Below are 107,770 nucleotides of genomic sequence, written 5' to 3' on the forward strand. Positions count from 1 at the left end.
TATCTGCACTCAAATCTGTTTTTAAATATTACAACCAACTTTGTTACTTTTAGCATACAGCCACGAACAAAAAAGGAGGTTCATAGGACTAAGTAATTTCATGTAAAGTCTCAGTTGTTTCTGTAAACAACCTAACAAGATATGATCTTTAAAGTAAAATGTCTGCGAAAAAAAAATGATCAAATTCAAAATCCAATATAACCTCAACTAAAAAAGATATCCGAAGACAGCTGTCAAAGGTTTGATGTGTTGTGTATGGAGACAAGTCCAAGAAAGTTTGCAAGCATTTCATTTCGTGGATTCAGAGTTCTATGCTTTTGAAGACATGTACCCCCAAAACACCGTGAAAACCTTGAATTCAATATGGCTGCCAAACCACGTGACCAATGGCCAAAATCAAAGAACAAAAAAATGTCAAGCACCTAAAGCAGCAGACACTTGCCAATTTTGAAAGTAATCGGACAAACGGTTTGGGAGTAATAGGGCAACTTAAATCTTAAATAAATACTTGTTTTTTGGTTATCTGCCCTTGGTCTTTGGGCCTACGGCCTTGGGATTTTTGTGGTATCTGCTTCAGGACATTGGGAATCTTGGTGCCAATTCTGAAGAGATTCTGAGCTGTATCTCTTGAGTTATGATTGGAACAAAAAACGCCGGAAAAATAATAATAATAAATAAAGCTGCAAGCAGCGATGGCGGGCTCCCTATCGTAATTTGTAGCAGCGGATCCTGTTCTCCATTCATAGAAGTACTTTTAGAAAATTGCACTTTGGTTATACAGTGTACTAATAACCATTGAAACGGAGTTCTTAATGACCCTAATCTATTACTTCATTTTCTCCTGTTGTTATATAAGTGCTTCCGATATGAGTAAGGATATTGCACTAATGTGTACGACTATAATATGATCTGGATTATCAATAGGATATTTCACCTGTCCGTTTTGACTGAGAAAGAAATTCCATTTTGGCTCTGGACCTGTTTAGCATACGGGGGGTGTAGGTGGCTTGTTGTTGTAATTTGCAGGAAATGGTTGTTGACATTTGACATCTGCGAAGGGATGAGATGGCTTGGGACATTATCTAACAGTAACAACACATGTGGGTTACCTCTTGTCATTTTCTTGTTGAAGCAATTCAACCAATCAGCAAAGAAAACACCAGTCTTCCAAGTGTTTGTGATCAAAGTTTAAAAGTAGATTAGCTGTAAACGCAATAGAGATCATAGCACTTAAGTAAGTTAAGAAAGGGACTGGTTTGTAAACCATAATGAAATTGGTAAATAATACTCCCAAAAGTTGGCATTATATCTGGGATGTTTCAGAAAAAAATGGAATTATCAATAATGAACAGGTTCGTATTATAAAAGGGTAATTTGATAGTGCGGAAATCCGTTCCAAGGAAAAACAAGGCATTTTATAAAAAGAAAACCCAACATGTTGTACAACGAGAAATAAATCAACCCTACACAATGGAGGAGCTCCTCTACGTAATCCAAAACAGGAAAAAGGGCACAGCCCCAGGATTAGACCTAACTTCTTACCAAATAATTAAAAAACTCCCCTTAAAACTACTCCAGGCACTACTCAAACTATACAATCTCATCTACCTAAACGGACAGGTTCCTACTCCCTGGAAACAGGCCCTAGTCATACCAATCCCTAAACCTAATAAACCAGCTAATCAAGCTAACTCATATAGACCAATATCCCTAACTTCAAACTTATGTAAAGTAATGGAATCAATGGCTAAAATTAGATTACAACATTACTTAATCCAAAATAACATCATAAACCCAGATCAAAGCGGTTTCACTCCTGGCCACTCAACCCTAGATAACCTCGCCCGACTAGAACAAGATATTAAGACAGGACAACCAAATAAACAATATACTACAGGCATCTTCTTAGACTTCTCTAAAGCTTTCGACATGGTATGGCACGATGGGCTAATACAAAAACTTAAACAAAAAGGACTCAAAGGTCAGATAATAAACTACATCCAGGACTTCCTAAACAATCGTAAAATAACCGTGGGTATAGACCAAACTCTATCGGACCAATGTCCCCTAGAAAATGGTACTCCACAGGGCAGTATCCTCAGCCCCACCCTCTTCAATATAATGATAAACGATCTATTCGAGGGCCTATCCCCTAAAGTAAACACATCAAAATTCGCGGATGATGGAGCCATCTGGATCCGCACTAAAAGCATGAACATGGTCCAAAATTTACTCCAAAAATCTCTTAATAAAATACAACAATGGGCTGACAAATGGGGCTTCTCCCTTAACTCAGAAAAGACAACAGGAATAGTATTCAAACATAAAAACGTGAAACCCGCCTCCCCAATCCTCCAGCTAAACAATCAAACAATCAAATTTCAAAAACAAACCAAATTCTTAGGACTTATTTTCGATCAACATCTCACCTGGGATGCTCACATCCAAAACCTAACAACTAAATGCAGTAAAGACCTAAACACCCTAAGATGCCTCACTGGCTCAAACTGGGGAGCCTCCAAAGATACCCTCCTCTCACTCTACATATCACTAATTAGATCAAAACTAGACTACGGCTGCGCCATATACAACACCCTAAACAACTCTCTATCTAAAAAACTTGACTCAATACAATATCAGGCTCTCAAACTAATTACACGCACCCAACATGGCACCTCCTACACTTCACTTCAGGCCTTAACAGGAGAAATGCCACTAAATCTACGCAGGGAACAGCTAAGCTTAAATTTCTGGGCCGCGTCCCAATCAAACCCTCTCATCCAAAACTTAATAAACCAAAACATCAGCCCCAAAAACCAAGCTCTAGCTCGTAAACACCCCTTACTTACCCCAATATCCCAAAGAATAACAAACTACCTAAATGATAACCAAATTAAAAATCTTAAACAAAACTGCAAACAATCAAATATCTTCACCCCTAAACTTAAAATACCCAAAATAGACACAACACTAGCTAGCCAAATAAATAAACAAACCGACCCAAACATAGCTAAAACTACCACACTAGCATACATACACGATAATTGGCCAAATTGGTGTCACATTTACACGGACGGATCCTCAGATCCGACCCCCAAACACACAGGTTTCGGAGTCCATACCACACAACCAACTAAAACCACACAATCCTTCCGACTCCCAAACAACCAATCAATATTCACGGCAGAACTGATGGGCATGGCCTCAGCCCTCCATAATCAAGAATCCAAAAAACACAAAAAAATCCTAATACTTACCGACTCCCTGAGTGGACTGCAAGCCCTCCAAAACAAAAATACCAAAAACCGACCTAAATTAATAAATCAAATACTCAAAAGCTCCAACGACCTAACTAAGGCAGGCAAACAAATAACCTTCTTGTGGATACCCGCCCACGTAGGAATATACGGTAATGAAAACGCCGATAAAGCAGCTAAACTATCCCTCAAAATCCCAGAAATAAGCTTAAACTTACCCATCTCAAAATCAGAAATTAAAAGTGTAAACAAGCAAAAAATCACAAAAAATGGCATAACCTATATCTAAACTCAAATAGTCAAATCAAAAAAGTGCTCAGCAAACCACTAACCAAACCAAAAATTCTCCAACCATCCAAAAAAATCGACAGAGTAATCACTAAACTCCAAACAGGACACACCAACCTAAATAACCACCTAAAAAAATTAAAAAACACACTACAGGTAACTGCCCACACTGCAAACAACCAGAAACCCCAGAACACGCACTCATCCACTGGACACACTACCTAACACATCGAACCGCATTACAAACCACCCTCAATCTAAACAAGGCTCTAACTCTAGAAGCAATACTAAACCCAAAAAATAAACTAGAAAACTTCAAGGCCTTAGGCGTATTCTTAATAAAAACGGAACTAATAATACGCATTTAAAAACACAATAACCTACCAAATCAAAATCACATAAACAAACAAACATCCACCATACCCAGCTCCCTTAGTTCTCCTCCCCAATCCCATCGGCATCTATTCCAAATCTCAAAATTCTATATAAGCAACCCCTAAAACCCCCCTCTTGGGTTGCACAGACCACTTTCGCCCCTTTCGGAAACACATTAAATGGCCTGGCCGGGCCCGTGTGCGAAATACGAATCAGTCGGAAAGCGCACGTTAAATCTCCAAAGTAAGTAAGTAAGTGTTGTACAACGATCCTTTTAGACAGGGAGCGACTGGATGGATCTACCGTGCAAGTACGCGAAACTGTGCACTTTCCGCTGGCAGAATGTATTACAAACAGCGTGAAGAGAATCTATACAGAAACAGACTATAGAAGTCGCTACCATCGAACCGAAGTGAACATATAAATTGTCCGTTATTACTTGAAATTGTGGTAATACAATTATGACTAGTACCAGTAAATTAAACGGAGAGTTCAGCGATATTAAACTTTCAATCACAAACCTACAAAATGCGTGCTTTCTGCTGGCAGAGACTACTGAAAACAGCGTGAAGAGAATCCATAAAGAAACAGACTATAGAAATCGTTACCATCGAAACATGAAGTGAACATATAACCCGTCGGTTACTACTTGAAGTTGTGGTAATACAATTATGACAAGTACGAGTAAATTAATCGGAGAGTTCAGCGATATCAAACCTACCGTAAATCCCACAGTCCGAAAAAGATTTATGAAGGAGGTGTCCTCGGGGGGGGGGGGGGGGGGGGGTCTTGTCTTGACTGGAGGAGCCCACACGTGGCTCTCGGATGACCCCGCTATAGCTGTCTCGCCATACCATTACCGTGCACGTGGATCACGTTCCAATATGCACCCGACCGACCCAGCCGCATGGGACTGAGGTACGCTGACACGCTGTGAGGCCAATAAACATGTATGCGCAGTTCTTTGCTTAACTCTGTTGACAATGTGTATTGTGAATTCGCGCCAATTGATGCAGATATGAGCTTTGACATAACAAAACATACGATGTCGTTATTTACTCCAAGCTACACTGTTTTCTATGCAGAACCGTCGAACATACGAGCGCAAACGTAAATCTATTTCTATAGTCCGTTTCTGCTTGCGTTGTCCATCAGCTGTATAAACACTGTATCTCATTGACCCTGATAACTGATTTCTGTAGTCCATAGCCGAAAACCAGACACAAAGCTTACGTACTAATGTGATATATAAATAAACCTATACCACATGTCTACCGACAATAATGTAGCGTATAGCGCCAAGAGAACGGAATCGTATGCACGAGTATTGCTGTCAATTGAAATGCAGTGAAGGGGACTTTCTTGTGAATTTTACGGCTGCTTCTTTCAGTGTCTTATGTTTGAAGTGTCGTAAAGCACCTTTGTCACCCCCACAAAATGACATTTTCAAAACACGTGAGATAAGAGTTTGATGTATGTAGGATTTGTGATTTGTGACTGCATTTCAATATCGAATTGCACATGTAAATACCAAAGATTGCCTAGTCTGCCAGTTATTGAATGATCTGGTTAGGAGCAATATGTTGAAAGATGTTATACATTAATTATGTATCATTTCTCTCTCCGTCGTCTTATTTCCTCAGTCACTACAATTGGGCGTGGTAACAGACATCCCCACTCTACAAATACACACGAAATTTGGCCGAAATCGGAGAGTTAGTTTCGGAGTTACAGGTGTTTAGAGTTCTGCTATTTGGCAAGTTTATGACAGGGGGCCAAAGAGTACCATTTTTAACACTGTAGCTCCGTTGTCCGTTGAGCTACAGACAAACGGTTTGATGTTCTGGCCTCGCCAGGACATGGGCTATCGGGAAAACACATGGCTTACGCATGTTTTGTGCGAACTTGGTAGTATGGTACTTGTACACAAAGTATGGAAAGTTTGGTAGCTTTTGAGCTGGTAGTTTGAGCTGAGCAGATTTTGGGAGACAAGTACTGAGAAAAATGGTAAAAAACAGTGCCAAAACAGTTAATCCAATATGGCTGCCAAACGGTGCGTTTTAGCGACATTGTATGTCGAGGCGAAATTGTTGGACATCTGATACCGCAGCTGCACAAGAAATTTGGAAGTCATTGGAGCAGTAGTTTCAGAGATATCATCTGCTGAAATTGCAATTTTTGAAATTGTTTTGAGTTACCTGCCCTTTGTCCTTGAGCCTTGTAATTTTTGTAGTATCTGCTTCAGGACCTAAGGTATCTTGCTGCAAATTTTCCCAGTTGACTCATAAGTCACTTCCGGTATCGGGCATGATATATGCACTACTGTACACTCTTATACATATCATCTATCCTGAGTGCCCATTGAAGCAATTAGTATTTAGGTGGTTATGGATCATGTGTTCACAGTTTGTATTAACCGAGAAAAGCGATGGGGTCAAACACAATCAAAAGACCTGGGGAACAATGCACTTTACTGAGTGCATTGACTGGTACAAGTAGGTCAATCACCGCGATATAGCGTTACTGCAGTCTGGCTATAGTGTTACAGTGGCTGGCTGGCCCTTACCATGAAATATACCTTGTCAGTGCCGGCTGAAGTAGGGTTTGGGTGGTTATACACAATATGTTCGAAGTTTATTTGTCCATGGGGCTATACCATCGATGCACGACCCTTCATCACTGCCGAGAATATCACCTTCGGACATAGCCAAATCAGCATGTTGACATGTTGTACGCACATGCTTTCTATAGATAAGTAAGTATGTCTCTCTGCCGCTAGTAAAATCGGTAAACCATAGGAATAACACAGTTGCAGTTCACCTGGGAATAGGACACAGAATCACAGAACAGACGTCACGTTGTCCTGTATTATGCAAAGAAATAAATATGCCTTTTGGAGATAGCATTTTCAAACAACAAACAGGGTTTGTTTGTAATTTTTACTGCTGCTTCTTTCAGTGTCTTTAATGAACCAGTTGGAAACGTCATAAAATCGCTTTGTCCCCCTTCTCCCGAAAAAACATTTTCAAAACATGTCAGATCACAGTTTGGTGAATGTATGATTCGGATGAGTAAATACTAAAAAGTGCCTAGTCTGACAGTTATTGGATGATCTGCTGAGGTACAACAGGTTCAAGTATGTTGTTATAGATTAATCCTGTTTAATGTTTCTTTCCGTAGCCTTCGATTCTATGCCGCTACAATTAAACATGGCTATGGGCAAGCCCAGTGTACATACACGCACGAAATTGGTCGAAATCGGACCAGTAGTAGCTAAGCTGTAATCCAAAAACCATAGCCATAGAACACAGTTGCAGTTCACCAGGAAACAGGGCACAACATTACATCTCAAACATCACCGTGTCGGTACTAAATCAAGAAATAAGAATGCCTATTGGAGAAGTCCATTGCGAGCACGTTATCAGTGTTCTAAGTAGATTGAAATGCTGTGAACGGGGCTTATTCCGAAATATTACTGCAGCTTCTTTCACTGCTTCAAAAATAGATTTCTATAGTCCGTTTCTTCTTGCGTTGTTCACCAGCAGAATGTACACTGTATCTCACTAACACTGACAACTGATCTCGGCACTCCACAGCGGATGAACACAATCGCAGTTCGCTGAAAATTATACACAAAGCTCACGTACTTGTTTATGAAATCCACAAACATATACCACAGGTTTACCGAATATAGCTTCAAGAGCAAGGATGCTTCTTTCAGTCTCTTTACTGAACAAGTTTGAAGTGTCGTAAAATCTGATTGTTTTCCCCACAAAATGACATTTTCAGTCAGAACACAGTTTGCTGTATGTAAAACGTGGAATTTTGTGAAAGCATTTCAATATCGAACTGCATATTTAAATACTAAAGCGTGACTAGTCTGACATTTATTGGATGATATGGTTAGGTACAATAGGTTAAAATTTGTTGTTATTGATGAATTCTGTTCCCATTTTTCTCTTCCTATCCTTCAATGCGACGTGGTTACAATTAGGCATGACTATGAACAGGCCCTGTTTACATAAACACGAAATTTGGGCGAAATCGGCCCAGTATTAGCCGAAATATTAGTGTTTAGAGTTCTGCTATATGGCAAGTTTATGGACGTGTGCCAAAGAGTACCATCTTTAAAACGCTATAGTTTCGTTGTCCGTTTAGCGACAGTGTTCTGGAATCGCCAGGAAATGAGGTATCAGGAAAACGCATGACTTTTGACTATTTTTTCTCCGAAGTTGGTAGTATGGTACTTGGACACAAAGTATGGAAAGTTTGGAAGCTTTTGAGCTGGTAGTTAGAGCTGAGCAGATTTTGAGAGACAAGTACTGAGAAAAATGGTGAAAAGAAGTGCCAAAACCTCTAAATCCAATATGGCTGCCAAACGGTGCGTTGTAGCTACCATGGTCCTGCAGTACAAAATGATGGGCATCTGATTGCGCTGCCGCATGGAAGTCATTGGACAATTAGTTTCGAAGATTATTGCTGCTGAAGTTGAAACTTTGATGAGTTATCTGCCCTAAGCCATTGGGTATGGCCTTGGGTTTTTGCTGGTATCTGCGTCACGTTGGAGCCGATGTTGCTGTCGATTTTGAAGCCATTCTGGCCACTGGTTGTTTTTGTAGGTCTGGTACAAAAAACGGCGGAATAATAATAATAATAACAAACACAACAATTACAATAGGGCTCTACAGCCTTTCAGGCTTGGAGCCCTAATAATAAAGAATAATAATTATTATAACGATTACAATTGGTCTCTTGCCTTTCAGGCATAGAGCCCTAATGATTACAATAGGGCTCTACAGCCTTTCAGGCTTGGAGCCCTAATAATCTTAGCGATTGCAATAGGGCTTCTGCTTTGCAGGCACGAAGCCCTAATAATAAATCGAACGATTACAATAGGGCTCTTGCCTTTTAGGCAGGGAACCCTAATAATGATGATAATAAACCAAACGGTTACAATAGGGCTCTTGCCTTTTAGGCATAGAGCCCTAATAAATCGGCTGATTACAATAGGGCTTCCTGCCTTTTGGCTTGGAGCCCTAATAAATCGGCCAATTACTATAGGGCTCTAGCCTTTGGGCTTGGAGCCCTAATAATAAATCGAACTATTACAATAGGGCTTCAAGCCTTTCGGCTTGGAGCACTAATAATCGGCCAATTACAATAGGGCTCTAACATCATGATTTATGTCACTCCTTTCAGTCGCTTTGTCAAGTTCGAAACCTAGCAATCGTAATGTAATCTTAGAAATGCAATAATGTGTTTTTTTAATCTTCAGATGTATTTCTTTTACAGTTTGTTTACAGTACGCCGTTACATCATCAAGATATTCGTGAATTGAGCGATATTTTTTTAATGTAAACAGACTTGATAGAGCTCCAATTTCTCATGAAATACTTGCCATCATCATTCAGGAGTTCTTGCAGTGTGGCATCATCCATGTCAAAACCGAAAACTTCCTCATAGGTTCCCAAATTGAACTGTGGCTGGGAAAAATTATCTTCACACATTTTGGCTTGTCTTGAGAGATAGTACCGTATATTTATTCATACGCAGTTAAAAGGCTTCTGTGGATTTTTGGGAATCGAATGATAATTAACGAGGTAGGCTGACCAATCAGATTGCGGAACACACTAACTATTGGTTTACAATTAGAAGATAAATAGTTACGTTTGTTACCTTTACCGAATGTTATTGTCATTCAACGACTGCAAATTAATTTGAAACCAACACCGATAGGCGGAGGTTAGAAATGTAACATTGGTTTACAATAGTTTTTGAATTATTTCTCAAGGGTCGGGGAGACAGACTATGGCAGGACTTGTATTTTGTATATTTGGTCAGTGAGATTCATCATATTGTACATGTATGCAGTAAAGCATACAACCTTCAACATATGTATATGTTGTTGCTATATAAATTTACAGATTTCACCACTGATCTATGTTTGTTTAGTGTGCAAAAACAAAATGTAAATACATTCCAAATAACCTCTTTCGACTCGGCACCGTGACAGTTCGTGTGACGTCACCTATATTCGTGAGTCTGTTCCTCTCACTACTTTTTGTAGCATAATTACTTAAATCTACCTTATGAGAATATACAATGCATTTAGGTAGATATCCCACATCTTCGTGGCACTGTTCTGTGTTGTGTGTGGTAATTTAAATAATTAAAACTGTGTGGTTAGTGGTATTAGGAGTGATCCACTATTCGCTACCCAAAGCTTTATCCCAATACCTTCCGCCCCCACCCCCGAACCATTGCATTTTTATGGTGGCAGCGATGGGATCTGTTAATATAATATAAAATAAATTTTGAATAATATTTCACAAATATTCCAAACTGAATTATATAAGTTAATTTTTTTGTTAGGAAAATTAATAATATGGAAAATTAAATATCAATGGCCCAGCTGGTTATGTTCTCAACAAGTGTCAGAAAATTATGAGCCTAACGCCAGTATCTGTTAACAATTTCTTCAGAGATTGTTCACGAGCAGCAATCCTGACAAAGATTGTCTGAGAAATTATTGACAACCTTGCCAATAGGCAGCCTCAAGGGCAGACAAATCCTCCTGCTGTTACTCCGGTGGGAAAGTAACATGAATGTCTGCAAGGACAATCATCTCCAGTGTATTATAATCACCCCAGTTACTTTGCCCCTACCAGGACATGCAGTGAAGGTAATTCACCTTTACCTCAGCGTGAGCCTCGTGAGCTTCCTGAGAGTCGTTCTTGCCAGCAATTTATGGTTATGATCACCCATATGACTGTCAAACTGGATATCTGTATCCTGTAATTCCAATTCTGACCAGAACATGATCAACCTGGTGGCTCAGCTGTCCAACTCTGTCCTTGGTTTGGCTTAGGAAATTGATTCTCTTGACATACGTTCCCTTATTTGAGGTAATTCAATTGGCAGAATCTCTGCAACTGCCAAAATTGAATGCCATGGGAGACTTCAAGGTATTTGAAGCTCAGATAAAATATATGTTTACCCCTTCCATGAAAAAAAGGAGTAGGGGGTGAGGATCCAACGCCAGCAGCTTCAGAAGCTAGGTAGACCATCTGCTCATCTTTAGCTACTGAGTGTAGGATAGTTCAAGTGCAATATCTGAATCAAACCTGAAGTCACAAGCTTTGCTAACAGAAAATCGAAAGTGACATTATATCAGACCGGAAATGAGATCAGAGAAGAAATTATACCACCATGAACCAGCCCATATTCTGACACATAAACAGAGGAAACGCTGCCATAGAGACTCACAACAAACACCAACTTAAACTCACGTAATACAAACCCAAATAAACAGCCCAAATAAACATCTTCTTGTAGTAGTAAATAGTGTAAAAAAATACTTAAACTGAAATGGTTAGAATTAGTGTGACTACATAACCAATGTGCTAGTGCTAGAGTGGGAGCAGCAAAATTGTAGATGTTGACTATCACATACAGGATAGTAGTGAGGATTTTCCCGTCTTCGCGCATGGAATTGCTGTTGGCTGTTGGTGCCATTACAGGAAGAACTAAATATGTATAGTTGACAGTGAAGAGGAAATCTGTTGAAAATCTGAAAATTTAGCTTGATGAAACAGTTGTGGAGGATTCGTTAGAGTTAGTTTGTGCAGATTGTAATACATCGGGCTAATCGCAAACAGTCTGTGCAGATGTTACAGAAGGTTCCCAAGATCCAAAGACTGGTCTCGGAAGAAAGATCAGCAGGGTAGCCTGTTTACACAGGAGCCAGGCCAGACAAAGTGAGTAGAGTTTTACGCCGTTTTTAGCAATATTTCAGGAATATCTCGGCGGGGGACACCACAAATGGGCTTCACACATTGTACCCATGTGGGGAATCAAACCCAGGTCTTTGGTGGGTGAGAATACATTTCAACCACTAGACTACCCCACCACCACCCCCAAAGAAAGAGGTAAAGGGTTCCTGGGAGGCAATTACTAGCCGAGTGTGACAAAAATAAAATAAAGAGTCTGTGTCCACTTCCGGGCAAGTTTTCTCTGTTGTTTATGTGTAAATGTTTGGCTGTTGTCTGGCGAGTTAAGACAACTCACATGTATTAGGATATGTGAGTATAGTGTAACACGGCTTTTAGCAATAGATCAGCAATATCACGGCTTGGACACCAGAAATGGACTCCACACATTGTACCCATGTTGGGAATCAAACCAGGGTCTTCGGCCTGACGAGCAACGGTCTAACCACTAGGCTACCCACTGCCCCATAGTTATTACAAGTAAGTTTGGTAATAATACACACTTCGGAGACAATTGTCAATCTAACATGTTTATTATTCATACAATGCTTACTTTAGTTTGAGTAATAATTCAAAGAAATTGATTTGGTAATCCACCAGTACCCTACTATGTAGAAAGGCAGTTTTTCAACACAAAAGTTTAGGCTCAACCAGGGAAACCCAATCCAGAGTAACCTGAAACAAAGAAGAGATTTTGAATTAGACAGTTTTTCTATCATAACAGAATAGAGCAAGAAAGTGGAAGGTGACACTGATGAGCACTGAATGTTATTTTACATCACGATTCTGGTACATTATTAATGTCAAAACTGTATTGATGAAAGATGTGAAAAACTAGTTTTGTATAAACCTGATTCTCCAGTTTGGGGTAGTACCAATCTTCTTTCTTTTTTTCACTTCACGAAACTTGCACCATTAAATGTCAGTAGTTTCATAATGTAAGTAACAGTGTCTGAATACAATTAGAATACGCTGAAAACAGTATTACCTATTTTGTAGTAATTATTGGCAGAACACTGCACTTATCAAGCTAAGTATATATATTCACACGCAACAGAAATGCAAGTGGTTTGAAGCAAATAGGTAACAAACACGGAACCATAAATTGATACGAGTTTTAGCATGTAGTGAAGCCTGGTGGTGTTATCAATAATTTTGGTTGATTTTGGAAGCCCCGAATAAAAACGCAACATAAAAAACGATTTGCCAAAACGCACCATTTCAATGAATATGTGGGTATCATGCACCCATTTTTCGCGAAATCGAAAATGCACGAACCGTCAGAAACTGTAGTGGGTTTTAAAACTGTAGCCGATTCTTGGACCTACCACCCCTTGGTCAACAATGCCACGCCTAACTCAAATTCAGAGAAACCAGGCTTTCGGAAGTTTGGAAGCTGGAGAGTCTGTCCAAGATATTGCCCGTCATTTCAATGTTAACATAACCACAATTTACCGTCTCCTGCATCGATACAATACTACACAGACCACAGATGACCTTCCTCGGAGCGGTCGTCCTAGGGTCACCACACCTCGACAAGATCGGCAGATTACCCGTCAACACCAGCGACATCCGTTCCTAACTGCAAGTGAAAGTGCTCGACAGACCATAGGAACACACAGCCGGGACACTGTGATCCCACGTCTCCGTTCCAACAACCTCAGATATCACTGACCAGCACGTCGTCTTGTTCTCCAACCACGGCATCGACAAGCACGACTTCAGTGGGCACAGGGTCCACAATTGGCATCATCGTGAGTGGAGGCGTGTCATCTTCTCTGATGAAAGTCGCTTTTGTGTCTCCCATGCAGACGGAAGGGTCAGAATTTGGCGGCGGCGAGGTGATGGTTTCGCTGACAGAAACGTTGTGGAAAGAGATCCATACGGTGGACCTAGCGTCATGATATGGGCAGGGATCGGACTAATGTGAGACTTGGACCCATGTGCTTTCTGAATGTTGGTCAAGGTCGGGGACACAACGTCACTGCTCAGCGGTATATCGCCCAAGTGATTAGACCCCACGTTGTTCCACTTTTTGCACAACATCAACAACACATTTTCCAGCAGGACAACGCTCGTCCCCATGTTGCCAGAGCTACCATGGCCTTTCTGCAACAACACAACATCCGTGTTCTACCGTGGCCATCCCTCAGCCCTGATCTGAACAACATCGAACACTTGTGGGATGAGGTTCAAAGGCGTCTGCACAATGTGCGCCCAGTCCCTACAACTGCCGATGAACTATGCACAGCTGCTCTTGATGTTTGCAGGAGGATCCCTAGGGCCTTCACAAATCATCTGATCCACTCAATGTACAGGAGATGTGTGGCAGTGATCAATGCTAATGGTGGTCACACCAGGTATTGACTGACATTTTGGGTATTGACCCGAAACTGTGTAAGCCCTTAACATTTGAAAAAACCCAATTATGTCATCTGCCTTTTAATCCATTAAACTGTCTTCAGTCAAATTTTTGTCAATCTTGCCCTATTAGTATTTCTTGTCTTTACTGTTGAAAATAAATAATATGTATACAGCATACTCGACTTGTGTTTCTTTTGCATGTGAGTATATAATATATGGAATACTCACTGACAGTTTTACAGGAACCTAAGACAAACCAATAGGATGAGTAAGTGATGAATTATGGGGGCCACTGATTGTCTCAAAAAATATTTTCCATCACTCACACAGCTGTTTCTATTATTGAATGTAAACTTCCTCTTTTTCGTGTCTCATTTTGTGGTCTACACCTATCATTGGCTGAAAGTTGCAAAAGGTCCAATCAGAATCAAGGTTACACATTGGTGCAAACATAGCTGTCATATGGAACATTTTCAATGGTTCTTTGCCATAACTAATAAACCCTGAACGAACAGCAAAATCCAAGAGCAGACAGTTTTTCATGGATAGGTCAATCTTAAATATTTTTTTGTCGTCAACACAGCTTAAACCGTCTTCTGATAATGACAAAGATGTTTCTCCTTTGAATGATCGCTGAATCGCAAACCACAGGTTAAGTTAGCGATGTTAGTTCAATGAACCTGGCTTCAGACCTGCACATGGTTACAGCATAACTCAGAAAGAAATACTATGACATGTCAGCTTTGCATAAATTATGTGAAGTCAAATTCAATGTTAAAGCTAAATTATTATTTTGGAATGAGTACCTTGAAAAGACATGCTAACAATGATCAGAAACAAGCTGTTAATTGAGACTACATATATGACATCAGGCATTGTTGCAGCAGTACATAACCTTAAATCTGAGAAAGAAGTCATGGGAAACGTTTTATGTATCACAAGCATCTCCTGTGAATGGGGATTCTGCATTAATAACCTGCATATAAGATTTTTTAAGGTTTTTTTTATAAATCTCTGAGTGAGGCCCCTGTTTTTTTGTTGAAGGGGTCCCTGTCCCCACTTGTTCGGTTTCTTGGCAGAACACTGTATGTGTATATTTTCTTTCTTATCTTCAACATCCCTAACAGAGTGAAAAAGAGGAGGAAGTCACCTAATCAGAGTTTGCTGCCCTTCAAGTTCGAATTTGTGCAATTTATCCAATAGAGTGAGTCACAACACTGCTCCGGGTGACCTGATACGAGCACATGACCACGCTTCCAAACTCTGCTGCTATCAGGGTGCATCCACTAGTCCGTATCAACCCCCTGAAGCAACCTCTTGCTAGAGTTAAATATATGCACCTCAACTTCAGCTAATCACATACTTGATTATTTTTAGTTGAAAACATGGTAATAAGCTCCTGCAAACATGTACTACAAACACAGACATTCCAGTGAATTTGACATATCTGTGTGTGTGACACAGTATATACCAGCTGACTGACTACCAATTAGTACCATCTTTAAACATCTTTAGGTATGAGGCAGCCAGGAATCGAACCACCAACATTTTCTCTGGGCAGACCACTAAGGAAGAAGTACGAAGTTTGATAAACATACAGTTAATCCATCTTGAGTTTGGTTGAAAATAGTTTGTTTACCACATATGACCTTGGGGATGACATTGACAAAACTGATGAATGTGTCCCAGGTATACATGAAATGATATCCTTGAGGTGTCCAAGTACTGCTGTGGTTCTAAAAACAAAGGGGAATGGCAGTAATCAACTTCAGGCAAAACCTAAAAGCATCAAGACTCACAATGGGCTGCTTCAGATTACCAACCATACTTACTATACAATCCGCATTAGTTTCTTCACTCTTTGATGCATCCAAGTTGGTGTGAAATTTGCCCATGCAGGTGTGCTGATTTTCTAAAAAACATAGTGCTGCTGCACTTTAGTTCACCTAGATATGTTGTCAAGTTTAAAATGTCAAATGGCTGTTTTTGTTAACATAAATATTTTCTGCAAAATTACTGAGCACCAACACCTTTTTTTGTTTGTTTGTTTGTTGTTTAACGCTATACTCATAAATTTTCCAGCTAAGTAACAGTGGTCTGTAAATAATCGAGTCTGGACCTGACAATCCAGTGATTGAAATCATGACCATCGATCTACACAATTGGGATACAATTACATGCATCAACCAAGTCAAGAGAGCCTGACCACCTGATCTTGTTGGTCGCCTCTTACAGCATGGGTTGCTGAAGACCAATTCTTAGCCTCATCTTCATCTTCAACATCTAACACTAAAAATCACAATGATTTGAACAAAATATGATGTTGTCTTAAGATGAAACATACATGCTGAAGTTCAAGACAATGTCAGGCAATTTCAGAGAAGTCTACAAATATGCATTTTGAGGTAATTTACTGAACACATACCTGATGATAACTGTAGCTGTACCTTGGTTGTGATTGGGTCATATGATATGACCTCAGCTTCCTGAGAACAAAAAACTGAACAACTGAAATTTATGAAGTGTTTCTGTCTTTGCGCCAGTAATAATACTAACGTACCAGTAATTATATCATATTCAACTAATGTAGTTCAACCTAATTTATATTTTCCTACTGTTTGATAGATGAGCATGATGCAGCCATAATACATCACTTCACATTAAATCTTATGAGGCATAGTAATCATAATGGGTGATCTCTAACCAACTGGAATGCCACAGGGACATACATGTCTCTCCTCTTCAAACCTCACTTTAAAGATGAATAAAACTCAAAATACATCATGCATGCACATACAATTCACAGTTTTGAATTTTGCAGGAAATTCAATGTTCTGTGATGTCATCCTCTGTCATTTCAACAGCAAAATTACAGAAACTGACCTCTGAAAATTAGGTTCATCATGAAATATCTCACCGTTCACAGAATTTTTTGAAATCTAAATATTGGATATTAATTCAATAACAAACTAGTAGAATCAAGATATTTTTTATACTTGTATACTTATCCTGCATTATTCCTTAATGCATTTACTGCTTGTTCTTGACAGAGAAAGAGCTGTGAGAGGTCTTGCTGAAGAAGTTGTTCCAACTGGTTGAGTGGCTAACCCTGTGACACAGTTCCCACGTGACCATGGAATGGGAGATGTCACTGTTCAGCACATTACTGCTGAAAACAGAGCATCTGAAGATATCGTAGGGAGGCAACTCTGCGACAGGTAAGGTGTGCTCTGTGAAGGAGATGCCGTCTAAGACATTTGGCTCCACCGTTCACCTCTGGAGATGCGGCTTGAGGTGATCCGGGTGCACGATGGAGAAAGACTGGTCCTGGCGCCTGAAGTAGGAAGCAAAGAACATTTGTATTGGGCGCAGTGGAGGTCAAGTCCTGCACTGATGTCAGGAGACCCAGAAGTGCCTGCCACTGGCAAAGGGTATGAGGTTGCTGAGGCACTGGGAGAAGATGGTGTTGAAATCTGTGCCACCTGTCCCTGGGTACAGAGAGGAGGTCTCAGTCAGTCTTGAAGAGGCCTCCAATGAATTGGAGGTTGTATTGAATGAAGATGTGAGCTCCGATTTCCACACATTGATCATCAACCCAGCTGGTGGAGGAGGCGTTGTGTGAAATCCCTATGGAGGATGAGAGTGGCCATGTCCTGTTGGTTCAGTTGGCATTCATGTACACCTCAAACTGGAAATTCCTCTGGAGGAAGGTGGCTATCGGCTTTGTCATGCGTGTAAATAGCCATGGGGCTGTAGAAATGCCAAATGGCAGCAATGCCCATTAATAATGGAATTTCCTGTCCCTAGATGGATCGGCACATGTAAGTAGGCATCCTGGATGTCTAGGCTGATCAATGAATCGTTGGCCTGAATCTTCAACCTCACCTGTCTTCGTGTGGACATTTGGAAGGCACACTAGGTAACATTTGTTGAATTAGGCCAGGTTATGGATCGTTCTTCTTGAGGTTAAAGAATATTGGTGAATAGAAGTCTGGTGTTTGGGCCGGGGAGTGGACAATCTCTATGGCCTCTTAGTCTAGAAGAGTGTGAATGTCTGAGAGGACCTGCTGTTATGTAGGGTCTGCTATGGCTGATGACTGGATAGGCAGGTCGTCTATCAGTGTGAGCCAATACCCATGTTGCAGGATGTTGACTTTGTATGGGACCCCAAAATGTCCCAATTGTGCCAGTAGAGTCCTATTCTCCCACCAAAGGAGTCTCTACTACTGGAATGACTGGGGGTAGGAGGTGCAAGTTTTTGGCATCCATCACATCAGCTTGCCCTTGTAGTCTCCGCTCCCACCGTGGGAACGGTCACAGAGCGGCTGGTAGGTCCCAGATAACCTTTCCTTAACACGGCTTCTGCCAAGAAAGGCTGAGGTGTCTTGTCCGCGTGACTTTGAGGGAATAACATTGGGGGCTGACAACTACCAGTTTGTGATGGCTTAAAGATAGTGGGCTGTGAAACTTGTGCCAGGGCTTTGGAGACACGAGATGGGTCGTGGAGACTTGGCCATTGAAGAGGGCGATTGAAGTCCAAGGCTGTCGCAAGAGATCCCTCTTGAATTCCGAGTCCCACTCAGCAAGTGCCAGGTAACCATCAGGTAGTTGTTAGTTCCAACAAAGCAGAATGCATGTGAGTGAGAATGTGGTCAATCTGGTGCTGTAAGAATGACAGTGACAAGACGGTCCAGATGATGAGGGTTATCCTCTGAGAGGTCTTGAATAATGGCTCTGGAGGTCAGAGAGAGGCTTGCAGAGGCGTATCTCTGTTTCGATATAGGTTAGTCTGGTGTTTGCTACATGGATGAATGTTGAGCGATGAGACCCTGTCATACATTGAAGATCGTCATCGAGGGCATGACAATGTCGGTTATATCCAGGGCATGGAACGGGAAAGCATCTTTCCTCTATTTGGGCGCCTGGAAAGAAGGAGTGAGTAATAACTTGGCAAAGTCCTCATCTAATGCTGTGATCATATTTTTGATCATCTGATTGGGAGGGGCTCTAAGATACGTGTCTAGTACAGGAAGACTTGCTCCGCCATGATGAAGAGCAGGGAGAGGCAGAACCACAAGAAGAGGATCATAGAGGCGCCACCGAGATCCACAGGAGCCGTTATCTCAGGCGCCAGCAATGTCAACGGGACTGGAGGCGCCGACAGGATCGCAGAAGCTGAAGGAGCCAGAGGAGCTGGGAAACTATGGCATCACTTGCTAGATCATCGTCTGCATTAGATGAATCCAGGATGGGTCAATAAAAGGGTGTGTCTGGGGAGGCTCCATTTGAAATTGTGCTTGTCAGAATCCGGTAGGCGTCTCTGGCGCCATGATCATCGTAAGCTACAATCACAATTCACAATTGGTCCGGACAAATCTGAAGTAGCTAAGATTGCTCTAGAGTAGTATAGGTAATGGTGATTCTGGCTCACTTCCACTGGAGCCAGATTTATATACCTACCGTTTATGTCCGCGTATATGTTTATGTCCGTCAGAAACATCGCCTGAATGACGGTCCGATAGATTACAACTTCCCGAAAGTTTGGGCATTAGCCATTATTGTTATAAATTATCAATAAAGTTATTATTATACACCAATGTTGTCATTATTAAAAAAAATGTTATGCATGTTACTACTTCCGATAATAAGTTTTCAATTGAATGTTCAAAGTTTATCGTTCTTCATAAACTCAAAATCTTTACATGTAACAATATATGTAATTCACAGCTATAATATATAATCCCCAGATGAAATCGCCAATAGCTATTACGTACGTTTTTGCAAAGTTTGATAGTTACTTACTTACTTATAATGGAGATTTTACGTGCGCTTTCCGACTGCAGCGTATTTCGCACACGGGCCCGGCCAAGCCATTTAATGTGTTTCCGAAAAGGGGAAAAAGTTGTTTGGCAATCCATTTGGGGTGTTTTAGTGGTTGCTTATATATTTTCGCGTAGACATTCCTCAAATGAATCTTGGTCTTTGCAATGAAACAGGGCTACCCATTTGGTCTACTCTCTGAGATCTTTCAGGACAGAGTTGTATTTTTGAGTAAGTACCCAAACGCTTTGCTGAGTATGTCTTCCGGAGAATGCTTAATATGAAAGCATATCTTTCTTTTTGGTAAGTTCTTTACTTGCATTGCAGTTGTCTATTATGAAAAGGGTTGATTCTCCTTTGTATTTTTCGAGACATACTCATAAACAGTCTTGTAAACGATCGTCCTCACTGGCATTTTCTATTCTCCGCCCACTGCCGTGTAGTTGGTCATCATCTGTGGTTCGCATGTCGAGCCATAGCGCATACTTCGTGGTAAGGAATTCAGCCATCGATACATCCCCGAGAGACAGATCTTTCACGACGGCGTTAACTTCGTTTTATAGAAGGGAGTTTTTTAATCTCATCCCACTGTTGATATGCTCGCATGCCTTGACTATATAGTTGATTAGGCACACCCTCGATAGTCAATTCTACTTTTGTAATCTTGGGATTGTAGAACTTCTAGGTATCTCTTGCAAATGCTTCAGAAGGGTCCTCGAACAACATTAAATACCTTTTAACGATCTCGCTGGGACGTTTAGATTGATATTCCATGTCATATCTCTTTTGTTCCTGGTGATCTTTCGGTGTTGAAGCATGCGATCGTACAAAATGGCTAAACTTCCTGTATACTGGTTACGAATTTGTCTGGCTAATTCAGGATCTGTTATCATATCATACTCCAGTGATTATCAATAGAATAGCTAGTACCATCTTCAGCGGCTTTGATTACCCTGCTGTAGTCATTCAAAGTGAGTTTGTATTCTAACCTATCGTCTAGGGATGCTTGATAGAAGGGCATGTGACTATCTAGTAATTCAAAGTCTAGCGGAATATAGAATCGGTTAACTAATGCATCAGCAACAGCCTTATCTCCTACGACGTTATTATCGCCACTATCAGCACCCACACGCAGTCTCAATGCGTTCTAATTACAAATACCTTGGTATTGTAAGTTTTCACGTTCTTTAGCCGTTCTCCAGAGATCCATGTAACAGAAATATACATCGATCAAGTCCTCAACGATGATACCACACTGGCTGATAAAATTAAAACATTGCTCAGAGAACAGGGGATAACCATTGCCAGTATTTTAAGCGCATTGGGATTTATTATATCGACTTTGACTCTTGCGTTAACCGGTGGTGGTGGTACAAGAGGTGGCACATCGCCTAGTGATAAAAATGGTGTAAAAGAGTGGATAAAAAAGCATTTAAAAGTATTAGGAGAAGCACTGGGAAAGCTCACTGCACTTCCTGGTATAATAGGGAGTATTGTTTTCTGGCTCTTGAATTTATTAGCAAAGACCACCATTTGGCTTAGTCAAAACATGTGGGCACTGATCGTAGCAAATGCAGGGCTGTTGTACGTATCCGCTAAAGACTATTTATCCAAATCAATTCATTAAGAACTATTTAACCAAATCATGAGTAAACCAGCCGCGACTCCACCTACTATAAGCGCTGTTTTTTCATCGATATGTTGATGATCTTTATCTGTAATATGTGGTGGCACTGTGGTTGTGCGTCAGTAGATGGCTGTGAAACATGTGGTGTCTGTGGCTTGACTATTCCTGTTTCACCTGTGTTTGTTTGCGTTATTAATTTGGTAGTAATATCTGACTTTATACCTGGTTTTTGTTGATCGGAAGCAAACTTTATTATTATAAACGATTACTTGACCGATCTAAGTTCCATATTACTCAGGGACATGTAGTCCCGGCGCATGAACGTAGTCTACTTTGGATTGAGCGTACTGTAATACATCTTGATAACGCTTTATAGAAGATGGTATGTCAACTGGTGAATTAATAGCATCCTCTACATTTTCGACAAACTGTTTTTTGCGCATCAAGCGCCGTCCCAGAACCAATTACTTCCGTTCGTGTTTGCGATTGTGCACCAAGAATTGCCCATACATAAGTTCTTATTGATTCATTAACTCTTTCAACTCCTGGGTTAGTAAAATTATTTTCTGTTTTATCATTAAGAAATTCATTCAAAGCGTTTGCGGTATCGTTCAGTTGTACAAATTTTGTAACAATATAAATTAAACCACTCTTAAAACTCTTAATATCCCCTCTCCAATACAAATGCAACCCAACTATATAGTTCATGGAGTTAAATTACCCGATTTAGTTCCCTATAGAGTTGTGCATCCATCTTGATCAGATCAGTACAAACGGATAATATTCAACTAGAAAGTCCTTCAACTCTGCTGAGAGCTATTCCAGTCAAAGTGAAAAATACAATATCGGTAGAACGGAATCTTTCTCATCATTACAATATAAAAAATTAAAGCGAGGGATTATTTCAGATCTCAAAATTTCTGTATTAGATGTAAAACATCAACCTGTACATATAGGATACTTGAGTGTAACACTCCATATTATAAATAATGGTTGATTCATTAGGCACTGGAACGCATAACCTAAGACAATGTAATACAATTGCGCTTTCTAATCTTGGAGACACAGAAGGATTTGGTAAACCCGGTACCGATGGCAAGTTATACGCTTTACACTTACAAGATAATGTATACAAGCGGAAAGAAGTTACATTCACAGGAAATCTAGGAGATTTAAGCGATGTCGACGTTAGTAGACTCAATAAAAACACTCCATACAATCTTACTCGTAATGGTGATAATAAATGGACTATGGTCGAAGCAAAAATCGAGTGGCTACTGAATATCGTCATTACCCCACCTTATGTGATGATGGGTAAGGCACATCAATTAACTAAGATAATAAATAGTGGGATCGTACTCGGGGCTTATATCCCCTCAAAATGAAAAAGTGTGTTAGTCGCTCCCCTGCCAGAAAACCCAGGTCATATGTTATTGAGTTGTCCGGCAGTAAAATATGTTAGTTTAAATTTGGTTACTGAATTCAATGATATAAAACAGAACTTGAATGCCATACCTGATCTTTCTACTATTATTATTGAAGTCTTGTTTTGGGATGCATCAGAAGATGCCTTCGAGATATTACCAGGTCTATCAATTAAATGGCTCAAGCAACACGAGCGTCGACGTTGTAGTATTATTTATGTTGGAGTATCACACATTGCAACCCTTGAGGGGGTCCAAATCATTAAAGGTGACAGCATTTCTCTTACTAAGATATTTATGCCGTATAATATACATTTAATAAGGTTGATGTATACTCTCAAAACATTTAAGCAAGTCCAATTAAAGATTATTATATGATATAATAATATACACTATGGGTTTATATCCGGCGCTCGATGAAGCATCTGAAAAGATGGATACTGTTGATTGATTTCCATTACATCAAATAAGCGACATAAAACATCGAATAGAGAAGGAGAGGGAGTTGAGACTTGGATTGTATAAAAAGTATCGCAGAGCTGTGAATGCTCGCGCCGGAGTTGACACTGCGCTTGTAACAGACGGCATGGGACTCGGTGTAGCCGGTGTTGGTTTATTATCAACTATAATCGCCGCGCCTATCGTACTTGGCATGGAAATAGCCGCAGGAGTCTCAGGACTGGCAGGAATAGCGATAAAATTTATTTCTCGTAAGTTGCAAAAGAAAGCATTAAAACATGATAATATTAGGATACTTAAGTTGAACAGCATCGAGGATCATATTTCAACAGCACTGGCTGATTGTAAGATATCCGAGGAGGATGAACGCAATGAAGCAGGAGATTTGATCAAATTCTCGTAAGACCAGTGGCATTAATGAAGACGAGAAAAAAAAGTTCATAGAACAGGGGAGACAACAAGCGTGTCAATTATTCCGTGCCAAAACCAAAGAACTGGTTGGAGATTAAAAATAGATTGCTTGATCACATTGGATCACACTACAATAATTTAGACGAGTGCTTACATAAGTATATAATAATGGAGCCAATCAAATGGCGAGAATTACCACAGGGTATATATTATATCAGTGATGTCAAACCAACTAAATACGGTGATCAATTGTTTCTTTCCAATTTCGAAAATGAGTACATAGTCTGGTCTCCTAGTAAAATGAACGAAGAACTTAGTAAAAATGTTGAATATCACTTTGTTCAAAATAATGGTATGCATATGAGTAAAAATAATAGAGAATATTTTCATTACAATTAAGTTTAATCTCATGACGATCGTTGAATCACATCTTCATTTTTGCATAAAAAATTCCATCTGCAGTAGCAGTATAGGTATATAAATCTGGCTCCAGTGGAAGTGAGCCAGAATCACCATTACCTATTCTACTCTCTAGTCCTTGAATACACTCAACAAAATGGTGTGCAAGCTTTGGTCTGTTTCACATAAATAAAACACTGCCTCTTTATTTTATTAAACTTTATGATTCAAATTGACACTTCAACACCACGAAGAATGGACCACAGATTTAACGTCAGAAATATCATTAATTGCAACAGTGAACCACATAGCTAAAAACAACATACCTTTACGTTAATCAAGGGAAGGATAAAAACCTAAGTCGTCTGCAAGCGATTTGTAACATCCATGACCTTTTGGATAAATCAAGGGCAGCTAATCTTAGTTTATACTCTAGATGGGAGTGGTTTCCCTTTGTATAAGCCAGTAGAGTAGAAACTAACTTGCCTAGAGTATTAATGTTGTAGAATCGCTGAGCTCCCTCTGTATTTTCTTTAGGTTGCATTTTATCTTTAGTTTATGATTAAATTAATCTACAACTAAATACAAATTGAAGAGCGAAATCATACATGTTTAAATCTAAAATTAAGTGGGATGTGGATCAGCAATTTTAATATCTGAATTTAAAAGAATAAAAATACAAGTATTCATCAAACAGGCAAATACATATGATGAGTCATTTGAAATTTGTGTAAAATATCCCACAAATAGCAAAAGTAAAATAATTACCAATATAATTAATACCTAGTGAATGTATGTAATTTTATAATGAGTTAAGCAATAACGACATTGCCTACCGGCTTGTATAGGCTATTTCCATTTTTTAACGTCCATAACTCTTCAATCCACAACTACTTCCGTGTACCATGCTGGTTTTCTACTTAGCGTTTACACAGGTCTCCACTGTGTGTATATTTTCATTACCATGCTCTTTGAGGAAATCTTACCCCAGTCCACAGGTACAGCGTAACTACACGTGTCCAGCACGGCAATTAATATGGCCCATTCACATATACTTAACAACAATGAGACACCAATACTGTGACACCAATATTTTAGTGTATTTTTCAAACAAGTAAAGTTTGGTTTTCAATATTGTAGTACATGTATGGAATCAAGTCACAAAAACACAACTGCTACAGAAAAACATTCCATCCAAAAGTTGACTTTTATACAAGCCCCATGCATTTCACTACCCAAGAACGGGTATACAAACATGTGCGTTAACAGGATTCCATAAGCATTGTATAGCATCATGCTGACAACAACCACTCAGAAAAACAACAATATTACACAATTATTCAACATTACGAAATGCCACGCCTGTCCGAAAATGAGCATCTGCAGCCATTGGTATGCTTGAAGCAGGATCGAGTCAACGTGATGTTGCAAGACAATTTAACGTCCACAGAAACACCATTTGGTGTTTATGGCAACGTTGGCAACAGACGAATGCAGTCAGAGACCATCCTCAGAGTGGCAGGCCACGCATAACAAATAATCGACAAGACAACTGGATTCGAACAACACACCTACGAAATTGATTCCAGCCAGCAACAGTGACTGCAAGAAGCATCCTGGCCTTCGACGAATATCTTCACAAACCGTACGTCGTCGCCTCAGATGTGCAGGGATTGTCTCCAGAAGACCCGCCAGACGTCCCATTTTGACAGGAAACCACCGTCAAGCACATCTACAGTGGTGCAGACAGCATCTATGCTGGACGGCCATGCAGTGGGGACAAGTTCTATTCACTGACGAGTCTCGTTTTCACCTCAGCCACAGCGATGGACGGATTCGAGTGTACCGACGTCGAGGTGAACGTAACGTCAATATTTGTGTCATGGAAGAAGATCGGTTCAGGGGCAGCAGCGTTATGGTATGGGGTAGAATTACAGCAAGTCAGAGGACCCGTTTGATAGTGGTTGAGGGAAATCTCAATGGACAGCGCTACTGCGACGAGATCATCGGCCCTGTTGTTCTTCCGTTTTTGCTTCGTCATTGCCCAGGCATTACCTTTTAACATGACAACGTCCGGCCTCATATTGCTTGACTTGTTCAGGATTCTCTTCAACAAAACAACGTGAATGTCATCCCCTGGCCGGCTCGCTCCCCTGATGTCTCACCAATTGAGTACATGTGGGATGAGATGAATCGGGGCCTTTGGCGTCAACCATGTGTTCCACAGACACTATCAATAGTTACGGCATTCGTGGCAGGCCCCACACTAACCAGAGAATTACTCGATCGACACGATCCACCACAGCAGCTGACAATGACAGATGGGCCAGAGATCGGCCTGAGAATTGGGCATACTATGTCGTGACTGGAAGGCTATCAAACATGCGTGTCCGGGTCCCAGACAATCTACCCAAAAAACTTTTGGTACAGATGTATCTGCTCAATGCAAAAGAACAGACAACAGAGAATACCCCAAAGACACCAAGTCGACGCCTGGCAGAACATAAGACCAAGAGACGACGAGAAACAGAAGAAACCATACAGCCACGGGTACAACATCCGCGTACAACATCCGCAGACAGAAGCAACATCGGAAGCACCGACCCTCGGCGACATTCTGGCGGAATGCCAAGAATATTAAGGACCAAGGTGGAGGAGATTCAAAACAGACACGTCCCACGATACAATGGTATTTCTACTGATTTTCTTGAGCCAGACTCACAAAACGTACTACACACACCAATTGCTAGTGCACAAGAGATCAAACTAGTACCATCAGACTCCCTGCCCCACATTGACCCAGTACAAAGCGAACACCGCAAGGAAATCATTGAGGGCAGGAAATATTTTAATCTAGCAAAATTGCTTTCAGCTCATACCGATTCTGGTGAGTACAGAATGTCCAAGTTTTCGGCAGAAGGAGACCAGGTACACATCAAAGAGGACATTAGAGTCAAGCGCCCCCTTACTTTAGGGGAATTCATAAAGGCATTTGGGATTCATAAATCTGTGTTCTGCGAAGCTTATCCACACCGCAGAGACGAAATGGACAGGTACAAGCGACTTTTGGTGGATATGGCTTCACAGTATGGTGGCTCTCTGTTCTATGAATATCACCTCATGTTTGCTACCAGGGCCGCATCTTTTGCCTCCAAAGGAATCATCATAGATTGGAGCATTCTTGATACAAGGATATACACAACTGTCACATCAGGACTACGTACCCGGGCGTGTAGTATCTGCCACAGTCTCACACACACGTCAGAGTTCTGCTTCTTGACAAGCAAGAAGGATACAACACTCCACCCATATACACGCAATCACGACTCACACGGATGACCACGCAATAATATCGAGGGAGACGAAGTGTGCAACAACTTCAATGACAGAGGCTACAGAAGGGACGCCTGCATCTTTCCCCACAAATGCATCAACTGCCGTCAAGCGGCGCATGGCTAAATGGATTGCCTTAAAACTACTTTCCGTAAAGAGAAGAGAAAGTGACTGGTAGCGTCCACGCCTCATTCATGAACACTTTAATTACTGGACTGCAAGACGGCTTCCATCCACTCATTGAACCCGTCCCCATGATCAAATTCTAATGTAAAAACAATTTCAGTGCCAGGAAACAACCAGACATGGTTACAGCAGCTGTTCAAAAGGAAGTAACCAATCTCTTTGTATCAGTCCTTGGGATGCACCCCCATTCAGGGTGTTCAGAGTGAGCCCCCTTGGGGTTGCTGAAGGGAAATACAGCAAGAAGAAAAGATTTATCTTGGACTTATCAGCCCCCCACAATTCTGAAGAGCCTAGTATCAATCAGCTAATAGACAGAGACTTTTGCTCTCTCACATATGTGACCATAGATAAGGCTATCGATACTATCAAACGGTGTGGTCGGGGGGCGCGGTTATGTAAAATAAGACATTTCTTCTTCTTCTTCTTCATATCTTACGCTTTTAAGCAAATACCCATTCACCCTGACTTTTGGAAATACTTTGACTTCAAGTGGAACAATCAATACTGTTTCTCCACACCACTAGCTTTTGGATGCAGGTCCAGCCCATGTATATTCAACTTGCTTTCTCGGGCACTAGGGTGGATAGCTGAGAATAGGTATAGCATCAAAAACATTTTGTGGTTATTGGATGATTTTCTTACCACAGACACTCCAGACTATGATGTTGACAGGACCATGGCTCGTCTATCTCGCATTTTCAATCGAAGCACACCACAAAACAGTTGGACCCGTACACGAACTGGAATACCTGGGTATTATCTTGAACACGGTAAACATGGAAGCACGTCTACCACAAAACAAGATAAAGCGTATTTGTGAATTTATTCAAACATTTTTTGGGTTCATGAGATGTAGTGAATTCACTTGTACAACTAGCTTTAATCCAGCTGTCAACATATGCTTGGCTGATATCACACTAGATCACAGTGTTCCGTGTGCAAAAGTGACGTTGAAAGTGTCAAAACCTGATCCTTTTCGTTAAGGCGTTGTGATCACCCTCTGTAGTACAGGTACACTCACTTGCCCGTATACTGCCTTGAAATATTGGATACATGTGCGCAGGAAGGACGGTGCTTCGCCAGCACATCCTCTGTTTGTCAATTCAGATGGGCAACATATCACCAGAACTAGATTTCTAGGCTACCTACGTAGTATTCTCTGCCGAATTGGTATCAATGGTGACTTGTACAACACACATAGCTTCCATCGTGGAGCTGCTTCTATCCTGCAGTGCTGCCCAGATAGAGTTGGCACCTCATCCAAATTCTCGGACGATGGAAATCGGACTGTTTTCTCCGATATATTGATGCATCATACTCCACACTGGAATCAGCTCAAAGAGTTATGTGCATTTTATAACTCACTTCAGTATTCCCTTTTGAGGGGACATTCATTCAGTATTAACATTCATTCTCTTGGGCCTCAAAACATTCTCCCACAGGAGAAACTGTTTTGCCACCCCACCCCACCCCAATTCTTTAAGTACCTGGCATGCTAAGGGTAACCTAGGACACATTCGGCGTGTTACTACTTAGCCCCAGGGTCAGAGGCAATCAGTCTTCCTAAAGTACTCACGGAAATGAAAAAAACCTGTTTTTTCGATCTCAGATTTTAAATAAATGCAGTTAATATACAAAATATATAAATATTCAAACAACTCAATTAGTCCTAATTGGGCCTTGGCACAAATACAGCGTATCAAAGGTTTTTATGTCTTTTTACACGTAAAAGTGTGTAAAAATATGAACAAAACAGACTATTGTGAAACTACCAGGTGTTAGTAGATCAAGGTGAATGTCCATGACCTATGACACCTTGACGACAGGTGAAAACAGGTGCTTGAAACCCACATGCATGTGATTTGTCAGTGGCTAGTGATTTGTGAGTGGCATTGTGGGATAGCGAATCATCGTCAAAATATCAGAACGTAAAAGTAACATATTCCCTTCTCAAACAACAACTTACATGTCATTATTATTATGTACATAAACATAGCCTTTATTTTTATTGTTGTTTTGATAACTTTTTTTCCAGGCTAATTTGCATAATGCCTATAGCCTGTCTCTTCCATGTCAATTTGGACTTAGTTTTATTTTTGAATGTTGAAAGTGCCTACAAATTACCTCCTGTAAAGAACATTTTGTATTGAGCACTGAGATAAAACTAGCAAATCCAGACTTGTACTTTTCCAGTTGTTTTGTTATTTCGTATTTACATCTACGTAATGCTTTGTGTCGATTATTAAATCCAGCAAAAGTTTTTTTTCATTTCCATGAGTACTTTAATCCTCCAATCCTGTATATACTTTGATAAAAACATATTTTTTCATATATTCTTTGTTATGTTATTGTTTGCATAAATATATATTAAACTGCTTTCTCAAAACATTATTCATATTTCCTGTTCATGCATTCTTGAAATCCTCGATCTTTCTGTGTTTTGAAAAGGTAGTCATACCATCCTTTGTTAAAGCAGCAAAACGAAAACATGAAGGATATATTTAGGATTTTACGAAAAGCTTCCCCAAATAGATGACGATCATACATTCACGTATTTCGTTATGAGGACATATAATTATTATCATTAATTATAATTTTCATAATAATTATGTCACTAAATAATGTATTTATTCGTATTTCAAAACTTTTAATAAAACAAGAGTTGGGTATTTCTTCAGTTGCAATCCCTAAATCATGACAGTATTAATGCCGACAAAAATATATGCCATCATTCTAGTAATCGTTTCTTTCAAATATTTGGGACCTTTCTTAAAACTGTGCAAGGTGCGATGAAGGGAGGTACTGTTGTGTGTCGTTACCGGTTCCACTTATTGTATGCGCAGCAAGCTAAGCATATTTGTACACAACTGTAGATAGGAGTCTGTATAACATATTTGTGCCTCCACCGTTGAAGATTTCAATCTTAGCTAAGATCACGATCTTAAATCCAAGCCGTCTTACAGTTTGTGCAAGTGGAATAGGACAATTGTATTGTGATTTTAAAGTTGATTGTAGCCGCCTAAAATTGTTCTGTGCCAGTGACACCTGGAGGTAATTCGAGAATGCTGTAGGGAAAATGGTAGACAATCTCTACACATAGTAGTCTGGGAGCATAGAGTAGTACAGTTCAGACACAAGGGATGAGGGTCTGACCCAGACTTATTGTTGGTACGACAATGAATTGAAGTACCAAGCAATATAAAGAATACAGAACGCATGACCTACATGACCACGCAATGAAAATGGCTAATTGGAACAACAACATGCCTGACATTTACCGTGGCAAACGCCACCAAGCAAGCATTAAATATTCATGTAATGGTAGAAATCATATGATATATGTGAAAATACAAACTGTAAGCAGAATATAAATCACAAGAAACAATAATGTTGCAATAACACATGGATTCAATGGATTAAAGCTGACAGCTCAAACAGGTGACTGTTCTCTTGAAGTGACAGCAGTAATGTGATGATCAGTGACGTCAACCCTTCCATGATCACATGGGAGCTGTGTGATAGGGTCAGCTAGTTGAAACAACTTCTTCAAGCAAGATCTTCACACAACTCTTTCTCTCTGTCAAGAACAAGCAGTGGATTTAGGAGTAATTCAGGATTAGTTAACAAATAAATGTCAATTTAATATTTTTGTTTGTGCAATGATAATACCATCCATGTCATTATATGCAGTTCATCTTGTAGTGTCTCAACCCTAACGCCTTTACTTCACCACTCACCACTGGTATATTTAATTGTATCCTTGCCATGTGCTCGTACGGCAGTTTGTTTACACTACCACTTCCGGTGGTCTCGCTCTCAGTGTATCTCTTAAATTGTTATAATGTTTTTTATCAGTCTTGTCAGGCCAATTGACCTTGCTTTAGTATTTTTCTCCCATAGCCGTGTTATCGTAAACCAACATCCATGTAGATTAATTTCTTATATACTCCCATGATATCTTTCACTACCGGTCATGTGCAGTGTGAAGGAATGACGTCACATGTGTATTTATGTAAATTCCTTTCAGCCTCCATCTTGCCGTTTAACCATTGTTCTGTCAAGTCAATTTGGTAACACCACCATTCGACTTCTTATTCATCTGCAATCTTCATCCCTGTCAGCAGAGGGATTCTTTACAGCCTTATGCTTTGAAATGGCTGACAGGACTACCAGACGTCGCGGCAGATCTGCTAGTCTCAACACAAGTACGGCTAGGGTTAACGAGGCGACCCTTGACCCAAACCAAGATGGCGACCACCGCAGCATGCCCAGAACTAGGAATGACCCTTATCTCACTATAGCTGACCTTCGACTTCGTCTCGCCAGTCAAGGTGTCAGCGTGCCTCCATCGTGGAACAGACGGCTGCTGTTCCAGCTGTGTACTGAAAACAACCGAGGGAATTCCATGTCACATCCCATAACAGAGACGACAAACACCATGGCCTCCGTTTCCGAGTGTCAACAAGACTTGACAAGCAGCAATCACAACACTAACTTGCCGGGTACCTTTGCCAGTTCATCAGTCTATCCAACAACTCCCCAGCCTGATGTATCTAGCTTGGCAGATTCTGTCCCTGTGATCCCCTCAGTGGCGGGATTGCAAAAGGAAATTGCCGAACTTAGACAACTGATCACAACCACAGGGCTCAGCGCGATGCCTCTACTAGGCCACCCTACATCGAATACCCTGAGTGGTATTGAGACTTCTCTCCTGTCCCCCGCTAGCAACTCAACAGAGGTTCCATCAGACTCCTTACCTCATATCCACACAGTGTCCCCCACCTTAAGGAAAAAGATCCAGGAAGGTAAATATGTTAATTTGGCTTTGTTGACATTACCTAACCAGGACAGTTTGGATACTAGAGTAACTGAATTCAAGGGGAATGTATACTCGCTCAAAGATGACCCCAGGCCGAATAGGACACTGACACTCGGAGAGTTTATCCAGGCATTCAGTATTTACAAAGACATTTATTGTGAGAACAATGATGCCAAAAGGAAACAGCTCGATGGCCACAAGCAGACTGTGATCGAACTTGCTACTCTGTACGGCGGGACATGCTACTACGACTACCACAAACTTTTCGCAGCTCGTGTGGCCGCTTTTGAGGCAAAAGGAGTTGTCATTCAATGGGACATGAGAGACTCAAAACTCTACAGCCTGTGCTCCTCAGGGCGCCGTACCAGGACGTGTTCAGTGTGTCAAAGTGTAACCCACGGCACCGACGTCTGCCCGAATATAGCTACAGCTCGCCGACCAATTGTCAGGCCTCAGGACAGACATGTCCCATATGACCGACGTAATGCGGGCAGCAATGCCACGCACATAGACTCAAGAGGTAGACCTCGTGTTCGACGTGATGGACAAGATATCTGTAACAACTTTAATGATAGCGGCTGCAGCCGCCAACAGTGTCCTTTCATACATACCTGCCTTATTTGCCATTCAAGAAAGCACGGCAAGACACAATGCCAGAAAGCGCAGAAGGATTGACTACACTATGCCTTAGACAGAGCAAGTACTAAGCAGACACTGACGTTAACACCTATTAACATTGAGAGATTAAGAGCGGACTTACAATTCCACCCAGACAAGTGTTTCTTCAATTATCTCATTTCTGGCCTGGAGACAGGATTCAATCCAATGTTAGACTCTGTGCCTAAATCGACAGTGGAATGCCGCAACAACCTTAGTGCCAGGAGAAATCCAGTGGATGTGTCCGCAGCTGTCAGGAAAGAATGTGCCAAGCAGTACGTTATCAGGCCTTTCCAGGAGTCTCCCTATGACACACACAGGGTTAGTCCACTTGGACTTGCCAAGGGAAATATTCTCGGAAGAAACGTTTGATATTGGACTTATCGGCCCCCCATGATGACGATACCATCCCTAGCATCAACCAACTAATCGACAAGACATCCTGTTCTCTTTCCTACGTAACACTTGATCATGCCATTTCTCTCATTATTCAGCTCGGAAGAGGGGCCCTCATGTGTAAGGCAGATATAACTGACGCCTTCAAGCAGATTCCATTAAGCCCCGATTACTGGCCATATTTCGGGTTCAAGTGGGAAGGACTGTACTATTTCTACACCCGGCTAGCCTTCGGTTGCCGATCTAGCCCCAAAATATTTGACACTCTGTCTCAGGCCATTTGCTGGATTTTGAGACACAATCATGACTTCCTTCATGTGCTACACCTGCTGGACGACTTCCTAGTCATTGACCCTCCAGGCCACGACGCTGAATAGACCATGAGCACTATACTGTCTCTCTTCAAGAGACTCAACATTCCACTAGCTCTCCATAAGACACAGGGACCCCTTACAGAGATCGAGTATTTAGGCATTATTCTTGACTCAAATCATATGACTGCTAGGTTACCTCAAGATAAACTGCAACCCATAGCAGAGCTTCTTGGAAGATACTCCACAAAGAGAAGTTGCACCAAGAGAGAACTTCTCTCCCTGCTCGGACACTTGAACTACGCTTGCAGAGTGATCGTGCCTGGCAGGACGTTTGTCTCCTACTTGATCGAACTTTCCACAACTGTTGATAAGTTGCATCACCATGTTAGTTTGTCAGGCGATTGTAGAAAAGACTTAGCTATGTGGAACAAGTTCTTGATAGAATGGAATGGTATTTCCCTCTTCCACGACCTCCACATCTCACCTACCCCAGACATTGAGCTTTTCACTGATGCGGCTGCTACAGTGGGACATGGGGTCTATTACCAAGGTGCCTGGTTCGCTGAAAAATGGTCGGAGGAAGTGCTATGTAGTATGTCCGGTGAATTGTCTACGGCCTTCATGGAACTCTACCCGATCGTCGTGGCGGCTATTCTCTGGGGTCATCTCTGGGAGAAAAAGCGTGTGCTCTTTCATTGTGATAATCAGGCTACCGTGTTCATCATCAAGAAGGGTAGATCTAAATGTAAAGGTATCATGTCCCTCATGCACCGACTCACTTGGACAGCAGCAGTCAACAACTTTGTGGTATTGGCCCATCACGTACCTGGCTCAGATAATAACATTGCTGATTCACTATCTCGTTTGCAGATTACCAAGTTCCAAGCCCTGGTGCCACATGCTCAACCACATCCACTCCAGTGCCCCCCCAGCTCGCAAGTAATGTGGCCCTGAATGCGCATCTCAACAGACTGTGGTCGGCGGTCATCAGCAAGGGTACTCAGACCGCCTATTCGACTGGCATGACCTGTTATATAAAGTTCTTGCTGACTTTCGGACTGTTTCAAACCATGTTCTATCACAGACTCCCTCCCGTGAACGAGGTATATTTACAGTACTTCATTGCCCATTGTTATGGCGTGCTGCAGTTGAAACATGTCACTGTTAAGACCTACCTAGCTGGGGTGAGGTTCTTTTACCTGCAACGTGGCATTACCACGATATTCGACCATCGTGGATCCGGGGCGTTGAACAGACTGCAGTCCATCATGAGAGGTTACAAGAAGTTGCAAGCTCCGACTCCAAGAAAACGACTTCCCATCACCTACACAGTGTTGGCGCGAATCGTGTGTACACTGCGTGCAGGAGTACTTGGACTGTTGAATGACCTTGTAATGGAATGCATGTGCTTAACTGCCTTCTTCGGGTTTCTCAGATGTGGAGAAATCACGTGTACTGCCAGGTTTGATCCCAGTGCTAACATTTGTTTGAGTGACATCAAGTTTGACTTCGCTAAGAGAAAGTGCACTATCCTGCTGAAAGCTTCCAAGACGGATCCATTTCGAGTAGGCGTCCCCATAATATTGTTTTCTAATAGTCGCTTGTGCCCGTTCTCAAGTTTGAGGAAGCTCTTCCATACCAGAACTCTTCAGCGAGCTTCTAGTGAGGATGCACTATTTGTGGACGCTCAACACCAGCCCATCACACCGGCAGTGTTCCTGTCCTGGCTCAGCAGAGTGCTGACTAGGGCCTGTTTTAACTCAAATGATTATAGTGGGCACTCGTTCCGTATCGGTGCTGCCACCACCGCAGCTAGCTTAACGCACAGCGGTCGTTATGTGGACCCTAATCTACCAGACAGATTCCGTCCCATATTCGTATTAGTTCGCAGTAATCAGGTTTCGTGATCGTGTATCTTACTCATCTTTGGGGGCACTCGGTCGTACACAACCTCGTTTGGGCGTCTCAAGCCATTGCATGCCTCAGGCAGCAGCATTACATGGCTTGGGGCCCCCAAATATTCCTTACCTTCCTGGTCCGGCGCAGCCACCAGTTCACATTCCATACCCGCAGGGTACCCCTATCTTTCAATCTAATAATAATAATAATCTGATCCTTTTCATCAACACCTCTCTACCCGCAGGGTAGCCCTATCCTAGCAGGCCAGCACGGCCTTAGAACTAACCCCCGTCCTCAGGACATTCCGTGTGCGACCGAGCAGCCCCCTTGTATATAGCATATATATCCCAATGTGTATTAAATATATTGTTTCCTTTACCCTTTGTCATGTTTTCATTGCACAAATAGGCAATTGTTGATCTTGGGTATCTATGATTGATCAAATCACCAATGATCATTCTGAAATGTCACCAGTAACACTAAATTCAACTTCCGCCATATTCCATAGTGTTTACAAAATCAGCTTTTGTGTAAGAGACGCTTATCATTTGAAATATATTTCACACACAGCTGCGATACATACATCCTTGAAATATGCATACAGTTTTGTATCAAAAAACAAATTTTCTTGGTCACAATATACAAATGGCTTGATGAAATCAAGCGAAATAAATCAGGTGAAAAAACAGACTCTGTAATTTGAAAAACTGTTTATGTTTGAAATGTAAACAAAGCAAAATTCACATTATACACAATGTGGTATTTTCTCCTATTTTGAGAGATCCATTTGTCTATTTGTTGCACATGTTGGCCCCCATTTTTGAGAATATGCATGGAAAGAGTATTGGAAGAATTAGGGAATTAAAAATACATACATGACAATGATTTGGTAAATTCAACAGAAATTGTCAAAGATTCCATCCTGCGTGATGCCATGACCCACAACGACAACAGTATTTATCTGCATTTCTGACTACCGGTAATTCTCAATGGCAAACATATAAACAAAAAGATAAATATAGATTTTCAGATTGTTTCCAAAATCCTCTGACATGACACATTTATGTATATATATGATCCATGAATCAACCAAAGTCCTCCTCTGAAAATCCCACTTGTCCTTAAGTTCTGGTGCAGAGTGAATCTGTCCCTCAACGCAATGGTGAGTATGTATCAATCCAGTAATTGTCTTTCTTGGCCTTCCTCTATCCATCCTAATCTTAACCCCAATCGTTAACCGATTTCGGTCCATCAGTGTCAATGAGTCATGTGGTTGTGATGTTTGATGTCACATACAAGTAAACAGGATGTGTCAGTGTGGACAGAATGTTTTACATGTGCTGTGTGCAACGTTTGAACGAGTTAACTGCCTAAGTACAGTAACTTTGTCACCTGCAAACAAAGCTGATCATTTTATTCTTACGGCTGAAATTACAGGGCTTCCCTTAAATATTGTTCCTCATACAAATGTCAAGACAGACGGACTCTGTACATTCTTTCAGGTAAGATAATGTTTTGATAGAAACAAGTGTAAAGATACTCACCTTATAAGATGATATTTCTGGACAGTTTTTTTTTAACTCAACCATCTGAAATGGAGAATAAACATAAGGGCCAAACTTACACTTGGATTTCAAAATGTTTCAAAAGAAATAAAAATGTGATTGTTTTCACTGTTTTATACTGCATTTATCAAACAATTCAAGAAATTAAGTACTTGATCATCCCAAATTTGTTTATATCTTCAAAAGTTTCCACTTCAAAGTTTGTGCAGAATGTCCTTGAGTTGCTACACATCATATCAACATTTCAGATTCCAAGACATTGTTGTTCACAGAAGATTCTTACAATTTTTGTTAACCAACTTTGATTTTGTCATCTTAATCAAATAGTGCTATGGCATTGTAGCTCACCTGGATATGTGTTCAATAGTTGTCAATAAAGACACTTAGCGAAATTTGCAGTCAGAATTGATATGCATTTTGCAAAAATACAGAAGACAAAACAACTATGACTAAACTAATGATTCTAGTAAAATCCTAAATATTTTATATATGTGTATACTTATCCTGCATTACTCCTTAATGCATATTACTGCCTGTTCTTGACAGAGAAAAGAGCTGTGTGAAGGTCTTTGCTTGAAGAAGTTGCTCTAACTAGCTGAGAGGCCAATCCATCACGCAGCTCCCACGTGTCCAAGGAATTGACGTCACGGATCCTCACATTACTCTGGACTCCAAAACATCGGAAGGCATCGTGGGGAGGTAGCTCTGCAATGGTTGGGTCCCTTTAGACGCAGTAATGCAGGATAAGTATACAAATATAAAAAATTTCTAAGATTTTACTAGATTTTTTACTTATCCTGCATTACTCGTTAATGCGTCTTTATCGGACCGAATCGGTGGAGGGCATACCTTCAGATGTGGGCTTTCATCTTTTATTTCCAGACTCTGTTCCCTAGCCAGGCTTGGCGATGTGGTCGGCATCGGGTGACCACTCCATGTACTGGAACCTTCCATTCCCTCAGCCTGTCTTCGGCTGCATGGTCGGCCTGGATGACCATTACATGGAAGGGAAGAGTCAGGTATGCGTTGTGTCCTGGTACTACGCAGCCTGACAATAACTCTCGCTTAGGTCGAGACTGGAGCACCGTGCCGTATGCAAGTGGGGCATGAACCTTCTAGTCCAGGGCATACGCCAGGGGAGGTCGAAAGGCCGGCTCTGGACTTGGAGGCGGGGTCAGTGACGTGTAGTAGTAGTGACCTGCTGGGCCAGTACAAACGGACCAAAGCTGTGCGTGCCTTGCACATCCTCCAATGCGAGGTCTCGCAGGTAGTGACTGGAGAAGATTTTGTTGGATCACCAGAAACACCCCTCCGTAGAGAGCAGTTGCTGTGTAGCACCATGGTGGAGGCGACCGTCCGGATCTCGTGTGGGTTGTTGGAGCACCGAGGGTCCAATCCCGCGGCTCGTAGGCCTGAAGAATGATGGCTCGTAGCCAGAGGGCGATCGTGTTGCGGCAGATACTGGTACAAAGAGGCGTAGTTTACAGCGTTCCTTGGATCGTCTGATGTAGCAATGGAGTGCTGTAACTGGACATAGTAGGAGCTCTTGTTCGTCTTCCTCGCCCACAATCGATGATAGGGGGGATGAGGAACGATCTGTCAGGCTGTCCTGGGAGCTGATTCTTTGCAATCCTGTCCCTGCACAGGCCCAGTTGCACGGCTCTGTGTGCTCCAAGCTCAAAGCGGACCCGTGTCCAAGGCGTGTAGCTCACGGACTCGGGCTGCTGTGGCGAGCACCAGTAGGAAGACCGTCTTTTTCGTCAGATTATAGAATGATTGTTTCGAATGGCTCGAAAGGCCCGTCTCTCCTCGATGTGAAAATGACGCTCAAGTCCCAAGCTGGTAGACGAAATTTCGCATTTTGGTCTTCCAGCCTGAAAGAGCGGAACAAAGTATGGAGTTCCGGGATTTTCGTCATGCGCCGATCCTTTGGAACTGCCAGGACGGAGTTGAGCGCCACATGATAGGTCATGATGGTACTGCCCTTGAGCTTACTCTTGTAGCGCAGATGGAGCATGAACTCGGCCAGGAATTGAGGCGATGCAGAAGTGGGGTCCTGTTGTTTGCCCCTGCAAAAGCTCTCGAAGAATTGCCACTAGTCATCATAGAGGCTCCTGGTCGTTGGGCGACATAGCTTGAAGACATAGCTTGTCTGGACCTGGATGTGGCTGTCTGCTGTGAGGGTGGATTAGCAGATTTGGCCAATCTGGGAGTGGCAGTGGGTTGGCGTCGGACAGCTCTCTGAGGTCGACAAACCTTGCTGGCCACCAGGGCGCGACTTTGGGGAGGAGTACAGGCGGCGGAAAAGCAGACACTTTTAGTCCTTCCCTTCTGGCTGGTGGCGAATAGGTCTATGTTGGGGAAACCGTGGTCTCGACAAACAAGAGCAAAGGCGTCTGGTTGAAGCTTCCAAGCGACTTTGCCTGGTCAAGATAGTGCATCTGCTAGGATGTTTTGGCAGCCCGGAATGTGTTGGACCTGGAACTGAATCCCCAGATGATCCACTAAGTGAAATAATCGGAACGTCTGCTGCAGGAGCGAGGTCGAATGAGTCGTTCCCTGCTTCCATAGACACCATACGACAGTTATGATGTCCGTCGAGATGGAGAGCTGGGCGTGTCTGAGGGCCTGTTTCCAATGAGCGATGGCCAAGATGAGCGCCTCCAGTTCGAGGTTGTTGATGTGCCATAGGCGCTGATCGGTGGACCACAGGCCTGAGGAGACCTGTTCCTCTAAGTGTGCGCCCCATCCCTGCAGGGAAGCATCTACGTATAGGCGCAGAGAGGTTGTAAGCCCTGTCAAGGAGACACTGCCTAAGCCATTCGATTACATCATCCACCACCGGAGATGCTGCTTGAGATGATCCGGGAGGAGGATGGATACTGAGGGGTCCTGGCGCCTGATGTAGGGAGCCAGGAACATCTGAACTGGGCGCAGTTGGAGCCTCCCTTTGTAGGTCAAGTACTGTGCTGAGGTTAGAAGGCCCAGGAGAACTTGCCACTGGCGCAGAGTTTTCGGTAGGAGGAGTGCTGGAGTCAGGTGCACCTGCATGCGCTTCCACCGGTCTCTGGGTACAGAGAGGAGGTCGAGATGCATCTGGAAGATGCCCCCGATGAACTGAAGGCGATTTGAAGGTGTCAACTCTTGACTTCCTAAGATTGATCTTCCACCCCAGCTGGTACAGGAGCCGGAGGGTGAAGTCCCTATGGCAGAGTAGAGTGACCGTGTCCCAATGGTTCAGTAGGCAGTCATCTATGTACGCCTCAAACTGAATATCCCGGTGGTGAAGGTATGCGGCTATCGGCTTGGTAAGCCAAGTGAATAGCCACGGGGCCGAAGAAATTCCAAATGTGAGGATCGCCCATTGATAATGGATTCCCATGAAGATGAAGCGGAAGAGTTTCTGGTAGTCGGGATGTATAGGGACATGTAGGGACTCGATATCCAGGCTGATGAGCACATCCTGCGCCTGGATGCAGGATCGCAGTAGCCTGAGCGTGGTCATCCTGAAATAAGGTGGAAGTGCCAGGTAGCGTTTGTTGAAAGCGGCAAGGTTGTGGATCATCCTATGTTTGTAGGAGTCCTTCTTGGGGACCAGGAAGACAGGTGAATACAAGCCTGGTGTTATGGCTGGGGCCTGTACAACCTCTATGGCTTTCTTGTCTAGCAGCATCGTGATGTTCCGGCTCAGTAGCTGCTGTTGAGTAGGGGGGTATGTGTCCACTATGGGGGACAACATGAGTGGCGGTTCGTCTATAAGCGTCAGGTGGTACCCGTGTCGGATGATGTTGGTGACATATGGGTCCCCCAGGATCTCCCAATTCTGCCAGAAGTGACTCAGTCTCCCACCTACTGGGGTCTCAACAACTTTGACGGCTGGGGGTGGGAGGTCCAAGTTGTGCCTGTCTGGCAATTCACTTGAGGTCCCTGCGGTCGGCGTTACCTCCCTTGGGGTGGCCGCAGCAGGACTGGCATGCACCCGAGGACTTTCCTTTCCCACTTTTAAGGGGGAGCCCCGCCCCCGAATCTGGAGGGTGTTGCGTCGTGGCTCGTAGGAGCCAGACTGGCTGGCAGACAAGGCTGGCTGTGACACTCTGGCCAGGGCCTTGAGAGCTGTCTCATCACAGGCGAAGGCTGAGACCAGGGAGTGTGTCTTGGATATCTGTCCCTTAAAGAGGTCAGAGCCGGACCAAGGTTGACGCAAAAGGTCTCTTTTAAAACTCTGGGTCCCAATTCGACAAGGCAAGGTACCCAAGGCGTCTAGTGGTTGTGAGCTCTATCAGAGAGAGTGCATCTGTTCCACTTGTTGTTGGAGGTAGGATACAACTGTTGTTAGGTCAATACTATGGGGGTTATCCTGATAAGTCCTGCAATATGGCTCTGGATGACGACGCCATCAGTGAGAGAGGTTTGAGCGTGTGGCGAATCTCGGTTTCCACATAAGCGAGTTTGCTGTCGGAAACTGGGACTGAGGTGGAGCGGTTTGATCCTGTCATGCGGTGCATGTCCTCATCTAGGGTAGGAGCACGGTCTGCGACTTGAAGAGAGTGGACTGGGAAGTCATCTCGTCTGTAGTGTGGGGGCCTGAAGGACGGTGTCAGTGACGGTTTACTGAAGTCCTCGTCCAAGGCTGAGATCATGTCTCTGATCAGTTGGTCAGGACGGATTGAGGTCCGCATGTATGACTGTCTTGCTATCGACCCCTACGTCAGGCGAGGGAGCGATTGCCTCCAATCTGTCTGCCAGCCAGTTTGCAACTTGGGCTAAACCCAGGTGGGTGTTGTCATAACAAGGGATGAAGGCGCCCTCCAAGGAGTCAGACCGATAGCCACTGGAGCGTCTGCGAACCGGGGAGCGGCTCCTAGATCTATGACCCTGATAATAAGATCTGCTGTCACTCCGACGTGAAGCCGAGTCCACGGAATGACGAGAGGTAGAGGCGTCTGTGTGGTCGACTGACGAGGCGGAGGCAGAGGCACGGGCGTCTGTATAGGCGCTGTAAGATATATAGGCGTGGTCTGAAAGGGCGCTTGAAGAGGCGTCTGTGGAGGCGCTATATGAGGCGTTTGTAGAGGCGTCTGGAAAGACGCTGGCATCAACGGCTGTCTGGCCTGTAAGTACTGAATGTACTGAAGGAGAGAGGCGTCAATCATGGGCATCAGGCGGGGGCGCCTGTAGGAGACTGAGAGTCTGTCAGGAGGATAGTATAGGCGCCGTTTGGTAAGTGAGCGCCACGCTTGGCGCCGCCATAAATATAGGCGCTGTAGTGGTCGTCAGAGTGCTATGGGTAGAGACTGCGACCGTGGGGTCCCAAATCAAGGTAGTAGTTGAGGTAGTGAGGTAGTCATCCAAGATGGCCGATCTTGCGGGGGAATTCTCCGGGGGTCTGACATCCTGCGCCGGTGTTTCCTGGCCTGCTGTGTTCTGCCTATCTTAGAAACACGGAGATACTGACTGAAAGCTGTGGGTGAAAGCAGTAGACAATCTTCACATCGGTGACCCTGGAGGCATTGAGATGTACAATTAAGGCACAGGGGGTGGGGATCCCATGCCGACATATTACGCCGGCACTTTGAGCAGGAGGGCATGATATCTGCAATGAAGCAGCGTAAAAATCACAATGCGTCCCTGCCCGATTATGTATGCTATAATTTGTTTATGCAACTATGTGGGTTTATGAAAGAAATATTACCACAAACGTAAGACAACATACAACAAAAACAAACAATGCTTGTGAGGATACGCCAATCGTGGGGTACCAAGCAAAAAGAATATAGAACGCAAACCAGTACATTAACTGCTGGCCACGTAAAATATTCAAGATGGCTACTTGGAACAACAGGACACCTGGCATTATGTTTTCTTTTTGAGAAAACGCCAGTAAATGCTTATAACATTATGCACATGTTTATCAAACATAGAATGTACAAAATACAAACCGTAGGCATAACACAAAGACAAAAAACATTAACTCAAAGAGCAAACACGTGAGGGTTTGAATAAGTTTTATGCTACAGCAAAAACAGGTCTTCACTCAACAAGTGACAAGAGTAATGTGAGGATCCGTGACGTCACTTCCATTGGTCACGTGGGAGCTGCGTGATAGGGTTGGCCTCTCAGATAGTTGGAGCAACTTCTTCAAGCAAAGACCTTCACACAGCTCTTTTCTCTGTCAAGAACAAGCAGTAATATGCATTAAGGAGTAATGCAGGATAAGTCAAAAACTGAACAAAATACAACATCATGAGGAGATGATATGCCAATTTTCAGGTACATCATTTATCAAAACAATAGTTATCATTGTTAATAATTCTAAGAATACTACCTCTATTACATCATTTCCAAATTCCTGTATTTTGGCTGCAATCACACAATAACTAAATCTTCTGATTTTAAACAGACGTCCTCTTCACTTGTCATCTACACACCACTAGTTGTCACAGCATAAGCATCAGTCAGCCTACAGCTATAGTTCTCAGATCTCTCGTGACTCCATCCATTAATAGTGTTACCCAAACTACATGAATCAGACAAATATGTGGTACCTTCACTATAATTTTATGTTTGCTGTTATTCATGTAAATGACGTCATAAGGTGTTTTTCCAGTTCTGACATCGCTTCTGATTTAGGGTCACCATTTTCTTTCTTGACATCATTTCCAGGTATAATTTCTTCTCTGATCTCATTTCCGGTCTGATATAATGTCACTTCCGGTTGTGACATCACTTCCAGTTAGCAAAGCTTGTGACTTCAGGTTGGATTCAGATATTGCACGTTTACACTCAGGAGCAAACTTATTTCGATATGATAGTTTGAGCTGCCACTATAGGACCTAGGGAATGGATTTCTTTTTAATCTGGTTGAACATCACAGAGATAGAAGAGACACTACTGGAGACTACATGTTAGACTGACACAGATGTCCATGAGGCAAGGCTCGCAGCTAATGCTCTTATATCATGAGCTGAACAGGAACCACGTATGGGAGTAGAATCTTGGGCTTGACAATAACTTGCAGCAGCCTTGAGTCAGCCAGCCACTGTGGCTTTGGGGATATCGTTGTCGGAATGAGTCTTGCATGTCTCCTATGTGGGTCTGTAGCCACTAAGCAATACTTAAGAGCCCTAATCGGGCAGATGAGATGATCCGGATGGGCTACAGTTTGGGGGAAGGTAAGTGTGGTATGTCTGTGACCTAACTGCCCAAGAAATGTTTTCTCGACTTCTGAAGCAAGGTAGTTTTAGCACGTGGTTCCTAGGGTTCTGCAAGGAGATCAAATAGTAGAATGGAAAGGATCCATTTGAGAATCCATCTGGGATTCATGTTGTAAAGTGTAGTGCTGATCTATGGTTCTCTTTAGTGCCTTGGTAAAACTTGTTATGTAACAAGAAGTCTGCTACCATGGGTATTGTTGCAGCTTCCTCAATCACACCTCATCATCATCTCCAGTGGACGAACTTGTCCCATTGGTAGTCATAGGGGAGGGAGACTGATGGTCTCCAAGACCTTGAAACAGCTGTAGAGGAAGACTCAGAAAAGCCTGGGGCGTGCATCTTTGCATGATAACTAAAAGGCGATTAGATGCAGGCTTGGGAGACTGTTGAAGAATATATCCGTCCTGGGCTGACAAAGCACATCTTGATATAGAGGTAGGTGGAGAGAGTCCTCCATAAGCAGTGGAAATAGTCTGGAAAACTGGTTGAAGCTATGAACATGGTTATACAATTTGTGTTCTCTTGGTTCCTATAATTTTGTCTAGGAGCAGCCAAGGTGGGAACGTGTACGCAAAGAGACATGTCCAATCCTTCGATAATGCGTCCATTTGGATAGCCATTGGGTCTGGTATTGACATAGACCAGAAATTGGTTGTCCAGGTTGGTGTGTCCCATAATGAGGTTATCCAGGCAAACACCTCCAGATGAAGTGAGGATGAATTGAACAGAGAAGCTGTCCCAGGAATATATTTTACTACCATCCAGCAGCTGATGGAATAAGTATGTGGTGAAGCTGAAAACTTTTACTTGTCATGACTTGTGGGAACGTCAGGCTCAGCAACAAAACCACCATCGTATACAAGACAATCTCCCATCAGTAGCCATCTATAGTGTTTTGAGCATATTGAGACAACAATCCTCCAGTAGACTAAAGATTACTCTGACACTAGATATAAATGTCTTGAACTGGCTTGATTCCTAATTTGGGTGTATTCTAACAAGATGAAAACAGAAGCTGAATCACAATGTTTTTGTTGGACATAAGACAATTTCTATCCAGATCGAACAAAATCAATATAACCCAATGTGATCAAATCTGATGAATGGCATTTAAAATGAAAATAAAGTGGACAGAAGTACTCAGTTTTGTACTGATTCCACCTGGAATTTCCTTTGACATAACCGATATTGTTGAGAAATCATCAGTTCTAAGAACAAGTGAATATCTTGTTAGACATAACAGCCAATCAGCAATCTTGTATCACTGCGTAACAGAAGACTTTAAATCTTGGTGTAGTATGCTTCCTCGGTAGAAGAGAAAGCTCCACGAAGCACTGTAAGGAGCTTCGTTTGGCGCTCACCGGTACATACCCAATTTGTTCACCATGAATCTTATGCCCATAGTAAAAACCTTTAGTTTCATATGAACCTTGCAGTGCAGTGAAATACAATTTTCTTTATGTATTTTCAATTTCTGACGAATGTCCTCAATCTGCATTACCACCGATAACGGTGTACGTATGAGGTAAATCTTTGGTAGGTGCATGAATAAATATCCATGTTGATGGGATTCACAGATAATCAATATCGATTATCTCCTTTGTAGTCTGGATCTTTGGTCTACTGGCCAGGATAAATTGAAAGGGTGCGTTGAAAATGTAGCCTGTACCCTTCTGTAAAGAATCCAGCAGTAGTATGTGATCTGCTACCAACTCTCAGCGCTAAACATAGACATCGTCACACTGGATCAGGCTTCTGCACTATATTGCAAGATGGTAGACAAAAGTCCAAGTCCACAGACAAAGCTAGGTCGACAGGGTCGGAAATGACGGGAGGGTAAGGTATGACGTCAGGTTCGGCAATCACCCTACTTCCAGGTCTGGATCTTCATTGGTTACTTCCTCTACGTTTGTAGTCCGATTATCTGGAAGTATCAGATGGACGTTGTGATTGGTCTTTCTGATCATTGGCCTGAAGGAAATCCTTTCCCTAGGCGTACAGTTAAGTTTGCAGAAATCCTTAAAACTCTGGGAGAGGACAGTCATGAGTCTGGTATAAGCACCATTTTAATGAAGGCAGGGGAAGACTTCTGTCAGAGAACCTGGGATCTCGGAGTCAGGGCATGGCAACCTGCGTAATCTAGCATCTGCAGTAATTCCATCTCTTCAGTCTTGGGTTGCAAAACTGGCATGAGGTGCTTCAATAGTTCTTGAGGTTCATAATCCTTTTTGTTTTGTTTGTTGTTTAACGCCGCACTCAGCAATATTCCAGCTATATGATGGCGGTCAGTAAATAATCGAGTCTGGGAGTGAGAGAGTGAGAATGGTTTTACGCCACTTTTAGCAATATTCCAGCAATAAAACTTTGGGGGACACCAGAAATGGGTTTCACGCATTGTACCGATGTGGTGAATCCAACCCGGATCTAGGGTGTGTCAAGTGAACGCTTTAACCACTAGGCTACGTACATCACCACCCTTAATCAAGTCTGGTCCAGACAATCCAGTGATTGACATGCATCAACCAAGACAGCAAGCCTGACCACCCAATCCCATTAGTCGCCTCTTACAACAAGCATGGGTTGCTGAAGACCTATAGATTCTAACCCTGATTTTCACAAGGCAGGTTCATAATTCCGTCATTGTAAATAATCCGAGCACAAACAATACTATTCCCCAATATCCGATTCTGAATCCATAGGGTGAAAGGTGATACAAAGTAAGGAGGTATGGTGATGAGTGGTGCCAGTTAGGTCAATAGGATCCCTGCAGTCCTTGTGTGATTGAACATCTAATGGAAACCAAGACTCTGGTATGAGATTTGCACGTTGAGGTTGTGCTATCGTGGTGCAGCTAACAGTACCTAGATAGGTAAGTTGACTGTCAATAAAACCACTTGGTTGGCCCACGGTAAGCTCTGTTTCCATACTGGTTATGGTGGCAGAAAGGGGGCATTTCGTGAACGTATTACCTGCAGGGTCTGTGCAGAATCCATATCAGGAACACCTAGTAATGAAGTAGAATTACATTTGGTATCCATAGTCATCAGGAGGTATTTGGGGATGTCTTTGTCTGACAGTGACAAGTATTCCTGAATGGTCAAAGTCCATGGAATCTGATCTCCTGCTATGGCTAACAGAATCTGCATGATGAGCTTGTTCTGTCATCAATGAGAACTGTATCAGATACGATGCGCTTCTGAGAAGCCCAAAAATCTGTTGGCTAGTAGCTTGTAGAGCCCATGCATGATCTGTGCGGCGACCGGGATGACTGAGTAATGGTTGTGTCTTGTTTGATGCTGCGAGTTTCCTCTAATCGAAGATGGCCTGCTTGATGTTTTGACAGAGTGGTTTCTCAGATAGAGGTGGCAGTTGTAGTATCAGTTCGCCAAAACACCCATTGATGACATCATTCACTGATCTGCTTGTATGCAGCTGCATCAAGGATGCCAGGGTCTTGATTTCATGGGAATGGAGCGCTTGAGGTGGGTCCAACCCTGCATGTTGATGCGCCTGCAGGATTGAAGAAGCCAAGATGCCATGGTATTCTTCGATACCTACGCGCTGCTTCTTGGAAGTCTTCATCTCCTCCAAATAATGCCTAAGCATAATACATCCGCTATGTCCTCCTTCCCAAAACGGATGATAACTGCAATATCATGAACATCCAATTATCGTCCCCCCAACTGCTGATTCTTAGCCACAACATCCCATATGAGGCTCATGCAAACCTTAGCATATGGAACCCTGTCAAACTGTATCTGTGTGACTTCCATAGCATGCATTTCACCAATCCGATCTTATGTAGCTAATGCTGTCAGATAAAAACCTTTTTTATGATACCAGATGTAGTAGTACCAGCCCCAGATCCCATACAAGAGGTCTGAAGTGTTTCTTGTGATCTTGCAGTCTGAAGCCCTTCAACACAGCTGTTATTTTGGGCACTGTGCTGATCATGACAGACCTTCAAGCTGCAGTCCTGCATAAATGACTTCCGATCGACGGTACCTCCTCACAACTGTTTAGATGTTCGTAGAAACAGTAAGTACTCTACAATAAACAGAGAGTCGTAGCTCTCATCATATCTTATTGTTTTGTATTGCAGTAAGCAACAAACGAATCGCACCTAGTGTTGTAAAGACGTCTAGTAGAATTGCTGTGAGCACGCACAATGGTCTGTGCTGCTCTTACAGAAACAACTCTGGTCATTAATGCCTTTTGAAAATAAGTGGGTTCATTAGTTGCTTCTGCCACATAACCAGGTTTCCTGCAATCCTTGTTAGTTCTGCAAAATAAACTTGCTACCAAAAACAGTATTATCTGCCTTGTTTCTAGCAGTACTCTGGATAACACTGCCGGCAGCTGGGAAAATAAGGTAGTAGCTGGAGTCTCCCTGATAGCTTTAATCATTGCTTCCAAAAAGGATGCCACTGGGGAAAGTGGCATAAAGGCAAGATGTAAATCACTGTCAATGTCAGTATCTTGTTGTCCACTTTAACACGTCCTCCCCCAAAACCAAACTTCTGCACATCTGATGGCGAAACCATGGGGAAGGGTACACCATGCAGCCTAAACTTTAACATACCAAAGCGTTGTTTGCGTAACAATTCTTTCCAGTGAATCACCGCAAAGGCCTCATTCAGTTATTCTGGGAAGTTGATAATCATGGGGGCTGTTGGCAGTGTGAGAGTATGCAGGTGTCAGTATGCCTACACATGTATTGAATCATGTTTTAATTCTGTATATTTGATTTTCAAAAAGTAATATTTACTTACTTTAGCCTCTCAGTCTGATAACTATTCACTATAATTCAGGCTTGCTAAATAAAACCTGATGTCATAAATCTACCTGAACAAACCTGAATTACCAGTCATGTAAGTTTAACACAAACTGGCAGATAGAAACAATTTCTTGTTAGCCAAGCATTTCATGCAAAAACATTGAGATATGTATTGTATCATGGATCAAATGTTGAGATATGTATTGTATCATGAATGAAGCGTTGCGATGTGTCCTGTATCATGAATTAGGTGATGAGTGAGTGAGTGAATATTGCTTTCCCGCATCAGCAATTTTGCAGCTATTCGCGGCGATATTAGGTGATGAGATACATATTGTATCGTGAAACAAGCACTGCGATGTGTATTATATCGTGAATCAAGCATTGCAATGTGTATTGTATCGTGAATCAACCGTCGAGATATGTATTGTACCGTGAATCAAGTGTTTAGATATATGTACTGTACTGTGAATCAAGCGTTGCCATGTGTACAGTATCTTGAATCAACCGTCGAGATATGTATTGTACCGTCAATCAAGTGTTTCGATATATGTACTGTACTGTGAATCAAGCGTTGCCATGTGTACAGTATCTTGAATCAACTGTCGAGATATGTATTGTACCGTCAATCACGTGTTTAGATATATGTACTGTACTGTGAATCAAGAGTTGCCATGTGTACAGTATCTTGAATCAACTGTCGAGATATGTATTGTACCGTCAATCAAGTGATTAGATATATGTACTGTACTGTGAATCAAGTGGTGCAGTATGTATTGAGAAGAGTGAGTGAGTGAGTTGGGTTTAACGCCGCTTTTAACAGTATTCCAGTTATATCGCGGCGTGTCAGCTTAATGTGGGAGGAAAGCCCGAAGTGATGCAGGTCTCAGACATTTACCACTTCGGTGAGCAAGGGTATGGTGCTGACAAACCTAGAAACATAATTGGGGCGAACCGGGATTTGAACCCACAATCATAGGTTTCTGGAGTGCCCAAGGGACGCAACTCTGCACAGCGAATCGCGGCGCCTTAGACGACTGGGCCACCCGTGCCCCCATATTGAGAAGAGACTGCATTCAAATGATGGCAGAGTTCCAGTAACCAGCAACAATCAAGAGATCTTGCTGAGTTAGCTTCAAAATCATATCAGTGGATGGATGTACTTGCCTTGAAAGCTATGTTGTCACTCCTGTGTGGTGGTGCTTCGAGATCTGGATACTGACTGTAGTCTGTAACCTTGGAGGCAGTACCACCTATTGTTTTCCAATGTTTTGGTGATTCCAGCTTTCTACTTGCATCATTCTACAATGAACATTTAATTCAACATGAACATGAATAAACCTTGTAATTTTAAGGATTAAGGTGAGGTGAAATGGGGTTTAACGTCGCAGCAAAGATTATTGCACTTTTATAGCGACGTGCATGTACGTATGTGTGTTTGTGTGGCTGCTTGTGCTAGTCCGGACTAATGCCGAGTTAAAGTGCTAGCTCACTGAGATACCATGCCGCAGTTTAACATGAATATCCCGACCAGTCCTTGTTTAAGCCCCTTAATGCCGAGCGCCAGACAGGGTAACAACAAGTACCATCTTTTAACGTCTTTTGGTATAATGCGGCAGGGGATCGAACCCCGGACCCTCCGCTCTCCGGGCGGACGTTCTACCACTAGACCACGGAGGCGGTCTTTTTAAGGATTGAGGCAAGATCATTTGAAGTAGAAGTTTAGAGGTATAATTCAATCGTGTCCACAAATGGGATTTCCATTATTCCAATTAGTAATCATTGGAGGGAACAAGCACACACTGTTCCAGCTTGACTGATCACATGGCTTCTGAAGAAGATATGACATTGACTAACAAGCCATTGACTAACAACAGCACTGTAGCTAACCAACTAACCTAGTTATGCAGTCAAGAGTTTAAAAAACAATGACAGCCACTTAACTAAAACCGCTGTCAGTACTGCTATTCAAATATTTTCTGCATAAAACTAAATTAGTAAAATTTAAATATTTTTTACATTTGTATACTTATCCTGCATTACTCCTTAATTTACTTACACTGCTTACTTTACGACAACTAGAAGGACAGCACAACAGTGATGGTCCTGGGTGAAGAAATAAAGTTGTTGTTCTGAAGTCCCTTTTACTGATCTTCATCGCTGTCCTGTGACCTTGGTGACACCTGAGGTCACCCTCTTCATATCACTGCCTGTCACTCGAGCTCTTAGAAAAACTTACTTTTGAGATTTCTGAAGCCAAGTCTTGCGACGGGTGGGCCTAAACGTAGTAATGCAAGACAAGTATACAAATGTAAAAAATTAAGGGCAAGTTCATTATTTGCGTCAGGGGTTGGTAACCTGCTGGATTACAACCAGAGGGCCAAACTTCACACGCCTTCGACGTCCTCGAGAGCCACAACGCGAAGATAATGACTGACGAAAACTACGTCAAACCTCTAGAAATATCCTTACGTGATTGTCCTAAAAGAACAATTGCAGTGTAGAGCCATGGTAAAGCTAACACCCTGAGATCGTAAGGGTAATTCGCTCTTGGCTCTTGGCACTCGTAAGCCTGAAGGATGACTGCACGTAACCATAGGGATATGGTGTTTGCAACTAACTTCGGTTGTGGACGTAGTAAACACGGGTATAAATAACCGTTTCCTCGAACCACACCTAGTCATGGAGCAGCAAGTTAAAACTCGAACTGCTCACACTGAGCCCAGGAGAAATTCACTGTCACGTACGGCTCACACAATAGTCGATATTGGTGGGATGGTGAAGGAACGATCGGGTTGAGTAGTATAGGTAATGGGGGTTCTGGCTCACTTCCACTGGAGTCAGATTTATATACCTATACCACTACTACAGAGGGAATTTTTTATGTCAAAACGATGATGAGCATCAAAGATCGTCATAAGACGTATTAAAGGAAACATCAATAATAATTAATAATGAATAAAATTTACTATAGCCCACGAGGATATTGGAAAGGTATAGGAGCAATACAAAAATTAGCCACCGCGGCTAAGGTGCTGTTCGTGTTTAATATGCTTTTTTACTTCTGAACATACTTCTTAACACCCTTAGCTTTTCTTATCTCCCCATTATCGGACTTCCTTATAGAATACATCTTAGGTCTTAATCCGACATACTCCACTATAGGAGTCCAGCACATTTATCCTTCATCTTACCTAACACCTTTTTATTTACTACGCGGTGCAGTGGATTATCTTTTGGGTAATCGCTCGTGTCGTACATATCTATTTTTTCTGCCATATCTGTATACACATCCTCGGTTTGTATTTCCATCAACAAAGAATCTGTGTCGGTATATAACACCTCACATCTATCGCCGTATTGCTTCTTAAGTTCGTTGTAATAAAAGTCATACATTAAGTGTTTTGACAAGTCAAGAATACTCATACCAACGTACACCGGTCTGTTGAATTTTATATTACTTTTATGCATATGTTGTGCGGCTAAGTCGTTATCAAATATCTTGCTTCTGTTAAAACCTGTGACGTGGCAATGATCTCTTACGGAATCCCCATTCAGGGATTTATTACAAACATGACAACTTGTTGACTTCTTATAGGCCCTCCAATCATCCCTCGTCATACACATGGGTTTCTTACGAGATAAATTTTCCCTGATTATTCTCTCTTCGTTTTGTAGATATTCTAGGAACTTTCCCGCTGCATCGGGACCTCTGTAAATCACGGGCGGGTTTGTTTTCCCCATCATACCTTACAACTATCTATCCAAACCCACAAGGAATATGTTCTTGAGTTTGTATGTAAAACTATCTTGATTGCTTCGGACTGTATTTCCTATAGGTTTGATAAGTGCTTCGAAGTCGGCGTATATTACGCACGGTACTGGCATTTGATTACAATAATGTTCAAATTTTAATATATTTTCCCCCTTTTCAGGCATATCAATCCTGATAGCATTCTGTCCAACACCTCCGCAGTCTTCATTATGCGCTTCTAATGGATCTTGTCTGCTGTACCCATGCAGGCATCTTTCACAGAAATATTTCTTTTCCTTATGTTTTGTTTGATCGTATAATAGTCTGCTTAAACTTTTTATCCATGTATAATGATATTTACCATCTTTTTCGATCAGAAATGAATTGATTCTGGGAATATGTTCCGGAGCGGAGCTTATCCTGTGTACAACAATTCCTTTATGAGAATGTCCGAAAACATTTATAGCTAAATTATTTTGCTTTTCCACCTTATCAATTTGAGATATTGGTGTAGGTTCGTCTATACAATCAAGGTTTAGTCCATCGTTTTGGGGATAGCTAGAAGACCTATCCAGATTTTTGTCTACGGGGAACAATGCAGATCTTATCATCATTCTGAAACAGTCATTGCCTTTATTTTTTACATTAATTATGGCTTTTTTCTTTTTATAATATGGTGGTAAATCTATAAGATCCACCTTTGAAAGGCATATAATTTGCTATATCTTAATATAAACTAGCGATTTTATCCACACCCCAACCCGAACCTCTATTAATCAAGCATTCTAAATTTTCCTGTATCCTCTGAATTGATGTATCTAATGATGTGCGTATAGTATCTATAATATATAACTTCGTATATAACTTCTTGATTGCTCCAGAAATAAGGTTCGGTATATTCAGTGCTATTGTCTGCGTTACTTTTACTCAATGATATTTTAACCGTCAGCTGGTATTTCATACTATTTAAATCATCTAACTCCTCATTAATTTTGCTCGATACGATGGGCTTAACATCATTAACATCCATGTTGGAATTAATATCCATCTTCCAACCTCTTAGATATTTACCAACGCCGGTTGTGGGTACAAATTTTAACTCATTATTATCAACAACAGTGGGTTTATTTTTATCATCAAGTTGATTATTATCTAGTAAAGCGATCAATTCAGCTTTTCTCATTCGAGAATAACCTCTCAGCCCACTGTTTTTTGCTTGAGCTTTGAGTTCTCTAACAGTCTGGGGTTTGTTGTATTCCAAATTGAGTAAATCAATCAATTCAGCTTTTCTCAATCGAGAATATCCATGTAGACCATGTTGTTTTGCCAAAGCCTTCAACTCTCTGACAAAAACAAGTTTGCTGTATTTCACTTGGGGGTATGATAACGTTTTCGGTTGTCATCTCATTTGTAGTGATCCACTGATCTTCAAGTGTGATATACCACTGGAAGCCATATATAAGTACCTCTTCAATGAGGTATCAGTAATTGGTATTGAGTGAATATGGACCAACCCATGGCAAATCGAACGTCATATATCCCGACATAACCAAATTCTTCTCGCAGAAACCTTTAATTCGGTATATGTTCTAGGTACGTCTGCCTGATTCCACTATAATCTTCTAACACATGTTCCAGTACATCTCCTGAAGTACAATGTACTTTTAACATGTGATGTTACCAGGTGAAAATCTTTTGCACAATTTGGAACAAATTTACTCTTATAATATCAGAGTAGGATACCTAATATTGCATTCTCGGCTTAGCTACATAGGAACAACGCTTGGATGTATGCTCAGGATTTGGCTTGTCATCTTGTGTGTTATTCACCGACCTCGATGTGTTATATACCATAGGAAACCATATATAAACATCATAATTTGATGTAGGCTGATTATTGATCTACTTGTGGACAATCATACAGAATACTTCTTGACAACTCTGATATCACTCACTTTTGTATGCATATAAGAGGTTCACAGTATAATGCTCGAGTCGATTTCAGAACTTTGAATGAAATGGACCTATGTGAAACAAATTCAAGATGGCAACCATAAAGCTGTGCAAAAAAACTGATCATAACGTAAATGTTATTTATTTCAGCAAATATACAAATTAATTTCTTGGACGCAGGCTTGATAGTTTGACAAATTTTGCCATTTCAAGTTGAGTTTCAGATTCTTTAGTACAGCTCCTAGTTAAGGTGAATTTGCCGGGGCACCACCGAAGGTAAAAGACATATTCACTTACTAACATTTAATTCATACATAACTTAGCTACTTAAGTTTCCAATTTACAGAAAATGTCCAAATGCGAATCTTCCAAATCGTATATGAATGGCTTGAAATGAAAAGGGACCATTCATTCACAGAAATAAATGATATTCCAATTACATACTTAAGATTCTCTTACAGAATACCCAAGTCAATATACATTGAAATGTCCCATCTTGTAACAATGTCACCCCGTGATTATGTCTCTATGGGGGTTGAACTGTTGTGACTGAGACCAACATCTTATACAACCGGGAACAACTCGAAGACAGCTTTGACATGTCAACCTAAACGGAAACGTATCCCCAGTGATCCAGAGCCAGTGTGCATCATACATGTACCTGGCTTGAAGTATGGCCCACTACAACGTCTGAGCAAAGCCAAAGATCCTGATGAGAAGATCGAAAAGCTGAAGGAGAGATCAAGCGTAGAAGGATGGCAGAACCTCCAGAAACGCTAAATCAAATGGAAGTGTCATGTACAAGCTTGCCGGCAGTTCTGGAAGAAACCCATGGCTATCACAGAGAATATTATCAGCATTTTACAATGAACCTTGACCGTTTGAAATAACCTGAAATTGAATCTTTGGAACTAGCTGGCCGCCCAATTCGGCGTCCATCCTATGAGCCCATCATCTTCCAACCTGACTGCATCTTTTGTACTTTGTATTCATGAAAGATATTAAAGTCAAAAGGAAGCTGGACAACAGAAGGCCTCACAAACTTCAGTCTGGATGGATGGCAGCATGTCACTGAAGTAGCTCAACGTCAAAACGATGAGCCTCTCCTGCTGCAGTTTGTGAGTCCTTTTGCTTAGCTGTTGCTATTTTTGCTATATTTCTGCTATTTTTGCTAAGTAATTGCATAAGCAGCTGGTTGATCGGTTTTTAATACGAGTTTATAATGCTTCGTTTCTGCTAACACTTTTCTGACTTTATCCCGTTCGGGCTTGGTATAAAAAACATCATTTTCACGAAGACATTCCTCAAATGAATCTCGGGCCCGTGTGCGACATACGCTTGCAGTCGGAAAGTGCACGTTAAATCTCCAATATAAGTAAGTAAGCACTATCCATCATTTGCTTGATAAAGGTGTTAGGATCTACACCGAAACGTCGCACTAATTGTAATAAAGAAGTTGTTCATCCATAGAAGTCGTCTTACTTCATCACACCAACTTCTAAATGCCACTGGAAGAAGCTTGACTATATAGTTGATTAGGCACACCCTCGATAGTCAATTCTACTTTTGTAATCTTGGGATTGTAGAACTCCTCGGTATCTCTTGCAATTGCTTCAGAGGGGTCCTCGAACAACATTAAAATACCCTTCAACGATCTCGCTGGGACGTTTAGATTGATATTCCACGTCGTATCTCTTTTGTTCCTGGTGATCTTTCGGTGTCGAAGCACACGATCGTACAAAATTGCTAAACTTCCGGTATACTGGTTACGAATTTGTCTGGCTAATTCGGGATCTGTTATCATATCATACTCCAGTGAGATATTGTCAATAGAATAGCTACTAGGATCTTCAGTAGCTTTGATTACTCTGCTGTAGTCATTAAAAGTGAGTTCGTATTCTAACCTATCGCCTAGGGATGCTTGATAGAAGGGCATGTGACTATCTAGTAATTCAAAGTCTAGCGGAATATAGAATTGGTTAACTAATGCATCAGCAACAGCCTTATCTCCTACAATGGTATTATCATCACTATCAGCACCTACACGCTGTCTCAATGTGTTCTGATTACAAATACCTTGGTACTGTAAGTTTTCCCGTTCTTTAGCCGTTCTCCAGAGATCCATGTAACAGAAATATACATCGCTGTCGGCAATACTCAAAACTTCATTGCCGCTAATTTTAATCACAATTTTCTTAACAATCGCACGACCTATGTTCTGAACGAGCTCTCTGCTAGCGTCGGTAAAATTCAAACTAATTGTAAATGATAGTCGTGCAGTTCCCGGAACTAACACATCGTGTGCGCCGAGATTAGGAAAGTGAACCAGAACGTTTGATTCTGATCAATGGTACTCGGGTTATTAGTTATAGTTACAGACTGACGAATTGCTTTGACCCCTAATGGATCCCAAGTTTAACTTGCGTCCGTATTGCGAAGACAATGTTTTATTGAAATTATGTAACCTTATGTTTAATATAAAAATGGATGATATTAATCTGGATAACATAACTGATACTAGTACAATTGGAGAGGGTACTGATGAAACCAGCTTTACGAATCTTAATGATGAACTTTTGAAACCAGCCGTTAATGATTATTACGATGCCTTAAAAGAAACTCCTATAGGTCGTGACTATTCAAAGTTTACGATAGATAGTAAAGGAATATTGCGACTGAGTGGCTCTCCGTATATTGATCTTATGAATTCTCGTACTCTTAAGCCCCTAGCCTTATCTATGATAGCCAGTAAACACGGCATCAACTTTGTTCTTAATGAATTAGGTTTTGTAGACTACTCAAGAGAAAAAAATTTCTGTGAAGACTACTAAGGTTCTTCGGGCTGTGCGTACTGAACTCGGTAACATGGATAAAGATAATTTGGAAGAAAGCTCAAAGCTGGCTTCGGACGGACTCGGAGAAATCTTGGATACCTACTATGATAATTCCACGTTACAGGTACCATCCTCGGAGTTCAGTATTAGGGAATTACGAGGCCTTGACAAGGCAATGCAAACAATGCTGGGAGAACTCATCAATAATATAGCCAAGCTATCCGAACTCGACAAGCATATAGCTTATGAGAAAACAAAACTTGAACTGGCGGGTGATGAATTCAGTAGACGCCGCGTTGCTGAAAGATTGCATAACTTAGAAGAGAAAAGATCGGCCCGCCACAAAGCGGCTTCCAGTAATAGAAAGGCACTTCGTTCACAAATCAGTCAAATTCGAGAAACTATCGATCAAGTCCTCAACGATGATACTACACTGGCCGATAAAAGTAAAACATTGTTCAGAGAACAGGGGATAACCATTGCCAGTATTTTAACCGCATTGGGATTTATAATATCGACTTTGACTCTCACGTTAACCGGAGGCAGTGGACCACCCATACCACCTAGTGATAAAAATGGTGTAAAAGAGTGGATAAAAAAGGATTTAAAGGCATTAGGAGAAGCACTGGGAAAGCTTGCTGGGAAAGCCGCATCTGCACTTCACGGTATAATAGGGAGTATTGTTTCCTGGCTCTTGAATTTATTAGCTAAGACCACCACTTGGCTTAGTCAAAACTTGTGGGCACTGATCATAGCAATTGCTGGGCTGTTCTACGTATCCGTTAAAGACTATTTAACCAAATATTGAGTAAACCAGCCGCGACTCCACCTACTATCAGCGCTGTTTTTTCATCGATATGTTGTTGATTTTTAGTGGCAATATGTGGTGGCACTTGTGGTGTGTTAGTAGGAGCCTCAGTAGATATCTGTGGCTTGATTATTCCCATTTCTCCTGTGTTTGTTTGCGTTATTAATTCGGTGTTGATATCTGAATTTATACCTGGTTTTTGTTGATCAGTAGCAATAACAATTTTATTATTAAATCCGATCACTTGACCGATCTTAAGTTACATATTACTCGGATACATGTATAGTCCCGGCGCATAAACGTTGTCTACTTTGGATTGAGCGTACTGTAATACATCTTGATAACGTTTTATAGAAGATGGTATGTCAACTGGTGAATTAATAGCATCCTCTACGTTTGCGACAAACTGTTTTTGCGCAATGAGCGCCGTCCCAGAACCAATTATTCCCGTTCGTGTTTGCGATTGTGCACCGAGAATTGCCCATACATAAGTTCTTATTGATTCATTAACTCTTTCAAATCCTGGGTTAGTAAATTTATTTTCTGTTTTATCATATAGAAATTTATTCCGAGCGTCTGTTGTATCGTTTGGATGCACAAACTTTGTAACAATATAAGGCAAGCCACTCTTAAAACTCATAATATCTTCCCTCCAATCATTATTAAAAAGTTGCAAGTTGTGATACCAATTATGAGTTTTTAAGAAAATATTATGTAATCTTACATAAAGTTTGCTTCTATGCGACCACCTAAGTGGATCTACTGGGTTTTTTACCATTTCTTAGCTAAAATATCACTTTCTTCTTTAACAGTTTTTTGTCCACTGTATGGAACACCTAGACCATGGCTAGCTCCTTTAATACGCCAATCTGTTCCCGTAGAAACATTAAATTCATTACAAATACGTTCGAAGGCCCTCTTTTCGTACGGATTATTTGTGGAATTCCATGCTCGATCCTGCGGTAATGGAGCAATAATTTCTTTAAGTATATGTCTAATCTGATAGTACACGTGAAATGATAAAACAGACTTATTTAGTTCAAATCCTGGGGCATAAAGAGATACACCACATCCTGTTGTTGCACACCATATGGCAAAGTTCAACTGGTTCTGCCAAAATTGCATCCGATTGTGGAACCAATCGTACACCATTTTATCACTAGTTGCCGTGACCATGTATTTTTCAAAGATATCAGGGAATTTAACAAAAAAATTAGCACCAGAGGCACTTACTAAAATCGACTGATTTGTAATGTAAGTTGATTTCATATTTAAGTTATGATATAGTATCTTTGTATATTTAATATGTATGTCACACTCCCGGGAATAATAAATGGTCAGTCTATTCAACTGCTTCACACTATCAATAACTCGGATGGTCAACTTAAAGTCGCTCTATGCGATGTAACGTATTACCCTCGGCGGGCCAATATAAATGATTTGATAGAAAATAATAAGTTATTAATAGGTGAAATAGGTATTGCTCACACTCGCATTGTTATACCTGATGGGTATTACAGCGTATGCTCACTCAATGATGAAATTTTAAGCCTAATGGAATTAGTCTCACACAATATTAGTCGAATGGGATGCTGAAATTAAGCGCTGGAGAAGAGAAGGTATTTCTTGCCAAGATCTTAGCAGAAATACTTGGACTTGAAGGCAAAATGGGAATGATACCACCCAACGATATAGTGCATGGAATTAAATTACCCGATTTAGTTCCCTATAAAGAGTTGTGCATCCATCTTGATCAGATCAGTACAACGGATAATATTCAACTCGAAAGTCCTTCCACTCTGCTGAGAGCTAGAGTCAAAGATGAAAAATACAATAGTGGTAGACTGGAATCTTTCTCATCATTACAATATAAAAAATTAAAGCGGGGTATAATTTCAGATCTCAAAATTTCTGTATTAGATTTAAAACATCAACCTGTACATATAGGATACTTGAGTGTAACACTTCATATTATAAATAATAGTTGATTTCATAATTTAGTTATGATATAGTATCTTTGTATATTTAATATGTATGTTACACTCCCGGGAATAACAAATGGCCAGTCTATTCAACTGCTTCATACTATCGATGTAGCGTTTTAGTAACATATAACCAGTCACTCGCTTTATCCATACGATGTCTCTAGATAGTGAGTGAATGAGTTGGGTTTAACGCAGCTTTTAACAGTGTTCCAGTTATATCACGGCATGTCAGCTTAATGTGGGAGGAAAGCCCGAAGTGATGCAGGTCTTAGACGTTTACCACTTCGGTGAAACCCACGAGCATGGGTATGGTGCTGACAAACCTAGAAACATAATCGGGGCGAACCGGGATTCGAACCCACAATCATAGGTTTCTGGAGTGCCCAGGGGACGCAATTCTGCACAGCGAATCGCGGCGCCTTAGACGACTGGCCCACCTGTGCCCCCGTCTCTAGATAAATGAGTGCGCACGTGTAACAGCGCCGGAAGTGTGTGTGTTGTGCGCTAGCAGACCACATGGCTACCGACTGCACTTGACTGAGTGTACTGACATGTAATAAGAGAATACACCCTTTCCCCGGAAAGCCAAGTGTTTGTTGTAGCTGGCAAAGTCATCACATGAATTGGCGACGAGGTAAAACTGGATGTCTTAGCGTCTTTGTGGACATTTTGTGTGATTAACGTCCGTTGTGTTTCACTCGCTCCATATACAACATGGCGTCATCTACCTCAGGTAAATTTCACAAGAGGGATAGAAAGTCTCAAGAGAGTGTTGCAGCGTATGCTACTGAGTTGCGCAAATTGGCAAGTACATGTGACTTTGGTACTACTCTTGATGATTCACTTAGAGACAGACTAGTTTGTGGCATTAATAATGATGCAATACAGAGGAGATTATTAGCAGAGAAAGCTCTTGATTACAATAAGGCTTATACACTAGCACAGTCAATGGAAGTGGCAGCAAAGAATGTAGAAGATATTAAAGTTGGTGCTTCAAGTGTTTCAGCAGCTACAGGGGGTAACATGCACAAGATGTCATCATCTCAACATGCTCCTGTCTACCCGCCATGTGTCGGATGTGGTTTACGAAATCACAAATCTCCGGACTGTCATTTTCGTAATTCAAAGTGTTACAATTGTGGTAAGATTGGCCACATTAGGAAGGTATGTCGTCAGTCACAGAATAGTAAAGGTTCTCGTTGTGGACGTGGCTCGTATCGATCTAGAGGTCAAGGTCGAAGTTGGGGTCAGCACAAGCGTTCAGCAACAAATCAGGTCACTCCTGATAACAACGATGAAGTTGAAAGTGAAGTATATGACATTTACAAGATGGAGACTTGCTCTACACCTTTTGTTGGGAGGAGAGAGAAGGAACCACCAATGTTTATTGATTTAGCACTTAATGGTCAGCCATTAAGCATGGAGCTGGATAGAGGTGCAACATTTTCAGTGATTAATGAGGACACTTACAGATCGTTAGGGAAAGATCCACCCAAACTAGGACCTCCTCATACCTTGTTACGTACTTACCTAGGTGAGAAGATACCTCTGCTCAGTTCTTGCTCAGTGAAAGTAAACTACGGCAAACAGACAACAGAACTGCCAGTGATTGTAGTGAAAGGGAGAAGAGCTAATCTCTTTGGTTGCGACTGGCTGCGACATGTTCGTCTAGACTGGGGAACAATCCTCAGAGTTGATTGTGATGATGTGCAAAGTATCCTTAACTCTCATTCCGATGTCTTCAAGGAGGAGCTTGCTAAGATGAAAGATACAAAAGTGAAGATTTGTAGAATTTTCCTATTCGGAATATTCTATAAGTAATACGTTACCACTGTTATACCGAAGCTGTTGTCCCCCACAACTGCTCTTATAGCGAAATCTTCCACAGAGATCTCAATCACCTCATGCAGCACGTGCGTAGCCACCTAGCTGCCATGTGACACCCTTCACTCTTGTCTCTTGCGAGAGCAAGTGCTCAGGGGACGGACGGGCGGGCAGCAGCCCAGTGGTAACGTATTACTTATAGAATATTCCGAAAAGGAAAATTCTACAAATTACATTAAGTAATACATTACCACTGTTATACCGAGGCTGACTACCACAGTAGGCGGTGGGGAGCACCTGACACCCCTCCTGTGGAGGAACCCCACTATGGGGGTGGTTAACCGGGTGAACAGCCAGGGAGCGGACGAAAGGCCGAAGGGGAGTACAACCCACTCGTAGTGCCTGCCGTGAAAGACAAACCTGAGATACTTGTGATGGTCCGAGTGAATCGGAACATGCAGATAAGCATCCTTCAGGTCGATTGAAGCGAGCCAGTCAGCTGGTATGATCAGAGCTTTCAGGTCCGCCAAGGTCAACATTCTGAACTTGGGTGACTTGTGCAGGTAAAACTCGTTGAACGATTTCAGATTGTGAATCATTCTGAGTTCGGCACTGTCCTTCTTGGGAACGAGAAATATCCTAGAGTAAAACACCGGTGTTATTTCTGGTAGAGCTAACTCCCATGCCGCCCTCTTCTCCACCAACCTGCCGATGGCATCGGCGAGGATGGGAAGATCGGCTTCCGAAAAGAAACCTTCCAACGGGGCGACGGTGAGCGGCGGATCCGCTTTGAGATCTAGCCGATAGCCGTACCGGATCGTGTTGACCACCCACGGGTCGTCAAACACTTGTTCCCAATTCTCCCAATAAGTCTGGAGTCTGGCTCCGATAGGGGAACAGAAGGGAGGCCTGACAGGCTGCGGCAGGCGAAACGTTCCAGGGCTGAATGACTCGGTTCGCCGACGGGCCAACCGAAGCTGGCGTTGTCAGCACACGAACCCAGCAAGCAAGAGTCATTTGGAGGAGAACCTTACCGTCCCGAGACGGCTTAGACTTCCCCCAGTGTCCCTTCTTCCCCCGAAAGGGCGGCATGTTGCCCTTACCGGGGCCCTCAGGGCGGGACCTCTTCCCGGAGGAAGAAGACACCGACCCCTTGGACTTCCCGGCCACAGCATCCTGAGGGGCACTCCGTTTAGGGGCACTCCGTTTAGGGGCACCACCCAGGCGTCTGTGCAGAGACCCAAACAGATCCAACGTATGCCGCGAGGCCGCGGCAGACGAAGCAGACTGCTGTTCCTTTAGAACACCAGAGATCCGATTATTAAACAGGGTCTGCGCGGACTAAGGCTGCGAAAGTAACACCTCTTTGTTGGCGGCGTCCAACCCAGAGGCGGCAAGCGTACCATCAATGGAGTGAGACACACCTTCCCAGTTATAACAAGAAATGGCACGTGCCGGAAAGAAAGGCCGAAGCCCCGGCAACGTACTCAAAGGTTGCATTCAAACCGATTAAACAGTTATAAATGCGCTGGTCTCGGTCCGTGGGGGAACCTTTGACCAGACTGGCCGCCGCCGCCAAGTAGGTGTCGCCATGTGACATAGCGAGCATGGAGTGCCGAGAGAGGGTGTCCATTTGCTGTTAAGTCGCTTGAGTGACTGTAGCAGCAGGTGGGGCACAGACACCCAACCTCTCCACATGGGCCTCCGCGGTGGGACCTGCCTCGGGGAAGGCCAGGTCATGCACCGGGAACGAACCCTTTCTCCACGACGGAGGAGGTAACGGGAGTCCCCGACCGGAGGCCGCCGCGAAGGCTTTCTCCAAAGACAGCTTGATCCAACAAAGTTGACGCGGGAAAAGCCTTGTCGGCGGACTCGTCAAAAACCTCAGAGGAACCCACCGAGCCTTTGTATGTCTATTGTGGTAGTTTGCTTGCTTCTCTTGTTTATGTTGAACTTTAACACCGATGTCAGGGTGAAGCAAGTCAAGATGGGAATGTGGACGTCTTCCCAATAGTAACTGCGCTGGAGATGACCCAGTTGTAGTCATGCGGAGTGTTACGATACCTGAACAGGAATCTTGACACCCTGGTGTCGATGGAACCGCCGCTGAGCTTCATAAATCCCTGTTTGAACGTCTGGACGATCCTCTCTGCCAGTCCATTGGACGCTGGATGGTAAGGGGATGTACAGATGTGTTAAATACCATTTCTCTTGATGAATACAGCAAATTCATAACTTGTGAAACATGTCCCATTATCAGACACTATTGTCTCAGGTAGACCATGAATGGAAAATGTTCTCCGAAGACCCTCGAGAGTGGCACTCGTAGTTGCACTGTTGACAGGGAAAACACCCATCCACTTAGACTGAGAGTCTACGATGATGAGGAACATTTTACCTTGTAAGGGACCTGCAAAATCAATGTGCAGACGTGACCATGGTTTGGACGGCCAGTCCCACGGATGTAACTTTGCTTCGCAGGGTGAAGAAAGACTCTCCTGACATATGGAACAAGTCCTGACCTTGTTCTCCAGCTCTGAATCAATGCACGGCCAAACACTATTGCCAGTGCTTCTTTATCAAGCTGTGAATAGGCTTCTCAGTACCATCTGGCATGAAGAGTGACAGGACGGCACCTACTCCATTTGGAGAAGCATCAGCTGCTAAGTTGAGAAGATCGACTTGTGAGCGTCGAGCTCCAGATAGACTGAATCTGTAAAACTACTGTATTTCATTGTTGAGTGTTCTTTTTCAGGAGATTGAACTTTAAGGTGCATGCTCATTTCATTTATTTCAGAAACCAAGTGAATGAACATTAAGTTTGTAAATTAAGTTCAGTGTTCAAGAATACTTCAGTGAACTTTATGGGAAGATTTCCATTGAACTCTTTGAGTTGATCACTATTTCTTTCTCAGTGACTGATGAGTTAGTAACGTTGTTCATTAATTGCTTAAACAACAAGTTGTTAACTAAAGGGGGAGGAATGTAGTTTTTAGTAACATATAACCAGTCACTCACTTTATCCATACGATGTCTCTAGATAAATGAGTGCGCACATGTAACAGCGCCGGAAGTGTGTGTGTTGTGCGCTAGCAGACCACATGGCTGCCGACTGCACTTGACTAAGTGTATTGACATGTAATAAGAGAATACACCCTTTCCCCGGAAACCGAGTGTTTGTTGTAGCTGGCAAAGTCATCACAATCAATAACTCGGCTGGTTAACTTGAAGTTGCCCTATGCGATGTAACGTATTACCCACGGTGGACCAATATAAATGCTGCGAGAGATAATAATGAGATAATACTAACTGATAATGACATTAGAAAAAACACTCCCATTATTATACCTGATGGGTATTACAGCATATGCTCACTCAATGATGAAAATTTTAAGCCTTTGGGAGTTATTATCACACAAAATGACTCCAATGGGATGCTGATTTTTAACGCTGGAGAAAAGGAAGTAGTTATTAGATGGAGCTTAGCATATACACTTGGACTTGCAAACTACGTAGGAAGAAGAGTAATATTAATACCAACCAACAAAACATCACATGGAATTAAATTACCCGATTTAGTTCCCTATAAAGAGTTGTGCATCCATCTTGATCAGATCAGTACAACGGATAATATTCAACTCGAAAGTCCTTCTACCCTATCTTTCTCATCATTACAATATAAAAAATTAAAGCGGGGAATTATGTAAGACCTCAAAATTTCTGTTTTAGATGTAAAACATCAACCTGTACACATAGGATACTTGAGTGTAACACTCCATATTATAAATAATGGTTGATTCATCAGGCCCTGGAACGCTCAGACAATGTAATACAATTGCGCTTTCCGATCTCCGAGACACAGGATTCAGTAAACCCGGTACCGATGGCAATTCATACGCTTTACACTTACAAGATAATGTATACAAGCGGAAAGAAGTTACATTCACAGGTAATCTAGGAGATTTAAGTGATGTCGACGTTAGTAGACTCAATAAAAACACTTCATACAATTTTACTCGCAACGATGATAATAAATGGACTATGAGCGAAAGCAAAAATCGAGTAGCTACTGAATATCGTCATTAACCCACCTTAAGTGATGATGGGTAAGGCACACACTTTAACTAAGATAATAAATAGTGGGATCGTACTCGGGGCTTATATCCCATCAAAACAAAAAAGTGTGTTAGTCACTCCCCTGCCAGAAAATCCAGGTCATATGTTATTGAGTCGTCCGACATAAAAAAATCTTAGTTTAAATTTGGTTACTGACTTCAATGATATTAAAGATAACTTGAGTGCAATACCTGATCTTTCTACACTTATTATTGAAGTCTTGTTTGGAGATGCACCAGAAGATGCCTTTGAAATATTACCAGGTCTATCAATTAAATGGCTCAAGAAACACCAACGTCAACATTGCAGTATTATTTATATGGGAGCATCAACCATTGCAACCCTGGAGGGGGTCCAAATTATTAAAAGTGACAGCATTTCTCTTACTAAGATATTCATGCCGTACAATATACATTTAATTAGGTTGATGTATACTCTCAAAACATTGAAGCAAGACCAATTTAAGACTATTATATGATATAATAAAAAACACTATGGGTTTATATCCGGCGCTCGATGAGGCATCTGAAAAGATGGACACTGTTGATGGATTTTGATTACATAAAATAAGCGACATAAAACATAAAATAGAGAAGGAGAGTGAGTTGAGACTTGGATTGTATAAAAAGTATCGCAGAGCTGTGAATGCTCTCGACGGAGTTGACACCGCGCTTGTAACGGCTAGCATGGGACTCGGTGTAGCCGGTGTTGGTTTATTATCAACTATAATCGCCATGAGTCTCAGGACTGGCAGGAATAGCGATAAAATTTATTTCTCGTAGGTTGCAAAAGAAAGCATTAAAACATGATAATATTAGGATACTCGCCGAAGCAAAGTTGAACAGCATTGAGGACCATATTTCAACAGCAATGGCTGATTGTAAGATATCCGAGGAGGAGTTTCGTTTAGTGTTGTCAGAACTCACCAAATACAACGCAATGAAGCAGGAGATTCGATCCAATTCTTGTAAGACCAGTGGTATTAGTGAAGACGAGAAAAAAAAGTTCATAGAAAAGGGGAGACAACAAGCGCATCAATTATTCCGTGCCAAAACCAAAGAACTTGTTGGAGATTAAAAATAGATTGCTTCCTATCGTTGGATCACATTTAAACGAATGCTTACATAAGTATATAATAATGGAGAATTACAAACCAACAAAGGAAGAACTCGAAAAAGCTATCGAAACATTTATGCTCAGGGACAAAATTATCAAATGGAGAGAATTACCACAAGGTATATATTATATCTGTGATGTCAAACATACCAAATACGGTCATCAATTGTTTCTTTCCAATTACCAAGAAGGGTATATAGTCTGTTCTCCTAGTAAAATGAATGAAGAACTTAGTAAAAATGTTGAATATCACTTTGTTAAAAATAATGGTATACGTATGAGTAAAAATAATAGAGAATATTTTCATTACAATTTAGTTAAGTCTCATCATCGTTTTTGTACTAAAAATTCCCTCTATGGTATCATTGATTGGCTCCAGGTAGTGGTGAGCTAGAGCCAATTTAACTTAATCTCATGATGATCATTGAATCGCATCATCGTTTTGACATAAAAAATTCCATCTGTAGTGGTGGTATAGGTATATAAATCTGACTCCAGTGGAAGTGAGCCAGAACCCCCATTACCTATACTACTGGTTGGCCTGGTAGTTGATTTTAGCAATGAAATCCCAGCATATCCAAGATGTACCGCTCCATGCGTTCCATGCTCAAAGCAGAACCAGGTGGTGTCGATCACATGTAGTTCACTCACCTGTGCCGCCGTGGCTAATGCCAAGAGAAACCATTGTTTCCTTGGTGAGGTCATAAAATGAGGATCCATAGAGGGGCTCGAAGGCGGCCCTCGCAAACCTCGAAGTACCACGTCCAAGTCCCAAGCAGGTGGGCGGAACTTGGCCTTCTGGTCCTCAAGCCTGAATGAACGTAATAGGGCCTGTAGTTCTGTGACCTTAATCACCTTGAGATTTTCCAGAACAGCCAACACTGCGTTAAATGCAACCAATTACGTAGTAATGGTGCTACCTTCCAAGTGTCTTTGGGTACGCAAATGTAGGAGGTATTCCACAAGGGATTATTGTGACGCAATCGAAGGGTCTTGATTCTTTTGCCTTGCAAAAAGTCTCAAATGATAACCACTTGTCATCAAATAGTCCTGTGGGAGAGGAACGATGAACTAAAGCTATAGCTTTGCTGCCCGTGCCGATATAACCCTTCGCACTTAAACGCCTCTTAAAGACGAACCATGTGTGCAGACGTTGGGTGAGGCAATTTGCTGTGAGGGTGGATGAGTAGGTTGGACCACTGTGGGAGGGGTAGTGGATCGTCTTCTGCTAGATTTTTCCGAGCTCGATGAACCACACTCTCGCCGGCCACTAGGGCGCGATCAAAGTGAGAGCAAGATACCTTGTCTCCTTGAACCCCTGTATCATCCTGGGAAGTAAAACTGGTGGCATTAAAGCGTATGCTTTTAGCCCTTCCCAAGGGATACTGAACGCGTCCACCACCCAAGTCTGCGGATCTGGTAACGGGGGACATACGTCATGAGTTGGTGGTCTAGGCAAGTAGCAAACAAGTCTGCGGATCTGATAACAGGGAGACATACGTCATGAGTTGGTGGTCTAGGCAAGTAGCAAACAAGTCTGCGGATCTGATAACGGGGCGACATATACTACACAAAAAAAATTATGGGAACACCAAAATATTCTGTTATAAAAAGGAACATTTAATGACGTGATCGTATCATTACAATTGTGCATTAGCAGATTATCAAGCTTCAAAACAAAAACATTTACAGGTAGCTGTCATTGAAAAGCACACACGAACAAGTTGAATAAAAAAGTGGGGGCCAAAAATGGAAATCACAATGTCAATAGCGAGTGTGTCCTCCACGATGATTGATGCATTCGGTGCATCTTCGCCTCATGGATCTTGCAAGGGTGCGAAGGGAAGCCTGTGGAATCGCCTGCCATTCCATTTGGGGCCACTGAACCAGAACCTGAAGAGCTGGTGCAACTCCATGATTGTCCCTGACACGTTGTCCCAGAACATCCCAAAGAAGCTCAATTGGAGCCAAATCCGGTGAATATGCTGGCCACTGCATCAGAGTCACATTGTTCTGTTGCAGGAAGTCTCTAACAACTCTAGCCCGATGTGGTCTGGGATTGTCATCTTGCAGGATTGTTCCTGGACCAATGTAGTTCAACTGTGGTAGGACAAGAGGGCGCAAAATCTCGTCACGATACCTCACTCCATTCAAATTGCCTTGAACAAGATAGAGAGGTGTTCGGTGATGCAAACTGAAGCCTCCCCATACCATCACAGAGACACTGCCAAACCTGTTTCTTTCTCGTACAGTGGCATCATCATAACGTTTTCCAGGACATCTCATAACCCTTACCCTTCCATCATTATGCTCAAGGCAGAAACGGGACTCGTCAGTGAAGAGAACTCTGGACCATTGTTGATTATCCCATCTCAAATATGCCCTGGCCCAGGCAAGTCTTGCAGCTCGGTGATGAGGATGAAGATGAGGACGTACAGCTGGACGACGTGACCTTAAATGAGCAGCTCTGAGGCGGTCCCTGATGGTCGATACGCTTACGTTGGTGTGTGTTTCTTCTCGGAGTTGCAGTCTCAAAGCACTGGCTGTTGTGAACCGGTTCCGAAGGGCTTGCAGCACAACGTTCGGTCATCTGCCCTAGATGTTACTCTGGGTCTACCAGAACGCGATCTGTCCTGCACTCTCCCTGTGAATGACAGATGGTGACACTTGAAGACGACGGGCAACATTCCTTATGGATGCACCATCTTGTAGCCACGCTATGGCCCTACTCCTGTCGTGAATGCTTAACGGTCTTCGCTGGGGCATGTTTAAGGAAATGTGTAACTTCACAGTGTCTGAAGCTTCTTTTTAAAGAAAAGTTGCCACCAACTGCATGGGAATTCTGCGTTTCACGTGCACTAGGTTGTTGTGTTTTGGCATTTGAATCTGACATGGCGAGGGAGTCTTTCTGCACCCAAGTTTTTTCCTGTTTTAGCATTTAATCAATTTGAAATGAAACACTTGCAAAAATGCATGACTCAACACGTCATTAAAAGTGCCCTCAGTGCACACAAAAAGTTGCATTTACTGAAGTTCATAAATGACCAAGCCACGTTAAGTTTTATACATGGCTATGAAATTTAGGGGTGTTCCCATAATTTATGTGTGTAGGAAACGTCATGAGTTGGGTCTAGGCAAGTAGCAAATGAGTCTGCGGATTTGGTAACGGGGCGACTTTCTTCTTGAGTTGGTGGTCTAGGCAAGTAGCAAACAAGTCTGCGGATCTAGTAACGGGGAGACATACGTCATGAGTTGGTGGTCTAGGCAAGTAGCAAACAAGTCTGCGGATCTGGTAACAGGGCGACATACGTCATGAGTTGGTGGTCTAGGCAAGTAGCAAACAAGTCTGCGGATCTGGTAACAGGGCGACATGCGTCATGAGTTGGTGGTCTAGGCAAGTAGCAAAAAAGTCTGCGGATCTGGTAAAGGGGGGACATACGTCATGAGTTAGTGGTCTAGGCAAGTAGCAAACAAGTCTGCGGATCTGGTAACGGGGCGACATACGTCATGAGTTGGTGGTCTAGGCAAGTAGCAAACAAGTCGATGTTTGGTTGCCTGAACTTCTGAAGCAGTAACTGGTATGCTTCTGTGAGAAGTTTCCACTTGCTCGGAGCCACCCTGTGTGGACGTGATAAGGTATCGGCCAGTACGTTTCGACATCCAGGAATGTGCTGAACTGTGAACTGTAGTTGCAGCAAATCCACTAGATGGAAAAATCTGAATGTCTCTTGAAGTAGAGCGTGGGAGTGCACTGCTCCCTGATTGCGCAGGCACCACACCACAGTGCTGTTGTCTGTGGATATTGCGAGTCGGGCTAACTGTAGTTGATTCTGCCAATGTGATATGGCCAGAATTAAAGCTTCCAACTCCAAGTTGTTTATGTGCCACTTTCGTTGAGCGCCGGACCATAGCCCTGAGGTTGTCTGGTTTTGCAGTGTGCACCCCAAACCTGAAGGGAGGCGTCCACAAACAGGTGTATATTTGGGGATAACACGAATAAAGAGACTCCTCCTAAGACATTCTATACCACCAATTGAGGTAAGGCCCTAGTTTAGCCGGTAGTGTGATGGCCTTGAGTGGATCCTGACGCCTGATGTAAGGGTTCAGAAAATGATGAATTGGGCACAAATGTCAGCGTGCCAAGGTGAGTAACCCTAGCAACACTTGCCATTGGCGAAGCGTGCATGGTTGGTGTTGAGCAGATGACAAGAGATGTAGAAATTTGTGCCATCTGTCCCTCGGTTCTGATAGGAGATCCTGGTCTGTCTGGAACAGGCCTCCTATGAACTGATGCCGATAGGAAGGAGATAACTCCGACTTCGCCTTGTTGATTATCCATCCCAGTTAAAGCTCTGCACGCTAACGTCGAACCCATTCGACAGAGGTGTCCATCCCCATGCATCTGATGTCGAACCCATTCGACAGGCGAATAGCATAACAACACCCCAAAATAAAACTCGCAATATCTATTTACCAAGAAGGTTTTGCATAACATTTAGATTACGTATGACATGCATAAATGCTCAGCTTGCTCAATATCAAAACGTTCAGTCATTTATTTACCCCAAAAAGGAAATATCGCGAGTTAAAAAAGTTTTGGCCAAACTTCTCGGCACACAACTACCAGAAACGGGCATTGTTGACTTTTGGCACTTCACGTTGAGCGGCATGCAGTCCCATATTTTCTTTATAATTTCATTATTTTTCCTATTCGATCATAATTTTTTGTTTGCTGACGAAAGGAAAACACTCATGTTCCTTTATTTCTAAAAATTAGCAACTTTCGGTGTAACTAATTGTAAACAAAAACAATCTGAATCGTAACATCATCGATTGGATGGAACTTGTACGATCATGGCAACAAAAACTCCACATGCATAGTTATCCCGTTAGACTATTACAATCATTTTGTTACATCTAACTTAATTTTCTAGAATTATTGACACGTATGTATAAATCTTTGTAAAAAGAATTTCATTTTTAAAGAGTTTGCAAATGATTTCGTTTGATAAACTTTCCGACACATTGACAAGCCGACAAACGTCAGTGATACGTTTGGGCGTGGCCTAACTCGCGATTTGTTGAGTTGAACGAAGTCAACAAACACTGCGAAAAATGACAAATATTGGATGATACGCAAAATCTGAACTGATATACAGGCAACAATGCAGTTTACCGGGCGCAGCCCGAGCTCTACCATCCGCTCAATTACCGCGCTATAGTGCCACCGCTGTCTCGTTATACTGTTACCGTGCCTCACGCTCTGGTGACTCTCGCTTCACGATCCAACACCCGTTTTCGGTCTTAGGGAAACTTACACATCTTTACAATCAAACACCCGTTCTCGGTCTTAGGGAAACTTACACATCTTTACGATCCAACACCCGTTTTTCGGTCTTGGGGAAACTTACACGTCTTTACGATCCAACACCCGTTTTCGGTCTTAGGGAAACTTACACATCTTTACAATCAAACACCCGTTCTCGGTCTTAGGGAAACTTACACATCTTTACGATCCAACACCCGTTTTTCGGTCTTGGGGAAACTTACACGTCTTTACGATCCAACACCCGTTTTCGGTCTTAGGGAAACTTACACGTCTTTACGATCCAAAACCCCTTTTCGGTCATTAGGGTCAGTGGGTTTGGGCAAGGGTTAGCCATAAATTCTTACCTTTTCAAGCGTTAATCCAGTTAATCCCATTGGTCGGTCATGTTGACATAAACAATTGCGGGTGTGGTTTCAAGAAAAGATGAATGGGAGAGCGGGCAGTGACGTCACACGCATGCGCAATTCATTGTTTACTGAATTACGCATGCATGTCAATGGGGATTCTAATGACCTGTTAAACGAGCACTGATTACATGTGATAGCGCCTGTGGTCCAGTGGTAGAGCGTAGGCTAATTAACGCATTAATTAGCAGAGCCGGTGAGCCGGCGAAGCGCGTTCGAGCCCCAACAGCGCTAATTGGATCTGAAAAAGTGCGCCCGGTAAAGTGCACTACTCCCGATATACATTCTAGGTAAACCATTCAATAGCAAAATAATGCATTTTACGAGAAATAATCAAAATATTTGCAATTTTAGCTATCATTTCTGAAACCGGAAGCACGTACCGCATGTGACACATGGAAGCAAAATATGCAAAAGTTGGTAAGCTATCATAAAGAAATTCCGAAATAGATTCAAATTCAAAAGAAAATACATAATTTACTATTTTTTTCGTCAACTATATACTATTTATTGATCTGGAGAGCAGTCTTCACTCCTATTTGTTTCATATTTCTTCGTGATTGTCGCCATCAAATGTGTAAGTCTAAATCCGAAACCGTAATGGATTTCACGCTCGATGATTCTAATTTTAAAATATTTTCTAAAAACGAACGCAACGGAGAGCGATAGAACGTATTGATATGCCATAATAATAACATAATATTGTTATTGGTCTAACATTACAAAAAGAACAATTTAATATTAATAAAGATGTTGTTGAAAACTTTCTGAGAACCTCCCGTCCTCTGAACCGATAAAATTTTGGTACACAACGAGGTAGTGTAAATTATATATAGATTCCAGGCTCAAAACAAATTAAATTGTACCCAAAATACTTTGCGAATTTGTACCTAAGAAAATAAGACAATAGATCTATAATTATATTTATGTTTTCATGTAGATGAACAGAACACATAATAAAATATTTCATCAAGTTCCAAATATGATTATGACTGTGATCCTTGAAATTGATTGTTTAGTTTTGAGAGAAAATTGACGTCTTGTCACTGAAGGAGAGGCCAGTTAAGTTGGTTAAACCTGAGTTAGAATGAATTGTTTTGATAGGAAAGTGATATTATGTTAAGTTTAAGACACCAAATTAATGTATATCTTTGAAATAATTCTAGGTAGATCTACAAAATCACATACCCCTTTGGGTAACAAATTACTAGAAATTTGTGGTACAAAAGTCACCACTGTACATTTCAACTGATTTTCGTGAATCAATGGGATAATTTTTTTTCGTCTGAATGATTCCTTTTCTCATTTTTTAAGACAAGAATTTATTTTACATAACAAAACAGGCAGATCTACACAGATCACGTTTAGTCCTAAAAATGTGAAAAATATGGACACCTCAGAAATGAGGGCTTATAAGGTTATAATTCTACCTAACTAGTCACATGGTTTGACTTAGATCTAGGTCTATCTAAGAAAAGTCCTTATGAAAATCTTTTTTAATTTTTTTTATGACACTGACATTTCTGGCACTTAGACAAAGAGTATTCAAGGAAAGACAGATATGTTTTTAAATGAAAATATGACTTTCCTTTATAATTCTTTTTTCCTGATGACAGGGGAACTATTATACACACCAGCTGAGGAAGTTGTGATACTGTGATTGCATACAAAGAAAAAAAAGGTTGGAAGCAGTACCTGTATGTATAAAATAGACCACATAAGGTGAACAAAAGTAATGGATTGGCTGACTGGAAAAAATACATCTGGCAAGGGTAAACATGTACACAGGAATGTTTCTTTTCATTCCAACCAGAAGACTGAGATAGCATTTTCTAAGAAACCTATGGCAAACTTACCAGCTCATGTGCCACCATGGTTCTTGTGATTAAACAAACAAAAAAGTCATGTACTGTTACAAGTACTGTTACAAGTACTGTTACTGTAATTAAATTAAATTAAATTAATTCCTATTAAATTAGATTTCAGAATTGTTTTATTTGGAAACAAACCACATAATGCACAAGATTAATGTCCATATGAGTTTAGTATGTATATGTTAAGGATCTGATTTATTCATTATTCATGGAATACTAAAATTAAAATGATGACATCAGAGCGTTACTTATTCACATAGTTGATTTTCAGAGTGCAAGATAATAATTGTTGAATAAATATGTTTAAACTAAAGATAATAATTGAAGTTTGATCAGTTACACTGTGCTGATGCAAAGACTAATATTTACTGTCCCCACACACCATCATTGTGGGAAAAATAACTATTAAATATAACTTAAAATTTTAAAACCTGTAAATAGCTGTAAATAATTAAACAATTACAAATCTATCATCAATATGCAATCATGGTGGTCTTCATATTTTTGGAATGAATTTAGAAATCCTTCGTGAAACTGTTCTAAAATGGGTGCAGGCTAAAACGGCACCTCAGCAAAACGTCACCGATTTCTCTGGCGAAAACGGCACCGCATTTGGTGAAAACGGCTACCATGAGTCGGGCGAAAACGGCACCTCTATTTTTAATAACGATAACAGCCATTTTGTAGTAATATATAGGGTCCACTGGTCACAGTTATCACAGTTGTCTTCAGCAACCTATGCTTGCCGTAAGAGTGAGTGAGTGAGTGAGTATGGTTTTACGCCGCTTTTAGCAATATTCCAGCAATATCACGGCGGGGGACACCAGAAATGGGCTTCACACATTGTACCCATGTCGGGAATCGAACCCGGGTCTTCGGCGTGACGAGCGAACGCTTTAACCACCAGGCTACCCGACCGCCCCGCTTGCCGTAAGAGGCGACGGACAGGATTGGGTAGTCACGCTCGCCGATTTGGTCGATGCATAACATCATATTCCAATTGCGTATTTCGATGCTCTTGGTGTCAATCACTGGATGATCTGGTCCAGACTGGATTATTTACAGACCTCCGTCATATGGCTGGAATTATGCTGAGTGCGGCGTTAAACAAGAAACTATTTTTAAACAGACCTACCCTATGCAAATGTATCAACTGTATTGCCCAATACTCAAAATAAATAATATTTTTTTCCACAACAGCGTTGTTATTTGTGGTTAATATAATTATGCTCCATCATGCCTTTCAGTAACATCATAATTATGCGTTTGTGAGGCATCACATATGGCGAGGAACTTTGATGCTCTGCATCAATGTTTTCTTGTTTGACCAAGGTAAAACAAAAAAATAAGGTGCATTTTATTGCTTATATATACCCTATCATATTCAGCAACGCGGGTATGTTATTTTGAAACACGTTTTGTCAAGCCCATTTTCGCGCACCTGTTGTTGAGGGTGATCTTGCTGATCGACGATATCCATAGACGTATTACGTGGGATACAATTGTTGTAGTGAAACTTATCAGCGTGTACATCGCAGAAATATGAATTATGTCCCATTTATATTCACAACATTGAATGGTGATTCTTAAATATCAACAGAAGTTCAAATAAAAGATACCGAGATCCTTGCATGTGGCATGTTGATTTATCGTCTACCGTTTCCGGGTCACGGGAGCATGCAAGGTCAAACGGATTAACTAATACGCGAATTATATCATCAAAGTCACATTTTTATTTCATGTTAGTGGTGATTTCTGATACTGTGTATCGACTTATATTTTTGCTGTATGTGATAGGCGAACTATTTCAAAATTTACTGTAATTGTTTTGTTTCGAAAGCTTATCAGCAGACTACCCCTGTCTGTGACGGGTTATAGCTAAAACGGCACCTCAGCAAAACGTCACCTGGCGAAAACGTCACCTCGCCTCAGGCGAAAACGGCTAATATTGCCTGGCGAAAACGACACCTTATGGTTTTTTTAACCTTGATAAAATAAATGATATTTAACTAACAAGGTCGCTTGCAAACACCAATAATTGTGAAATGTTACAACTAGTTTACATTAGAATTTAGCCTCTACTCCAATTATTTTCCAACTTAGCCTATACGCAACTCAACTTATTGTGAAAACATAACATGCCTTGAAGTAAAATAAAAGAAATTAAACTCACATCGTCTCTTACAAACACTAATAATAGTGAAATGTTTAAACAAGTTTACAGTAGAAATTAGCCCCCTACTGTCCAGGACATTTTGTGTGAGGCCAAGAAAATATCCTCCTGGTAAAAAGAGGTGCCGTTTTCGCCTGTCACATAGTAGCCGTTTTCGCCAAATGCGGTGCCGTTTTCGCCAGAGAAATCGGTGACGTTTTGCTGAGGTGCCGTTTTAGCCTGCACCCGTCTGTGACATCACATCCGGTGACCTTTGCACTTATTGAAATAGTGCTGTCAGAATTCACGATCTTTATTTTCATTTTTCTCTCGTCATATTTATTGGAATATGACGAATAAAACATTCTTCGATTGAGAAGATCGTCAACTTTCGCCAAGTTATATTTATAAAGGCAATGTAAACTTTGTTGATATTAAAATAGCAATAAGTTATGCGGAGGTCGGGCGAAGCGCGCCATGTTTGATTTTAGGACGTCTGCTAGCATCATGACACAGGTTGTTTATTTTTGTATATCGTAAATATTCAACCAAAACGCTTGAAATTAGGATCAGTGAATGTTTATAAGTCATTAATTGTTTCCTGCAAATTTTATAACATGACACGTCAGATTAACCCGAATATTCGTATTTCTGCAACCGACATGATGACCTCGAAAATTAAGTTATTTTTCTGTTTAACGTTTAGATAATAAATTCACTGAAATGGTTCACGATTTACTATCGCGCTGATATATGCCGATTATAAAACCCGAATTTTTACTCAATTAAAATTAAGATATCGGAGATATGATTATTGAAATCAATTTGCACAAATGTTACGATATTAAAAGGTTCCTAGCATGAAATGCAAACCACCTTCGATAACGCAATTCAGGTAAGTTCAAGAAAATTTACAAATTTTGTGTTCGCTTTGGTCTTAACCTTGGTATGATTGAAAACACCAGGATATTTTTATATAGAATTGTGTAGTTTTCTATCAGGAATAAATGTGCAAAATATTTCTTCAATTGGCCCTTGTTTTATGAGGCACCGACTGTTTGAAATCACCCACCCTCTTTAGAGCGCCTTATGCTAAAATTAATACAGCAGACAGGGGTAAGAAGTGTGAAAATAATTCAGCAGGCTAAAGGTTAAAAAGATATAGCTGCTGTCTGCCTGGTGAATTCCCAGTGACATACTAACATTGACATGTGTTGATGACACAGTAGACTGTCCTCTAACTACGACTCGAACCAAGGGTTTGTAAAGTGTAGATACGCAGTTATTGGCTTCATTACTCCTGTAGATAGCCATAGGGTCACTGAAATGCCAAATGGGAACACTACCCATTGGTAGTGAACCCCATTAAACTGGACCTGAGGAGTCTGCAGTTGGGATAAATAGTCGAGACTGATCTAGAATCAAACGCATTGATGTTAATTATGAGCAGTCTCAACGTGGTGAGGCGGCAATAATGTGGAAGCTTCAGATAACATTCGTTAAACACAGAGAGATTGTGTAACATTCTCATCTTGTCTGGGTCCTTCATGGGTACCAGGCAGATGTGAGGATAAAACCCTGGTGTAAAGTCTGGGTTGTGAACCAACTCTACAGCTCTTTTTACCAACAGTATGTCTATGTTGGATTTTCCAAATCAAACTGTGGTCAATGGTGGGGTTATCTCTACGTGTATACGGAAACCATGATATAGTACAATGAGTATGTAATTGTCCTCGAGACTTGTCTCTGTCACGCCCTTTCCCAATAAGGGAATACTGGTCTTCCTTGAGAGACGCACGTCTAGGCTTAAAATTACCTGACCTGCCAGCCCGCTGGAATAGACTAATAGAGACGTGCTCTAGATTCTTGAGCACAGTGTCATTCCAAATGTTTTGGAATCTGTTCATTGAACAGGGAAGAAGATAACCAAGGTTGACGTAGCAGTCTGCCTTTGAAATTAGAGTCCCAGTTAGAAGAACTGTAAAATCTGCGTGTGACGGTAATCTCCGCCAGGGCAACCTCAAGATGAATATTCCTGTGGTCAATCTGACGCTGTAGGAAAATCACCATAGTTTGGAAGTGATCTAATCAAAAAGAGTTATCCTTTGATAGATCCTGATCCACCGCAAGCATTGACGTCGTTGGTAGCTTAAATGATGGAGCAAATGTAAGTTTGGAGAAGTCTTCCTCCAATGACATCTTGGTGTCGCTCTTATTTACCCCTTTACCAGGGGAGGGTGTCACTGACACAAGATGGTCTGCTACCCAATCGGTTACTTGCACTAAGCCGGTGATCTGCTCCGGTGCGTTGTGCCTCCTCTATCAGAAGGCTTTGAAGACCCCCCTGGATAAGGAGCCATCTGCCGATGTTCCCGTATTCACTGGCGTACAGCGCTGCCCAGCGATGTATGCTGTAACAGAAATCACATTAGGTGTTTGGCATACGTTAGGTGCCGGTGTAGGTGCTTACACTTGTGCCAATGTTGTTGCAACATCGCTGAGCTGATCATGTGCTGGTTGTGAAACCGAGTACACTGTAAGCCCTTGGGCTGATGTCTTTGTAGAGACCTTGATCGGTAGACAGACGCTGGTCTATGAGACAAGGCTCATCGGTGATGACTTAGATCATTGTAGAAGCTCTTGGACCATTGTCCATTTAGTGTTCTGGAACGGTGCTGACGCCCGAGTGTACATCTGCTGCGCTGGATATGATGGAAGAGCGCTAAGCTGATCGTGCGCTTCCTACATAAACAATGTACGCTGAAGTCATTGTAGAGGCACTTGGGTAGTAGTCAGGCGCTGCGCTCAGCGCAGGTGACTGAGACACAAAGCCCATTGGTATTGACTGGATGGTGTGCGTCTGCACAACCCCCATCAAAGCATCTTGAGACGCTGGTGCTGGCGCAGGCGTCGCAGATTTAGCAGATCTGGATGTGTCAGGCGGCTGAAATTTAGGAGCAGTTACGATACTCACAAAATCCTCCGGTATTGTTGATTTCAGTGGAGGGTGCACTTCTGCAGTCACAGTTACAGATGTCATATTACCCGCCAATGATAACCGCTGGGTGGTAATGACTGAACCATGTCCTTCGCTATTCAGCAAGTGTGACATTCCTCTTGTCTCATGATGGGATTGCTACAAAATGTGATTGTGAGTAACCTGCCTTTATATTGTAAAACTCGTTGGAGAGAGATTTACACAAAAATTACATTTAGAATTTGGCAAGCACACCTACGTGGGATAAATGGATCTATGGATAAAGATCTTTGGGCAATTTTTCCCACAACAATATGTACAACGCACAAGCATAAGTTACGCAAATAAAGCATAGTTGATGAAATGGTAGTGGAAGAATGCCGTAGAATTGAACAATAATCTATCGACAAAAATATGAGTTGAAAGTATATAGAATATTTTTATGTACGCAACTCAATGTAAACTAGGCTATTTACATTTTGATTTTGGCGAGCACATCTGCCTGCAAGCCAACCAACTAGGATGATAATCTTTGAAAAAAAAATAATTTCACACCAATTAACACAACACGCAAACATAAGTTACGCAATTAAAGAATTGTTGATGAAGTGGGACTGGAAGAAAGCTGTAGAATTGATATTAATCTATCAGCAAACATATTTTTAACGAGTTGAAAGTGTATACAATAATTTATATATACGCAACACACTGTTACGCCAAAGCTAGTAGTATTTAAGAACACAAGAACATGTTATTCCCTCATAGCTGAGAATTGTAAACAATTTGACTACCTTGGCAGGCAAACAAATGCAACAAAATGGCGGCGAACAACAAATATGTGGTGGGGAAAAAAGACAGTCTTTGTACGCCCAATTAATTCACATAAAATTACACCGCATGGTAAAAGTAATATGAAAAGAATACATCACCATTACAGATGAATTTTAGGATTGAAGACGAAAACTGAAGGTCTAAATAAATCCAAAAGGAGAGCTCCGCTGGGACACGTCCTTGCTGTAGTGCTACAAGCAGTGATGTGTAGAAGGTGAACTCAGGTGTCACCAAGGTCACAGGACAGCGATGAAGGTCAGTAAAGGGGACTTCAGAACAAATACTTTATTTCTACGCCCAGGACCATCGCTGTTGCGCTGTTGGGGGGACAAGCATTTGAAGTTTCAGCTTCCTTGGTCATATGACTTCTGAGAAGATGATGTTTTACAGTGTGAGGAACTGCATTTTCAGATAATTTAGAAGCATGGTCAAATTGCAGCGGTCAAGTAAAGGTCAAAGTTTAACATATCACAAACATCAGAACATCAAACAATAATTATCATTGTTTATAATTCTAAGAACACTACCTCTATTACATCATTGCCATAAATCCTGTATTTTCACTGCAGTCACAACAAACTAAAACTTTTAAAGTCCCCAGTGACGTCTTCTTCACTGTCAATTATACAACATTAGTTTTCCCAAAAGTAGCACGAGTAGCTCACAGCTCTTAGGTGTTTAAGGCGGGAAAACCTCCACTTCATTCTCAGTAAACATCAGCCTACAAGAGGTGGGAGGGAGTACTTCTGATGTAATAGAGGTAGTATTCTTAGAATAATGAACAATGATAACTATTGTTTAATAATTCTTACAAATCTTCTAGCTCTAATACATCACAGCCAGAACATACCAGAGGGAAAAGGCAGGTCTGCCTCAAGTACACTCCCTGTACACTTGACAGCAGTATCCAATAATCCTTGTGCTTCCATCTTATAACTGATCCAAATCCCTGAGAGATGTAATGTCAAACCATTTCCAGAGGACTTGAAAATCGTGTAGTGAAATCATCAGACAATATGTGATACTTTCTCCAGAACTACCGTTATATTGCTGATATTTCAGTTACGAGTATCCCTATACCTGTATATCATAGTTTGGTATAATTCTTACGTCAGTTTTAAGACCTTAAATACTGACTACTAACGTCACTTCTGGTCGAAATGCTGTCATTCTCTTTTATGACGTCGTTGATTACGTCACTTCTGGTCTCATTTCTCTTCCAAATGCAACATCACTCTCATAGTACCAGTTAACTTAACTGTGATGATACATCTGCCCTGGGCACTACAGTCCGTTTGACTCCAAATGAGAACGATGAATTGCAAAATAACTCGAAATCCAGAAAAGTGTATGAAACATCAATACGGTACTTGACCATGAATATCCTGTACCCAACAAAATCTGAATTTTGTTTATTTTAAGACCCATGACGGATGAAGTTCTTTAAGAAACTATCATGTCATTTTGTATAGAAATGTGTACATGACACGTAGGGGGACAAACCATGGAAGAAACAGCGCAAGCACGGTCTGCACGTGCTACACAGTGACCGTGTTCATTCAATGACAAGATGCGCTACTCAGCAGATGTTAAACAGTTGATGTTGCATGTGTATGATTTCTTTAGAAGTGAAGCAGAAAGAGCAAAGCCTTTTTATGCAATTAATAAATTCTTGAAACGAGCTTCAAAAGCTCTTGGTATGTCCCCTCAGAAACTTAAAAATGTTGTTAGTCGAAGAGATACAAATAGTGAGGCCAAGGAGGTAGGGAACATGTCAAAACCACGCAAGGTTGATAAATTAGACAGTTTTCAGAGGGATCAAGTCACATAAGTACCTGTCCCTAAGAATTTTGAAGAAACACCTTGAAACTGACCATGATTTACGTGTTACAAAGTACAAACTATGGCAGCTGTTGCATACATTTGGTTACAAATACAAATAGATAACTGGAGAAAATAGGGCTGTGTTGTGTGAACGATCTGACATTGTTCGTCTCAGTAATCATTACCTTTGTACCATCAAGCAGAAAAGTCTAGAAGGATATGAGCCCGTCTTCTTAGATGAGACATGGGTAAATGCGTCACACACAGCCAGCAGTCAGTAGGTACCCAGTGGTGACTGTAAGGAGTCTGGTAGAAAGTTACCAATGGGAAAGGGTGAAAGACTCATAGTTCTCCATGCTGGTTCTGCTAGTCAGGGTTTTCTCCCAGACTGTGACCTCGTCTTTAGAGCCAAGGCCAAAGACAACAGGGACTACCACACAGAAATGAACGGCAATGTTTTTCTGGAGTGGGTGAAAGATAAATTAGTCCCTGCTTTGCCTACCAAGTCTCTCATTGTCATGGACAATGCACCCTATCATAGTGTGCAGGATCCAGAAAGCAAGACTCCAACCTCTAATAACCGTAAAGGAGACATCGTTACTTGGCTGCAACGGAGGAACATTACCTTTCCTTCTTGAGCGACGAAACCACAGCTCTATGAAATCATCAAAACTATGAAACCTGACCCCGTGTATAAAGTTGACAGTTACATCAAGGGTCAGGGTCACGCTGTCTTACTACTGCCACCTTATCACTGCGACCTGAATCCAATCGAGTTGGTATGGGGCATCGTCAAGGGTGACGTTGGACGATCGAACACAACGTTCAAATTACGAGACGTTGAACAACTCGTAAAGGAATCCCTTGGTCGGGTAACAGTAGAAACATGGAGGCGTTGTGTGGCCACAGTTGTTGACGAGATAGAGCCACGTTGTTGGTTACGAGATGGACTACGGCCAGCAACAGTCCAACCTATAATAGTGGCAGTCGGTTCAGGCACCAGCAGTTCCGACGACGAGATCTATGGCATGAGCGAGTCAGATTGCGACTGAAATTATCATGAGACGGCCCCTCTAACACTCTGTCATTTCCCCTACCACAGAACGTGCAGTGCATGCGTGCTTGCGCTGTGCCTTCCACGGTTTGTCCCCCCTGCGTGTCATGTACACATTTCTATACAATATTACATGAAAGTTTCTTAAAGAACTTCATCCATCATGGGTCTTAAAATAAACAAAATTCAGATTTTGTTGGGTACAGGGTATTCATGGTCAAGTACCGTATTGATGTTTCATACTCTTTTCTGGATTTCGAGTTATTTTGCAATTCATCGTTCTCATTTGGAGTCAAACTGACTGTAGTCAAAACAGTAGACGAAGGCATACTCACCATCTCAAACTGCAAGTGAAACTCCCCCCCACCTTTTGTGTAGAAGGGAAGATAAACTACTGGTTGATAATGGTCTGCACAGCAACAACTGGGCCTAATGAGAAGATTCCCTTAAGATCGGGCTGAATATCACAGATGTAAAAGGAAATGAAGGTGTTGTGGGATTCCCACTGACGGCTCGAAACTCTCTGATCCAAGCAGACAGAGGTCCATGACGCCAGAATTGTGGCTAAGGCTCTAATTTTGTTTAGGGAGCATAATCCCAGGAGGGGAGGAGGGTCTTGGGCAGGGAATTGTCGACCACGACTCTAATAACCTTCACAGACTCAGGCATAATGACAGGCTGCCTCTCCCTAGGCTGAAGTTTTATCAAACCCACAAGCCACCGACACCAGAGATACGTATTCTTGAGCCAGCCTGCTACCGCGGCCTTAGTTATAGCCTCGTCGGGATGTGTCTTGCAAGAGATGAGCAGTCTTTTCTGACTTCGGCAATGGGGATCCGTAGCAGTGAGATAGAATTTGAGAGCTCCGTGGGTCCCAGTGCAGGGGTGATATAATGTCTGTGTCACAATGAGCCCAAACTGGCTGCCTGGTTTTTGGCCACAAATTCTGGGAGATGTAAAGGCATGGAAGACCAGTTTGGGCAGAGATTAGCCTTACAAGTGTGCTAACTTTCAACAATCGCTGGCTGAGGTCGCTTAGCTCTAAAACCAAAATGGTGGCTGACTTTGACAGCGGAACAAGAAATTCTTGACTGGATCAACGAGGAAATGAACAAATGGCAGCTAACACCCCATCATCCTCAGTCTGCTCCACATCTTCAAAGTAGTAATTTGTTTTCTCTAAGCAATTCATGGCTTGCAAAGCGCCCCTGGAGTGGTCCAAGGCATGGAGTTCAGAAACTTTAGCAGCCGTAGCCATTGATAAGAGGAATGCTGATTTCTGAGGCTAGTTAGGTGAAAAAAGGAGGGCTGAGAGGACCACTGAGAGGTCCCATTTTGGGATGGTACAAGAAATACGGACATCTGAAAGGAAAAACAAACGCATGAGCCGATTCAATTCATAGCAGCAGATCAATAAACCATCATGTCATGTTGGAAAATGGACAGAATAGCAGAGCGATATCCCTTGACGATTACATGACAAAAATGGTTATCCTGATGGAGACGTCAGCAACCATGGAGATGGATCTGAATCGTCGTCGCCACAGGATGAACTTAGTCCATCTGTTGCCGTAAAGGAGAGAGGAAGCGGTGTCCACGATCTAGCCTCTGCTGATGAGGCAGATTTTAGAGAATCCAGATGCCTGCATTCTTTGCATGATAGCTTCCAGTCGGTGAAATGGAGGCTAGTCCGATTTGGGTTGATGTAGAAGATCCTTGTGTAACGGAAGCGGAAGAGGATTGGTCATGAGTAGAGCTAGTAGTCTGGGGTACCACGGTCTCCTGGGCCAGATCAGGGCGATCAGAATGATAGTACGGTCTGTTGATTCTATCTTCTGTATCACCCTGTCGAGAAGTGACCATGGAGGAAAGACGTACGCGAAGAGATTGGTTCAATGCATGGACAGAGCATTGGTCTTTAAGGCCTTTGGATGCGGAACCAGGCTGACTTAAAAGTCAGTGGTTTAGACATGTAGCAAAAAGATCTATGTGTTGACATGATCCAGTAGAATATGTGCGGATGGAGGGCCCATTTCATGGATCAGGCTGTCCATGAGGATGTTCAATTTCTCTGGTATATGTCTCATTTCCATCTGGCAAGGTAATGAGTCACATAAGTTGAATAAATGTAAGGTCTCAATCATTAGAAAGTGAGTGAGTGAGTTGGGTTTAACGCCGCTTTTAACATTATTACAGTTATATCACGGCATGTCAGCTTAATGTGGGAGGAAAGCCCAAAGTGAGGCAGGTCTCAGACGTTTACCACTTCAGTGAAACCCACGGGTATGGTGCTGTCAAACCTAGAAACATAATTGGGGCAAACTGGGATTCAAACCCATAATCATAGGTTTCTGGCGTGCCCAAGGGACGCAATTCTGCACAGCAAATTGCAGCGCCTTAGACAACTACATCACCTGTGCCTCCTCATCATTAGAGAAGTAGACTTAGTTCCGCCCTGCTTCTGTATGTAGGCCACAACTGTGGTGTTGTACGTGGCAATAAGAACGGAGATCCTTTCAGTGCTGGATTGCCTAAATTATCGCCCTCATCTGGAGAGTCTGTTCTGATTCCATCCATATACCCTGTTTCTGGAGGTCTGCTAGCTGGACTCCCCAGTAATGAGTCGGTGATGTCGGTGAGTCAACCACAGGGAAGGGAAGGGAACTGAGGTGTCTAGAGGGAGGTCATGGATACTGTTTATCCATGACTGTAGATGTCGTAATCAGCCCCTGTGAGTCAGATCTTGAAGTGAGAATCCACCATCGGATCATGTAAATCGGCAAGGTCAAGGGCTCGGTGATCATGTGAGTCATCGCAGTAAAACGATCTTCTGGGGACAGAGTAGACCCACCCGGGGAAGGGAGCGTGCTCCGATGTAAGACAGGTCTTTGATGGGCATAAGTTCCAATGAGGAAGCCTTACAGGTCATGAGTTGTGTCAGAAATATTTGGGTCTGTGCCAGCTGAGATTGGTCCTGATTGGCTGCCAGGAAATTGTCGAGGTAGCGATGCAGTCAAATGAGATGGAGATGGGCATAGCCGATCACTGATCCAACATTATTCTGGTGATAACCAAGGTGAGATGGAGATCCCGTGGGGGAGCACCTTGAACTAGTAGCGACCGGGAAATGGAGGTATTTCCGAGATGAGTGGTGGATAGGCATGTGGAGATATGTGTCTTGTAAGTCTATGCTGAAGGCCCAATCTCCCTGACGCATGGAAGAATGCAGTTTTCAGTAAGCTTGCATCTGGAATTTGGGAGGAGGTATGAGATAATCCTTGTTCATGGATGATCTATGATCATTCTCATTTCTGTGGTATTCTTTTGGGGCACCAAGAACACTGGACCGACTAGATGGAATCTGTGACCTCTAGGTCGGGACATGTGAAGAGGTTGTAGAATTGTAGCTTCCAGATGTCGGCATAGAATGACAGACGACTCACCACTGGATCCAGTGATGGCAAAATGTTGAAGGGGGTTAGCCGTGAATGTCTGTAGACATGTCCAGGTCGATAGGGCTTGCGTCTGTTGGAGTGGCTGCTGGGCAATCAAAGTTGCGCGATCTGGAACCCCTTCTGTTGTTTCCCCGACGCTTGTAATCTGGCTGATGAAAAGAGTTTGTTTGCTGCTGCGAATAGTTCCAGCATTTAAAGGACTGATAAGATTCCTTGACAGAAGGGATGTACTTCTTCTGAGGTGGCTCTCGGAAGGTGCTATCTCTTGAGGTGTCCCCATATCTCTTCAATGATTCATGACCTTTGGCGGCGAGAGATATTGTTAGAGGCTTCGTGAGTTCGTCAATGATCCTTCTAAGTTGATTGTTGAAGACAGTGGGAGCTGAAATAGGTTGAGTCATCAAGGTTTTCTTGGCCTGTGAAGTGACAGCCTTTGATTGGATCTGAGATAGGTGTTGACATTGGAGCCAGAGGAATTGGGACGATGACCAGACCTGCATAGTCAGTTGTTCTTGTTGCTTGTGACAATCGTGTCCAAGAGGCTACGAATAAGTCCCACTTGATCGATGCGAATTGGTAAGGTGGTGTCTCACAATTCTCTGGGAGGAGGGGAAGAACAGCGTGGCGTACATTGGCTACGAACCATTTAATATAAAAGCCCATGACCATTGAGTACCGGGTGGCTGTAGAAAGGTCATTAACACAGACTGCAGGAAGAGAAAGCATTGTACTTGGATTCTTGACCAGCTTAAAGAAAGAATTCATCAAGTACCCGTGTCTCCGGTGTCGGTGGCTCGTGGGTTTGATAAACTTCAGCCTAGGGAGAGGCAGCCTGTCAACATGCCTGAGTCTGTGAAGGTAATTAGAGGCGTGGTCAACAATTCCCTGCCCAAGACACTCCTCCCCTCCTGGGATTATGCTCCCCAAACGAAATTAGAGCCTTAGTCACAATTCTGGCGTCATGGACCTCTGTCTCCTTGGTTCACAAAATATGAACCAGAAGTGAACAATGTAGAAATTATAACATAAGATGCATCAAAGAAATAATTGTTCTTTTTTAAAGTCATAATTTGCAAACAAACAGCCATGTAACTCACATGACATGTTGCATAGAACATGGACATGATGTATAACAATACATGCCATCTGTTTTTTTAATTGTAATGGTGCCACACACCATCCATCTTCCCGAGGCAAGAGAGTTAACTGACTTTAAAAGTCCAGTTTCCACCCTTGCCAAACTTAACTGGAATTACTGGGCTCGATTGTAGCGCCACCAGTGGCTATTATTAGTTATGTCCCTTCTAAGCCTCTCCTATGGACCAATCAGATTCCACCTCTCGTTTCACTTGCGTTTGCTTCACACAAAATATTGGCGCCCAGTCAGGACGATCTGATCGATAATCAAGATCTATATTGTGATTAAAAGGGTCTTACATCGCGAAATGCATCAAATCACGTGAGCACCTTGATTAAAAACATGATAAGATTTGGAAAATATCTGCTGACAACGAGTTGGCGGTGCACATGCTTTGCAAATCCTGCAATCGACCGAAATCTGCATGACAGTTTACGAACCGGATTTCGATTTCGGTGTGTGATTTTGATTGGACAATGCATAGACTCGTTAGTCCAGCCAAAATTTAACTCCATAATACCAGCCTAGTTCGGCAAGGGTGGAAACTGGACTTTTATAGTCAGTTAATGCTCTTGCCTCGGGAAGATGCACACCATCATGAAGGACTTTCAACAGAGTGAATGAGGATGCACCTCTTTCTGTCAGACAATCTGCGAGCTGTTGCTTACTCCCAGACCATAGGATGCGTCTGATTTGTTTCTGTTCAATGAGTTCTTTAATACTGCTAATCTCCATTCTAAGCCTTTCATCATTCACAAACTTTGTGGATTTCACAGCATCGACAAGTGAATGACAATCTGTAACAGGTGATTGGCAGTACATCTGGTTGTGCATGCCCTGTTGTCAACTCAGAATACAATGTAGCAAGAAATATACAACTGTCAATGCCATCAGCCATGGCCAATGTTTCCCCTGCTAAGGTACTCCTCACTACATGTTGAACACGCCTTGATTGCCAACCAACAGGTGAGAAAGAACCGTTTTCAAGCAATATGAGATGACCTCCTTGAGTGCCACCATCAGGTAAGTTGCCAAGCGTGGCTTCACTGAACACAAGTAGTTCTAGGGTATTATCATCACCCAGGAATTGGAATCAAAGGGTAGCCTTTTTAGACTTCAACATGCTGACAACCTTATTGGCCTCAATAATATCTTGCACAGTAGGCCTCTTTATGGAGGCTGCCAAACTGCTGGCATCAAACATGATGTCTGGTCCACTCTGTCTACCAACCCAAAGTATCTGTCCCACTTTTGATCGATAAACATTAAGTTCTGTTACTGTCAGTGGGGAATCGCGCTGAGATGCTCTTTCTTTATCAAGAGAGATCTGATTGAGATTTTCAACATAACTGTCTTGTTTCATCAAAATTGCATACTGCTCACTGTTGGTTGGTTGGTTTGTTGTTTTACGCCGCACTCAGCAATATTCCAGCTATATGACGGCGGTCTTTAAATAATCTAGTCTGGACCAGACAATCCAGTGATTGATATCATGAGCATCGATCCATGCAATTGGGATACGATGATATTCTGCTCACTGACAAGTTCAATGCCCACATAAGAGAAGTTATCACTTTCTTCCCGTCCCGCATTGAATGCTGATCTAATTTGTGGTACAACAGATTCTTCATATGCTGCTGATCCACCCCAGATGAAGTCGTCAACATGGCTTGCAAGTACACCCTCAATGCCATTTGTTTCATTTCACCAGTAGAACACAGCAGTCTACAACTGATATTTTATCACCACAGTTTCGCATTACTTCACATACTTTGTTGTACCAATATAGTGAGGCATCTAAAAGCCCATACACACACTTTTGAAGATGCCAGATAATGCCCTTTTGTCTGACCTCTTTTGGGGGACGAAGATGTATGTCTCTTGACAGCTTGCTTCTTTGTAAAAAAGCAGTTTTATTGTCCATGGAATGAACTTTCAACTTGTTTTGAGCAAACAAAGCCAAAATTATTATCAGCGACTCAGAAGAACATGTGGGGGAATCGCTTGGTAGATCTTTATTATCCACCTCCTCGAACCCACAAGCAACTAATCTTGCCTTAGGAACTATTCCATCCGTTGACTCTTTGACGGTACATATCCACCTAGTGGAAATACACTTCTTCCCATGATCAATGACTTCTGTATATACAGCATTTTTCTTCCAACTTTCCAATTCTTTGGATTTTGCTGCTTCAAAACACACATTTTCAAAAACCATGACATTATCATCTTGAACATTATTATTTTCACGCAACTCTTCAGTTGATGTAGATTCTTTGTGTTGGCCATCTCCAGCATTACTAACAGCTAGTAAGTCAACACAGGTGAGATCAACAGACGCTGTTGTTCCTGTAACGTTCTCTGGCTCACAAAACTCTATGTTATACCAGTTTTTGTATTTTCCAGTTAGCTTTCCTGCCCTTCCAAGTACTTGTGCAAGATGAATAGTTCCAGAGTGTTTGTCTTTGTACCTGACCAGATGTCCAGTTTTCATCTGGATAGTTTCATTTCCTAACATGCTCAAATCTGACATTTCCATTGATTCTAACGATCTGCTTTCACAATCGTCTTCAATATGATTTTCATCTCTGTTGTTGATGAATATGATTAGTGGCGACTGTCACATTCTTCAATGTGTGATCATTCTCATTACATTGATCAATACCTTGTTCCTTTGACATATTCTCAGGTATCACATTTTCACGATCACTTTCTCCTACTTGACACTTGGCCCTCTGCAGTCGACAATAGTGTACTCGAATAGTTAAACCACCATGTCTAACGAAAACAAGCACCCTGTCTTGACCAATCACAGTTACTGGCCCTTTCCATTCTCTACAATCAGGGCGTTTATAATAAACCTTTTCTCCAGAGGTATACTTATCTCCAGTAGGCCGTACTTATTTTCGAAGTGCACAACGAATTCTTTCTGAACATTCTGACTCCATGAACGCCTTTGTTGTGGAGTGAAGTGCTATGATATGATTGCCCAAGACTTCACTGATAGCAGTGCCTTCAAATGCAGGAGCTTGATCAGTGAGGACACTTGGGAGATTCCGATTTTGTCTGAATACTAGTTGATGTGGACTGTATCCATGGACACTATGCAAAGCATCTTTAGCCATCAAAGCCCAACTCACAGCTGATTCCCAGTCACATTGATTTTCCGCTCTGACCTTGAGAAGTATTTCTGTAAGGGTTTGGTTGTGTCTTTCCAGTAGACCATTACTCCAAGGGCTGTACGCTGGTGTAGTTTTGACCTCAATGTTAAAGTTCTCTGCCATATCCCACACTTCCTTCTTGTTGTCACTGTATAATTTCTTGGGAGCTCCATGTACACTTATCCAATTTTAATGGATAGTTTTATATACTCACTTGATTGCTTTGTTCTCATAATACAGCCAGCACTGAATCATGTAAACTCATCCATAATGTGTAGGTACCATACACTATGTCCAAGTTCATGCAAGTCAACAGCGACAGTCTCATTGTATTCAGTAGCCAGAGGAAGCCCAACAGCAGGCTTTGGACTTGGTCTTTTGTATTTCAAACAAGTGTCACAACTTTCTATAATTTGCTGCAGCAAATCAAATGTCTCTTTGTTGTCTGTGCCTGCACTTTTAAGGAGTCTTTTTAACCTTTCGAAAGAGGCATGTCCAAACTGTTTGTGTAGCTAAGTCAGTACCTTTGTTTGTTCATCCTTGCTCATACCGTCAGTCACAGTCAGAATTTCTTCCGCCTTGTCAAAAGTCACATCATTTTCTTCATCCAGGATATCAACGCAGTAATGTCCACTTGATGTGAATTGTAAAGTGACTGGTGCATCAAACATCCTAGCAGTGTCCTTGCTAAGATCAAGCACAGTGCCTGCTTTCTCTAGCGAGGCTTTGCTAAGCAGCAGTGGAATGTCAGCGTTTACCACTTCTGTATCAATATTGCAAGCTGTATTGCCAATCTTTGCAGGTATTGTCACCTTTTCAAAAGAACTAACAAGGTAACCATCACCACATTTAAAAATTCTGTGACCTTGGAGCCGTTGAAATATCTTTCTTCTGTTCAGGTTTCAACTTGTTCACATAATCATCAAGCCATCGTTTTCAACAAACAAACAGTTCTGGTACACGCAGTATCAATTATAGCGGATCCCATTGATTCCAGTCAATGAAAGTGCGACTGCCAAAGCTTGCTTTTCTTTAGTGAGATCGGTTACCAATTGAATTGCCACATGGCCAGTTCATTTTTCCAATTCTCATACGAAACCGTCTCTTCAAACTTCGGAGGAAGTTTATAGTAGAACGCTATTTCCGCTCTGCTACCAATGTCAATCTGTACTTTTGTGACACTGTAAAACCTTTTACAGTATTGAATAAATCTCTCTAACACTCGTGTTTGGTCTCGATGTCTTTTATTCCCGCCATTGCCCTCCTCATTTACATAACCAGAAGGTCTTCCGCTTCCGCTCATAAAAAAAAGACCATCAACATGATCAACCGGACCAAGCCAGGATATTGACAAAATCATATAGTTAACAGTCCGTGCGACCCATGCGGGTACTGTATGGTGGCCGAGTCCTGTCACTGACGGGATACTGCAGGTTGATGAATCCCAGGCTGTCCGTGCGGGAGTTGGGCGACGTGGAAAGGCTCCGAGTCAATTTCTGTGCTGACATAGCCTTCTTAACCTCGTTGTGAGGTCGAGCAGCCATTCTACCTCCAGTGATAGACCGAAAGACGAGATTCAAATAGATTAGACATCTCAGAATTCTGCAGAGCAAAAAACTGCTCCAGCACGGCAATTGGAAACGTAGGCTGCTCTAGTATAACAGACAGCTGCATGCGATCGGCTGGTTGTTTGTCAGACCCCGACATGACATTGTCCAACTTTTACAGTATTGAATAAATCTCTCTAACACTCGTGTTTGGTCTCGATGTCTTTTATTCCCGCCATTGCCCTCCTCATTTACATAACCAGAAGGTCTTCCGCTTCCGCTCATAAAAAACGGACCATCAACATGATCAACCGGACCAAGCCAGGATATTGACAAAATCATATAGTTAACAGTCCGTGCGACCCATGCGGGTACTGTATGGTGGCCGAGTCCTGTCATTGACGGGATACTGCAGGTTGATGAATCCCAGGCTGTCCGTGCGGGAGTTGGGCGACGTGGAAAGGCTCCAAGTCAATTTCTGTGCTGACATAGCCTTCTTAACCTCGTTGTGAGGTCGAGCAGCCATTCTACCTCCAGTGATAGACCGAAAGACGAGATTCAAATAGAATAGACATCTCAGCATTCTGCAGAGCAAAAAACTGCTCCAGCACGGCAATTGGAAACGTAGGCTGCTCCAGTATAACAGACAGCTGCATGCGATCGACTGGTTGTTTGTCAGACCCCGACATGACATCGTCCACCTTCTTTTTGGTGGCATCTTTTCTCTTTGCTTTAGTGAGTGCATGGCTGAGTTTGGAGAATGCCTTCTTGGAGAGTTGGAGACAGAGTGTACAGTGATCGTCTTCTGTACAAGAAGGCTCTCTGCATTTCCAACACTCGTGATGAGGGTCGCCGGAAATCATGAACCTGCCACACTTGTGACAGGCTGATTGAGGGGGAGAGGACGCCATCATGAAGGGTCACTTGGAAAATAAACAAACACAATCACAACCAAATACTCAAGTAGATCGAGCCCAGTAACTAAAGATTCTAACATAGCAATATAGAATAACAAAATACTGAATATATAGCAAAGCATGTGACCACAGCTTAGTGCTAGAGAGATCGTCTACTTTTATAAGTAAGTGTTGACTCTAGCACACACAGGAAAGAAGTGGAGGTATTCCCACCTTATTCGCGTAAGAGCCCTGAGCTGCTAGTGTTATTTTCGGGACAACTCATGTTGTATAGTTGACAGTGAAGAGGACAAATGGATACATTCACCCGGTAGCACATTTATTCCTAGATTCTAACATCTAAATGAATAAACATCATCTTGTTATTGTTAAATTCTTACCTCTAAAGTAATGGATTTTAATGGAACTTGTTTGTTAAGATGAGGAACTGGTATCTTCTTCTGTCTTGTGAATACCGTTACACCATTACTCAATGTCGTTTCTTTGACTTTGGGGTATAATTTGTTTTCATATATTCTTGTCCCTTCTTCCAGGTGGTGGTTTTCTGTGGGATACATTGTTTCCTCAGTATGATAGCAGACTGGTACTGGCTGATTATGAGTAAGAGCAAACTGTGGTTGAGGGAAATTTAAGTTATCATGATCTTGCATTGAAGCCAAACAATCTTGAGGAGTGTCACTGGGTAGGTTATCTCCTGAAAATGTAATGTGTTTGTTGTTGGGCTGTTTATAATGTGGCAAAGTCATATTGATTTCTTCATAAAAAGGAAGAGGGTTTGCAGTTGATGCTTCCAAAGATACAGAACCATTCTCAATGCTCTGGTCAACATGAAATTCATTTGCTTTGTTTTTCCTTTTCCTCTTCCTTTTTCTTTTGCGTGTTGGTTCCTCAGTTGATGTTAAATCTGCCAACTCCATCTTTTCCTCTCCATCTATTGTATCTGTAATGTGAGCTTTCTTGTAAGTTAACACCAAATGTGATTCTTCTTTTCCTTCATTGACCCTATCACATTCATTCGCATATGCTATTGCATCATCCAGGACTTCAAGAATCTCCTGCTTCCTCTTCTGCAAACTCTGACAAGGCATTGTGTTGGTGTCAACATCAATATCATCATCTGCAATGCTGCAGATATCATTATCAGAAGGTGCTTGTGACTCATCACATTGCTGTTCTCTTTTCTTCTTCTCCTTCTTCTTCTTCTTAGTGTTTCCATCCATCAGCTGTTGACAGTTAGCATGGGTGTTTACATCGAGTCTGAAACATTGACACCATACAATTTATACAACAGCCAAATACTAGCCTAAATGTCATATCTCTTGCTCATGAGAAGTCACTTGTCGTACAAATTTCTATTAATAGTTTTGACTTTCTGGGATGCAACATTTACTTCCCTGAATAATGGTAACATGTAAGGACACAGACCAAAAAGCCAGACATTTTACTGACTCTCCAGATACCTCTAAGTTACATTAGACAAATTGACTTTAGTTGGCAAATATTAAGGTGCATCCCTGGACTTAAAAACACTGCTATGAGTGATATTTCATATAATTTGTGTTACAACAGACTCTGGCATAGCATCAGCTGATCAGTTAACTTAATGAATATGAAGCCCATTTCTGGTGTCCCCCGTTGTTATATTGCTTACTCAAGCACAAATCAGAGTCTTGAGGTAGAACGTCCGCCCGGAGAGCGGAAGGTCCAGGGTTCGACCCCGGCCACATCATACCAAAAGATGTTAAAAGATGGAACTTGTTATCCTGTCTGGTGCTCGGTATTTAGGGGATAAAACAAGGACTGGTCACCTCGGAGACAGTATACTGTGTCTGAGTGGGGTATTCATGTTAAACTGTGACATGGTATCTCTGTGGGCTAGCACTATAAAATTGGCATCACTCCGGACTAGTACAAGCAGTCACACACAAGAGCATGCACGTCGCTATATAAGTGCAATAATCTTGGACGCAACATTTAACCCTATTTCACCCCTACAAAAACATCAAAAACGTTCAGCCCAATTCAGAAAAAAAAATTGGGAATTAATTTGAAGTTTAGTTTTTAAACTGTAGTTAATGGGAGACAATATAGCCCATATTTTCTTTTCTAATTTTTAACCAGCCAGTGGCTACTTTAACCTCCCAGCATTGCCTGCTGGACAATACTCAGCTCCTTATATGGTCAGTTGCTATTACGCCAGGCTTAGTTCAACAGTGCGGCCAGCTTTCTCAAAAAACGTTTTAAGTTTTTCCCCTACTTTGATAGTTATTGGAAGTCATTGTAATATGTTTGTTATTATTGTAAGCATTGTAACTAATATAAGCGGTCACACATGCGCATTAAACACTTCCTGTTCCGCCATGCTTCGTTATCGTTTTCAAGTACACAACATGGTGTCAGAAGCCAGGAAAATCTAAACACATGAAGTTTAAAAAGCTGAAAGTAAGTAAAGGGAAGTCTAATAAGTAACTAAAGAAGATTTAAATGGGTCATGAAAGCGGAATTAACCCGAGAATGAACTGGGAAAGCAGAGACCTACCACAAGCATGGAAATCATTCAGAAATCACACAGAATTCATGTTCGGGGGTCTGTTGAACAAGAAAACAGAGGCTGAAAAATGCAACCACTTGATGATATGGGTAGGAGAACATGGTAGACATGTATTCTCAACCTGGAATATATCAGCAGATGATCAGAAACTTTTGAAAACATATTATGACAAGTTTGAAGAACATGTTGCTCCCAAGTTGAATGTTGTGTTTTCAAGATACAAGTTTCACAGTAGAACAGAGACTTTTGAAGAGTATATGACAGCGCTGAGAATGTTAGCTAGAGATTGTAGCTTTCACGATGCAGAAGAAATGATAAGAGACAGGATTGTGTATGGAACTAAACATACAAGGGTGAGGGAGAAATGTATAGAAGAAGGTTCAAATTTGACTTTAGCTAGGGTGTCAGAAATTGCACAATCTCATTAACATCAGATCTTAGTTTTCGCTTCCGCTAAACAAAGATCTGAGGACATCCCATAACGAGTCATGTCAGAACGACCTTTCACGAACTTTGACCGACCAATGAAATGACTGACAAGAAATCGACATTAGCCAATCAGAAGGCAGCTTTCTCGAGCTTTACGACGCAAGTATCAAACTGACGACTACGCTTCGAAAATTATTTTGACATATTCTGTCACTATTCTCGATTAAAAATTAAAACTGATAAAAAGAATGTTCTTGAATTGCTTATAGATGGCGACACTCTGATTGGTTGGATGAAAGGTCGTTCTGACGTGACCCGTAATGGGATGTCCTCAGATCTTTGTTTAGCGATAGCGAGAACTAAGACCTGATTTTAGTCAGATTGGAAAGGGCACAGACATATGAAGTTTCACAGAAACAGTTACAGAGTATGGAAATAGCTGTAAATGCATTGACAGTAAACAGACATGATAAACAAGAGAGAGAGACTAGTAACATAGAACAAGGTTACAAGTACAGAAATACAAGTACACAGTGTACAAGATGTGGATTCAATCACTTTGAATCAGCAAGATGCCCAGCAGATGGTAGAACTTGTGTGAAATGTGGTAAAATAGGACACTATGCAGCTGTATGCAAATCAAGAACAAGTAAACAGTGCACACCAAGAGACACACACAATACAAGGTCGCAGAGAACAAGAAACACAGAAAACAGGGGAAAAGTAGAAAGATAAGTTCTATGGATGAACAACTTCTTTATTACAATTAGTGCGACGTTTCGGTGTAGATCCTAACACCTTTTATCAAGCAAGGTGTTAGGATCTACACCAAAACGTCGCACTAATTGTAATAAAGAAGTTGTTCATCCATAGAACTTATCTTTCTTCATCACACCAACTTCTAAATGCCACTGAAAGAAGGGGAAAATATTTCATCTAGAAGAAGTTGAAGGGGAGATTTTATTTCTGGGAATGATAAATGTCATTGGAGGTGAAGATGATGAATCAAGATGGACGCAACAGATGTTCTTAAATTGACATTCAGTCAGAATTCAGTTAGATACAGGGGCGAATTGTAATGTGTTGTCTAAGAAGTTATTGGACAAAGTATTTCAGGGACCATTACAGAAACAAGACATTATTTCAAGTATCAAGAGCTACACAGGTCATCAGATAGCAATCCAAGGCGTTGTGAAGCTACCAGTCACAGCAATCTCATTAAAATCAGATCTTAGTTCTCGCTATCGCTAAACAAAGATCTGAAGACATCCCATTACGGGTCATGTCAGAACGACCTTTCATCCAACCAAACAGAGCGTCACTTACCAGATCATGTTTGAAACTAGTGTCGTAAAGCTTGAGAAAACTGCCTTCTGATTGCTAATGTCGATTTCTTGTCAGTCATTTCATTGATCGGTCAAAGTTCTCGAGGGATCATTCTGACGTGAACCGGAATGGGATGTCGTCAGATCTTTGTTTAGCGGTAGCGAAAACTAAGATCCGATTTTAATGAGATTGCCAGTCACAGTAAAGGCAAAAATGACATTCATTCAGTGTTGTTCAACATCATCAACACTGATGAAATTCCAGTACTGGGTGGAGAAACATGCATCGAAATTGGCTTAATTCAACGTGTCTACGCAATCAAAGAACAGTCACCGAAAGATTTTAAGATCTCATGAAAAAATATGAAGACGTATTTGAAGGACTGGGATGTCTTCCAGGTACACATTCCATCAAACTGAATTGGGAACAGACACCAGTTGTTCATCCTCCCCACAAAACAGAACTGGATCGCATGGAACAGCTCGGAGTAATCGTCAGACAGACCGAACCAACAGAATGGGTAAACAGCATGACTGTCTTCGTGAAACTGAACAAGATAAGAATCTGCATTGATCCTTCAGACTTGAACAGAGCCATTCAACGAGAGCACTATCCATTAAAGACCATCGAAAAAGTTGTTGCAGTGAAGCCTGAGGCCAAAGTATTCTCCAAGTTCCGGGTTCTGGCAGATTTGCCTTGACAAAGTTTCATCGAGGCTATGCACTTTCAACACACCTTTCGGGCGATACAGATTTACAAGATTGCCTTTTGCAATCAAATCAGCACCTGATGTTTTCCAAAGAATCATATCAAGCATGGTAGCAGACTTCGACGGAGTTGAACCAATAATGGATGACATTCTCACCTGGGGAAAGAATGACACAAACCATGATGAACGTGTGAAGAAGCTTCTCGATCGAACCAGAAAATACAACCTGAAGCTTCACAAGAGTACCGGTAAGCGCAAGTTCAAAGTCGACCGAGTGCAGTACGTCGGACATGAAATCTCCAAAGAGGATTACGTCAGATTACTATAAGTCACAGTGAGTCAACCACAAAAAGCAGCCTGGCATTGGGGAACCACACAAGAAAACTGCTTCCAACAACTGAAGAAAATCACAACACAAGCACCACTACTAGCCTTCTACAACCCGAATCTCGGATGTCAAAAGTTTCATCAATATATCTACATGAGAAAGGCTGATGTCGAGACCGATCACAAACCATTACAAGCTATCTTCAGAAAGCCCCTTCACGAAGCTCTGCCTCAACTGCAGAAGATTATGATGATGCTACAACGATATGATCTGAACGTAAATTACTGACCTGGAAGAGAACTCCTGTTTGCTGATCACCTGAGCAGAAATTTCTTGAAGGAATCGTATGAAACAGAGACACTTGATGTCAATATGATCAGTTATCTCCCTGTCACAGATACCAAGTTGAAGATGTTACAATCAGCTACAGCTAAAGACAGCATGTTGACAGAAGTCAGAGACTACATAATGGAAGGATGGCCTGACCAGCCAAGTGAAGCTAGTATTTAAGCAACACAGTATTGGACATACAGAGAAGAATTGACATGTGTGGATGGTTTAGTGTTTAAAGGACACAAAACTGGTGGTGCCAAATAGTAGCAGAAAAGAAATGCTTGAGAGAATTCATAGTTCACACCTGGGAGTAGAAGAAGAAAGCATCTGAACCTTACAAGGGACTCTTGGATTACAGAAACAGTCCTATCTAAGGGATAGGAAAGTCTCCTGCTCAATTATTCATGGGGAGGAGATTGAGAGGAACTGTACCAATCTCAAACCCATTACTAAGCACTGAACATACAGAACAAGACAGAAACCTACTCCAGAAGAGACAAGTCAGTCAAAACAAACATTACAAAGGTAACACTTATCTGAAACCACTAGAAGCAGGAGATAGAGTCATGGTAAGAGGAAATAACTCCTGGATGCCTGACAGAGTAGTACAGAAACATGCCACACCTAGATTGTACATTGTGCAGTCGGAGACCGGACGCACCTACAGAAGAAACCTCAGAGAAACAGTAATCAGTAAACCCGTCGTACCAGACATCTCCATACCAGCACCGAGTATGCCAGCAGCACCACGTGAAGTCGTCACATCAAAGTCACCAATTGTAGCAACCTGTCTGCCAATGTCGACCACGACAGCCAAACCGTCCATGGAGTCAACACCAACCATACAAGTACCAGTCAACAACGCCAGCCAAGACCGTAACTAGGAGTGGCCAAGTCGTCGCTAAGCTCGCTAAGCTGAGAGACTATCAATGACTTTAATTTCAAGTGTTCAGTATTATAGAACGCTTAATAGTTTATGTGCCAAATATTGTTTATTATTCAGAGACTCTAAAGTGATCTTTCTTAAGTGCAAATTTGTGAATCTCATGGACTGTTAGTGTATTGTGAAACACCTATAGGCTGTATGGTGTTAATTTGAAAATTCATTATATGGACTGTATTAAGTGTAAATGTGAATTTCAACTTTAAATGTGTGAATTTAATAAGTAATATTTCATGGACCAATGAAATGCTCTCAAAGTTTTGTGTCAATCAAGAGAATGTACAGTGCTGTTCTCGATCAGAGCTTTCAGCATCATATACTCAACAACAAAAGTTCCTGTGATACAAATATTTTAGTGTATTTTTCAAAAAAGTAAAGTTTGGTTTTCAATATTTTAGTACATGTATGGAATCAAGTCACAAAAACGCAACTGCTACAAAAAAAGCATGCATTCCATGCAAAAGTTGACTTTAAGCACACCCCCATGCAAAACAACAAAATAACGCAATTATTCAACATGACAAAATGCCACGCCTGTCTGAAAATGAGCGTCTGGTATGCTTGAAGCAGGTTCGAGTCAACGTGATGTTGCAAGACAATTTAACGTCCACAGAAACACCATTTGGTGTTTATGGCAATGTTGGCAACAGACGAATGCAGTCAGAGACCATCCTCGGAGTGGCAGGCCACGCCTAACCAATAATCGACAAGACAACGTCGTTGCCTCAGATGTGCAGGGATTGTCACCAGAAGACCCTCCAGACGTCCCATTTTGACAGGAAACCACCGTCAAGCACTTCTAGAGTGGTGCAGACAGCGTCTATGCTGGACGGCCGTGGGTACAAGTTCTATTCACTGACGAGTCTCGTTTTCACCTCAGCCACAGCGATGGAGGGATTCGAGTGTACCGACGTCGAGGTGAACGTTACGTCAATATTTGTGTCATGGAAGAAGATCAGTTCTGGGGCGGCAGCATTATGGTATGGGTTGGGATTACAGCAAGACAGAGGACCCATTTGATAGTGGTAGAGGGAAATCTCAATGGACATCGCAACCGCGACGAGATCATCAGCCCTGTTGTTCTACTGTTTTGCGTCATCATGGCCCAGGCATTACCTTTCAACATGACAACGCCCTGCCTCATATTGCTCGACTTGTTCAGGATTCTCTTCAACAAAACAACGTGAATGTCATCCCCTGGCCGGCTCGCTCCCCTGATCTCTCACCAATCGAGCACACGTGGGATGAGATGAATCGGCGCCTTCGACGTCTACCACGTGTTCCAAAGACACTTCAGGCACTTCGAAACATGCTCCAGCAGATATGGACAGATATCCCACAGGACTTTGTGTGATGCCTGGTCCATTCCATGAGACGAAGATGTGTTGCTTGCATCGCAACCAGAGGTGGACACAAACGTTACTGACATTTTGGCATGTTCATGTTTTTTATGAAATCACGCATTTTCTGAAGTCAGTATGACAAATTAAACCATTTGAACACTTACAGGAGTCTTTTATCTGTTGCAAACCGATATTGTTTCAGATTTCGTAAAAATTATCACTTTGCATTAAATCTTATTCAATGTCACAGGAACTTTTGTTGTTCAGTATATATGCCTTTATTATTAATTGACAATACAATTATCATCGGATCACAGGTTTTTGGACATTATACGTTTTCTATCTTGAATATGTTGAACTATAAAGAGGGGTGTGGCGCCGCACAGAAATTGTAAATACTCAGATGATGGCTTGTTTTTAAGATAAAGTTGTCCTTTATAAGTGAATGAGATGTTTTACAGTTGTTCATGTGATTAGCGAGAAAACTATGACATGGGTATATATGTTGTATTAATGTCTTATGTTGTTTTGTTTTTTTAAACAAAAGGTAAGTAAGTACAAGGTCAGTTATTTTCAATATGCTTTAACATGGGGTAAGGGTCAGACATTCCACGCTTGTGACAGTTGTCCTTGTGTCTGGGGGATAGGGAGTGAAGTTTATGGCAGTATAACTGCCAGACCCAGCATGAGGGTAAATAAGTTCTGATTCCACAGATCTCCCTTAAAACAAAAAAAATCTTTCATTGAGCATGTTTTATGCACATGAAATTATGAGACAGAAATTAGACCGGGAGGGAGAAGTGCACTTTATGAGGAGCATTTTTTCCTGATTACAGTTAGCGCTGCGTGGAGGATCAAACTTACATTGCCAGCTTGAAGCTACGCTAATGAGTTAATCTATTTAGCCAACCCCCTACCACAGGAACAACCTTAAATAACTAATGCTCATTTACTGAGTCATCAGCACCCGATTGTTTACCTTTAAGCGCATGTGCAGGAGCCATATTTTCTGAGTTTCCTCCTCATGCTAATATTACATTGGATTACTTTGTAAAGGGGTGCCTAACCCTAATGATTGAAAAGGGGTGCAGTAGGTCACTTGTCTCAAAGACAAGCAACCAGTTTTTGTGAAAACCTGTCAGATGCAAACTCGCGACCTTTGGATTGATAGCCCGACAGCTAACCAACTAAGCTATGTCCACACTTTGAAACTAAGTGCAAAGGTACCTATTCTATGCCGTTACGGAACTGAACGAAAAGTGTCGTATAGGTGACGGACACTTACAAAGGTTACGGGTAGGCATGGTGTCTCATGACTTTAGTCTATGGACATTGACGAGTGATTACGATGCCCTTTGGCACACTTGTCCCATTCCGTAATCTACAAGATACCGAGTGGGGAGGAATGAGCCGATATGGCACGAACTGAAAACGGTTCTTGACGTCATGTGTCAGATGTCAAACGCGCAGGTACGCATGAAATGACATGGAATTTAATAATATGTCAGGTGATTTTTGTGACTGAAAAGTGTGGTAGGAAACACTGTAAGGATAATGTGGATAATTGTAAGGAACAAGGGAGGCATTAGCATGGTTAGTGACGATACAAGAGTGAGTTCTCTTTTGAATCAGTTCTTGTGTGAATGTTCCAGGACAGTTTCCAGAAGCCAACACTGAACCATTTCATCCTTTTTTCTTGAAGTTTTAGTGTGAAGAATATTAGGAGCCGCTATAGAATCTATAATAGCTACTGTACAGATACCTAACCCAAATGATCATAAAGCTAGGGTTCATTTGTTTGTTTTTGTTTTGTTTGTTGTTTAACACTGTAGTCAGCAATATTCCAGCTATATGATGGTGGTCTGTAAATAATCAAGAGTTGACCAGACGACCCATTGATTGAAATCACGAGCATCGATCCACGCAATTGGGATGCAATGACATGCATCAACCAAGTCAGCGAGTCTGACCACCAGATCCCATTAGTCACCTCTTACGTCAATTATAGTCGATTTTTACGACAAGCATGGGTTACTGAAGACCTATTCTATGCCAGATCTTCACCGGTAAGCTAGGGTTGATTCATTGCAAAGGGGACCCAAGTGCTGAGGATAGAGTTCGGGCTAACCTACCCAAAAAACAGCAACATTTGGATGTGTTCAGCGCCAATATAATATACCTAATCAACTGCATTCCTGTGCATAATAATGAAAATTAATGGGAGCAGCTTTAGAATACAATACCACAACTTCTCGTGAGGACGTTCTCTGCCGTAGGTCACATGTTTCAAAGGCAAGCAACCAGTTTTGGTGAGAATCCGTCAGACGCGAACTCGAGACCTTCGGATTGTTAGCCCGACAGCTAACCGACTGAGCTACTTCCACACTGTGAAACTAAGCGCAAATTTACCTAGTCATCCCTATGATGTCAAGGAACTGAACGAAAAGGGTCGAAAAGGTGACGGACACCTACGAAGGTTACGGGTAGGCATGGTGTCTCATGACTTTAGGCTACGGACACTTACGAATGATCCCGAGGCCATTTGGCACACTCGTCCTATTCGCCGTAATCTACAAGATACCGAGCGGTGAGGAATGAGCCGATATGGCACGAACTGAAAACGACTATACTACAAATTACGTCATAGGGTATTGTCACATGTTTGAAAAAGTTGTGGTACTGTATTCTAAAGGTAGGCCGAAAGGGGATCCGAGGGCTAAGGATAGAGTTGCAATCGAAGAGGTATGCGCGGAGATCCGTGAAGCGAGAAACACAGTCGGCAGGCGGAACCTAATCCCGCCTAGCCAATAATAAACTGCGCCCGATATACTGTCACAGTCAATGCCACAGATTCTACGTACTCATTAGCTTTTTGCAGAAACACGTGCACGATGTCATTTTCTCTCAGGACACAAGTGGTCTCCCATGATGGCAATCTGCAACCAGATACGAATAACTCTACGTGTTTTTCACAGAGTCCAAACTTTGAAATTATTCTCTTCTCAACATCAGACACTTTTAAAGATTCCTTTACATAAACACAAAACCATGAAGGGTTTATGTCAATATGCTTAAACAAAAGTTTGACACGAATCGAACTTTCTGTGGAGGCTGCCATCTTGAAACTGTAATCTCGAGGAAGATCGCCTCAAACTTCTAATAACATGCAGATAGCAACATTAAGTAAGATAGTAAAAACACAATAAATATATTTATAACAACTATCAAAATGTCTTAATTATTCATTTCATGATTCATATTCATAATATATTGACACAAACAATATTTCACTTGTGTAACGAGAGTAAAACCAAAACTGAGATAAACTGGTTCCACTTTTGCTACGCGACGCCAGCTTAGCGCGTGTTTAAGTAGGCAGGATCCCAGTCTATAACAAGCTCCTCACAGCGATATCCCGTTCGCGGAGCTCTGTGATGTTACCGAGAGCTTCAATAGGTTGTGTTTGGAGGTTTTAACTTGATACCATATTTTCCCTATTTATACAAAATAATTGCATTCGAAATCCTATTGATAAGAAACAGGTGATATAACCTGGTATGTATGAAAGACACCGGGTATCGATAAAAAAATTTGGATAAAGTCTTAGAAGACAGACATGTTTTTGTTGATCTGTTGAGTTAGGTCGAAATGTAACAAGTAATCTTTAGACTTTTGTTCTTCCAAGTACAATAAGTAGTTTTACCTCACATAAATAGCTTACATGCCTTCATCTGTACACATTTACATAGAGCTTTGAATCATGCAACAATAATATTGTATAGAACTCTAAATAATACCTTCTTTTGATGACAGTTTTAGCAAATAATATCTTTGTAAGTCGAACCGAACCGCTGGGGGTACATGACAGTAAACAGGCAGCTAGAGCATTATCTGAGTTCAACAATAGTCTCGATTGGATCAATGCATGACATGTCACACTATAAATTGGATCAATGCATGATATGTCACACTATAGATTGGATCAATGCATGATATGTCACACTATAGATTGCCTCTGAACCTGTCCATAGTACCATATGGACATATCAAATGTGTCAGTAAATCACTATAGCAGGAGTCAAAATAGTTGCACTGTCCACAAGTTGACAGCAAAACTGGCAGCAGTCTTCAGAGTTGGACACTCTCTTGCAACGCTCCATGTAACATAGGGTGTCTCGTCAGGGAGTAATAGAGTGACTTGTGTCCGGGTCAGTTAATAGTCTTTGTCTCCAGGATGCAATTTAGAAGTTCCTCACTGCTTTTTTGCTTTGCTTTTCCAGGTTGCCTGTTTTTGAAAAATGCCTGAGTTGAGAAACGTCTCAAGATAATTCTCAAGAGAATATTTTCTTAAGAATATTACAAAGATCAGGAATGAAGCCAAAATTGATATTCGAGCACTTGTGTCTATATCAGAAAGTTTGGTGAGAAAAATCTTCTTATAGGAAAAAGATGGTAAGCGCAATTGCATAGAAGACCACGGAAAAACAACTTTTTTGAATTCATGTGGGATTCTAAAGGTAACCAGCCAAGCAAGGCATATTGTCATAAAGTGATGAATGAATGCTGTTCAATAATAGTAAGAATAGTAGGACTGTTCGCCAATTGCTGATGCTGTGTACATGTCGTTGGATGTGATTTCATTTGTCTGCCATTCCGTTCCGGTTCGACAGTTGTATGCACCCGATTCATACTTTTTATGTAACCTCGTGCTGTCCGTGTGAATGTGTTGACAAACTGCCATGCCTTGCCTATGACTATGAGGATGAAAAAAACGCCATTAAATGGTCTGAATAACTGCCGAGGACTTCTTCGTCTTCTTTTCATGGTCCTGCGAGCCGGATATGTAAGTACAGTGCCTAATTATGAACTTGGACAGTGATGACAATGATATGCTCGGTGAAACACTGTCGCGTTCGCGAGACGGACACCCCGTACGGTTTTCGTCCAGGCGCAGACGACCACCTGCCTATTTGTCAGATTATGTAGTTGGCATGAATCATGAACTTGATGAAATAATGACCACACGATCGGAAATAAGTGTGGGAAGTGCACATTCTACTAGTTCTTTCGTTTTGTCAAGACTAAGTGATAAGCAAACTGCTGAACTTGAGGCAGTAAAACATAAACGTTAACTTAGAAGAAGATAGAGATATCGCTGTTCACATTAAGCATATGGAGGATGAAGCATCTGAAACAAGACATGAGCTAGAGAAGAGAGATTGGAGAGGAGTATCAAGAAAGAGAAGGAAAGTAGGTTGTCACAGGTTGCTAAAGAAAGAAACTTAAGATAAGCTGAGAATAGGTATAAAGAAGCAAAGTTAATTTCATCAATGATTGACCGTGGTGATAGGATAAAGGAGCCAGTAGTCAGTGAGACATCCTATCCCAGGGAACTTAACACT

At 41.8% G+C, this 107,770-nt stretch overlaps 1 protein-coding gene across 3 annotated transcripts; it reads right to left on the bottom strand.

The window, feature by feature from the left end:
- Positions 1-12,203: 12,203 nt before the first annotated feature.
- Positions 12,204-105,498, bottom strand: LOC124117560. Of its 3 annotated transcripts, XM_046479502.1 has the most exons (8): positions 105,230-105,498; positions 94,787-95,663; positions 50,521-50,655; positions 37,342-37,386; positions 16,479-16,539; positions 15,886-15,965; positions 15,693-15,789; positions 12,204-12,364 (listed from the first exon to the last, which is right to left on the bottom strand). In XM_046479502.1, the coding sequence occupies exons 1-8, from the start codon at positions 105,484-105,486 to the stop codon at positions 12,336-12,338; spliced, it is 1,581 nt and encodes a 526-aa protein (XP_046335458.1). In that variant the 5' UTR covers positions 105,487-105,498; the 3' UTR covers positions 12,204-12,335. The 3 variants fall into 3 exon arrangements, with proteins under 3 accessions (XP_046335458.1, XP_046335459.1, XP_046335457.2); XM_046479503.1 differs by lacking the exon at positions 15,693-15,789; XM_046479501.2 differs by lacking the exon at positions 12,204-12,364 and having other exon boundaries at positions 14,154-15,789.
- Between the last annotated feature and the right edge of the window lie 2,272 nt (positions 105,499-107,770).

The sequence above is a fragment of the Haliotis rufescens genome, unplaced genomic scaffold (genome assembly GCF_023055435.1).
Source record: "Haliotis rufescens isolate VD_foot unplaced genomic scaffold, xgHalRufe1.0.p SCAF_28, whole genome shotgun sequence".
In the NCBI taxonomy this organism is placed as follows: Eukaryota; Metazoa; Mollusca; class Gastropoda; order Lepetellida; family Haliotidae; genus Haliotis; species Haliotis rufescens.

Coding starts and splice junctions, on each gene's coding strand:
- LOC124117560 (XM_046479501.2), bottom strand. CDS start 105,486: ATGGCAGCCTCCACAGAAAGTTCGATTCGTGTCAAACTTTTGTTTAAG. Junction 37,387..50,520: donor GTGACAACATAGCTTTCAAG/GCAAGTACATCC, acceptor TCTCCATTTCAG/ATGGTTGAGTTAAAAAAAAA. Junction 16,540..37,341: donor CAGAAATATCATCTTATAAG/GTGAGTATCTTT, acceptor TTTTGTTCTCAG/GAAGCTGAGGTCATATCATA.